The sequence below is a fragment of the Rhinolophus sinicus genome, linkage group LG11 (genome assembly GCF_036562045.2).
Source record: "Rhinolophus sinicus isolate RSC01 linkage group LG11, ASM3656204v1, whole genome shotgun sequence".
Taxonomy (NCBI): domain Eukaryota; kingdom Metazoa; phylum Chordata; class Mammalia; order Chiroptera; family Rhinolophidae; genus Rhinolophus; species Rhinolophus sinicus.
Window position 1 is genome coordinate 2,454,152 of NC_133760.1, and position 144,179 is coordinate 2,598,330.

At 43.2% G+C, this 144,179-nt stretch overlaps 4 protein-coding genes across 17 annotated transcripts in view; all 4 read left to right on the forward strand.

Annotated features, from left to right (window-relative positions):
* Positions 1 to 8,527: 8,527 nt before the first annotated feature.
* Positions 8,528 to 28,150, forward strand: ZNF471 (zinc finger protein 471). Its single transcript, XM_019716931.2, is given in 6 exon segments — positions 8,528 to 8,753; positions 14,857 to 14,948; positions 22,175 to 22,301; positions 23,786 to 23,881; positions 25,512 to 26,037; positions 26,039 to 28,150. Coding segments are annotated over 5 exon segments (2,268 nt in total). The 5' UTR covers positions 8,528 to 8,753; positions 14,857 to 14,915; the 3' UTR covers positions 27,525 to 28,150.
* A 6,247-nt stretch (positions 28,151 to 34,397) lies between these two features.
* On the forward strand, positions 34,398 to 66,784 carry ZFP28 (ZFP28 zinc finger protein). 6 transcript variants are annotated; one of them, XM_074315363.1, is made up of 9 exons: positions 34,398 to 34,956; positions 35,435 to 35,526; positions 41,669 to 41,795; positions 41,969 to 42,064; positions 44,350 to 44,510; positions 45,279 to 45,390; positions 45,788 to 45,883; positions 65,406 to 65,791; positions 66,671 to 66,784. In XM_074315363.1, exons 1-8 carry the CDS (start codon positions 34,401 to 34,403, stop codon positions 65,459 to 65,461), a joined length of 1,296 nt encoding a protein of 431 aa, XP_074171464.1. In that variant the 5' UTR covers positions 34,398 to 34,400; the 3' UTR covers positions 65,462 to 65,791; positions 66,671 to 66,784. The 6 variants fall into 6 exon arrangements, with proteins under 6 accessions (XP_074171464.1, XP_074171462.1, XP_074171465.1 ...); XM_074315361.1 differs by lacking the exons at positions 65,406 to 65,791; positions 66,671 to 66,784 and adding an exon at positions 49,395 to 53,790; XM_074315364.1 differs by lacking the exons at positions 65,406 to 65,791; positions 66,671 to 66,784 and adding an exon at positions 47,077 to 48,982.
* On the forward strand, positions 66,672 to 104,199 carry ZNF470 (zinc finger protein 470). Of its 9 annotated transcripts, none has more exons than XM_074315367.1 (5): positions 66,672 to 66,784; positions 68,162 to 68,249; positions 73,210 to 73,336; positions 73,508 to 73,603; positions 76,638 to 81,274. In XM_074315367.1, the coding sequence occupies exons 2-5, from the start codon at positions 68,190 to 68,192 to the stop codon at positions 78,509 to 78,511; spliced, it is 2,157 nt and encodes a 718-aa protein (XP_074171468.1). In that variant the 5' UTR covers positions 66,672 to 66,784; positions 68,162 to 68,189; the 3' UTR covers positions 78,512 to 81,274. The 9 variants fall into 9 exon arrangements, with proteins under 9 accessions (XP_074171468.1, XP_074171469.1, XP_019572438.2 ...); XM_019716877.2 differs by lacking the exons at positions 66,672 to 66,784; positions 68,162 to 68,249; positions 73,210 to 73,336; positions 73,508 to 73,603; positions 76,638 to 81,274 and adding exons at positions 88,622 to 88,706; positions 89,688 to 89,742; positions 91,712 to 91,780; positions 95,033 to 95,159; positions 101,651 to 104,199; XM_019716876.2 differs by lacking the exons at positions 66,672 to 66,784; positions 68,162 to 68,249; positions 73,210 to 73,336; positions 73,508 to 73,603; positions 76,638 to 81,274 and adding exons at positions 88,575 to 88,706; positions 91,712 to 91,780; positions 95,033 to 95,159; positions 101,651 to 104,199.
* A 28,138-nt stretch (positions 104,200 to 132,337) lies between these two features.
* Positions 132,338 to 144,179, forward strand: part of SMIM17 (small integral membrane protein 17) — a 13,168-nt gene continuing 1,326 nt past the window's right edge. Inside the window, exons 1-4 of the mRNA XM_019716927.2 lie at positions 132,338 to 132,536; positions 137,776 to 138,024; positions 140,151 to 140,227; positions 143,686 to 144,179. The exon at positions 143,686 to 144,179 is cut by the window's right edge and continues 1,326 nt beyond it. Of these exons, the coding sequence (XP_019572486.1) occupies positions 132,389 to 132,536; positions 137,776 to 138,024; positions 140,151 to 140,227; positions 143,686 to 143,796 (585 nt within the window). The 5' untranslated portion in view covers positions 132,338 to 132,388 and the 3' untranslated portion in view covers positions 143,797 to 144,179. The remainder of the gene's footprint in view (positions 132,537 to 137,775; positions 138,025 to 140,150; positions 140,228 to 143,685) is intronic.

The following is a 144,179-nucleotide window of genomic DNA, read 5'->3' on the forward strand; positions in this document are numbered from 1 at the left end:
GAAGAACCAGTGAAACCCAAGGTCAGCAGAAGAAAGGAAATAACAAAAATCAGAGCAGAACTAAATGAAATAGAGAACAAAAAGACAATAGAAAAAATTAATGTGACAAAGAGCTGGTTCTTTGAAAAGATTAACAAAATTGACAAACCCTTGGCTAGACTCACTAAGATAAAAAGAGAGAAGACACTAATTAACCAAATCAGAAATGAGAAAGGGGAAGTTATCACTGACATCTCAGAAATACAAGGGATCATCCAAGAATACTATGAAGAACTATATGCCACCAAATTCAATAACCTAGAAGAAATGGACAAGTTCTTAGAAACATATAGCCTTCCAAGGCTGAACCATGAAGAACTGGAAAATCTAAACAGACCGATCACCAGTAACGAAATTGAATCAGTCATCCAAAACCTTCCCAAAAGCAAAGGTCCGGGACCAGATGGCTTCACTAGTGAATTCTACCAAACCATCAAAGAGGATCTAATACGAATCCTGCTCAAACTCTTCCAAAAAATTGAAGAAGAGACAGTACTCCCTAACTCATTTTATGAAGCCAACATTACCCTGATACCAAAACCTGGTAAGGACAGCACAAAAAAAGAAAACTACAGACCAATCTCTCTGATGAATACCGATGCAAAAATCCTAAATAAAATTCTAGAAAATCGAATGCAATAATGCATTAGAAAGATTATTCATCACGACCAAGTGGGGTTCATCCCCAGGGCACAAAGATGGTTCAACATCTGCAAATCCATCAATGTGATACATCACATAAACGAAATAAAGAACAAAAATCATATGATTATATCAATTGATGCAGAAAAAGCATTTGACAAGATACAACATCCATTTATGATTAAAATACTTAATAAAATAGGTATAGAAGGAAAATACCTTAGCATAATAAAAGCCATATATGACAAACCCTCAGCTAATCTCATAATTAACGGTGAAAAACTGAAGCCCTTTACATTCAGGAACACGACAGGGCTGTCCCCTATCACCTCTGCTTTTCAACATAGTGTTGGAAGTCCTCGCCAGAGCAATCAGGCAAGAGAAAGAAATAAAAGGCATCCAAATTGGGAATGAAGAAGTTAAATTATCAGTCTTTGCAGATGACATGATGCTATATATAGAAAACCCTAAAGACTCCACCAAAAAGCTATTAGAAACAATCAACGAATACAGTAAAGTTGCTGGCTACAAAGCCAACATACAAAAGTCCATTGCATTCCTATATACTAACAATGAAATCTCAGAAAAAGAAATACAAAAGCAATTCCTTTTGCAATTGCAGCAAAAAGAATAAAATACCTAGGAATAAACTTAACCAAGGAGGTGAAAGACCTATATGCTGAAAACTATAAGACATTTTTGAAAGAAATTGAAGACACAAAGAAATGGAAAGACATTCCGAGCTCATGGATTGGAAGAATCAACATAGTTAAAATGGCCATATTACCCAAAGCAATATACAGATTTAATGCAATCCCCATCAAAATCCCAATGGCATTTTTTAAAGAAATAGAACAAAAAATCATCAGATTTGTTTGGAACCACAAAAGACCCCGAATAGCCAAAGCAATCTTAAGAAAAAAGAACAATACGGGAGGTATCACACTCCCTGACTTTAGCTTGTACTACAGGGCTACAATAATCAAAACAGCATGGTACTGGCAGAAAAACAGACACACAGACCAATGGAATAGAATTGAAAACCCAGAAATAAAACCACATAAATACGGACAGATAATTTTTGACAAGGAGCAAAAAACATACAATGGAGAACAGACAGCCTCTTCAATAAATGGTGTTGGGAGAATTGGTTAGCCATGTGCAAAAGAATGAAACTGGACTGCTATCTGTCACCATGTACCAAAATTAATTCAAAATGGATCAAAGACTTAAGCATAAGACCTGACACAATAAACTGCATAGAAGAAAACATAGGTACTAAACTTATGGACCTTGGGTTCAAAGAACATTTTATGAATTTGACTCCAAAGGCAAGGGAAGTAAAAGCTAAAATAAACGAATGGGACTATATGAAACTTAAAAGCTTCTGCACAGCAAAAGAAACCATCGACAAAATAAAGAGGCAACCAACTGAATGGGAGTAGATTTTTGCAAACAGTGCCTCCGATAAGGGGCTAATATCCAAAATATACAAGGAACTCATGCAACTCAACAACAAAAAAACAAACAACCCAATTGAAAAATGGGCAGAGGACCTAAAGAGACATTTCTCCAAAGAGGACATACAAATGGCAAATAGACATATGAAAAAATGCTCAACATCACTAATCATCAGAGAAATGCAAATCAAAACCACAATGAGATATCACCTCACCCCAGGCAGAATGGCTGTCATCAACAAGACAAATAGTAACAAGTGTTGGAGAGGCTGTGGAGAAAAAGGAACCTTCATACACTGTTGGTGGGAATGCAGACTGGTGCAGCCATTATGGAAGGCAGTGTGGATGTTCCTCAAAAAATTATGAATAGAATTACCATATGACCCAGCAATCCCTCTCCTGGGTATCTACCCAAAAAATCTGAAAATATTTATCCATAAAGACAAGTGTGCTCCAATGTTCATTGCAGTTTTGTTTACAGTGGCCAAGATATGGAAACAGCCAAAATGTCCTTCGATAGATGAATGGATAAAGAAGTTGTGGTATATATACACAATGGAGTACTATTCGGCGGTAAGAAAAGATGATATAGGAACATTTGTGACGACATGGATGGATCTTGAGAGTATAACGCTATGTGAAATAAGCCAGACAGAAAAAGCAGAGAACCATATGATTTCACTGATATGTGGTATATAAACCAAAAACAACAAAAGAACAAGACAAACAAATGAGAAACAAAAGCTCATACACACAGACAATAGTTTAGTGGTTACCAGAGGGTAAGGGGGGTGGGGGGTGGGAGATGAGGGTAAAGGAGATCAAATAGATGGTGATGGAAGGAGAACTGACTCTGGGTGGTGAATACACAATGGGATTTATAGATGATGTAATACAGAATTGTATACCTGAAATCTATGTAATTTTACTAACAATTGTCACCCCAATAAATTTATAAAAACAAAACAAAAAGAAGAAAGAAAAACCTGATCAATGTTAATAACAACACCCCAGTTTCTTCATTCCAATTTTCCATCTTTTATTTAGATAAATATGTAAAAAAGAAAAAAAATAATTTGATGGAAAAAAAAAAGATGTCGACAGGGTTGGTTTCTTCTGACGTCTCTCCTTTTGACGAGTAGATGGCCATCTCTGTGTCCTCACATGGTCCTCCCTCTGTGTCCTAATCTCTTCTTATAAGGGCCCCAATCATACTGGATTAGGGCCCAGCCCAGTCACCTCATTTTACCTCTTTAAAGGCCCTACTTCCAAATATTTGTCTATTCAGTGTCTGAAACTGTATCACTCGTTATCCATACCAGTCCTGTGCCATTTTATGAATGTTTCATTCTTGAAATGATTGGATTGGGTGATGATGACTAGTTAGAGAATATGATATTTATCAAATATCTGGTGACATGCTGTAAAGAGAAAAAAATAATAATCTTGTCGGTATAAGACATCCAAACCTGTAAAGAATTTTTTAAGAGTTTATTCGAGCCAAAACAATTTCTGGGAAGCAGGATTTCAAATGCTCCTGAAAATGACAGATTTGCACCTTTTTTCATGCATTTGAGATTAAGGAGGGAATGTAAGGAAGATTACATAAAGGTGGCAGAAAGCATGGCAAGGGTCAGATTTCAGGATAGGTAATGAGATTGTGTTCTCTTGAAGGTGGTTATGCTTATTTCAAAGGTGTGTTTACCAAGTTGCACAGAAACCATGGACAGGGCTGCTTAAGGCAAAGATAAGCCTTTTACTAAAGAAATTGCAGGCCTAGGGCATGACTACCCACCATGATGACCTGCCCAGTTAAGGATTTATGATCAGATCACGCTGTCAGGTTACTCTCTGTAGAACCCTTTTTTGTGTGTACAATCTCCTTGCACATATTTGCGTTCTCAATACCCAAAAGGATGAACAGTAATAATATAATAGGTGTGCATTCCCACCTGTATCCATGCTAATACACACACAACACATAGACACTATCTATTAGTTTATTGGCTTCATCCAGAGGAAAAACAAACTTCTCATATTTTTACGACAGGAGGGAGTTTGGCAAATTGGAGCACCGTGCCCACTGAGGTTAGGGTCCTAGTCTTCCTCAGGAACTGGGAGATGGGGTGATATCTCCCGTGATGTTTACATTTCAAAGAGACGATTCCCAGGTTGCTTAAGATATTCCTGGGTTATAAAGCTACCCTACCATCTTAACCAGAAATACACTAATTTTTTAAAACTAATCTTTTAAAAGATTTTTTTCAATTACAGTTGTCATACAATAATATATTGGTTTCAGGTGTACAGCATAGAGGTTAAACATTTATATACTTTATGAAGTGATCCCCCCCATAAGTCTAGTACCCACCTGACACTATATATAGTTATTACAACATTATTGACTATATTCCCTATGCTGTACTTTGCATCCTCATGACTACTTTGTAACTGGCAATTTGTACTTTCTAATCCCTTCACCTTTTTCATCTAGCATCCCCCCACTCCCCTCCCATCTGGCAACCATCAGTTTGTTTTCTGTATCTATGAGTCTGTTTTGTTCATTCATTTATTTCATTCTTTAGATTCTATGTATAAGTGAGATCATACGGTATTTGTCTTCCTCTGTCTGACTTACTCACTCAGCGTAATACTCTCTAAGTCCATCCATGTTACTGCACATGGTAAGATTTCATTCTGTTTTATGGCTGAGCAATAAGGAATTATTGTTTTATATGAATTATGTTTCTGGTTGTTGGGGGTGGGGAGGGAAGGCCTTACCTAAGATCCCAGTATTATTTTATAAGTAACATGCTAGTTTTCTATTGATTTGCACATCCTATCTCTTAAAATTTGAGACAAGTTAATATGACCAATTTCTCCCTCCCTTAGAAAAGTGCTGTGATTTTTAAAGTACATACAATTTCAATAAAATCAGTTGCTCTTTCTTATCTGTCCTGCCTGGGTAATAAATAGACCATTGCTCCTCCAGAGTTCTAGTGTGTTGTAAGGTCTGGTTCTTAGTGTATTGTCTGAGGAAAGCTGATAGCATTTCATGCAGCCTGTTCTGCTACCTGACCCTCACTGCACCAGTCTGGGTAGCTGCCGCCATCGGTAGACACCATCAGCTTTCATCTTAGCCGAAACATCGATGAATCAGGCCCCAGAGTTTCAAGGGAACCTGAAAAAGCCCCACTTGAGCTAGTGGGCAGAGGGATAAAATTTTCCTGAAAGGGTAGCGGCCATTTGTTCATGTAAAACTGATGACGCTAGGGCCAGGCCAGCTACACCCGAGTATACTATTTTCACTTGGCCATCAAAGCCTTTTGGGTCCCTTGCTTTCTAATTATTCAGTCTAAGTTGACTTGTCCTTGAATGGGGATGTCAAGAGGGAGAATCAGGCTTCCACGGGAAAAATCGCAGCTTCCAAGACAGAACTGTTGTACTTGGTGCCTCTGTCCGCAAGGTGGAGCTGCTGTACTGCGAAACAACCTCTGAGCAACCGTTATGCTTCCACCTAAAGCGTTACTCCCCACCTCCTTTCATCCTGGGATTTCATAGTGTTTTCATTAGATCAACTGGGAGAGGACAGCGATCACCTCTATATGTGGCAATCTCGAAATGAAACAAGCTCCTCTGATCTTGGTAGGTATTTACAAGACAGACATAGGACATAGCCATTATTAAGGAGTTTAACACAAGCATGGTGGGGGATTAGCTGTCCTTTGGCTGAGAGGTTGAAAAAATGCAGGGAGTGAAGGGGAAGGAGTGGAGTCTGGATGGTGGGGGCAACAATGAGGCTTTTCCCCCCCAGCTCTCCCACCACCAAGCACTTCCTCCCGCTATGGGGCCTGAACAGGAAAAATAAGACGAAACAATTTTCACTGTTACCCACATATATACTATTTCAGATCATCATCATTCTTTCCTGACGTTTTCACCTATTGTTACCCTTCTGCCTAAGGAACTACCTTAGCATATTTTGGGGGGACAGGTGTGCTAATGAGGAATTCTTTTAGTTGCCTTTTATCTGAAAATGTCACTTCATTGGATATAGAATTCTGGTTTGATCGTTGGTTTTTCCTTTCTTTCAGTGCTTTAAAGATGTCATTCTACTGACCTCCATAATTTCTGATGAGAAGTCAACAATATTCACATAGTGCTTCCCTTGTAGTTAACATATCATTTTTCTCTGTCTGCTACCAAATTTCCTCTTTAGGGGGCGGCCAGTTAACTCAGTTGGTTAGAGCTCGATGCTCTTAATAACAAGGTTGCTTGTTCAATCCCCACATGGGTCATCGTGAGCTGCACCCTCCACAACTAGATTGAAACAACTACTTGATTTGGAGCTGATGTGTCCTGGAAAAACACACTTACAGTAAATAAAAGCTTTTTAAAAATTTCCTCTTTATCTTTGATTTTCAGCAGTTTGCTTATAATGTTCCTCAATATCCTGCTTGGATTTCCCTGAGCTTTTTTTATTTTTATTTTTTAATTTTATTGGGGAACATTGGGGAACAGTGTGTTTCTCCAGGGCCCATCAGCTCCAAGTCATTGTCCTTTAATCTAGTTGTGGAGGGTGCAAGTCCAGACGCCAATTTCCGGCCACCCCTCTGGCAGCTCAGTGGCAACTCATTGTCTTCAGTCTAGTTGTCCAGTTTAGTTGTGGAGGGCGCAGCTCACTGGCCCATGTTGGAATCAAACCAGCAATCCTGTTGTTCAGAGCTCGAGGTCTAACCAACTGAGCCATCCGGTTGCCCCTCCCTGAGCTTTTTGAATCTGCAATTTTATGCTTTTACCAAATAGAGAAAACTTTGATCATTATTTCTTCAATGTTTTTCTCCTTTGTTCATTCTCTGGTGCTTTCAGGGAACTGTGCACAGTTTGTATTTCTTACCTGCAGGAAAATTGGCCCAAATAGCCCTATGGAAGATGCTAGAGACTCTAGAGGGTAGATGCTGGAGTACCAGAATGTAACTCTGTGCAACCCAAATGCTTTCTGTGGTTCTCCAGAAAAAAACAACCGGTCACAGTCCTCTTTAGTTCTTACATCCCCACAAATCTGAGTATCTCTGACCCCAGAAATGAATGATACTTACTCACCAGGCATCCACACTGCATCATCAGGATGGGACGTTGGCTAAGACATGAAATACAGAAGCTTATTGAAAATTTGCTCAGTGTGCAGGATTTTGAACCCAACAATAGCAGTTTATTTAAATCACTTGTGGCAATCAATTTTTATATAACTTGTGGCAATCAAGTTATAATCATTAAACATTGAGATAAAGAATACTTGATGATATGAAAAGATGTTCCTGATATTCAATAGAGAAAAACGTTTCAAAAATCATGTACTATATTATCACATTGTCTAAATTATTTATGTATGTATAGAAATCTCGACCTGGGTGTGAAAGAAAAATATGTATTAACTTAGAAGCTAAAAATGTTAATAGTGTTAGCAGCAGTTTTAAGTTCTGGGATTCTGGATGGTTTCCACTATTCCTTTTGATTCCTTTACTCATTTTTTCAACACTAAACATTCTAATTTTCTCTACTCTCTATTCCTCGTCCCTGCTTTATGTTTCTCCATAGCCATTTTCACCGTTTGATATACTATTTATTTTACTTATTCACTGTGGTTTGTCTCCATCCACTTGAAAGTAAGATCTAAAAGGGCGGGGAATTTTATGTTTTTTTCCCCTTGCTGGATCCCCTGAAAGGCTTTTTTTGGTTGTCTTTTTCATTTGCTTCAACTTCCAATGCAGGTATTCCACACTTTTCTTAGTCCCCCACACCAGGGACCATTTCCACGCTGGTAAGGGGCAGAACGGGGTTCCATCCTAGCGTTGTGCTTCCAAAGACGCCCTCTCGTTCACTGCCTCTGAACACTAATAATAGCATTCCCATTATGCAGGTGGGAAATTTACTAGTTTGCTGTAGTCACAGAATTGATCAAATATAGTCGGGGTTCGGTTCCCAGTCGCTGTTCTTAGTGTCAGAAAGATAGGCTCAGAAGGCTGGGTGCTCATGATGGCGTGGTCACACGGACACAAGTCACAAAGCCACACCAGAATCACTCCAAGGGCTGAGCCTCCAAGCTCCGCCCTGAGGTCTTTGGATCCAGTAACTAGAGACTCTTCTGGTCTCCAAGGGAGGGGAGAGGAAGGGAAGGGGAGTTCGCATTCTACGCGCTTGCGCACACTCGCGCCCAGCCCCTGCATCCCGGACCACGCCCTTCGAACATTATGACGCATAGGTGCACACACGCACGCTCTGAAGCTATGCTTTTTCCTCCCTCTCGCAACTAAGAACACGCCTCTCTCACCTAAGCCACGCCCAATCCCCCGCCCCCCGCCTCGGGCTCCGCCTACCACGGGAAATGGGGCGCCCGCGCTTTCAGAACTCGGGCGTCGACTGCGGGAGTCCTTAGAGTGAGAGCCGCTGGCTTCGGGGCGGAGCCCGTGGTTCGTTTACGTGATCGCGAGTCGGAGCCCGAGGGTCGGATTGGGCAGGAGAGGTGGGCCGCCCTGATCCGGGCGGGGAGCTCTTCCCTCAGCCTACTGCATTTGCAGAGGCCCGCGCGGCGCGTTTCCCTGCGTCTGCAGGGTGGGTATACTGAGGCCGGGCTCCACAGGGTTCCGTACTGTGGGGCAGCCGGAGCGTGGTGTGTAGGAGGGACCCGGGAGTGAGTGGGAGAGAGCGTGGTGTGTGTGACAGGGAGAGACCTGAGTGTGTTTAGATGAGTGTGTAATGAGAGACCACGGAGTGTGTGAGACCGGTACGTGTGTGTCCGGCACGTGAGGTTTTGTGAGTGTGTGTGTGCCTGAGGGTGAGAGAGACCAGTATGTACTTTGTGTGCGAGAAAGAGCATTTAGAATGTGAGATACCAGAATGTGTGTGTGTGACACTCTAGAGTGTGAGCGAAATCCGTGTCTCTGAAAACCATTCATTGTGTGTGAGAGAGACTGAAATGTGAGACTATCCTGTCTGTGTGTGAGAAAGGGGGCAACACTAACGACATGGTTGTGTGTGTGACATCAAAGTGTGTAACAGATGTAGGCTTGTCAATACAGCCTCTTTGAGGTTTTGGACTGTGCATTTGTGAGTGACACCCGGATAAGAGGCGGTGAGCCGCGTGGGTGTGTGTGATATTTGTGTGTCGCCGTGTTTGTATCCATGGCCTCTCAGAGACCGTGGTGTAGGTGACTGCCTGTGATGTGCCTTCCTTTGGGTGCTTGCGATCATGTCCTCTGTGTGATCAGGAAATATATGGGATCTTGCATTAGTGTTTGTGTGTCACTGTGTATGCTTGTAACTGGCCTTGTGTGGGTAGTGTGTGTGGGGAGACCACTTGGAAGATTGATAGCTTTGGCACTTTCTGCATGCTGCTTTGGAATTGTGTGTGGCGGGAATAAGAATCCTACAGAATTCCCTGCCCTCAGTCCAGGAGTTCCAGTAAGAAGCAAGACGTGGGGTAACTAGAGCTCCTGACTGCAGGACATACCCTCAGTTCTGGGTGACAGAAAGGAAGGGAAACCAAAGGACTGAGGACAGAGGTGAGAGTGAAGGTGGCAGAGTTGGGTGCTAAAGGATTCACTGTCCCAGGGCAAGAGGAAGGCAAAGCCTGTGGAGTTTGGGTAGAAGGACAATAACTCTGGCGTCTGTCTGGTGGAATTTGGGAGTCAGATTTTCGAACAGATTGTGTCAAAGCATGAAGCAGAGATGCATCCACCTCGGGAGAGCATCCATCTTGTGACGGGCCAGCCGCCACGAGTCGATCAGTATCTGAATGGGGGAGTGGGAATGAAATAAAAGACACACACAAATGCTAATGCGGCCGGTCTTCAGTCATGCTGAAGCCCTGAGTTTATTATCTCTAACCAATATATACAGTTTGAGTACGTGCAGTTAAACGAAGAAGATATGCATTATCTCAGCGAAAGTAAATCTTTCCAGCCTCAACTTTACTTTGACATAGAAGATACAAGGTCACTGAAACTCACAAAAGTAAATATCTCAAGGAGACAGAATCTACTAATTGTCTAGAAAGCCCTTAGTTTTCTGTGTCTGGGAACTGGCCGTTTTCACCACATTCCTCAGCAGCCGTTAGGCGCCTCTCAGATAAGGCAGAGACAATGTTATGGGGGCAGAAACCGAGCCAGTCTGCAAGGTTCAGGGTTGCAAGAAACCATGGCTCCCCACATCTCCCCCTTTTTTATTTTATAAAAGCAAAGTCCATCCAGCCAGGATGGCGAGGTGACGGTGCCTGACTTAGGCATCCCAGGACGCCTGCCTCAACTTACCCGTCATTGGTACTCATATTTTATTAATACAAGCCCTGTCTTAGGTGTTGAAGTGGCTCCCAAGTACTTACCCGTCTTTGGCTAACCCGGCCCTCTAAATGCATGGGGAGAAAGACTTAAGGCTTCGCCTTAAGCTCAAGCTGATGGATGTCAGCTCGTAAGTCTAACATCCTGCTGATGAAACATCTGATGAGGATGGGGAGTAGGCACAGAACCAAGCAGACACAGATGCCCAATGTAAGAAATATTATAACAGAATGGGTAATATAAGGCATAGAGGGCAAAACACTCCTAAGAACATCAACAAACTCAGAGGCAGCCTGAGCTGCATCAAATTTTAAAGGTTCAGCTTCTCTCATACTTTGAATTTTATCATGAAGCCAGCTTTCTTTTATACACACAGAAACAAGAAGGTTACATAAAGCGGCTGAGGCAGCAAGTACAGATTAGTTACGTTTTCTCAAAGTTTGACACTGACTGTCTTTAGACCTTTTGATATTGTCCCATTCCCAGAATAGCAGGTGTCTGTTTGTTCTTTATGCTTATCGGAGTTCCCCTTAGCGATCCTCCCAAACTCTGCTTGAAGTTACATTTTCTTAACCCTTAATGCTCCAATTCCCTACATATCCCCCTTTTTTATTTTTATTTTAATTTTTTTTATTTTTTAGATCGTGTCTGGCTTAGGTAGTCAGTACAGACATTTTCACTTACCCGTCATTGGATATCAATCATCAAAGCGATCGACTCCTGTCTTAGGTTGTAAAAACGCTTACTGATCATTACCCGTCATTGGCTACCGATCTCCTTTGAGGAAAGCCAGAGACAGCAGTGGCTTTTCCCAGGCAGGGGGAAGGGGAGGCAAGGCTCCTTTTTGGATCTTTTAAGGCAGCTCATTGGGGGTCCCCACTCGGTTTTGTCTGGCTTAGGTTGTATCTCCCGTGAGATATCTTACCCGTCTTTGGCTGTAAACCATCTTTTGGGGACCAGACAGAGAGACATAAGGTGTAAAATATAGAGATAAGCAAAGTTCCTAAAAAGGCACAGTCTTACAGGCTCTTCTTTCCTTAAGGAAAGACATGGGGGGACAGTCGGCTAGGCTGTTGTGTGACTGCATCTCCCCCTTTTTTGTTTTTGAAGCATGAGAAACACAGAACGTGTAGTTATTTCATTTACAGCCTGTCGGAGGGCTATTTGTCCACATCTGAGGACTATGTAAAATAAACAGAACAATAAACAGAATAGCAATATCCCCAGCAAACCCTCTACCCAAAGTCTTTATCCATTTAACAGGGTCTGAAGTGGAAAGTCCTTTTGCAGCTGCGGAAAGTGAGAGCTTTTTCACACCCTAGGGACGTGGATGGGTATCTATAGATGTCTTTTTTTTTTTTTGTGGGCTGTTGTTTATGGTATGGTTTAACACCGACCAGGAATTTACAAAGGTTTTTTTTCCGGACCTGGAGAAATACAAGCAAAGCCTCTTCCCCGTGTTATCTCGCGGGGAGAAGTAGGATCAGCTTCCCCACGTAATATTTTAAACAAAGGTTGTAATTCACCGGTTGTCAACCACAACTGAGGTCTAATCCAGTTAATGTCTCCCAGTAGCTTTTGGAAATCATTTAATGTTTTTAAACAATCTCGCCGGATTTGTATTTTTTGAGGCACAATGGCCTGAGGCATTAAACAATATCCCAGATAAGAGTAAGGAGGCACTTGCTGAATTTTTTTTTTTTTGGGGGGCTATAACCAGCCCATAATTGTGGAGCTTTTTTTTTTTTGTAAATGAGCAAAAGCAGCAAGCAACTTTGGTTCACAAGAGTGGGCATGAAGTATGTCATCCATGTAGTGGATGATGTAAATATCTGAAAATGTCCTTTAGGTAGGTTTTATTGCAGCTGATACAAATTTTTGACATAATGTAGGGCTACTAGCCATTTCTTGAGGTAGCACTAGCCAATGATATCTCTTAAAAGGTTTTTGTAAATTAACAGAAGGAACACTGAAAGCAAACCTAGGGCAGTCATCAGGATTTAAAGGTAGAGTATAAAAACAATCTTTCAAGTCCAAAACAATTTTATATGTGTTTTTTGGTATGGCTGCAGGACAGGGCAAGCCTGGCTGTAAGGCTCCCATTAATTTTATGGTTTTATTAACCTTTTGTAAATCTTGTCATAATCTCCACTTACCAGATTTTTTTTTTTTTAATAACAAAAATGGGAGAATTCCAGGGAGAATTGGAGGAAGCAATGTGTCCCTTTTAAAGTTGGTCCTGTACTAGCAGCTTGTAAAATCTTTTGTAGGGGGGACCTTTGATCTTTTACACCTGATAATTGTCTCATTGTCACAGGGGCTACAACAGGGGCCTCAGGCTGTGGATCTAGCCCTGCAACTACACTTGGAGGAGAGCTTAATTGTAACCTAGGCTTCTATTTTGATTGAGATTTTAATAAAGGCCCAGTCTGTTGAGCCTGGACTAATTGCATTTGAACAGAGAGGGAAGTGAGTGCAGCTTGTAATCTTTGCACCTCTGCTTCCAAGGGGGATCTTTACCCCGAGGATTCCATTGATTTCTAAAAGGAATCTGGGGACTCCGAGGACAATTTCCTCCATCCACAGCAACTTTAAGCTCAATCAGCTGTCCCTGAATCTTTTTTAGCTGATCTGCAAAAGAAAGTGTAGTGCCTGCAGGTTGTCTGCCTTCTTGAGCCATAGCCACCAAAGGAGGGTATTTGTCCCTATTATATTTGGCTGCTTCATCCTCTAAGTCTTCCTGATCCTGAGGGTCTAAATCTTTCCAGTCCTCGACCGGAGGTTCCTGATAAATAGGCTCTGTATCTTTAAAAAGTTCTTCTGTGGGTTTGGCTTCCTCCCCCTTTTCTCTCTCTGCCAGAGAAGCGGCAGATGAAAGAATTTCTTCATTGCCAGCTTGTTTTACTTTCTCTAGCTTACAGCTCTTACGCCTGAGATCTAAACAATCTCTAATCAAGGTCCACAACCCGAATGTTTCTACAGGGATCTGCTGAGGTCCGTGGGCAGCATAATAATCTTGTAACTGCTCTCCCACTTTCTCCCAAGTTTCCAGACTGACAGTGCCTTCTTCTGGAAACCATGGACAAACTTCTTTTACAAATTCTAAAAACTTATCTAACTGTTCTCTGCTCACCCGACTGCCACGGGCGGCAAGCAATTTCTTAAGTCCTCTAACATACAGGTCCTTGCTGCTAGCGTGACCCATCCTTCACCCTAACTCGGCCCTTCTTTCAAACAAAGAAAACACTCTGATGCCCGTCTGGCCGTGCCCCTCGCGGAGCTAAATCTGTCTTGGCTAAGGCGCTTCGGTATAATCCCCCGAACAGGTGGACAGAAGTCCAGTCGCCGTTATGCCGTATGACAGAACCGGAACCGCAGATTAGGGCCCAAGCAAGCTCCGTGACAAGAAGTCGTGGAACTATCACTCACTCACACATTCATTCGACCGAGGGGTATTGTGCCTTACTCACCGCGCATCCACTGAAATTAGCTCTTATACGAGCTGGGCCCTTGCCACGCGGTGTTCCTCACTGTTATCCCCCGTATTCAGGTCCCTGTTCGGGCGCCAAGTGTGACGGGCCAGCCGCCACGAGTCGATCAGTACCTGAATGGGGGAGTGGGAATGAAATAAAAGACACACACAAATGCTAATGCGGCCGGTCTTCAGTCATGCTGAAGCCCTGAGTTTATTATCTCTAACCAATATATACAGTTTGAGTACGTGCAGTTAAACGAAGAAGATATGCATTATCTCAGTGAAAGTAAATCTTTCCAGCCTCAACTTTACTTTGACATAGAAGATACAAGGTCACTGAAACTCACAAAAGTAAATATCTCAAGGAGACAGAACCTACCAATTGTCCAGAAAGCCCTTAGTCTTCTGTGTCTGGGAACTGGCCGTTTCCACCACATTCCTCAGCAGCCGTTAGGCGCCTCTCAGATAAGGCAGAGACAATGTTATGGGGGCAGAAACCGAGCCAGTCTGCAAGGTTCAGGGTTGCAAGAAACCATGGCTCCCCACACCATCTCGACCTGCATATTAGAGGAAATCATAATAACTGTTTCATAGGATTATTTCAAAAATAAAGATTATAATCTATGCAGAGTATCTAGAACATCTCTTATTATTTTTATTTGTAGTAAAACCAAAGAATGGGAAGGCAACTTCTGGGGGGGGGACATTAAATTTTGGACCTCAAACATAAGAGAAACTGTTATGAATTAGACCCCCTCAACAGCCATAGGTTGCCTGTAATCTCCCAGTTAGTGTGCAGGGGGAGCAAAGAAAGCTGGGAGGAAGAAGGGGAAGATACGTTTTAGACTGGTGCCTGGGAGTGTAGGGAAGGCCTCATGGCTCACTATCCTTTCTCTTCTTCCAGCTTTGCCCTCCCAGGACCCTGCTGTTCTCTAAGAAAGAAACCAGGAAAAGAAGGTGAACATGACTGTTGAACTAGTGAAAACCATAGCAGAGGTTAGTTGTAGTTTCCTTTCTCCTCCATGAAAGGCAGTTTCACTGTTTAGAACTTGGTAATGCTTCTTTTCTTTTGAAAATTCCCTGATGAACAGTCTTGTCCAAGGGCCTGGTGACCACTTCTCCCAGAGGGCCCCGTAATGGATAAGTAAAACTGAGTATAATGAAGCATAGAGCCCCTATTCTGTCCACCTCATACGTTTTAATTCAGTGTTGACACTTGCGAAAAGTTTCTGTTGTACTGAATGGAGGTACCTCAGTGCCAGTGAGCTGGGTTCCAAATTAAGTACGCATCATATAGCCCTCTCCTATTTATAGAGTGCATCAGAACCATCCCTCTAGGTGGATTTTGTCCCAGTCTTTATTTTCTTAAATTCTGAAACATTTTTCTTAATGTTCTGTGTATGAATTCCCAGCCTCATTTGTTTACCTAAAATATCCTACTTAATTTTTACAAATTTGAAATAAGTGATATGTGCACATAGTACAAAATTTAAGTCTGAAGTTCTCCCTCTTGTCTCCCATTTCTTCTCTTAATAGACAGTAAATAGTCTTAGCTGCTTCTATTTTATTCAGGGCTATTCTGTATATAGATAGATACTCTTGTCCCTTCGTAGTCGGTGTTTTTTGTGTCCCTTTTAAGAAATCTTTGTCTACATCTAGGGTATGTAGATATTCTATTTTTCACCTAGCAGTTAGGTTTCTGATAAATTTAGAGTTGACTTTTGTGATTTTTTTTTTCTATGAGGGTAAGGCTCAAAATTACATTAAATTTTTGCATTAATTTTAATTTAAATTATTTAAAAATTAATAATTAAATTAATTTTAATTTAATTATTATTAAATGTTTACCCTGTTATGATAAGGGAGACAGACGCTCACTTTTTTTCCAGTTGCCTGTCCAGTTGACTCAGTAGTATTTACCGAATAATCCACCTCTTTCTCACTGGTTTGGATTGGCAGCTATATCTTACACTGAATTCCTGCATATGCGTATATTTGATTTTGTTGCTGGGCTACGTACATTTTACTTGTTCTTAACCTTGTAATAGAAAAATATATCATTTGCAGAACCTTGAATATAAAAGGAGCCCTGAATTTTCCCAATGAGAAGTTTTGGGAAGTTTCAGGTATTTTGTAGAACATTTCCACTTTCTTTAAAATGAGGATCATCAATGCCCACTTATTATTTATTTTAATTACTTTATATTAAAATCACATAGTAAATTAATTTTAAAACACTGCTTTTTGCTTCATCTGTCAGTTAATTAGGTATCAAAAAGATTTACGTGCATTTTGGGCATCTGCCTTTCTCAGCGTCAGAACCTCTTTATGAATCATTTTCCAGAAATACAGAACTTTGAGAGTTTGGATGTATGATGTTGTTATTGACATTGTATTAGAAATCACAAGCACCAATTAGCATACCATTAGGATATTTTCTCCTCATTTGTTCTATAGGAATAAGTCAGGGATCTCTATAATATTATTATCACTTAACTGTCTCAGCTGTTATTTAACTTCATACACCTGAATAATATGTTTGGAACATTAGTCCTTGATTTAGTTTTCAATATTATTTATGCACCTACTAATATGGATGATAAAGATGTGGTCCATTAACAACCCCAAATACACACACACACACACACACTCTTGTCAACCTTCAAACGTTATTTTATTACTCTTTTAAGTCAATGTTCAGGATAGGTTGGTGTTTTTCATCAGTTTGGGGAATTGCTCAATCACTAATATTTTTAAATATTAGCTCTGACCCTTTCTCTTCTCTCCTTCAAAATTATAATTATATAAATGCTAGATCTTTTCCACTCTGTTTTATGTGTTACTTATGCTTTAGTTTTCTTCAACTCTCTAATCTGCTGTTAAATCCATCATTGAATTCTAAACTTCCATGGTTGCATTTTTAGTTCTAGAATGTGTATTTAATTATTTTATACAATTCCCATTTTCTGCCTAAAGTCACCATCTTTCCTTTTAATTCCTTAAAAATATTCATCGTAATTATTTTGACATGTTGTCAGATAATTCCATTATCTGGATCTCCGGTGAGTTTCTTTTTATTTTCTCATTTTTTTCCTCTTCATTTTGTCTTATGTGCTTCATTACTTTGGGTTAAGTGCTAGACTTTCCATATTAAAAAATCTTAGAGATAATATGAAGCTGTGATGTCGTCCTCTTTTTGTTTTCTTTTTGTTGTTGTTGTTGTTTGTTTGTTTTTAAGGAGGGCGCAGCTCACAGTGGCCCATGCAGGGATTGAACTGGCAACCTTGGTGCTACCAGCACCATGCTCTAAACAACTGAGCTAACCGGCCTCTTCCTCTTGATAGGGTTTACTTTTTTAAAATAAATTTTTAAAAATAAACTTTATTTTGTATAACAGTTTTATATTGACAGTAAAATTTCAAAGGTAGTATAGAGAGCACCCATATACACCACACATAGCTTCCCATTATTAACATCTTACATTAGTATGGGACATTTGTTACAATTAATGAACCAACATTGATTCCTTATTATTAACTAAAGTCCATGCTGTTCAGATTTCCTTAGTTTTTATTTAATGTCATTTTCCTGTTCCAGAGTCCTATCCAGGATATCATATGGCATTTAATAATTTTGTCTCGCAAGGCTCCTCTTGGCTATGACAGCATCGCATACTTTCCTCCCTTTTGGTGATCAGATCAGTTTTGAGGGTTACTCATGTATTTTGTAGAATAGTTCTCAAATATTTTGTAGAACATTTCTCAAATCTGATGTTTTCTTCATGATTAGACTGGAGTAATGTGTTTTTGGAAGGATGATCACGGAGGTAAAGTTGCCTTTTTATCATATCCTATCAAAAGTACATACCATCAACATGACTTTTTACTGATTGAGATAGTGTTTGTCAGGTTTCTCCACTGTAAGGTGCCACGGCCTGCGCAGGCAGGAGGGCTCGGCCTGAGGGGGAAGGGCGAGGAGATAGAAAAAAGACACAAGACACAGGAAAGCTGGGATCGGGAGGTCCACCGTCCACAGATGGCGGAGCAGTGGCGCAGTCTTTATTTCACACACAATTTTTATACAGTCTTAGAATAGTTATCTATACAAACAAGTATTAGCAGAACAAGCAGGTATTATTACAATGTTTTGTTCTGTGTATTGGCCAGTTTGTATGTCTGTGACTGCATTAGTGTTATCTTGTACTTTCTGGGAAGATTGCTGAGGCGAGGCTTCCCATGGGAATGACCTTGCAGCTCCAAGGCCCTTGTCAACTTACAGCCCGCTCCCTACAATAAGGTTACTTCTTTTTTCTTTTACCTTTCCATACTGTACCCTTTGGAAGAAAGTCACTACACACAAGCCACACCTAAGGAGTGGGAAGTTATGTTCTACCTCAAGGGTGGAGTTTCTAACTAACTCATTTGAAATTCTTCTGTATGAGAGATTTATCTCTTTCCCCCATTTATTTATTCTGTTATTTATGTGTATCATATGGACGGATGCACATTTATTTATACCTCAGGTTATAACTCAGCGTTACTCAGCCATCTCTCTACAGTGGAGAGGGTTAACTTTTGCTGCAGGCAGACAGCTATGGTAGAACAAATCTTAAGGCAATCAAGAGCTGAAATGATTAGAGGCTGGGCCTCCCTCCTTGTAAAGGCTGGCTTATTTCTGGTTCACCATTAACTCAGGGGTTTAGTCCTTCCTTTGGGTTCTCAACCAAAAGCCTGGGATATTTAACAGGATCTACCTTTGTCAGATTATAGAATTTGTAAACACTCTAGATTAACATTTATTGCTGCTGTCCTTCCTCAAAAGACCTCAATTAGTCAGCTGTGAGAGTTCCATCTACTTGTGCTATGAACCCTGGCTTTCTTCCAGCATGGGAGACCTTGGAAATAATCCACGGTATAAAACACATTTGGGGAAATCTCTGCCTCGTATCTGGGTACTAGTGATATTTTATAATGTGGAAGAACCGACACCTAATACTCTCTCTGTCGTGTGGGAGACCCTGCTCGCTGTGCCATTTGTCGTGCGGGGTGGCCTGCGGGATCTCTGGTCCCGCTCCCCACATAAGAACGCAGGATATGGTGAGGCCAAAAAGGAACACCCACGGAGCCATAGGTAGGGGAGTCATACCACTAGGGTCTCACTGGAGGCTGGGTTCACCAGACGTGCGACCTGCTGTCCGTTTTTCTGCCAACCGACCGACGACTATCCTCCACTCTCCTCGACTCTGCTCCTCCGCTCTCCTCCGCTCTCCTCCGCTCTCCTCCGCTCTCCTCCGCTCTCCTCCGCTCTCCTCCGCTCTCCTCCGCTCTCCTCCGCTCTCCTCCGCTCTCCTCCGCTCTCCTCCGCTCTCCTCCGCTCTCCTCCGCTCTCCTCCGCTCTCCTCCGCTCTCCTCCGCTCTCCTCCGCTCTCCTCCGCAGCTGCAGCAGTTATATCAGCGGCTAATTGGCTAACTGGCTACAGCTGATGGCCATCTACTACCAGAGCCAGCACCTTTCCACATGAGGCTGAGAGCCTGTAAACTACTTTCTGGGGCTCTGTCCCCACACTGTCATTACTCATCTTTCCAGGAGTCTCCTGTCTTTTCTTATAAATTTCCTTTTCCGGCAAACTTTAGAATCAGGCAGTTTTTAAGCCCCATTAATTATTTTAAACTGGGATTTATGTATTCAGCAAATACTTTTTAAGGGCCTGGTCCGTGCCAGGTGTTTTTTAGATTCTGAGGCTGCAGTGAAGAACAAAGGAAAGGGCCTGCCCTTGTGGAGCTTACCTTCTAGAGGGGAAATAGACATAAAGAAATTAATTGGTTTACATCAAATTGTGAAAAGTGAAGTGGAAAGAGATAAAATAGGGTAAGTGGGAGAGGGAGTGCTGGGTAAGGGGAGGTTTGGATTTTATTGTTTATAGGGTGATTATGGAAGGCCTGTCTGACATTTGAGCAGAGATCTAAAGAAAATAAGATAGCGAGTACATGAATATCGGCAAGAAACTTGTTGTAAAAGTGGAAACAGGATGTGCAGGGTCAATCATGAATGTCTCTTCTGTGTTCAGGAAGAGCAAGGACAGAGCCAGTAGGAGAGATAGTAGAAGTCATGAGTGGCCGATATTTTGAATCTCAAGGCCATTATAAAGATGTGGGCTATTGTGTGAGTTGGGGAGATTTCAAGCAGAAATGAAACATGAGGATTCCTCTGGCTGCTGTGTTGAAAATAGACTATTAGGGAAGCAAGGAAAGAAGTAGGAAGACATGTTGTAATAATCCACATAAGAGGTAATGATGGGTCAGGATGGAATCCATTAAATTTATAGATTAATGTAAGAATTGAAAGCTTGAATCTTCTTACATTAGAATAAAAAACGAGTATGTATTTACATTTATTCAAATCTATGTGTTGCTAAATAGTGTGTTTTCCACCTGTCTTTGTCTTGTTTTACTGCCTTTAAGAAAATTCTACAGTTGTCTTATCACAGATTTGATACTTTTTCTATTAAATATAAGTGTTTTAAAGAGATACATCATATTCAAAATGGGATATTTTCCCATTTTCCTCTCTAGTGCATGTTGTTAGAAAAGGAAAAAAAATTATTAATGTGTCTCTTACACCCAGGTACCTTTCTAAAAATTTACTTTTAAAATTTAAAATTTTTAAATTTAAATATTTCCTTAAAAAATTTTTTTTGAGTAAAGTTTTTTGTTTGAATAGCTTATATTTGTATTTTAACTAGTTTCCTTGGGTAGGGAACACTTGTTAGACAGTGTCAGGGCATAATAGTCACATAGACTTCAATGTGAATACTCTCTGGAATTGTGGGACTCGATGACCCTGTTTTAGCTCTCTGTTCATATGATTGCAGGAAAGAGATAGTTAACTAATATTTTTCTAATATTTAATGGATTATATGTTATTATTTTTGTTTTGTGGATTTCTCTAGAGTGTAGGGAGTCTAAAACAATATTAAATACACTTGGCTGTTGAATAGTAATGCCTCCTATTCATCACTTTCTAGATAATTTGTAATAGTAGGTTTCTTCTTAAAAAACAACTTTATTGAGGTATCATTTACATACCATAAAGTTTAACATTTGAAGTGTACAATTCCATGATTTTAGTAAATTTACTGAGTTGTGTAACCATCATTATAATGCAATTTTAGATCATTTTCATCACCTTAGTAACATTCCTCGTGCCCATTTACAGTTAATTCCTGTTCCCATCTCTACCCCTAGGCCACCACTAACTACTTTCTGTCTTAGATTTGACTTTCCTGGATATTTTATACAAATGGAATCATACAGTATGTAGTCCTTTGCATCTGGCTTTTTTCACTTAGTTTTACATTTTTGAGTTTACATGTTGCATCCATGTTGCAACATGTATTAACATTTCATTCCTTTTTATTGCTAATTGTATTTCATTGAAAGGTGTACCATATTTTGTTTATCTCTTCATCAGTTGATGGACATTTGGGTTGATTGCACTTTTTGGCAATCATGAATAATGCCACTGTCTACATTTAATGTAAATCTTTATTTGGACATATTTTCATTTCTCATGGGCAGATTAACCTAGGAGTAGAATTGCTGGGTCATATGCTAAATTCACATTTAACTCTTTTAAGAAACCGCCAGACTGTTTCTCAAAGTGGCTGTGCCATTTTACATTCTTAGCAGCAGCGTGTGAGGGCTGGATGGGTGATAGTCTGATGCTGGGTGATTCCTCATGTTGCTTTCCAGTTTACTCTGGTATAGCTGGGCATGCTAGTTCTTAATGGCAGGGCATAAGAAATTGCATTCTAAATATATTCATTATTTGTTGTGTAAGAAAAAGAACCACTTATATCAGTTTAGTGCTTGTCCCACCTGAACACTAAATCCCGTAGTGTACCATTTGCAAAATATCAATTTAGATATTCTTTTTTGTTGTTTTGAGGATTCAACCATAGGTATAGGTCCTGCCTTGAAGCCCTGGTTTACTGCCCTGTGGCCACCTGTCCATATTTCCCCATAATGAGAAATGGATTAGTACAACTGTATACAATACAATTTAACACTTCAGTAAGTACCATGTTAGGTTGGAGCTTGTGTTTAAGGTTTCTCTTCTCCAAGGGCTATTTCTAACATAATGTAGGGACAATATAACACTTCAGCTTGGACTTGTGTAGACATGAACATTAGTTAATCAACAATGTATTTGTGGCATTTCAGGACTTCGTGACATTCAAGGATGTGGCAATAGACTTTTCCCAGGAGGAATGGGACTGGCTGAACCCTGCTCAGAGGAGTCTATACAGGAGTGTGATGCTGGAGAACTGTCAGAGTCTGGTATCGGTTGGTGAGGATCTTTTCTCCTCCGCAAATTCAGAATCTACCCTTAGGGACTCTTTACTTTTCTATTTATTCTGAAAACTTTTTTTGTGTGTGTGTGTGTAAGTCAGAATAGAATCAGGAAACAAAATGGATATTTAGGGATTGATGGAAATTACAGATTTATTCAATAAATTTGACATGTATCAAATATTCCACGGTGTGCTTTTTAGGCAGTTGGGAACACAGGCCATGAAGTGACTCTTACTGGTCCGTTGTGCTTCCCTACAGTATTGTTATGACCAGGAGGCAGTAAGAAGGTTCACCAAAGATATAGCTGGATGATTATAAATTCAGAATATCACTTTCAAAATTTGTATCTTTTTATTAACATGCAATAAGTGAACTGTTGAAGTACAAACGATGAAAATGGCTTCAGATGTTATTAGGGAAACTAACATGGACCCTTGTCTGATGTAGGACCATTTCACTGGGTAGACTAGCTTTCTGTTCTCCAGAGGATCCTTTTATCCTGCTTATGGTTCACTGAGCTTCTGAAACTAAATTTATAGCTATCATTAAATTTCAGAACTTTTTGGCCATTATTTTTTCAAATATTTTTTGTGTTCTCTCTTTTCTCCTTCTGGGACCTCAATTACAAATATGTTAAAACCTGTGATATTGTACCCTAGGTAACTAAGGATCTGTTTACTTTTCAAAATCTTTTTTCTCTGTTTTTCAGATTATATAACTTCAATTGATTTATATTCAACGTCATTTTTTCCTTGTCTTCTTCAATGTCTTGTTAAGTCCATCTAGTAAATTTTCAAATTGCAGATACTGTAAGTTTCAACTCTAGACATTTCACTTTGCCCTTTCGTAATTTCTATTTTTCTGCTGAGATATTACAAGTACATATTTTTTACATTATTCAATATAGCTACAATAGCTGTTTTAAAATCCTGGTTTACTAATTCTAACATCTGTTTTATCACAGGTTGGCTTTCTATTGATTGCCTTTTCTTCTGAGTATGATTCACTTTTTCCTCTTCTGATAGTTACTAATTTGGATTTTATCCTGGATACTATAAATAATACATTGTAGAGACTCTGGATTCTGTTACATTCATCTGGATAGTATTGACTTTTTTTTTAAAGCAGTTAATTAACTTGACTCAAATTCCAAATTCTGTCTCCAGGGACCCAGTATGATAGTCATTTACTGCTATCAGATGATCCTCTGAAGATGCTGGGCTAAATTTCTACCCCTGGACCCTTAGAAAATTGTCTAACTTTTAGAGTTAACTGATGGCAGTCCCACTAAATTATGTCAGAAGTTTTGTCAGATGTCCTTAAAATGTTCTGTACCCCTTGATCTAATCATTCCTGTTACATTATTCCATCAGAGTTAAGGGACTGGCTTAGAGTGTGAAATACCCAAAACATGGCCAATTTTCATGGTTTTGTTGTTGTTGTTGTTATTGTTTGTTTATTTTTTTGTTTTGCGTGCAGGACTTTGCATCTCTAAGCCATGTGTGATCTCCTTATTGGAGCAAGGGAAGGAGCCTTGGGAGATGAAGAGTGAGATGACAGGAAGCATATTCTCAGGTGAGTGTAGTAGAACCAGGTAAGGGGATCCTTTCCAGGTAATAGCTCAGCCATTTTCAAAGGTGATCCTCCTCACTTACACCTCTTAGACGTCTCCTCAAGCCTTCCATGCCTGGGGGGAAAGCTGAAATGCTGCTGCTTACCTTGGGCTTTCCAAGTATCTTCTCTTCTACTTAACCCTCAACAAATAACTCACTTTGCAAAAATCTTTATCCAGCTCCGTTCCATCCCCTCTTTCCTTTTGCCATACAGACTTATATAAGCTTCTTGGTTTCTTAACTCTTTCTTAATAAAACATTAGGTGCTGCTTGCAATTTTAATATACTCTGCTGTTTTAAATCTTTGGTTTCCTGTTACAAATAAGAAAAATCCAAATTCTACCAGTCCCTCTGTGATCCATGACTTTCTACTTCTCCAGCCGTATCCTTATTCACTTTTTAGCTTTTTCACTATAGTTTAGTCTAGAGTTTTCTAAACTATGCAAGGTACTCAGGTATGCTTCAAGTATGTTACAGGTATGTTAAGATATGAGTCTGTTAGCCGTGGAGACCAAATGGGTCCAGTGTTCATGGCAGGCACATTTATTCCTTTTTCAAGATTTATAGTGTGGCTCATAAGGCAAGAAAGGTACTTATGGGGCAGGAAATAAAAACGAGGTTAATAATAGTGATGCCAACCCTCATATTACTATAAAAGTAGTTTCTTCAAAAGCACACATGGCAAAATCCCCTTAAGATCTGCCCTGAGAAGTGATACTTTCCTGGGCTGGTGAAAGTAAGATGATGAAGGAAAAAGTTCCTTATATGCAGCCTCAAGTTCTGAGATCTTTGATAAATGTAGAGTTCACTATATGGAAGCACATGGAGATGGTTCACAGAGATACTATTTTCTGACTATGAAAAGAGAAATCTAAGATCTCACCTAACCTCCAAGGGAAGTCACAAAGCATAAAGAATTGTAGCTGCTGGGAATCTGTAGAGATCTTTGAGCAGCAGTATGGATGCTATTGCTGTGATAATATTGGTATTTAAACAGTTAACTGAACTGTTACGCAAATCAATTAGAAGTGGGACAGAATAGAGGAAGGGAGCTTAATTTATAGTTAAGCTTAATTTATAGTTAGTTAATACAGGCATAATATATTTCCTTGCAGACTACTTCTCTAGGATTCTATGTTTTAATTTTCTTTTATTTATTTATTTATTGGGGAATGTTGGGGAACAGTGTGTTTTTCCAGGACCCATCAGCTCCAAGTCAAGTCGTTGTCCTTCAATCTGGTTGTGGAGGGTGTAGCTCAGTTCCGAGTCCAGTCGCTGTTTTCAATCTTAGTTGCAGGGGGTGCAACCCACCACCCCATGCAGGAATTGAACTAGCAACCTTGTTGTTGAGAGCTCATGCTCTAACCAACTGAGCCCTCCAGCAGCTCCTGTTTTAATTTTCTTAGTCACCTATTCCATCTTACTGTATGAGTTCTCATTCTTCGGGAGTCTTGTTACAGTTCTTCAGTTGACATGCCTATACATAATAGATTTTATGGGGATTCATTATTTTTTAATCCCCTTTTCCATGTTAAATGTTTCTTTTGTTATAGCCCAAGAAAGGAAACATTTGCTTTTTTGATATCTTTCAGACTGGGAATCTAGAAATGATACACAAAAATTATCTCTGAAGCCATTTATATATGATGATATGTTAATGGAGAAAATTACAAGCTATGGACTTGAGCGTTCCACTTTCAGAGAAAATTGGAAACGTGAAGATCTTTGTGAAAGGCAGCTGGTAAGTCAAGAGACATTTATCAGGCAAGAAACACTCACTCATAAAGAAACCCTTACTAAAGAAATAGACCACAAAAATAACAAATCTGGGAAATTTGTCTATCTAGACAATGCAGGAGAGAATGTCTATAATCACAAGCCTGATAAAATGAGCTTTTCCAAAAATTCTGTGGTGAGAAAACACAGGAGAATCTATGGAGGAAATAAACTTTTTAAATGTAATGAATGTGAGAAAACCTTCACCCAAAGGTCATCTCTTACTGTTCATCAGAGAATTCATACTGGTGAAAAGCCGTATGAATGTAAAGAATGTGGGAAAACCTTCAACCAGAGTCAGCACCTAGCTCCACATCACCGAATACATACTGGAGAGAAACTATGAATGTAAAGACTGTGGGAAAGCCTTCAGCCAAAACGTACACCTTATTCAACATCAAAGAATTCATACTGGAGAAAAACCATATAAATGTAAGGAATGTATAAAAGCCTTCAGCCAACCTGCACACCTTGCTCAGCATCAGAGAATTCATACTGGAGAAAAGCCCTATGAATGTAAGGAATGTAGAAAGGCCTTCAGCAATGGCTCGTCCTTTGCTCGACATTAAAGATGTCACACTGGCAAAAGACCCTATGAATGTATTGAGTGTGAGAAAGCCTTCAGGCAGAACACATCTCTTATTCGTCACTGGAGATATTATCATACTGGAGAGAAACCCTTTGATTGCACCGAATGTGGGAAAGCCTTCAGTGATCACATAGGACTTAATCAACATAGGAGAATCCATACTGGAGAGAAACCCTACAAATGTAGCGTGTGTGGAAAAACCAGCTACGGCTCATCCCTTGTTGTACATCTGAGAATTCACACAGGAGAGAAGCTTTATGAATGTGATATCTGTGGAAAAGCCTTTAGCCATCATGCTTCACTCATTCAACATCAATGAGTGCATTCTGGAGAGAAACCTTATGAATGTAAGGAGTGTGGGAAAGGCTTCAGGCAGAGTACACACCTTGCTAATCATCTGAGAATTCATACTGGCAAGAAACCCTATGAGTGTAGGGAGTGTGGGAGAGCTTTTAGCATCAGTTCACAGCTGGCCACTCATCAGATAATTCAAGCTGGAAAGAAACCTTATGAATGCAGGGAATGCAGTAAATCCTTCAACCAGAGTGCACACCTTGCACAACATCATAAAATTCATACTGGAGAGAAACCTTATGAGTGTAAGGAATGTGGGAAAGCCTTCAGCCAGGCAACCTGCATCATTCAACATCACAGAGTTCATACTGGAGAGAAACCTCATAAATGTGCTGAATGTGGGAAGGCCTTTGGTGATAGTTCATCCCGTGCTCAGCACTGGAGACTTCACACAGGCCAAAGGCCTTATGAATGTGTTGACTGTGAGAAGGCATTTAGGACAAAAGCATCCCTTATTTGTCATCAAAGATGTCACACTGGGGAGAAACCTTATGAGTGTAGTGCATGTGACAAAGCCTTTAGCCATCGTCAATCCCTTACTGTTCGTCAGAGAATCCATTCTGGGGGAAAACCATGTGAATGTAAGGAATGTAGAAAAACCTTTAGCCAGATTGGGCACCTTAATCTACATAGAAGAATTCATACTGGAGAGAGGTCTTCTGAATGTAAGGAGTGTGGCAATGTGTTCAGACAAAGTGCACACCTTGCTCATCATCAAAAAATTCATGCTGCAGAGTCAGCTCGAGCACCCAGCTCTTCCTCACCCCCTGTTTCACCAAGGCCTGTGGATATATCTGCTGAGTATTTTTGGAATTCATCCCCTTTCAATTCTCATTGCCCTCACTCACAGCACATTCCTTTCACCTGGACTATTCCAATTGTGTAAGAATCGGTTCCCTTGCACCATCTTTTGTCCCTTTCAAGTTCATTCTTCACACTGCTGCCACAGTGGTCTTTAAAAAAAAAGTAACTATATTACTCTCCTCTTAAACCCTGTTATGAAATGTTAAACTAGTTGATGCACATAAGTACTTAGCATAGTGCCTGACTCTAAGTGCTTGTTTAATGTTAGGTCAGTATTCTTCAGTCTTTTTAAACATTATTTTTGAATAGTAAACTCTGGAAAGCAGTATATCAGTGCTAGGACAGCATAATTTTGGAACTGAAAAATCTTACGGGGGATGATGAGGATTAGCATTAGTATGTTTAAAGCTTAACGTTATAACAAAGTAATATAGTAGCTTTCTCATGACTCTGACACCGTGTTCCTTTGTTGGTAAGGAAATTCAGTATGACTTGATGCATAGAATATGTTTTTGGTTGTGTCTGGAACTCTCAATAGGACTAGAAAAAATGAATTCGAACTTGCTGAGAAGAATGTAAGATGCTATTTAGTCAAGGAAAAAAAATAAACATTACTGTGTTTCTCTGAAAATAAGACCTAGCTGGAAAATCAGCTCTAATGCACCTTTTGGAGCAAAAATTAATGTAAGATCCAGTCTTATTTTACTATAAAACCAGGTATAATATAATATAATAATATAATATAATATAATATAATATAATATAATATAATATAATATAATATAATATAATACAATACAATGTAATATAAATGTAGTATAATATAATACTGGACCTTATTTTACTATAAGACCAGGTTTAATATGATATGATATAATACCAGGTTTAATATGATATGATATAATTTTTGCTCCAAAAGATGCATTAGAGCTGATTATCCAGCTAGGTATTATTTTCGGGGAAACATGGTACTAATATCTAAGAGTGAAGTAATAGAGAACTTGAATAGTCTATCCCTATTTAAAGTCACCTGGTTTCATAGATTAATTCTTAGCTTTCAAGGAACCACTAATTGAGCTGTTATAGAGTACAGGAAAAATTTTTTTAGGAATATTCCATTCTTTTCATGAGGCTAATTCAACTCTGATATCAACCCCAGGAAAACAATGAAATTACAGATGAATTTACTCATGGTTATAATAGAGAAAGGAAGTTACTCTGTTGAAAGAGAACAGAGGCTCTGAGTAAATGGAGATCCACACAGGTTTCTAGATGGAAGTTTCAACATTTTAAAGGTGTCTGTATATTCACTCAATTCCAGTCACATTCCTTGTAGGATATTTTTACATTGACCATTTTCTTCTGAAATGCATGTAGAATGGTAAGTGAGTGAGCATCTCAAGGACATTTTTTAAAATGTCATATACCCATAAATTCAGTATATTGCAAAAGTGGTATTTTTGATGTGTCACTGGGAGGAATGGATTATTTAAACGGTGTTTGACAGTTAGTTCTCCAACTGGAAATAAAGTGAGATCAATATGGATGAAAGATGTAATAGGAAACACAGTATGAAGATTCTAGAGCAGAATATAGAATATTTATATCCTTTTAGGTTGAAGAAGACTTTGGTAAGGAGTACATAGAGTCCAAGAGCCATAAAAAAAAGAGTGACAGGTAAGACCATGTGAAAGATTTAAACCTTCTGCATGGTATAAGACACTATGCAATGTTAACAGGTATATGAGAGGCTGAGAGACATTGCAAACATTACAAAGGATGTAGCTCTTACAGGAAGTGCTGTTGGAAACCAGCAAGGACAAGATAAAATACAGTCTGAAAAAATGTACCAATAAGCAACTCTTCCATGAAGAACTTAAAACAATCAAAATAGAGGCAGTACTTAATGGTAATAATTACCAGATAAATGTAAATTTTAAAACTCACTTCCAACACAAACCAGCACATATTTTACGTCATTGTGAAGGTTGACTAATACCCAGTATTGTTGCAGATGTGAGAAACCATATTTTCATACATTGAGAGGGTGTATTGGTGGAAAGGCACTTTAGAAGGCAAGGTGGTGTTACCTGTCAACATTTTAAATGTAATTCATCACTCTTTGCCACAATTCTACATCTAGGTACTTACCTTCTCGAAAAGTACAAGTGCAAAAATATATACATAAGCACATTTATTAAAGAATAATAAAAAATTTGGAAGAGCTAACATCCAGCCCTGGTAAATCAATGAATTAAATTACGAAAAATCAGCTCAGGAGATTAGTATGCAGTCATTGAAAACAATGAGGTGGATCTCTATACTCATGGAAAATGTTTGTCATTTATTAATTGAAAATGTAATTTTCATAACCATATAATGTGATCACTTAGTTTTAAATACATAAACTTTATAAAGTTAAAAGTACAAAAATGCATACATATCAGATGATGTTGTTTTTCTCTGCAATACAAATAGAAACCTTACACACACAAACTCCTTCCCTGAGTTGATTTGAGGAACTGCTCTGGTGTCACTTCTTGAGGTTCTGTTTGTGTTGCCAATTGAATATGGTTCACCTTAATCCATTTAGATAACTTCTCCTTGGGACACAGGCAGGACATGAGTATGAGTCTTTGGCCATGACTTAAAGATGGTGCATCAGTTTCTGCTGCTCTGATTCCTAGAGCTAGGGTTTCCAAATTCCCGACATTTTGGAACCTTTTGGAATTGAGAACAGGAAATCGTATTTCCCAAGAGTTCTTGAGAATTCCCGAAATAATCTTTTTAAATTTAATTTTCATTGATAATCTGTAACAATGGCTGTAACAGTAAATGTTAATAAACAGAAAAGCCATAGAGAAGGTGGGGCAACTGGGGTTCGTGGCCCCAGCGCAGTCTTTCTGAGGTTTCAAGACACTCCTATATGTAAAAGGTCGAGGCAAAACTTGAGTAAATAAAATTTCCTAAATGGAGGTCGACCAGAATTTCATGACTAGTGCATCTCTTGCCCTGAGCGCTAAACAGGGGTCACTATGGTATCATTTTGGCTAGGTTTCTGTTATATATCAGGTTTTCTCAAAATATAAACAATGTAATTAATACAAAGTTTATTTAACCAAACCTTATAGTATACAGTGAGTTTTTACATATATCACACAATGTATTAACATTCCCAATCTCATTTAAATATTTTATTAAATTAAACATTAATAAAAAACAAATGCAAACATTCGTTTGAAAATTTTAAAAATACTTCAAATAGATTTTATTTGTCATTTTTAAAATAAAACTTTAAGAAACATAGAGCATTAATTGCCCGATCAGACAATCGTGATCTTCGCTTTGTAACAAATATACTTGATGTGTAAAAATTTCTTTCATTTTCTGTAGATGGTCGAATTGTTATGAGTGCATCTAAAAGGATCTTCAAGTTGGGAGTGAGAATGTGTTACTTCATATGTAAGCTCATTTCCTTCCTTAGAGAAGCAAATATTTTGTCTGCATGCATAGGGCTAGGCTTTGATGTCAAAATTGGTATTGCTTTAGTCAATTCACACTTCAGATCAGATTCTGATTTAATGGCAGAACTCTCTGTAAGGACATCCTTTATTTCTTCTCTTGGAAGTTCTTCTGCTGTAAATGTTCCTTTAAAAAGTCCTTCCATTAATGACTTCACCAGTCATGCAATTTCATTCTTACTTGACAAGGCAAAAAAATTCATCCTCGTCCATCTCACATAGACAACTAACATTGCTTAAGTACTTTTGAGAGACACAAGATCTCTGTTTCTACGTTTAACCAATTCAAATTTTATTTCCTTTAAAAGCATTTGGCTGATTGAAGAATTCTGTTTTTCTAAATTACTGAACAGGAACTTAAAAATTCCTTCACTTGTGAGAATATTAGCTTCTCTATCGCTTAAGGCTTCAACTGCTAATCTTACAGGTTGTAAGCAATTCAACATACATCTCAATATTTCATAATATTCTTCTTTCCATAAGTGATCGAGTGCGGTTGGTAGTATCAGCGATCACTTTGTGGGAACAGTTCATCGTGGAGAACAGAAAACAGTTTGTATTTACACAGAGAAACATTTATTTTCACAACCCAGGATTTGACTACAATGTCATAATTAAGGTAAACTATGTTAGATTTCCTGAGTTAGTTCACCTGAAGATGACTTTGCAGTCAAATCCTGGGTTGTGAAAATAAATATTTCTCTGTGTAAATGCAAACTGTTTTCTGTTCTCCATGATCAAATGTGCTCGATTTACAAGAGCTAAAATTAGCTGGTCATGGGATATCTGATTCTGGTGTCGTGTGAAAACATTTCCAAGAACTGGCGGGAAAGAATTCCCGCCCGGAAACCCTAGCTAGAGCCAATCTGATTCATGTTCTTCCCAGGTATCCCACCAGTAGTTTGTTTTCCTTTTAAAATTAGATTAAGTTCTTTTGCTATCAACCAAAGAAACCTAACCCATACAGAAATTGGTGGCATTAGATTTCAGGCAAAAGATCCTCAGAAAATGTGGATTATTAAAGTTTCATTATTGGGTGAAATGGAGCAAAGGATTGTTAGGCTCCCCAACTTATTTTGTGCCACAAAAGCATGCATTGATGGCAACAACCAGCTGTTGCCTTAGACCGAGAGATGGTGAGAAGTGCCAGTCCAAGACATATGTATGATGTCTGTTCATAATAGAATTGAATAATATAATGCAAGAAAAAGAATGACTTGTATCTTAAAATTTTTGCTTGAACGCATGGTCTACAACACAAGCCGTTTTTATCACATAGTCAAAAGAACTCATAGCCATATAGCTGTGGTTGCTAAATATCACAGTTTGGGCATATTTCTTAAGTAAAATATTTGACATTAATTAGGAGCAGTTGGTATCATGGCTATTGGAATGAGGATTTGTGGAAGAATTTGGGGTTTTACAACTCTGAGCCCCTAAAACACGTTAAGAAATCATGCCAACTAATACTTTCTTGACTGAAATGGCCGTGGATGAAAGTTAACCAGTTTCCCATTTAGCCTGTCAATATTATGGCTTCAGTGATTTTTAAAAATACTTATTTCATGTACTGAGTATTTAAGTTTGATGAAGTCAAATTTATCACTACTGCCTTTCAGGTAGGTTCATCAAAATTTAACCCACGCAAGACTTGGGGTAAGCCTCCCCCCCCCTTTTGCATTTATGGTAAGTGATGAGTAAATATTCTTTACAATAAAAGACAAAGTTTATTTTGTTTCCATTCATATAACTACCTATGGCAACCTTCTCTTTCTACCCTGAACCTGAAAAGGCATAATTTTAACCAAAGCAGAATAAAAGTATTTGAGGTTTAGAACAATTTTATTCTAAATTTTTATTCAGATAAGTTCCTGACCATTTCTAGTTTACTAAGCATTTTTTTCTTAAGTCACAGATGTGTATTAGATTTTATCAGATGCTTTTTCCTCATGTATTGAGATGACTAGAGGATTTTTTTCAACTTTATTAATGGTAGTGACTTTCATTAACAGATTTCCCACCCTGGCACTCCTGTGATATTGTAGGAAAAATAGAGTCGGTCAGGCTTCCCTCCCCTGGCCAGCTGGTGACCCTGACTGGTGGCCTGCCGGTCCAGTAAGATGGAATGTTGCAGATGCACCGTCCACCCTGAAGATGGTACTGTAAATACTCTTATATAAGCCCTTTTTGTCTCTGTACGGTAAAGAAAGGGGCCGGCCATTATACTGGGCTGTCCTGAGGGCTGCCAAGAAATGAGGGGCTGCTGAGAAATGGGACTGCTGTGCGCTGTGCTGTACCGTGTTGTGCTGCTGGCTGTGACCAGCAATGGAGCTGCTGAGAAACATGCTGCTGAGTTATGAGACTGCTGCTGGCTATGGGTTGTAACCTGAGAATGTCCAGCTGTGTGCAGCAGTGAGAAACTCTGGCTGTCTCCAGAAAGCCTGTGAATAAAAATGTCTGCTCTGCCTTCGGCTCCACGCATCTTCTTCCAGCTTCCAGAGTCGCAGACACCTTACCCCCAGGACACCACCCACTCAGACATCCACACGACAGATATATTCTTGCAAATGAATAAAATGTCAGCTAATTTCAGATAATGATGAATGTTATTCAGGGGACTTTACAAGGTCAGGAAGGGTGGCATTTGTGACTGGGAGGATGGGCCACTCTTCTGATATGACCAGTGGATGACACAAAGGAGCCAGCCCGGACAGAAAAAGTTGGGGACAAATAAATATTTTTTAAATTCAGATACTATAGAGTTGCAAAGAAAATAAAATCATCCATACTCTTACCACTGTTCTTTTGATCAATGTATCTGTACACATAGCTATCTTTATTAAAATGAAATACTATATTATTTTATTTGTGTGTTTTTTTAAGATTTTATTGGGGAAGGGGAACAGGACTTTATTGGGGAAGTGTGTACTTCCAGGACTTTTTTCCAAGTCATTGTCCTTTCAATTTTAGTTGTGGATATTTGTTTTTTAAAAGTACCAAGTTACGAGTTATTTAGACGTCAATAAGTATTAATAATTCCACATTATCATTTAAAAAAAAAGATTGCGCAGGAGGAACGTCTGCAAGTACAGGAGCAGCACTGGAGGATGGGTATTGCAGACGTGGGAGGCCTCAGTATCCAGGGAGAAGGGTCAAAGGTGCGATTCGTAAACACTAAGGCACACTCGCTCACACACGCGCCCCCGCCCCCCCATCAGAGTTACAAGCTGGTCCCTCGCAAGGCCCTGCGTTACCGCCCCCGGCGCGTACCCCCTTCCCTACGCTGTGACAACCCGCTAGACGACCACTTGACCACACTGCCTGCCCCGGCTCAGTGTCCGCTACCTTCCCTGCGGCCCCGCCCCTTGCCGTAAATCCCGCCTCGCCTGGCAACCGCGCCTGCGCACTCCAACCGTGGCACCGACTCCCAGAAGCCCATGGGGCGCGGCTTTGTCGATCGAGGCGACCTGTACTTCCGGTCAGACCCTGACCTACCCGCCAGGGGCATCGCCGACCCCCCATTGTGGGCCCGGGTTGGGCCCGCCTCCTCACAGTCCGCGCTCCGCCCGACACCTTCGCGACCCCGGCCGGGACTACGTTTCCCAGAAGGAGCTGCTGCGGAGGGCACGCCCACTTCCGGGGGCGGTGCTTTGCTTGGCTCTTGTGGGCACAGTACAGTGGTGAGCTCGGCGGCCACGGTGGGAGTGGGGACGGGAGCGCTGGAAGCTGGGCGTGCCCGTGGTGGGCAGGTGTGTCCGCGCGATAGCGGGGACATGCGGGGAGCGGCAAGTGCTGCCGGGAGCGCGGTGCCCCGTGAGCTGGGGTCTCCGGCGCGGCGAGGCGCCCTCCGCACGAATCCCGGAGCGGGCCGATGCCGGACTGCAGCGACCCAGGCCGCTTTCGTCCGCCGTGGTCCGGGAAGGCCGCGCTCAAAGAATGGCCTCACCTCCAAGGGCCAGGGAAGAGCAGTGACCACAGGGCTTGAGAACAGAGGTGAGGGTGACAGGTGGCCTTGCGGGTCGCCAGGGACGAATTCATCCCACTCAGGGTGAAGGGGGAAGGCCTTGGGGCAGGGGCCCTCTAGGGTCCCAGGTGTCTGTGAATGGTGTCCCCAGGCTCCCAGACTGGTGGGTCGGGAGCATGCAAAGATCTGAAAGTAGAACTTGAATCAGAGCATCAAGCAGCGGTACAGAGAAGGACCTGGACTTGCCCAGGGTCACCCTAACCAGACAGTCCCCATTTCCATGGTCCCAGGGAGAGGAAAACCCCTCCCCTCCGGTGGCAGCCCCTCTTCAAAACTGGCCTCTTTCTGCTCATGTCGTAGTATTATATTCTTAACCTGTGGAAACCCTTTCTGATTTATGGCTGTAGTAAGACTCAGCAGGAAGGGAGCATTTCAAGGCTGGTGATTCTGGAGTGCGATGTAGACCTGATCTCTAACTGCTCCTTTCTCCCTCCACCCCACCTCCAGCCTTGCCTTTCAGGGACACTGCCCTTCCCCAGGAGAGGAGGCACAAGCAGGAAGCAGCAGGGACAGAAAATGAATCCCAACCCATGTCCCAGGTGAGTAGCATTTCTTGTCTCCTCTCTAAAATGCACTCTTGCCTTTCAGGACTCAATATATAATATTTATTTTCTTACAAAAGTTTTTAGTTTAAAAGACCTATTCTGGGAGGTGGTTCCCATTTCCTCATGTTCTAGTGAGTGATGGGCTTGTGGATAGCCAGGGCCTCCCTCCCTGCTTCCTCTTTATCCTGTGCAGTGTTCCTTCTTCATAGGTGAAGTGATTCAGCTCCTCCCTGTGCCACTTTTCTTCGAGGGACTGTGATGGAGAGGATCAGTACTCCTTGGGGAAACCATGACGGCCCCTTGTGCTGTCCCTGGTTTATTCGGTATCCATGTCCTGCCAGCCCCTGCAGAAGCAGATGGCTCAGCCCCATTCCCTGCTCTCAAGGAGTTTACAGCCCGTTGTGGGGAAACATGGAACAAAATGGTTCTAGATGTGAGTGTTGGGCTGAGTACTGTGACTATGCTAGAAGGAGCCCTTGGCTTCTGTCTGTCGTGGGGGTAGGTTATGGAGTTTGACCATAAAATGATTTTTGAGCCATGTTTTTAAGGGAGAGGTGATGTTTAGCAGACAGAACGAGAAGGGCAGCATTTTTAGTGCAGTGTGAAAGGGTGTCTTTTTCCCACTTGATTGTGTGGCTTCTTAAAATGCTAATAAATAGTTTTGTCTGTTTCTGTCAACTGTGTTTCATATATATATGAACCAGGTTCCAGTTGTCCCATCCAAACTGCTTTTAAGGAGGTCATCAGTCATCCCACATTACCAAATGCAGTGCTCAATTCTCAGTCTTTTTCGCACTTGAAATAGCTCAGGGGTTGGCAGGCTTTCACAGTATCATGTTAGGTAGTAAATGTTTTTAGCTTTGTGGGCCATAAGGTCTCTGCAGCTACTCCACTCTGTCCCCAGTCCTAAAGCTGCCACAGCTGATAGGTAAATGAATGGTGGAGTTGTGTTCCAATAAAACTTTATTTACACAAACAGGTGGTTGCCAGCCTCTGAACTGCATCATGCCTGGCCCTCCCGTGGGACCCTTTTTTTCCTCTGCTTCTAGGATGCCACACCCCTCTGGCTTTCCTCTCAGTTCTCGAAGCTAGTTCCTCCTCTTCTCTGACCCATAACTGTAGGCTTGCTTCAGGGCTCCATTCTTGGCTCTCTTCTTGTCTGCAGCATACCTTCCTTTGTTCTTGTCTGGCTCCTCCCAAATTCTTTTCTGGCCCAAACCTCTCCGAGGTCCAGGCCTATGTGTCCAACTTGACTCCTCCGCTTGAATGTGGAATAAGTCATTGAAACCTACCATGTCCAGACTCAGATTCCTGAGATTCCCTCCAAAACTGGCCCCTCTCACAATTGTCTCTGTCTCAGACCCTGGCAGGTTCCTTCCCTCAGTTACTCTGGCCGTAAACCTCGGTGCCATCCTATCTCCTGTCCTCCTCTCGCCTCCTGTATGTGGTCTGTGTGCAAGTCCTGTCAGCACTATTGGAAATTGGATTCAGAATCTGAGGCACAGCACCATGCCGACCGCTTTGCCCCTTGGCGACTCCTTTGTGAGCTGCTTCTACTCATGCTTCTGAGGTCACTTCCCAACACAGCAGCCAGAGGGGTCTGTTCTACCTGCTCTGTCACATTGCTCAAAACCCTCCAGTGGCTGCCGTGAAGGAGGCCAGACCTCTGTCCCGACAGGCCTGAAGTGACCTGGCCCCTGTGGCTTTGACATTGCTACACTCTCCTGTCACTCACTTTGTTTTCTCTAAAGTTGCCTTCTCCTTTTCCTGATCACTCTGCCTGAAATTCCAAGCCTTTCGCCCAGATCCTTACATCACTCGTCCCTCCTTTACTTTTTTAAACTCAGCACTGTCCAGCATCTTGTATGTCTTACTTTGTTTATCTGGTTTTTTTCGTCCGAGTCCCTTCCTGTGAAGTACACCTCACACGGCAGGGACTTTGACCAGTTTTGCCCCAGTGCCTAATAGAGAAAATATTTGTTGGATGAAAGTTCTCTTGTAGTTCTCTTATAGTCAATGTTTGCTTTAATATAATATTACAATAATCATATCTGAAAGTGTGATTTACCCCAATTATTTCCTATTAATATATTTGTAGAAGTTCTTATTTTGTGGGTTAAAGTTAACCAAACTTCCATGAAATCAGAATACTTCTAAAATTATATTTGAACACAACAGCAGTAGGGTCTCAAAAGCTAGAATTCATGCTTTTAAAAAAAATAAACTTCACCCAAAAAAACCCCCAAAATTTATTACCAATTTTTCATTCTGTGCTTTCAAATGAACTAAATTAAATTGAACCAAAAAAACCCTCTTTCATGCATGTTTTTCTATAAAATGCTTTTTATTCATTTCTTCCTCTAAAATATTAATACAAAGTGTATTTCTCTAAGGATAGAGTTGCTTTTGTTTTTTGTTGGTTTGTTTTTAATGTCTGTCTCTATTAAGATTGAGTGGAAGCACCAAATGGAATTCTTCCATCTGGAACAGATTCTGTACCTGCATGTTTTCTCTGTGGTGTAGTGTGATGCTGCGAAACCCATCTGGAAAGCTCCACATCTCCGTGGGAGCCAAAGGAGTAAGACCAGGACCTACACATTCGAAAGCGTTTTGTGACTCTTTAATGAAGCAGGCTGATTAGACATCAGTTAGAGAAAGTTTGTTTTCTCTGAAAGCTGTGTTGTCTAGTGGGTCTTATTTCTCCATCAGGGAGAATGGATACTAAGTGTTATCAGTTAGAGTGGAACCTGGTAGCATAATGGTCACAGGCATGGACTGTGAGCTAGATTACCTGGGTTCAGATGCTCACCCTAGCATTTAATCACTGTGCAACCTGAGGGTGACTTAAATGACCACATTTTCTTTATCTTCAAAAATAAGGATAACAACACTACCTCCCTCATGGTTCTTGTAGGGGTTAATTAAGCTAATACATGTTAGGTACCTGGCATGTGGTAAGAACTCATTGTTACCACGTTTCCCCCAAAATAAGACCATGTCTTATATTAATTTTTGCTCCTAAAGATGCATTAGGGCTTATGTTCAGGGGATGTCATCCTGAAAAATCATTCTAGGGCTTATTTGCTGGTTAGGTCTTATTTTTGGGAAACACGGTAGCTATCAGCATCTCAGATCAGCATTATTGTTTAGGTGATACACATTACAAAACAATATGTGACGTAGGGCGGGAGTGGGCTCACTGGCCTTTGGGCCACATCTGGCCCACCAGCTCTTTTTGTATAGCTCACAAGCTGCAAATGGTTTTTACGTTTTTCAGTGGTTGACAATCTTCAAAAGGAGAACGGTATTTTATGACGTGGAAATTACATGAAATTCTCATTTTAGTGTTCGTGAGTCAAGTCTGCTTGAGCACAGCCCACTCCTTCGCTTACATGTCGTCTGTGGCTGCGTTCCTGCTTCACTGGTAGAGCAGAGCAGTCGTGATAGGCTGTGTGGTTCACACAGCCTGAAATATTAATAGTTACTTTCTGGCCCTTCACAGAAAGCCCCTGCTGATGTTTGATGTAGAGGTGAAGAGTGTGGACCGTGGAGCCAGGCTGCCAGGTTCAAGTTCTGGCTCCACAGTGGGCTGTGTGATCTTAACGCAGGTTACAGCTGTGTCTTCATCTATAAAACGAGACAGTAATAGTATTGACTGTTGGGGTTGTTGCAGGATGAAATAAGCTTGTATGTCAGTATATAGAAGTGTGTCTGGAATATTGTAAGTGCGTGAGCTATAACATATTTACAGTAAAAGATATTTGCAAACAAGTCAGTGGCTCTTTGCATGAAGGGCAGTCTGCATGAACTGACAATGAGAAGGATACACACAGTTAATAATAGGTCTCTCGTGAGTGTAGGGTTAGAGAGGTGGAGAAGGGCACATTTCTTATTAAGAAAAAATAATCAAAACCGCAAGAGCCCAGTTGCCAAGTGTAAGAAAACATTTGAACTGGTATTCTCTTTAGGAGCCCCCACATTTTAGTTTTCCTACCAATGACAGTATTTACAAATGCTAAAAAAATGGACGTCACTTTCTCTTGCATCAATAGACTTACAAAGTTATTGTGAAGATAGTGTAAAGAGTTTTACAAGACATTGTAATTGGTAAAGAATATCTGAAAAATGTTTGGAATATTAAAAAAAAAATAAGTGTGAGGCTTGCTAACCAAAGAGCATGCAGTTAGAATGGTAAGACTGGAGCGTGTGAGAGCCCGTCTTCTGTGACTGGGTCAGAAGCATGGGAGTAGCATGTGTCTGACCAACCTGTATCTTTGAACACTAAATAGTTGCATTAAAATGTTTTCTGTTTATTTCGTTTTTAAACCACTTTATTGAGGTAGATCGACATGCAAAAAGCTGCACTGTTTAATGTGTACTACATGAGTTTAAGGATGTTACCCTGTGAAGCCATCAAGACCATAAACTTATCCGTCATCTCCCAAAGTTCCCTCCCACCTGTTGTTATACTTTTCTAGTAAGATCTCCCCCCTTGCAAATTGTAAGCATACAGTGCGCTGTTGTCTGCTCTTATATAAGCACTGTGCTGTAAAGATCTCCAGAACTTAATTCATCTTGTAACTGGAGGTTTGTGCCCTGTGACCATACCTCCCACCTCCCACCACCCCTCCCCTGCCCCTGGCAACCACCATTCTATCTTCTCTTCTATGAGTGACTACTTTAGATTTCCTGTGTGAGATGATACAGTGTTTGTGTCTGGCTCATGTCACTGAGCTTACGCACTGGAATGTTAGTTTTAGGATACTTGAAGATTTCCACTGCTGAATCTTGCAGTTTTCAAAATCAAAGGCATTTAGCAAATTGCTGGTGTAACATGCGGATCTATAACAGGTCATTCAGTATGAACAGCCAGAGAGTTGGGGTCGATTCTTTCCTGCAAGATGAACTCTCCGCCAGGTCCTAAGCCAGCAGAGCAATTCCTCTGCTGTCAGGACCAGATGCCACAGCTTGCAATGTTACTGTTGCGAGCTGACTGCATTTGCTTTAACTACTTTGTTTCCCCAAAAATAAGGCCTAGCTGGACCAGCTCTAATGCGTCTTTTGGAGCAAAAATTAATATAAGACCCGGTCTTGTTTTACTATAATATAATACTGGGTATAATATAATATAATACCGGGTCTTATATAATATAAGACCGGGTCTTCTATTAATTTTTGCTCCAAAAGATGCATTAGAGCTGATGGCCTGGTTAGGTCTTATTTTGGGGGAAACATGGTAGCTTGCTCAGGTAGTAGCACAGGAGCAGATCTTTGGCTCGAGGCTCGCTAAGCGGTTCTTGGCTCTTCCTGCAAATATTACCAAATGTTTTTGTTTGTTTGTTTGTTTTTAATAAACTCAAATTCTGGTGAAGACTACAAGTCAAATAGAAATCCTTAGAGCCCCTTTGGGGATCAGTCGTGTTCGTGTTTATTTCCCCATTCTTGAGTGTCCTTGTGGTAAAAAAAAATGCTCTGCTACCTATTGTGTGTGGAACAATTTACCTTTGTCATTTATTTTGAATTGATGTGAAATATTTTTGTTGTGTGTCCCTCCTTTTAGCCGCACGGAATTGCCAAGTCCCTAAAGGCAGGGACTGTCCCCATACTTTTTTCTTCTCTCTGGCGTTGATGACATAATGAGGCCAGCTGTCCAGTAATGAACGAGATTTCCAATTCACTGGATATATTCCCTTACCCCAAATGAAGAGAAGATAATCCTAGACCCCTGTGTTAGTTTCTGAGGGCTTCCATAACATACCACAGGCAGGGGGGCCTAAAAAACAGAGATTTCTTTTCTCACAGTGCTGGTGGCTAGAAGTTTAAGATCAAAGTGTCAGCAGGTTTGGTTTCTCATGAGGTCTCTCCTCACCTTCTCACTGTGCTCCGTCATTCCTGGTGTTTCTTCCTCTTCTATAAGGACACCAGTCAGATTGGATTAGGGCTCACCCACATGACTTCATTTAACTTTTTATTACCTCTTTCAAGGCCCTGTCTGCACATACAGTCACATTCAGAGGTACCGGGTGTTAGGACTTCAACATATGAATTTGAGGGACACAGTTCAGTCCAGAACAACTCCCCAATCGTGAGGAGGCATGAGCACTGGTTGAGCAAGAACTTGGTTTTGTCCTTTCAGAGCTTGGTGACATTTGGGGACGTGGCCGTGGATTTCTCCCAGGAGGAGTGGGAGCAGCTGAACTCTGCTCAGAGGGGTCTGTACAGAGATGTGATGCTGGAGAACTACCGGAGCCTGGTCTCGCTAGGTGAGGCTGTTTCCCGCCCCTTCTCACACCTTGTGCACTGCCATAACCCAGAAGTCTCGCTCCTTCAGCGCTGTGCCCCAAACTAGCCCTCTCTCATTGAGCCAGGAGGCCTGCATCCCAAGTCTGGACAGACCCACAGCATAACCACCTCCTGTTTCTTTTTATGTACTTAGGACTTTGCTTCTCTAAGCCCGATATGATCTCCTCATTGGAACAAAGGAAAGAGCCCTGGATGCCGAAGAGAAAGTTGATGAGAGGCCAGTGCCCAGGTGAGCACCCAGGGGGGTGAAGACACTGCTGGTCCCGGCTCAACTGCCTCAGAGCTGTAAAATCATCAGCAGACACTTCTAAGCTGTGGGCCTGGCGGGCGAGTTCAGTCCTCTTGAGAACGGACTCCCAAGCTGTCATCTCTCTAACTTGGCTCCCCTCCCCCTAAACATAAGTTCAGTACCTCTGCTTTGGACCCCATTTTTCCCAAGCTCCTTCTCAGGCCCTTTGCCCCTCAGACTTACATAATCATCTCGTTTTTAAAAAACTCTTTGGCTAATTCTGATGTCGTTTTTACTGTCTTTGATTAGTTGACTGATTTATGAACATCTTTTTCCTAATTTTTGTTTTTCAACCACAGTTTTCTGTTTCAGAGTAACATTCAGAGTTACACTAGTTTCAGGTGTACAGTGTAGTGGTGAGACATTTGTATACCTTACAGGGTGATCCCCCGATTAGTCTCCACCTGGCACCATACAGATATCACCATATTATTGACTGTAATCCCTGTGCTGTACTTCACATTCTGTGACTGTATTGTAACATTTGCAGGCTTCTTTTAACTCATTTTTACTGAGTGTCAGCGTTGAGTGAGGCCATCAGGTGCTGGTTGATACGATGAGTGGAAACCATTAAAGAACTAATCATCTCCCCTGAAACCAATATAAAATAATAATGTCAACTGTAATTGAAAAAAATTTAAAAATTTTAAAAAAAAGAATTAACCATCTTATAGGGGAGTAAGACATACCTGTACATAAATGAAATAAACTGCTATTCTATGTGTGATAAGTGTAAATAGGGACTTAAGAGGAAAAAGAAAATTCATTCTCAGTTTCAAGCCAAGGAAAAGAGCCTTGAGCAGAAACTTTCGAATTCGAAAAAAGAGGTTAGGAGACGAGTTTGGGTTCAGCCATAACTGATTTGGGGTTCAAGTGGACTTTCCAGTGGTGATTGGCTTTCAGAAGAAAAGAACACTGATTCTGATCTGATGGAATATTCTTACAGATGTTGTGACGATGTTTATACCACTGGGAATACAGAGCTTTCAACCACAGCATTATTTCTAGAACAACAAATTAATCAAGTAAGACGGAATCATAATTACAGATTTCTGTTAGAGGTTACCGTAATAGGGAATGTCAAGAATTTCTAAAGACTTGAGAATTTTGTAAGACCTCTTTGTTCAAATCATACTTCAAAGGAAAAGTTCGTATTGACAGAACAGGGCAGGTTACTCAGTTACAAAGCACAACAGTGCACGTGGGTCATCACATGGCACAGGAGAACTAGAATGGTGTTTCTGTGAACGTTTGCCATTTGACATCCTGTTAAATCATATTGTTGTTAGTTAGCCTTGTAATAAAAAAGGAAGTATAATGCTCTAGAGAAGAAAGTTTTGCTGCATAAAATGGAGAAAGAGTCAAAGCAGATTTTACTGAATAAGCTGAAATAAGGATCAGGTAGCATTTTCTTCTGTAGCTTCCTCTCCCTCTTGGTCTATGTTAGTCACATTTTATCTTAGATTTACATCTGAGTGAGCTCTCTCATCTCATTTTCGATTTCCTTTTTCAGTCTCCTGCTAAAAGCATAATGTGCACTGCTTGGCCAACATTTAGGTGAGAAAGCTCATATCGTTGACAGTTAAAGCTGCGTAAATTAGGGAGTGGAAGGTTGGTCAGTCATGAAGGAGCTTTCTGAAAATTATATGCTTTTCTGAGGATTTTAGTTCACCTGATTACATGTTGGAAGTTTGCTTCCTACTAATACATAACAAAAGCGATATTTACTTCCTCCTCCCCCCCCCGCCCCCCACTCCAGTTCAAGCCATTGTTTCTCAGTCTAGTTGTATAGGACACAGCTCCCTGACCCATGCTGGTATTATGAGCCTTATGCCCACTCTGGCCGCTTTCCCCCACCCCAGGCAGTCGGCCGCTCACAGCAGCTCACGGTATCCCACAGCAGCACACAGGAGCCCTCGGCCCGTTCACGCTGGCTGCCGACCACTCACACTGGCCACCGGCCGCTCCTGGCAGCACACAGCAGCCCACGGCAGCTCACGCTGGAGGCAGCCCATGGCAGCACACAGCAGCCCACGGCAGCTCACGCCAACCTCCGGCTGTTCACGGCCGCCCAGCTCCAGGGAGAGCTGTGCACAGTCTTAGCTGTAGAGGGCGCAGCTCACTGGCCTATGTGGGAATTGAACAGGCGACCTCATCGGAGCACGGCGCTCCAACCACCTGAGCTACCGGGCGGGCCCAGTATTTACTTTCTTAATACCTTACAGGCTGGAAAGCTGTGCCAGAGACCAAGGAGGCACCTCCACAGAACTTCTATGAAGGAACGTTGTCCCAGGCAGTGCTAGTGGGGACACGCACTAGTTGCAGTATGGAACGCTCCGTGTTAGGGGAATCCTGGGATTATGAAGCTCTGTTTGGGAGGCAGCCGGTAAGTCAGGAGAGAAATGGAGGAGAGAGGACCCGTGCATGGGTAACTTGCATGAGGTAGTGTGTGCAAGATTTCCAGTAGGGTGTTTCCGAGGCCAAGGGCATGATCCCCGATAATGGCTCCTGGTTTCAGTAGACAGGGTGGCACGAGTCGGATTGCAAGATGCAGTGACCTTTATTAAGAAACTCTTCTTGAGGGAAGAGACCATGGGTACAGTAAGTGTGAGAGAGGTTCCCCTTCGCACGCAGTGCTTCCTGTCAACACGCCCACCAGAGGTAAGACTGTGCAGTCATGATACACACACACGGAAAGTGGGGGAAATTCCGTTGTAATGAATCACAGGTCTGTTTAAATCAGAAACGTTTGACATGTAATGAATGTGAGAAACCCTCGAGCAGGCTCTCAACCCTTTCTTTTCATCAGACATTTCATATGAGAGGAAAATCCTACAGATTGAATAACGCATATGAATGTGGGGAAGCCTTCAGTCAGCATTAGATAATTCATACTGTGCGTGAGGCCATTCTCCTCTACAGAATTAGATTCTTCATGACAGAAATAGGCCCTCTTATTTTTCTCTTTGTTCCCCCAAACATATATGTTATAACTAGGCCCAGTCATTATGTGACCTGCATCACTCGGAACCTACATGACAATTCTTGATACAGAGTGCCTCCTTCACAGTGTGTTGACACAGCCCACCCCGTCAGAGCCATTGCAGGTTCAGAAGCATGGTGTTAACCAAAAAACGTGTTTGTGCCATTTCAGGGCTTGGTGACCGTTGCGAATGTGGCCATAGATCTCTCCCAGCAGCTAGACCCAGCTCGGAAGAATTTCTGTAAGAATGTGATGTGGGAGAACCACGATCTTGGGTCAGTAGGTAAGAATGTCCCTGTCCCAAATCTGAATTTATCTTTCCTCAGTTATGAAGTGTGTGTGTGTGTGTGTCAGTGTCAGTGTGTTTCTGTGCGTGTGAGTGTATCTGTGTGTGTATATGTGTCGTGTGTGTGTGTGTGTGTTTCTGTCTGTCTAGGGTTCTTCTCGAATATTGGGCTGAAGTTTTGCTCCTGCATCCTAAGATAAGAGCTTGCCATTTGTAGAGTTGGAAGTTGGTATCTTCATTAGGCTTGAAGCATTTCCTTTTCTGTCTTTCGGATTCTCCTCACTTTTCTTTCCGCTCTTTCCTGTAATAACACTCTTCTCTGAAAGCCAAGGAACTGGTTCTTGGTTCAGAGTACCGGGAGCATGACAGAACCCCATGTCTTTCCCACACGTAGGATGCTGTGTGTCTGAGCCAGGTTTGGTTTCTTTACTGGAACAAGGGAAGGAGCCCTGGCTGGTGAAGAGAGAGCTGATGGGAGTCCTGTTTACAGGTGAGCGTGGGAGGCCTGGTGTGGAAATGACCGCAGGTCAGGGCATAGCTTTTCCCGAGACCAAGTCCTTGCTAATGTCCAGGAGAAAACTTTGCCAAGTCCTCTAAGTCTGGAGGCAAAATTGAGATCAGGGCTTTCAGAATTCCTCTTCCCTGCTCCTGGGCTCCTTTGTCTCTGGCATTAGTTACTCTGGGTACTGCTGCCCCTGTTTCTGCACTCGATGTTTATCAGCCACTTGTTTCCTTAAGTGACCTTTCCTGACCCGGTGCAACCCTTTGCTGTCTTCCAAAGGTTTCCCCTTCTGTGATCAAACAGCCCATTCGCTTCACTGTGCGCCCATTCCTGTAAGAACCATAAATTGAAAGTCATTAGGGCGCTGCTCTGCTTGGCAGAGTAGAGGAATTTGCGCACATGTTATAAACTGTCCAGTAATCCTCTTAACAGGGGAAGATGTGTGTGTGAGGTAGTTTCCAGTGGGGCATTACTGAGGCAAAGGGCAGGGTTCCCAGTAGTGTCCTGGTTACAGTTGGGCAGAGTGGGCAGAGGTTGGATCACAAGAAGTAGAGGGTCTCTTCCTCCTTTGATATACAAGGGAAGAAGAAGAAATTTCTTTTAAAAATAATGGTTTGTGGAAACTGTAATGCTGTCACCTGTCTGGAAGAAGAGTAGATGACTCCATAAGCACAGTATGTTAACAAGACAATTTTAGACCCCTTTCAAGTCACGACAAACACATTTTTAACATAGTAGGAATTATAGTGTACAGTCAGTCATGCATGCAGATGTTTATTGCATGCATTCCATGTTGTACATATTCAGTTAGGTTAGTTCACATTTATTGGTATGAAAAATACATTTAGAATAAATATCTTTATGTAAGTGAAAACTATGCATTTTGGGGATTGCCGTATCCCTGAATACGAACATCTGTTAGGCTCTGAAAGTTTTCTTTGCTTTCAGCAACTCCAGCGATGACTAAATGTATGGGTTTAATTTCATCCTCATAGCATTAGGTATTTTGATGAAGATGTTTGCTTATTATTTGGCGAAAGATTACAGCCTAGTTATATTTTTTATTAAATTGAACTTGGTTGAATACTTTTCCTAAGTATGGTTATTCTCTTTATCCTTTTGTAAAATATTTCTCATTTATACCCATTTCTCTGTCCATGTCTTAAATGTTTTCTTAATAGTCCCAGTGACTGACTGATGTATTGTCTCAAACTGTTTTTCACATATGGTAATAAGAGTTTTTGTTTTAATTAGACCTTTTCAAATTGTCATATGTAAAAACTCGAAAATTTTTATGTAGTCTGATACATTATTTCTTTTACAATTTCTCCCTTTATTTGTGTCCTTAGAAACTTAATACATATAGTTCTATTTTATTTTGTAAATGACTGTCTAGTATTACAATATATGGATATATCATAATTTACTTAACTAACTAATTTACTAGTATTGAGGACATTTAAACATTTAGGTCTTTTCCAGTTTTTACCTATAATAAACAGTGGTCCTGTTTGTATATACCTCTTTGCATGATCAAAATATACATATTTTTAAAGTTTTATGGATATAGTGCTATATCCTTGGTGAATAATATATAAGAAACCTGTTTTCTAGACATCTTTACCAATATCATTTGTTTTATTTTTTGCCAAGCTTTTGTTTTATTTTTGAGTTTTGTTTAATTTTAATTTCCCAGATACTTATAATATTGAGGATGTATGCATTTAAATCCAGTTAGAGTTCATATTCTGTTAATGGTTTCCTTATATTCATCACCCAATTTTGTTGCCTTTATGTAGTATGAATATAAATCCTGTTTCGTGAATGTGACACATTTTTTCCCAGTTTCATATGGCCTGTAAGTTTGCACAGTGTTTCTCGCTATATAGTAGTTTAAATTGGGTGAAGCATTTATTTTTGTTGACTTTTTGTTTCACTCATACTTTTTTCTTTTTATTAATAGATGTATTATTCCCATTTGTACCACATAACAAATTTGTTTGGTTTTGTTTCTGTTATTTCTTTCTTGCTGTCTTCCTATCCGTGAACACACTGATAAGTCTTCCTATCCATGAACATAGGATGTCTTTCCATTTATTTAGCTTTTCTTAATTTCATTCAGCAATGTTTGGTAGTTTTCAGCATAAAATCTTGCACATCCTTGGGTACAATTATTCCTCAATAATTTCTTTTAATGCTATTTTTCATGGAATTGTTTTCATAATTTCCTGTTTAGATTTTTCATTCCCACTGTATATAAATACAACTGAGTTTTCTGTGTTGATCTTGTATCTCGTCATTTTGATGAACTAACTTATTAGCGCTAATACTTTACTTGTGGAGTCTTTAGGGTTTTCTATATGTGGGATCATGTCACCTTCAAATATAGTTTTACTTCTTCCTTTCTAAATTGGATGCCTTTTATTTATATTTCTAATTTCTCTGGCTAGTATTTCTAGAACAGTGTAGAATAGAATTTGTGAAAGCAGGCATCCTCGTCTTGTTACTGATCTAAGAAGGAAAGCTTTCAGTGTTGTCATTTTAAAAAAGAAGAGTTCCTCCTTTTCCTTTATTTAAGATCATCATTTTCCAGACATTTGTCTCCCTGCATCATTTCCCCAATTCCAATTTTATCTATGTATGTTTATTGAGATATAACTATACATGCATGATTTTTGGTATATGCAAAGTGATTTAGCAAAAGGATCCAGGCATATTCACTCCTCCTAATAAGCTTAAAGTTTGAGATAAGGTATGTTCTTGTTTAGTAGTGTATGTGAACATATTAAACATAATATTAGTAATTGCCATTATTATAACAACATTCGTTTCAAAATGACAAGTTAAATTGCAAGGCCCTATCCTTAATAAATGGCCAGAAAAGTAACGATTTTGTCAGGCTTGTGGAAGCAAGCAGGTAAACGTAAAATTGATTTTATGTGACTACTGAGCTTTGGCTATCAATTGGCAATGTAACTTTTGTTGAAATTTCTCAAATAAAATATGGTTTACAGAAACACCATTTTCTGGTTGTAGGGGAATGACTGGGCTTTTAGACAATTCTAATAAATACTGTAGACTACAGTGTCTTTTTTGTGCTTTGGCATATTTGTTGTAACAACTTTTGTGACGTGATGACAACTCTGGCATCCAAAGCAGGGTGGACAGAGTGAAGTTAAGTCAATGGATGTCATAGCCTGTATTTTTAGGTGGTGTGAGTGTAGAACGTTTTTCGAACTCCTTACTCTTCTGATGTGTAACTGATTCCACATATGTATTTTTTTCTACTCCTGTCTCCTAAGGTTCATGTGTGAATTCAGTCTGGGGTCTTTTTACAGACATCGTAGGCTGCATGTTTAAATGCAATAGCTTTTAGAAATGTATAATTTATGTGGTTTAATTTGCCATTTAGTGAATTCATTCACAATTTTCCTTGTAGCAGATTCCTTTTTTTCTAGTATATGATAAAAGACATATTTGTTTTCTTGATATGTTTCAGGCCAACAATCTGTACATGAGACCCAGGAATTATTTCCAAAGCAGGATTTATTTGCTGAAGTGGTAACAGACAGAACTTTAAACACTAATTTGGAGTGTTCCACTTTCAGAGAAAATTGGGATTCTGAGGGTATGTTTGAAAGGAAGCTGGTAGGTCAGGAGACACAATTCAGGCAAGAGACAATCATTAATAACAAAACCTTCTCTAATGAAAGAGAGCGTATGTATAACAAATCTGGAAGATGGTTCCCTTTGGACGTTTCAGAAGAGAGAGTTCATAGTCGTGATTCAGTTAAGAAAAGTTTCCCCAAAAATTCACTGGTTATAAAACATACAGGACTCTATGCAGGAAAAAAACTTTTCAAATGTAATGAATGTAAGAAAACTTTTACTCAGAGCTCCTCCCTTACTGTTCACCAGAGAATTCATACTGGGGAGAAGCCCTATAAATGTAATGATTGTGGAAAGGCCTTCAGCGATGGCTCATCCTTTGCTCGACATCAGAGATGTCACACTGGCAAGAAGCCCTATGAATGTATTGAGTGTGGGAAAGCCTTCATACAGAACACATCCCTTATTCGTCACTGGAGATATTATCACACTGGGGAGAAACCCTTTGATTGCATTGACTGTGGGAAAGCCTTCAGTGATCACATAGGACTTAATCAACATAGGAGAATCCATACTGGAGAGAAACCCTACAAATGTGATGTATGTGACAAATCCTTTAGGTACGGCTCATCCCTGACTGTCCATCAAAGGATTCATACTGGAGAGAAACCATATGAATGTGATGTTTGTAGGAAAGCCTTCAGCCATCACGCATCACTAACTCAACATCAAAGAGTACATTCTGGAGAGAAACCTTTTAAGTGCAAAGAATGTGGGAAAGCTTTTAGGCAGAATATACACCTTGCTAGTCATTTGAGAATTCATACTGGAGAGAAACCCTTTGAATGTGGGGAATGTGGCAAATCCTTCAGCATCAGTTCACAGCTGGCCACTCATCAGAGAATTCATACTGGAGAGAAACCTTATGAATGTAAGGTTTGTAGTAAAGCCTTTACCCAAAAGGCTCACCTTGCACAGCATCAGAAAACTCATACTGGAGAGAAACCTTATGAGTGTAAAGAATGTGGGAAAGCCTTCAGCCAGACCACACATCTAATTCAACATCAGAGAGTTCATACTGGAGAGAAGCCCTATAAATGTATTGAATGTGGAAAGGCCTTTGGTGATAACTCCTCCTGTACTCAACATCAGAGGCTTCACACGGGCCAAAGGCCTTATGAATGTATTGAATGTGGGAAGGCATTCAAGACAAAGTCATCCCTTATTTGTCATCGCAGGAGTCACACTGGGGAGAAACCTTATGAGTGTAGTGCATGTGGCAAAGCTTTCAGCCATCGTCAATCCCTTAGTGTTCATCAGAGAATTCATTCTGGAAAGAAACCATATGAATGCAAGGAGTGTAGGAAAACCTTCATACAAATTGGACACCTTAATCAACATAAAAGAGTGCATACTGGAGAGCGCTCCTATAACTACAAGAAAAGCAGGAGAGTCTTCAGGCAGAGTACACACTTTGCTCATCAGCGGATTCATACTGGAGAGTCATCAACACGTCCCTCTTTACCTTCCACATCAAGTCCTGTGGATCTGTTTCCCAAATTTCTCTGGAATCCATCCTCACTCCCATCACCATAGTCTCATTATTATTTCAGTTAGACTACTACAATAGTTTAAAAACTGGTCTCTCTCTGTTCTTTTGTTTTTGTCATTTACAAGTTCTTCACGTGGCAGTCAGTAGGACTTTTTTTAAGTGTAAATGTAATTCAGTCATGTAAAAACTTGCATTGACATCCTTAAACTGGTTACTGCCTCCGATGCTCTTAAAACAATGCCTTGCCCACACTAAGTGTTGAGTAACTTTAGCTTTTTGGGGACATTGAAGCATTACCATAGTTAGCTCTGAATAAAAATGGTATCTAGAGCGAGACCAGGAGAAACCAGGATTTAGATCAGGGACAGGAATTTCAAGGTAGTCAATGAAGCTGTGCTTGTGTTGGTTTGAAACTTGATTCCATCATGTTCAGTTAGTGTTGTGGCTTTCCACCTTATCTGCATAATATAAGGTGATGTGACCTTGTTGGTGAGAAAATTCAACTGTACCTCTGACAACAGTCTTAGAAATTGTGTAGAGAACATGAATGAGTAGGCCACCTGGAATAAAAGAACTGAAACAAAGGAAAATGCAAGATTTATATGCATAAACTTAAAACTATAGACATGTTACTCAAGAATTAGAAAACTTGACAAGATTTGATCTATCAAAAGTCACCTGGACTTATGAATGAATTCTGTTAAATTTCCAAGGAACCATTAACTGGAGGTATACTCATCAAGTGAGAGTAGGGGTCAGCAAACTGACTCATGGCCGGTCTCACAGACTGTTTTTGTATAGCCCATGATCTCAATTTTTAAAAAATGTTTAAATGGTTGAATAAGTGAAGAGAATATTTTATGACAACATGAATATTACATGAAATTTAAATTTCAGTGGCCGTTAATAGTTTTGTTAGAACACAGCCACACATTTGTTTTACATATTGCCTGTGGCTGCTTTCACTCCACAAGATCAGAGTTGAGTAGCTGCAACAGACAATGTAGCCTGCACAACCTTGAATGTTTACTATCCTTTTACAGAAAAAGTTTGCCCACCCCTGCTCTAGTGCACAGAAGCATATACAAAGATTCCGATTATTTCTACGAGGGTAATACAACTCTCAATATCAACGAGAAAAACTGTCAAGTGCTTTATAACTAGAGGTGAAAGGAAATTATCAAACCATTTTAAACAATAAAAAATATGTCAGTAAAAGGAGAAATAAGATATTTTTCTAGGTGAAATACTACTAAAATGTTTGTAAATTGTCTTTCACAACAGACTCCGAGTAGGGTATGTTTACTTTGACAGTTTTAAACAGCATGAAGGATAATTTGGCAAGCATAGAGGGACATTTTTGAAATAGGTTTCTTTGTAGTTGAGATTTTGGTAAATAAAAACACTGGCTTTTTATTTTGGGGGAATGATGTTTTAACAGTTGGTTGTCTACTCTCCAAAAAAACACATTTACACCTTCCAGAGAAATTTAATATAACTGTGTATACTACAGTTGGATTTACTAAGTTGGATTGGGAGTCCTAGAAGAGATAAGGAAGAGAATAATTTGACCTATATAAAGATTTAAAACTTTGGCATGGTAAAAAGCACTAAAAAGATGTAAAAGACAATTGACAGAAAAAATATATAACATATGAAAAAATAGTCATTTAGGAACAAAGTTCTATTCCACATAGAAAGCAGTGGGGAAAAACTCAGTGCATAACAATGGGCCTGTCACAGTTGAATTCAAATGAATGAAGAAAATTTTGTGACATTCTTGACCTTGCTAACCAGAAAATTACAAATTAAAACAAGTTTTCTTGGCTCCTACATGGATTAAAATCTAAAATTGGGATAACACCCATCACTGGTATCAGTGTGGGACAAAAGATACTTGTTCATCATTAGCAGTGTAAATTTGTCTTGTACCGTTTTGAAAGGCAATATGGCATGACCTATCAACATTATCAACGTGCATTTCTTTTGAAGCAGTAGTTCTAGATCTAGGAATCTTATCCTGTTGGAATAAATAGGTAGACGTAAATAATAATTATTGCAGAGTTGTTTTAATTATGATAAGTAGAATTCAGTTTCCTGCCAAGCAGATTAATTAAATTGTGATTGTTCAATACTGTGTTGTCCAATCAGTAGAAAGAAGTTAAGCTCTATACATATGCTTCTGTGGAGAGTTGTCCATCCACAGTATAATAAATGAAATACGTGATTTGCAGAACCTATCTGTAAAATAATCTTGTAGTCAGTCAAAATTAATATTGAATATATTTATATATCTTTGCATGTATATGTGCATATATATACATATATATATATTTTTCAGTTTGTAGAAATCTGTTCATCTTGAACACACATACTTTCCTAGTTCTTTAATGGCACTTTCACTTTCTTCACTCGATATTGTTATGGTGTACTGCCAGTTACACGTAGCTCCAATTAAGTCAATCAGATTTTTTATTCTTTGCAAAGTTTTTTGGCTGTACAGGGACAGGAGCAGGGCTGATATTCGGCTTTATATATGGCCCTAATGGGTGTTTTCTTTCAGTCAGTATTCATTTTGATTGGTTGGGGTCCTCATTGTACCAGCTGTTAAGTATGTGGAATGTCACTCCTGGACTGGAAGTAGTTGGAATTGAGTCATACGTTGGCAGCAGCCTAAACATTTCTGTCTCTCTACCTATCACTCTGATCCATTAAAATAATTTCTGCTTTCTCACATCCTAGTTTTGTTCCGTTCTTTAAATCTGCAAGGCACCTGGTATTATTCCAATATTTAACTTCTAATTTTAAGTAAGAGTCATCATCTGTCAACCAAAGAAAGCTAGCCCATATAGGAATTCACACTAGAGTGATTGTCGGACTGTAGAGAAGCAGAGTGTTAAGGATTGATTTTTGAATGAGATAGATCAAAAGACAGAGAAACTTGTCATCCTGGCTTGTACCAGAAGAGAGTGTTCATCGTGTACCAGGGTAAGCCTCTTTTGCATTAGGGGCTAAGTCCTCTTACCAAAAACTAGAGGTGATGAGGAATGCTAGTTCCAAAAGTATATGTGATGCTTCTTTGTAATGAAACTAGATAATTACAAGTAAAAGTCCACTTGAAATTCTGACCTTAAGCAAGAAATTGAAACCAGGGCATTTTTATTAGTGTGTTGGGAATCATGTTACTGCTTCTGATCATGGGGTTGCCATTCCTGGAAGCCAGATGCAACAGTAGATCCAGTTAGTTGCTGAGGTATGAAGCTTCACTGAGTTTCCAGCATTACTACTTCTCTTAAATGAAATTGAAGTCTTGGGGAAGATTTGAATCCACATTACTGGGATGAGGCTGTCACGAAGGATTTGAGCATCTCAGAAAACTTTTAACTCTCAGACCTTAAGAAACCTCCCTACTAATTTTTTCCATACCTCTTGTGACTCTTAAATTTTGAGTCAGCTCTTATAGTCCCACCGATATTACTTAGTAATGAAAATCTGAATTCAATATGACCTATAGTTTGAAAGGCAAAAAGATAGGGAAGAGATTAATCTCATCCAGAAATATGTAATATCCTTTACTAATTATACCATCAAAAATCTAGAGAATGCTTTTGCAAATGTGTTTTGAGAGTTAGGAATTACTATGCGCAATATAGAAGGACAAAAGTTCATGATGGCAGATTGGATGAGTTAAGTCCATGCCCCTGACTCATCTTTTGCAAGGTCCCCTGTCAGGGTCCAGTAGCCTTTCCACTTTTTTTTTTTACATGAAAAACACACCAGCATCTTAAAATGTCTTATCCTCTAGGTACTGGGAATTATGAGAGCGGTTGCATTTGGAAAGGTATTGAACTATGGGATGTGTAGTAGCTGAATTATGGGGCAATAGTTAACCATGAGAAACTGAAATGGCCATAATAAACCTCAGAACTCCAAGAATGTTCTGATAATATTTCCACTGTACTTAGTGATTGATCCTCATGGTTGAAACTACACCTGGGTTTTGTTTTAATTGACAACACGCCATGGCATGGTATCCAAGTCCCACATTGACTTGAGTCCATAGAAAGGGGACTGAGTACTCTTGAATGATTGTAATTAAAATCACTGTGAACAGTTCCACTGGAATTCCTAAAAGACTTGACTTTATGTGGAGTGAGAGCTTATGGGGAAATTCTTACATAGTGTAGCATATAGCAGGTCCAGCGACCACAAACCCACACTGTGGTTATTTTCCAAGGTCCTGAGTATGTATTTGTTAATTCTATGTATAATATAGCTAGATGACCACCAAACATTTGTGCTTTCCTTTCTGTTGTCTGGAAATGATCCTGGAACGTGACTGTCCAGACAGCCTACATTACTCAACCACTACTGCTTCTAGTTGTGGCTATTAGGTTCATTTTCTTCAGTGTGGTTTGAATAGGGGTGACATATCACTCAAGGCTCAGTTATGAAAAGAGGTTATACTCTCCAGTGGGGAAAAGAAGACTCTTAATTGTATGGAATGGCAAAGCTGCAAGATGGAAGAACTCTGGGTCCTAAACCACTACTTGGAAAAAAGCCATCAGTCACCCAGGAACACCAACAACGGAGTGTTATATGAGTGAAAAATAAACATATATATGAAGGTAATAACACTTAGGTTTTAACCTTAATAGTAGCTATTGCAATTCTAGTCAATGTGGTATCTTTGACTACTGATAGAATACCTATTTTAACTCCCTGATCTTGGAGTAAGAGCTGTGATGGTGTGTTAGCTAGCTATTGTATAACAAGTTACCCTAAAGCTTAGTGGTTTAAAACAAACATGCATTTATTATCTCACAGTTTCTTTTTGTAAGGAATCCAGGCATGGCTTAGCTGTGTGCCTCTGGTTCCCAGGGTTTCTCACTAGGCTGTAGTCACCTGAAGTCTTTGTTGGAGAATCGTCTTCCAAACTCATTTAAACTGACTCATCTCAGGCCCTCACTGACTTGGCTGGACATGTTAATTCCTTTCCACGTGGGCAGCTCACCTCATGGCAGCTGGCTTTCTTGAAAGTGAGCAGGCAAGAGAGGGTACCCAAGATGGAAGTCAGAGTCTTTTTGTAACCTAATATTACAAGTGACATCCCCTGATCTTTGGTTCATTAGAAATGGATCAGTAGACCCAGCTCACTTCTAAGTGGAGAGGATTATGAAAGGGATGAGTTAGAGCAAGCAGGAATCATTGGGGAAACCATCTTAATGACTGCCTATTACAGTCTGCCCTGTGTTCCTTAATGATTCGTGTCCCTTCCACGTGCAACATACACTTACCCATAGGTCCTCCCAAAGTCTCGTCTCATAGCATTAGCTCAAAGTCAAGAATATTATCAATTAAATCAGGTCTGGACGCTGATGAGACTCATAAGCTGTAGTTTCTTAAATACAGTTCCTCTTGATTTGTAGAACTTTGGAAATAGAGAAGAAATTATCTACCCCAACCCCCACAGCAAGCAGAGTGAAGTCACTGGTGCACAGCAATTCTGAAATCTGGCCAGAAAAATATTTTAAAATTCCTTGATTAGGTCCCAAGGCCCGGAAATAATTCTCCACCCTCTGAACGCTTGGTTCTGCTGTGTGTTTGCACTCCAGTAGTTTTCTAATCTTGCTGACTGGCATTCGAATTTTGGGGATCCATTGGTCTCTTCATTTTGTAGTCTCTGTCCCTGTCACTCCAAGTTGGCAGTTTTCCACTGAGCTAATTCTCTTGAAAATTTTGTGGACTTTGTGTGAATCTCATTAGATAAAAGCCACAGCCATGAATCTCATGAAGGTAAGCTTCTTAGACGTCTTGTCATGTAAATCAAAGTATCTGTGAGTGTCCTCTTTAATCTCGTACCAAAGCCTTTTTCTGATTAAATCATACTCTGAGACAGGAGCTTTGATTTTTCTAAGGTTCTAACAAAATATTTTACAGTTATACCCTTAGTTTTCTCTCTAGACCAGTTTCTTAGCAGTACCCTGGATTTTGTCTTTGTCTAGAAGGCTTTTATTGATTTTAGTATCATCTGCCATCAGTGGAGGCTACGGATTTTCAAAACCATCAAGTTCTTACTCGTTAAGTCTTTCCCTCAATTTTTATTTCTCCTTTTGCCTGTTTCTGTAAGCAATTAAAAAAGAAATGGTGAAAGTTTCCTTAGCTAGATCACCCAGTTCTATTTGCAACACTAACTACAAATAATAGGGTGCTAAACTTTCTGCCACTACTTAACAAGAGTCCCTTTCCTCCAATTTCTGATAAGGTTTTTCTCACTTTTCTTTAAGCCTACGCCAGCACTTAAAGTCCAAAATTTCTGACTAATCCTGTATATATGCAAGTATTGGACAAACTCCAAGCTTTCCAGCTAAGACTGAAAGAACAGTAAAGGCTTCAACTTCTACCTGTCTCAGGAGAGACACTTTGGAGATTGAGTTCAACCAAAAGAATAGCCTACTAAAACAAAAGTCAGTATTCTTCACAGGAATGTTAACAGTCTCTCTACAATGTATTCACAACATATATAATGCAATAAAAGTTATTAGATATATGAAAAACAAGAAAACATAAGCTACATTCAAGAGAAAAAGCAACTTGGACAAGTCCTGAGATAACCCAGATATTGATGTTAGCAAACAAGAAACTTAAAGCAGCTATTATAATTATTCTGAAGGATATAAAGGAAAATGGAATTAATGAATGAGCAGATGGGAATTTCAGCCAAAGAATAAAAACAATTTGGAAATGGGAGTTGTAAAAATTAGAAATACAATATTTGGAAGTAAAAATTAACTGGATAGGTTTAACAACAAATTGGAGGTAGAAGAAGAGTCAATGAAGGTGAATATAGATATGTTAAAATACAGAGAAGAAAGTCTTAAAAGAGAATGGATAGTGTTTCAGTGACGTATGAGAATATCAAAAGGTCTAGCAAATGTAATTAGAATTACAAAAAGGGAGGAAAAGGGATGAAATAGAAAACCTGTTTGAATAATGTCCAGAAATTTCCCAAAATGGTGAAAGATACATATTTCCACATTCAAGAGTGTCATAAAACCCCAAGCAGGATAAATACAAAGGAAACCTCACCTGGGCACATCATTATGATATGCTGAAACCCAAAGATTAAAAAAAATCACCTGGAAAGTATCCAAACAAAATGATGCATTACAGGTAGGAACAATGATATGAATGATGGCTGGCTTTTCATAATCAAAAACAGGACAGTGGGATGACACTTTTTTAAGTGCTGGGAGAAAACAGAAAACCTTTCAACTTAGAATTCCATATCCAGAGAAAAAGTCCTTCAAAAATGAAGGTGAAATAGACCTTTTTAGATAAACAAAAGCTATGAATTTGTTGCTAGCAAATCTACATGACAAGAAATGCTAAAGGGGCTCAGGCGGTTGGAGCTCCATGCTCCTAAAGCTGAAGGTTGCCGGTTCGATTCCCACATGGGCCAGTGCCAGATGGTTCAGTTGGTTGGAGTGCAGGCTCTCAACCACAAGGTTGCCGGTTCAACTCCCGCAAGGGATGGTGGGCTGCATCCCCTGCAACTAACAACGGCAACTGGACCTGGAGCTGAGCTGCACCCTCCACAACTAAGATTGAAAGGACAACAACTTGACTTGGAAAAGTCCCGGAAGTATACACTGTTCCCCAATAAAGTCCTGTTCCCCTTCCCCAATAAAATCTTTTTTTAAAAAATGGATAAAAAGGGTGAGAATTAGACTTAAACACTACATGGCTGAAATTGTGGGAAAATGAAGTTTTAACTACGTTTATCATGAAATTAGAAAACAGGTTAAGAACAAGGTGTGTATTCAAGTAAAGAGCAATTGGACATACACAGAGACAAGAAGAGAGAAAATGAATGAAATGCAGGTCATAGAAGATTAACAGTACCTGAAGTTCTATCTTTGGAAAGGTTCATAATATATCAAATTTTCTGATAAGAGACTACAAGAGGGGAAATTTTTTTTTAACTAACTGAACAACAAGAGATAAACAAAAATGCAGAAAAGAAAAGGCAACAACTTTGGACACAACAGAATTAACCAACTATATATCTAAATGTAGGGGATAAATTCATTGAAAATGTGTAATTGCACAAGGAATATAGAGAATAAATGAGGCAAAATGTCAGAGACCTCTTATCCTAGAAGAATACCATTCAGAATGCTTTAAAGGCGAGCTCTACGAAACTACCAAGAAATGGTTTATTTCTATCTTATAGAGGTTATAACACCCCCCCCCCAAAAAGTAAAAGTTGCCCAGTTCATTTTATAAGAATCTATAATCTTGATTCCAAAATAAGACAAGAACAATATAAGATAATGAAAAGGTCCATTTCACTTATGAACATAAATGCTAAATTTTTAAATAAAGTATTAGCTAACTATATGTTCACCAGTTTCTTAAAAATTAACATATAGTGCTTTTTCAGAAAAGGTAGGGACGACTTAACAGTAAATCTATCAGTCCATCACCACATTAATAGAATAAAAGAGAAAAATCATGATTACCTTAATGTAGAAAAGCACCAGGTAAACTACAAGAAAACATTATACTTAATAATACAATGTGCATTAAGTACAGTGGTTCTCCACGCTTTCACTTTGATACTAAGAATAATCCAGTGTTGTTACTATTTGACATAGTGCTGGAGGTCCACTACCCTCTGGAAAGAAAAGGAATTAAGATATAATGATAGGAAGAGAGTAAATATAATTGTCATTATTGGTAGATCGTATGAACACTTACCTATAAAAACCAGCTAGAACCTGTAAGAGCAAGATTGCCAGATTGCCAGTCAATTTACGTAATATTTTGTTTCTCCCTCTATGCCATCTCTGATTTTAATTGAGAATTTTATATTCTGGGTTTGGTTTATTTTTTTTCTCTCTTAGGTTCCCTCTCTCTCCCCTCCATCTATACCCCCAGACTTCTTCAAGATTTTCTTTGTGTTTGATTTTCTCCATCCTGAAGATAATATACCTAGGTTTATATTTGTATATTTATATTTGTCCTGTTTGGTATTCTCTACTTCCTGGATCTTTGGTTTGGTGTCTGTCATTAACCTTGGAAAATTTTCAGCCATTAATACTTCAAATATTTCTTTTGCTTTCTCTCTTTTTCTGATATTCCAGTTGTGCATAAGTTAACGCTTTAAAAAAAAAAAAGATTTTATTGGGGAAGGGGAACAGGACTTTATTGGGGAACAGTGTGTACTTCTAGGACTTTTTTTTTTTTTTCCAAGTCAAGTTGTTGTCCTTTCAATCTTAGTTGTGGAGGGTGCCGTTCAGCTTCAAGTTGTTGTCCTTTTAGTCTTAGTTGTGGAGGGCGCAGCTCAGCTCCAGGTCCAATTGCCGTTGTTAGTTGCAGGGGGCACCTCTCACCATCCCATGCGGGACTCGAGGAATTCAACTGGCAACCTTGTGGTTGGGAGCCCACTGGCCCATGTGAGAATCGAACTGGCAGCCTTCGGAGTTAGGAGCATGGAGCTCTAACCGCCTGAGCCACCGGGCCAGCCCCGGTTAACACTTTTAATTGTCCCACAATTCTCGCATATTCTGAGGCTTTTGTGTGTGTGTGTGTTTGTTTTTCTCTGCATAATTTGGGAAGTTTCTGTTGACGTGTATCTTCAAACTCATTCTTTGTTCACCTGTGTCATCTATTGATAAGCCCATCAAAGACGTTATTTCTGTTAGAGCGCTTTTAAATTTCTAGCATTTTCTTTTGGTTCTTTCTTAAGGACTTCCATCTTTCTGCTTACATTACCCCTCCATTTTTGCACGTTGTCTGCTTTTCCCATTAGTGACCTTAACATAACAACTATAGTTATTTTAAATTCCTAGTATGAAAACTCTAAAATCTGTGCTGTAGCTGGGCCTGTTTTTTGATGCTCGCTTTGTCTCTTCAGACTGTTTTTTCTTGTGCGTGTCTTGTAATTTTTTTGTTGAAAGCTGGACATGATATACTAGGTAATAGAAACTAACGTAATTAGGTTTTTAGGTGAGGTCTTATGTTAATCTGGCTAGGCTCCAGCTAGGTTTAATGTTTACTGTAGCTGGAGCTGCCAGAGGCTTTGGTTTCCTCTAGATCCCTTGCTTTTTTCCTTCCTCTGTTATCTTTGGGTCTCCCTGAGACCTCCTTCAATAGAATGTGTCCTGCTGCTTGTTGTAATCTGCTGTTGTTATACTGAAGCCCTGTTATACTGATGTGGTGGTAGTAAAGAATTCAGAAGAATAAGCAGTCTGAAATCTTATTAAGTCTTGGTTTGCAGTGGGCTTGGGCTGTGACCTTCAGAAGTCCTTAGCCCTTACTAAGATAGGAAGGCTAGAGAAACTAGAGCTGCCCAACTGGCCCTCCTCCAGGTCCAAAAAGGCTCTAGTATGTAGTTTTCCTTGGAATGCAGGAGTTTGTTATGGACAGTGCTCTGAGTGTAGTTCAAAATGTTTACTTTAACCCTCCCTCTGCCCAAAAACAGGAGGAGGTCCCCCCCCCTACACACACCCTGATCTTTAGTGTGAGAACTCGGAGTTCCTGGAGGTAAATTCATGCATGTGGGGGGGCCCTCAAGAATTTTTAACTCACGAGCTAGTCTACACTAAGCCACCAACACTTCACCAAAATTACCAATTAAGAATTTGTATCAGTTTATGGCTCTCGCAGCTTCTGCTTCAGGTAAGCTGATATTTGCTATGACTTTCTGTATTCCCGTGATTCTCCAAACATTGTGGTGGTATTTCCTTTGTAACCTCAATTCCCTGATGGATTTCTTTTAAAGTTTTTGATTGTCAGCTGGTCGAATGTTTTTCTTATTGTGAAGATGCGAGTGAAAGTCTCTAAGCTCTTTACATGTTATAAAACGGAAAGTACCAGTATTGTTTTTATCCGACCCAAATAACCAACCACAAAATGTTAACAAACACTTAAGATTTCATTTTCAATTCCGTGAGACAGCATCTTCACAGCTACAATTAGCTTGATTATGGAGTACATGAAGTCTGAGAAATTGGGTCCTGGGAAGGCAGAGTCCAGAGGTGACTTTGTGGCTTTGATTGGTTATGTCTGAGTGACTTAATTTTTAGGTGACAAATAGTAGACCAGTTTCTGTAGCTGTGTCACAATGAGACTGCTAATGCTAAAGTAAGTAATTTTTTTTTTTTACTGAGCACTTAGTATAGTCATGTGCCACGTAATGACATTTCAGTCAGCGATGGACCCCCATATACAACAGTCCCATAAGATTATAATGGAGGTGTAAAATTCCTATCACCTAGTGACATTATAGCACAGTGCGTTACTCATATGTTAGTAGTGATGCTGGTGTAAACCTGTGCTGCCAGTCGTCTAAAAGTATAGCACCTATAATTACATATAGTACATTATACTTGAGAATGATAATAAATGACTGTTACTAGTTGATGTATTTACTATAATTTTGTTATTTTAGAGTGTACTCTTTCTACTTATATATAAAAAAAAACATTTGCTATAAAACAGTATGCCATGTTATGCCGGCAGTTTCATATATCTTGTGTTTATTGCATCTCTTGATTGCATCATTTTCTCTTGTGCTTGATTTAATCTGGTGTGTTTTGTTCATCATAGCCTCTAAGTATACAAAGTCTGCCAATGTTGCCAGTAAGAGGCCATGTCGAGCAATTTACCTAAAAATGAAATTAAATGTGAGTAAGGACTATGAGGTAGAAAATCAGTGATGGTAATTAGCTCGCCCGTCAGGTATGTCCCACTCCATCATAGCAACAATCTTGAAGAACAAGAACAAAGTGACGGAAGCTGTTAAAGGACCTGCTTCATTGAAGACAATGAGACTAACAAAAATTCGAGAAGGGCCTATATCAGACATGGAGAAACTTCTAATAACCTGGATTGAAGACCAGGCACAGAAGCGTATCCCTCTCAGCACCATGCTGATCACGGCCAAAGCAAAAAGTTTGTTTGCAATGTTGAAAGAAAAGGTTGTACCCAACTACAATGTTGAATTTACTGCTAGCTCTGGGTGGTTTAAACGATTCAAGAATCGTTATTCATTACATAACTTGAAAGTAAGTCGTGAGTCTGCTGATGTGAAAGCAGCTGAACAATTCTTGGAAACTCTAGATAAGCTGATTGTGGAGGAAAATTACTTGCCAGAGCAAATATTCAATATAAATGAAACCTCCCTATTCTGGAAACAAATGCCTGAAAGGACTTGTATCCATAAGGAGGCCAAGTCAATGCCAGGTTTCAAGGTTTTTAGGGACAGGGTAACAGTCTTACTTGGGGGCAATGTTGCAGGCTACAAATTGAAACCCTTTGTGATCTGGCACAGTGAGAACCCCAGGGCCTTCAAATATGTCAGTAAGTGTACATTGCCAGTGTGCTACAGGAGCAATAGGAAGTTATGGATGACACAACTCATCTTCCTAGATGCCCTCTTGAATTGCTATGCCCACGAAATGGAAAAGTACTGTTTGGAGAATAACATACCTTTCAAGATTTTGCTTATTGTTGATAATGCTCCCGGACACACTCCTTTTATATGTGACCTTCATCCCAATATCAAAGTGATGTTTTTCCCTCCAAACACCACCTCTTTGATTCAACCAATGGATCAAGGAGTTATAGCAGCTTTGAAGGCCCACTACCTGAGGAGGACCTTTGCCCAGGCTATTGCTGCAATTGAGGAAGACACTGATGCAGTTCTGGAAGTATTTATGATTGCAGCAAGAACCTTGCTTGGGCTTGGGGTGATGTCACCAAGGAGGGTATGAACAGCATCTGGAAAAAGACACTCAAGAGGTTTGTCCATGACTTCAAAGGATTTGCCAAGGGTGAGGAGGTTGCAAAAATCAACCAGGCTGTGGTTGAGATGGCAAACGCAGGACTTTAACCTGGATGTGGAAGAAGGTGACATTGGGGAGCTCCTAGAGATGGTTCCTGAGGGATTGACTAATGAGTTGTTGGAACTGGACAGGAATGCATGGCTGAAGAGGAGGCAAGAACAAAAGAAGAACCCCCAAGAAAATTCACAGTGAAGGGTTTAGCAGAAGCTTTTGCAGACCTCAGCAAGCTCCTTAAAAAGTTTGAAAACATGGACCCCCAACACTGAAAGGTTTTCATTAATAGAGAGGGATGTTCATGGTGCATTATCTGCTTACAAGCAAATCTATGATGAAATAAATCAAGCAAACCACCGTGGGCATATTGCAGAAAAGAGGGACACCTCAAGAAGAGCCTCAGGCAAGTCCTTCAGGAGGCGTTCCAGAAGAAAGCATTGTTACCACAGACAACAGCTCCACACGTTATTGCCCCCGAAGACCTTCCAGTGGGACAAGATGTGGAGGTGGAAGTCAGTGATGCTGATCAACCTGACCCTGTGTAGGCCTAGGCTAATGTGTGTGTTTGTGTCTTAGTTTTTAACAAAAAAGTTTAAAAAGTAAAAAAAAAAAAAAATCTAATAGAAAACTGATTTATACAATATATAAAGAAAACATTTTTGTACAGTTGTACAATGTGTTTGTTTTAAGATAAGTGTATTACAAAAGTGGAAAAGTTGTAAAAATGTTACAGTAAGCTAAGGTTAATTTATCATTGAAGAAAGATAAATTTTTAAAATAAATTTAGTGTAGTCTAAGTGTACAGTGTTTATAAAGCCTACAGTAATGTACAGTCATGTCCTAGACTCTCACATTCACTCACCACTCATGACTCACCCAGAGCAACTTCCAGTCTTGCAAGATCAATGGTAAGTGCTTTATACAAGTCTGTCATTTTTTATTTTTTATACCATACTTTTACTGTACCTTTTCTATGTTTGGATATATTTAGATACACAGATACTTACCATTGTGTTATAGTTGCCTACATATTCAGTACTGTAACACACTGTACAGGCTTTTAGCCCAGGAGCAATAGGCTGTACCATACAGCCCAGGTGTGGGGAAGGCTAGACCGTCTAGATTTGTGTAAGTGCACCATCATGTTCCGACAACGACGAAATTGCCTAACAACACATTTCTGAGAATGTATCCCTGTCGTAAAGCTACGCATGACTGTATATGCCAAACACTTTTTCACTGAATGGGTATACAACCCTAGTCAGGATTAAGAAACTGTGTCTTTCTGGGACCCTGGTTCCATCAAGGAGCGATAAAATGGGTTAGGGGAGTAGATAGTATTAAAGAGGGAGAAGTAGTAGGTATAAAATAAGGCAGTTACCCCACACACACAGATTTAGAAAGTCACAAACCACACAGGCACAAAACAGGCGAATTCTAAATCACTCCAATCCTAAAATCTCCGCCTCACTAAGCCCTGCCCATTGCCTTTTACCTGCAGGCACAATGCCCCAGGGCACTGATGGCCTCCTGGACCCCAGCGGAGTAGTCCCCTGAGCCCGCTTCCAGTTTGCCGAGCTTGCTCCGATTGTCAAGCCGGACAGCTGCGTCTGCGCACTGGGAACCTGGCGAGGGCTCTCAGAAGCCCCCGGGGTGGGCTGGCTTGGAGGTGGTCTGTATTTCTGGGACCCAGAGCCAGGCCTGAGAGGCTTCTAGGCTGCTGTGTTCCCGACCAGGTGGCACCTATAAGGGACAGAGGACAGTGATCACCCGTCGGGGAAAGGAGCTGTGCCTGGCAGTCTCACCGCCTGATTTCAGGACGCCATTGCTGCCCCTGTAGGAACTACATTTCACAGAGGCCGTTGCGGCAGGACACGCCCACTTCCGGTGAGGCTTTGAAGTGCGGGCGAGTGGGGCGGGTTCTGAGGAGGAAGCCGCGAGGGGCGTGGGGCTTGGCTGGGCAGCCTGGGAAAATGCGGGGCAGAACGTGAACGTGTGCGCGTGACTTGGCGACTGTGACCAAGGGTACGAGGGTGCGTGGTATATGTGTGTATAAGAGGACGTGGCTGCGTGGAGGAGGCGGGTGCGTGTGTGATGGGGAGCGTGTGCAAGTGTAGGGTGTGACTGGTAGGGAGGGCGCGGCCCCTAAGACTTGCGCGCGTTTCGGTGCGTCTGTGCCCATCCCAGGAGCATGTGAGAGACGGTGTGCATTGAAATGAATGAGGGGTTTAGGGGGCTGAGAGCTGGAACCCTCCCGGAGGATATCACCCCGCACCAACCCACACACAGACCCAACCACCAAGAAGTTAGCGTGGGCCAAAGTCTAGAGTCTTGGACAAGTGCCCGATTGGGGCGGGGCGGCCAACACGTCTTGCTGCCCCACCTGGAGGGAGCAGAACTCCGCACATGTCCAAACATCCATGGGACTGAGTACGGAGGTAAGAGTGACAGGTGGCAGGTGTGCGGCTGCAAGAGTGGAAATTAAGATTTGGGGGTGCTGTGCCTCGGGGCCCAAGTGTTTGAGGAGGATGTCCCTGGCCTCAGAGACTGGCGGACCCAGGAGTCCAAAGGATTGGAAGGTCACCTTGGGCTAGAGTATAGAGCTGAATTCAGGGAGGGATCTTATGAGACACTGCCCTTCCCAGTCTTCGTGGGTATCTCCAAGAACCCAGGGGAGAGAGCATTCCCTTACCCATTAGAACATCACCCCTGGGTGCTCTGCTGCTCTTCAAGAAGGACCTCGGTGTTTATGGTTTTACGTGTCAGAGTCGTGTCCTGCATATCACTGTGGAATGGGACTTGGGAGGAAGGCGAGATTCACAGCTTCATCTGGCAGTGCTGAGAGATCCCAGCTTTTATGGCTTAGTCACCTACCTTCTAGTAAGTAAACCAAAACGTTCCGGTACCTCCCTCACAGTTCTCTCTCTTTACGCCCTAACCCCCTCCCCCGCGCGCAGTGGGTAAGGGATGGGAAGCAGTGCTGTAGTACATAGTGTTCCTGGCTTGTTTCACTGCATGCCATAGCAATAGCTAATGTTTCCTGCCTGCTTATTGTGGGCCAGAAGCAGTTCTAAGACCTTTGGGGCATATCAACATGAAGCCTCACAACGTTATGAAATGGAAACTATCTTACCTCCTTTTCAAAGATGAGGACCCTGAGGCATAGAGAGGAGGAGTAATTGCCAGGAAGTAGAGGAGTCAGGATTCAGATCCGGGACAGGCTGACTGCAGAGTCCCTCTCTACTGGCTGTCATGTAATCCCCTCAGCAAAGGCTTCAGATAGGTATTCGTACCCACTTTTTACTGTTGAAGAAACCAACTCTGAAAGCGTTAAATAACTTCAAGAGTACATATCACAAAACCTCCACTGAGCAAGTTTTTTTTTTTTAATTTTCTGACCTAATTTCTCTTATGTAAAATGGAGTAACATATACCTCATAGGGTTGTTACAAGGATTAAATGAACTCATACCTATAAAGTAGTTGGTGTAGTCCCTGCCACATACTAAGTGTTCATTCTTATCATTATCATGATCATTATAATAATACTTTCAGAAAGCAGTGGAGTTTATAGGAAAGAAACCAGAATTAAGTCAAATACTTGTATCCTCTTCCAAATAGAAGAAACTTGGCTTGGGGGGCAAGGGACTTCTTCAGAACTGTCGTTTGTCACAAAGCAAAATGAGAAACTGGGTCTCCTAATGGTTTTTTGGTTCAGTTATCTGCAAGTCACGTGGACTCTCTTTAGGGAAGATGGCTTTTTCCGAATCTTATTGAATCTGTATGAATCCTGGCGAGTTAGGGGACATATTTCCTGTTATATTCTGGTGTCTGCTTGAGCAAATAACTTGGGTACTGGAGTCAGGCAGACCTAGGGCGGTGACTGGGCTCCGTTATTTGCAAGCAGTATGACTTATACAAAGGCTTCACTTCCCAGAGCTTTCATGTATGAAATGTTAATAGTAGTTCCTATTTTCACTGAAGATTGTGAAGGTTAAGTCAGAGTAGTAATGATATCTGTAGCATACCTGGTTCATCTCTAGTTAATGAGTGGTGGCTTTGATGGAGAGGGGTGTGCTCAGCCTGAACACCCAGAACAGAGCAGAACCCCAGCTATAAATTGTGGGTCTTACAGCAAGTGCCTGGACTGTGAGGGGTGGTTGGGTAGGTGGGAGTGGGGGAGTGAACAGGGAGCTGAAGGGAAGAAAGAGTTCCCAGGTCGTGATGCTCATGTCACTACTCCTTTCTCCTCCCCCAGCTCTGCCCTCTCAGGGTAAAGCCTTCAAATGAGGGGCCAGGAAGAGGAGGAGGTGATGGGGATCGAACTCTTCAAAGCTATGTCCCTGGTGAGTTAGTAGTCCCTCTCTCCTCCTCACAATACATTTTGCTTTTCAAGGTTTGGTAATGTTTGTTTCCTTCTGAGAACTGTCTGCTTACGAGTTCTACCCTGTGACCTGAGTCCTATTTCTTCCCTTTCTGATAAGTGGTGGGGTCACAGGGAGAGACTCAAACGGCTCAGTGATCTATCAGAGCTTGTGCTTCTTCCTGTTTGGTGTTTACTCTTCATGCAAGAAATGATCCACACAAGCCTTTCCCTCTGCTCAGTCTTTTCATAATCATCAAACTATGCAGAAATGCAGTCCTTATAGTAAATTTGAGAGCCATGATTTGCCTGGTCCCTAAGTCCCCCTCCTGGCTCTCAGAAAGCTTGCAGTCTGTGATCAGTGCTGCATGTGGAGAGTAGGCTTCCTGTGGAGTGGTGGGGGAGGGCCATTAATAGCTCATATGAGCGCCTTTGGGTGAATTAGGAAAAGGTGCCTCTTCCTGTTGACTGAAGCTCTGTGACAGGCCACAGTGTGGCAAGAGGAAATCTTTATTTGAGCTCCTTTTTGCCTCCTTGGCGAGAGATCCTTGTACAGGATGTAGGCTGCACAGTCATACTCACTGTTGGAGGGGGGTGGGTGGTGGGAGCAATTGAATCACAGAGGAAGTGATTTCTGAGTTGCATCTTGAAGGAAGTGCAGGGAATCAAAAATAATTTTAAATAGTAAAATTGTTTTTATTTTATATCAAAAACACAATGAGCAGTTTATATCAAAACCAAACACCTTTTCTTAGCAAGATATAATGCCATAAAACATGGTCTACCAGTAGAATGTGTTCCTTTGAGCATTTAAACATTTGCTACAAAAGCATTATTGTTGTCAGAGGAAAGAGTGGCAGAATATGGCATAAAGGTTAGTAACATGGACTCTTGAACCAGATTGCCTGGGTACAAATTCTATACTACTGTATGCTAGATAAAGCATCTTAATCTCAGTTTCCTCAGCCATAAAATGAGAATAATACTAATTTATAGGATTTTTGTGAGGAATTATGTTAATCTATTTTAAGTGTTTAGAGTACCTGGCACATAATAGGGATCACATAAGCATCAACTATATATGCCACTATCTGCCTGTGTAGCTACTGTTTGCCTATGTGCCCATGTAGTTAAACACACACACACGTACAGGTTGAAGAATGCAATATGATGTTTAATGTACAAGCAGCACTGAATACCAGGACGCTTTTTATTTCCAATGAAGTATTAATTTTAAAAACAATAATAATTTACACTGAATTTGGGAGAGTCCTGGTTCTGGGTAAGATGGGCTGAGCACACTCCACTCTGTCTTCCCCAATGAAGCTTCTGTAAAACCACAACATCCCTGGAGAAGCAGTTAGAGGCCTCTAAAAGGTGAATAGTAGCAGGCAGATTGGCGAAGAAGCCCAAAATGTGGAATGCCGCCAAACATATGGTGTGTTCGCATTTTCCCCTCCCAATAGCTCATAGCATGGATTCAGCAAGCATAAAACATAGAAGTGGTATTGGCATGGATAGAAAGAACTACAAGAGAAACATTCTAATTTCAGGCTCAGGAGCTGGATAAGGGATCTAATGCTCAGAGAGTGGCAGTGGGGGTGTCCCTTTAAAAAGATTTTTCTCTGTTTTTTGTGCCCTGACAGTGGCAGTGGGGGTCTTCAGGAGTCTAAAACTCGGAGGGAGGAGAAGTTTTCTCTGTGGTTGGAGAACCTGTGTTCCCCAGAGGGTGGGAGAAACCCTCACTGCTTTTTTTCTGCTTCTGTCCTCACCCTGCTTGGCCCCAGGGGCTGGGTACAGTCATGGCAAGTACACAGTGGAATGGAATAAATAAGCTCCCAGTTACCTGGCCAGAAGACTAAAAAGGGGAGCTCATGGGAAATGGAAAATACTGGAGAGATCACAGAGAGGGTGGAGTTTTGGAAATCAACCACATGAAGTTGTTTATGAACTCCGAGGCTTACTCTGAGCTGCTCATGCATGTATCTGACCCTAAAACTAAGGATTAGACCACTGTTCATGAGTGGTACACAGTAGCACAGGTTAATATCATTGCAAAGTCTTTGAAAATGCAACTGCTTTTGAAACACAGCTCACAGAAGGCTATTTAGAATGTGTACCCTGAACACATCAACATTCTCCATAGAATTTAAATAAGACATAGAGTCTTATAACATCCAAAATGTCAAGGATACAATCCAAACTTACTTAGCTAATGAAAAACTAGGGAAATTTCAATTCACAAGGGAAAAGACAATCACCAAACACTAACATTGATGAGACACAGATATTGGCATTATCTGATAATGACTTTGAAGCAACTATTAGAAAAATGCTCCAACAAGTAAGGGTGAACACTCTTGAAACAAATGGAAAGATAATCTCAGTCAAGAAATAGAAAAGATCAAGAAATGATAACTATAACAGCCAAAATAAGCTTACTGGATGGGAGCTTATTGTCATGTCAGTGGACATGACAAAGGAAATAGTGAACTTGAAGACAGATAGAAACTAATCTGAATAACAGAAAAAATATTAAATAGAGCCTCAGGGCCCTGTGGGACAATACCAAGATGTTTAACATTCATAACATTGAGTCCCAAAAAAGAGGAAAAAGTGGAGTGTAGAAAAAATATTTGAAAAAATAATGGCTAAAAAATTTCCAACTTTAGTGAGACATAAACTTGTGGATGCATGAAGCTCTGCAAACTCCAGTGTGATAAACTCAAAGAAATCCCCTCCTGAAAACTTTGTAATCAGACTGCTGAAAACTAAAGACAAGGAAAAAGAAATTCTCCAAAGCAGCCAGAGAAAAATAATGCTTAACATAAAGAGCAACAGGATTTGAATAACTGGATTTCTCATCAGAAACCATAAAAATCAGAAGGAAGTAGAAATACTTTTTTAAAGCACTCAAAGAAAAGAACTGTCAACTTAGAATTCTATGTCCAGTAAAAATAGCTTTCAAAAATGAAGGTGAAATAGTTGCTCATATGAAGGAAAACTAAGAATTTTCATTGACAGATTTCTGAAAGAATTGCTAAAGGAATTTTTTCACATAGAAATTATACCAGAAGGGAACTTGAAACATCAGGAATGAAGGAAGAAGTGCAGCAGAAATGGTAACTGTGTATATGTAAATACAAGAGACTGTTCTTTTGAGTTATTTAAAATATCTTCAACAGTTGAAAACAAAACTTATAACTTAGGTTTCCTGAACAGAACAGGATTTGAGCATAGGTGGTCTGGCTTCAGAGACCATGTTCTTAACTACTATAGTATACTGGAATTAGATAAAATATAAGTGAAACATATTGAAGTATTAACCCAATGAAATGTTTCACCCATCTCAGCCTCCCCCTTTTTCTCTTCTTTTCCATCCCTCCTTCATCATTATCATAGGTAACAATTCTTGAGCACTTAGGTGGGTACTGTGCCTGTTAATTCATTTAATTCTCACAATGCTGCTACAAGGTGGGTACTAAAATCATTCCCATTTTCAGGTGGGTAAACTGAGGCACGAGGGAGTTAATTAACTTGGCCAAGATCACCCAGCTGGTCGGCACCAGAGTCTGAATTCTTTAGAGTAATCTGACCTTTTTCTCTAGTACTTATTTGAAACTCTTCCTTCGATGTTGATATAAGTGAAATCACAAAATAAGAAATGGAAAATCTGCCAGCAACCTCAGAATGGATGCCTGATATACCACTTGCTGGTTGGTTAGGAAATTCAGCCCATGTAACAAAACACAGGTTGCTTGACATGTGCTTAGCTCATATGATCTCTCCGAATAGTTTTTAGCAGATCATCAAAAACCAACTATCCAAAGGTGTTCTCTCCTAATCCAAATATATTTTTATTTCAAAAGAAAAGAATGTTGTTAGACATTTTTCTCTCATTTTTCTAGGCACACCTTTTTTTAATTAAAGTTTATTGGGGTGACAATGGTTAGTAAAGTTACATAGGTTTCAAGTGTACAATTCTGTAATACATCATCTATATATCACATTGTGTGTTCACCAATTTTATTTTTTAGAGCAGTTTTAGTTTGACAGCAAAATTGAGAGGAAGGCATAGAGATTTCCCATGTACCCTTTCCCATGTACCCTTTATCCCATGTACCCTTTAACACACGCCCCTAGTTGATCTATAAGCAGACAGTTGACAAATCTTAATCATGATCCCATCCTGCTGGTATTGTCATTGTTTTTAGCCATTTTTGAATTTGGCAAGCTTATTCTAACAATACTATCAAAATGCAAAAAATATAGAATATCTAAACCCATCTCGATAAACAACTAATTGAATGACTTGCCATACATAATATTCCTATGATTCAGGGTTACCTTTTCATCTCTTTTGTGAATTTTCTCTTTATTCTTTTGCCCAACTTCCTATTTTTTTGGCCTTTTTCTCAATTTTGAAGAATTCTGATGCCATTCCTCTTAACTGTCCTGTGTTAGGTACACCTCTTAACATCTCAAAAACACTAAGATTTTGTAGAATATATTGTGGAGATTGAAATCATGTTCATCAGGTCAGCGTCCTTCCTTGAAACTTTCCTTCACAGTACCAAAGCTCTTTAATTTCTCCATGTGGAAAAGTGACATAGCTCCTAACATAGATAAAATAATTTAGTACTTGATACTGTTTTGAATGCAGTCAACATTTTTTCATAAATGCTCATAAATTTCATAGAATTGTAAATACTCCAAGAGCAGAGAGCATCTGTCATATCTTTTTTCTTAATATGTATGTATAACTAGGCAGAAAAGTTGTCCAGTAACTACCTCACCTGGATCATTTAGACCCCCAGTACAATTACTTGCGCACAATGTTTGTTTTTTTCCCCAAAGTGTGAATAGCATAATCCTTTACTCTAGGTCCAGCTAAATGGGGGCATAAACACTGTTTGAGCAAAATTATATTTGTGTCATTTCAGGATTCAGTGACTTTCACAGATGTGGCCATAGACTTCTCCCAAGATGAGTGGCAATGGCTGAATCTTGCTCAGAGGACTTTGTACAAGAAGGTGATGTTGGAAAACTACAGAAACCTAGTGTCAGTGGGTAAGAGCATCTTTCTCCTTCCACCTCCCCATAGGAGTTTTTCCACCTCAGCCATTGTTCCTGCCTGTACCAGCATTTTCCTACAATATCCCTCTTCTCTCAATAACATTTGGACTGGGTCGTAGCTCTGGAATTGCCACAGCATAGCCAATTTTCTTATCTTAATTACAGGTCTTTGCATTTTAAAACCAGATGTGATCTCCTTATTGGAGCAAGGTAAAGAGCCCTGGGTAACGAATGAAGAGATGAAAGGAGTCCTGTGCCCAGGTAAGTACAGGATTACTGGAGCTGGGAAGACTATTTTCAAGATGTTTCTTCTCTTTAAGACTTATTGGAAAACACCTCTCAAAATCCCTCCCCCCATTTTTTTTTTTTTTTTTTTTTTTAAATATTGGGCTTTCTGAGCATGTGGGCCTGCCCATGCATGATGAGATTGGCACTGTTTAGCAAATGACTTAGTTCTCTCAACATGATCCCTATGACTCAGACGGTAGAAACAATTTGTTTCTTTCTCTTGATTTATGAAAAATCTTTCCCAAATTGAACCGTCTTGTTCTAACATCATTTTTAAATGGACCTTCTCTTCCCCACTGGTATGACCTACCACCTTTACCTTTATTGATTTCCTACAAATCCCATGGAACGTTTCTGAACTCTGTTATTGTCCATTGATATTTACCTAGTTTTGCTCAAGTACCATACTGTTTTAATCATTCCTGATTTTCAACATTTCTAAATTCTTTAGACAAATTTGTGTTTAATTTTTTGAACTGGTTTAAATATTTTCCTTTCTTTAAAATGTGAGTTTATTGGATTAACAAGTTTTATAGCTATATTCTTCCCTCTGCTTTTCATTATTGTTCTCTTTAGTGCTTTCTGTTGTTGTTACGTATTCTTGCTTTGTTGTTTATGCCTGTTTTTCCCCCCTCACATCATCCCACCCCTTGAATTGGAAAGGTTGTTAGTCCCACAAGTTTTTACCTTTACGTCTTTACATATTTAAAACTTCGTATTTTGAAGTTTATCTGCTTGAGTTTCAAAGCATCATCTTTTTTTTTTTTATCTTTTTAAATTTATTGGGGTGACAATTGTTAGTAAAATTACATAGATTTCAGGTGTACAATTCTGTATTACATCATCTATAAATCCCATTGTGTGTTCATCACCCAGAGTCAGTTCTATTTCCATCACCATATATTTGATCGCCCTTACCCTCAACTCCCGCCCTCCATCCCCTTACCCTCTGGTAACCACTAAACTATTGTCTGTGTCTATGAGTTTTTGTTTCTCAATTGTTTGTCTTGTTCTTTTGTTGTTTTTGGTTTATATACCACATATCAGTGAAATCATATGGTTCTTTGTTTTTTCTGTCTAACTTACTTCGCTTAGCATTATACTCTCAAGATCCAGCCATGTTGTCACAAATGTTCCTATATCATCTTTTCTTACCGCCGAATAGTACTCCATTGTGTATATATATCACAACTTCTTTATCCATTCATCTATTGAAGGACATTTTGGTTGTTTCCATGTCTTGGCCACCATAAACAAAGCTGCAATGAACATTGGAGCACACGTGTCTTTATTTATAAATGTTTTCAGATTTTTTGGGTAGATACCCAAGAGAGGGATTGCTGGGTCATATGGTAATTCTATTCATAATTTTTTGAAGAACCTCCACACTGCCTTCCATGTGGCTGCACCAGTCTGCATTCCCGCCAACAGTGTATGAGGGTTCCTTTTTCTCCACAGCCTCTCCAACACTTGTTACTATTTGTCTTGTTGATGATAGCCATTCTGACTGGGGTGAGGTGATATCTCATTGTGGTTTTTCTTTGCATTTCTCTGATGATCAGTGATGTTGAGCAGTTTTTCTTATGTCTATTTGCCATTTGTATGTCCTCTTTGGAGAAATGTCTCTCCAGGTCCTCTGCCCATTTTTCAATTGGGTTGTTTGTTTTTTTGTTGTTGAGTTTCATGAGTTCCTTGTATATTTTGGATATTAGCCTCTTATCGGAGGCACTGTGTGCAAAAATCTTCTCCCATTCAGTTGGTTGCCTCTTTATTTTGTTGATGCAAAACATCATCTTTTGACACCCATATGAAAGATGAAGAAATTAGCTCACTGATGTTACCTCCTTCCTCTTATCATTTATAATCTCTCCACTTTTATTGCAGTCATTAAGATTTTTGGCCCAGTTTATTTTTTTCAAATATAATTTTTTTTTCCCTGCCTTGCTTGAGAGCTGTTTTTCTAGTTTAGGAAACAAGTTAACAGTATGTTGCAGGGAAATGAGCCTCACGTGAGATGGTTGGAGTTTGTTCTGTGACTGCAGTGTGGCCTACTCTTAGTTCTCATATTTTCAAGAAGAGGATTGTTGGTAGGTCACTGAAAGCCCTAACGATGTACATTAATAAATAAGAAATAAAAAATAAATGAAATCAGTATCCAATTCAAGATATTAGGAAAAGACCAAAATGAATCTTAAAGAAAACCCAAGTAAGTCATGTATAGTGATTTATACTGTTAGAGAAAAAAATAGGAATACATGAATTAGAAAATAGGTACTTAATTAAATCAAATAGGTGCTTCTTTAAAAAATCAATAAAATATATAAATTGTCAGGACAAATGAGAGAAAACAAGAAGTAAAAGGATAGTAAATAACCTCTGATGCATAAGTACTTGAAAGAATCATCAGAGTCTGTTTTTATCAACTTTCTGTAAATAATTTGAAAACTTGTATGAAATGAGTGATATTTTAGGAGAATGTAAATTACCACAACTGACACCAGAAGAGAGAAAGAAAATTTCAACAGACCCATTACCATTGAAGGAATATAGAAAGTTACCTAAGAATTCTCTCCCTCTAGAAAAGTAGCAATACCAAATATTTCACAAATAAATTCTGTAAAACTTTTAAGGAAAAATGTTGTCAGCATTGTTTAAGATGTTTTGTGACAGAGAATTTTAAAAATGTGTTTATCAAGACAGCATAACACTTGATACCAAAGTCTTACCAAAACAGCACCAAAAAAAGGAAATTACAGACAAATCTCAATTATGAATGTTGGTGTAAAATCTTAAATTAAAAAATCATGTTGAAATAACATACCATAGCCAAGAGGGTTTATTCCAGAAATACAAAGGTAGTTGCATTGCCTACCTTTGTCTGAAAACTGTAAAAAACGTTAACCTCTGTGGCCTTCAGTAAATGTTTGAGTCCCATGGTTTTCTTTTGGAAGTATCCATTATTCTGGCATTAAATAAAGGAGACATTTGCCTTCTTAATATCTTACAGACATGGAGTATGTGTGGATGACCAAGGAATTATCTCCAAACCTTGACATTTATGAAGAAAAATTATCCCAGGCAATGATAATGAAAAGACTTACTACCTATGACCTTGAATGTTCCACATTAGGGAGAAACTGGAAATGTGAAGACCTGTGTGAGAGAGAGCCGGTAAGTCCAAAGCCACATTTTAGTCAAGCGACAGTCACTCATATAGATGCACTTATTGAGAAAAGAGACCACTCTAACAAGTCTGGGACAATTTTTCATCTGAATACATTATCTTATATAAAGCAGTTATTTCCCATTGAAGAGAGAATGTATAATTTTGCCATAGATGAGAAAAGCTTAAAAACACATTCATTTGTAAAAAAGCAGAAGCAAGTCTGTGGAGCAAAGAAACTTTTAAAATGTAACGACTGTGAGAAAACTTTCAGCAAAATCTCAACCCTTACTCTTCATCAAAGAATTCATACTGGAGAGAAACCCTATGAGTGTATTGAGTGTGGGAAAGCCTTCAGCCAGAGTGCCCACCTTGCTCAACATCAGAGAGTTCACACAGGGGAAAAACCTTTTGGATGTACTGAATGTGGAAAAGCCTTCAGCCAGAATGCTCATCTAATTCAACATCAGAGAGTTCATACTGGAGAGAAACCTTATCAGTGTAAGCAGTGCATGAAAGCCTTCAGCCAGCTCGCACACCTCACGCAGCATCAGAGAGTCCATACTGGAGAGAAGCCCTATGAATGTATTGAATGTGGGAAGGCCTTTAGTGATTGTTCTTCCCTAGCTCATCATCGAAGGATTCATACTGGAAAAAGACCCTATGAATGTGTTGACTGTGGGAAAGCCTTCAGGCAGAATGCTTCTCTCATACGTCATCGGAGATATTATCACACTGGAGAGAAGCCCTTTGACTGTATCGATTGTGGAAAGGCTTTCACAGATCACATAGGACTTATTCAGCATAAGAGAATTCATACTGGAGAGAGACCCTACAAATGTAATGTGTGTGGGAAGGCTTTTAGCCATGGCTCATCACTGACTGTACATCAGAGAATTCACACAGGAGAGAGACCTTATGAATGTATGCTCTGTGGGAAAGCCTTTAGCCATCGTGGCTCACTTACTCTTCATCAAAGAGTTCATACTGGAGAGAAACCCTACGAGTGTAAGGAATGTGGGAAAGCTTTTCGGCAGAGCACACACCTCGCTCATCATCAGAGAATTCATACTGGAGAGAAACCTTATGAATGTAAGGAGTGCAGCAAAGCCTTCAGCCAGAATGCACACCTTGCACAACATCAGAAAATACACACAGGAGAGAAACCTTATGAGTGTAAGGAGTGCGGTAAGGCCTTCAGCCAGACGGCACACCTTGTTCAACACCAGAGGGTCCACACTGGTGAGAAGCCTTACGAATGTGTTGAGTGTGGGAAGGCCTTCAGTGATGGCTCCTATCTTGTTCAACATCAGCGGCTCCACACGGGCAAAAGACCGTATGAGTGTCGTGAATGTGGGAAGGCATTCAGACAGAGGGCCTCCCTGATTTGTCATCAAAGGTGTCATACGGGTGAGAAACCTTATGAATGTAATGTGTGTGGGAAAGCCTTTAGCCACCGTAAATCCCTTACTCTACATCAAAGAATTCATACTGGAGAGAAACCTTATGAGTGTCAGGAATGTAGCAAAGCCTTCAGCCAGATTGCCCATCTTACGCTACATAAGAGAATCCATACTGGAGAAAGGCCCTATGAATGTAAGGAATGTGGAAAAGCCTTCAGGCAGAGTGTACATCTCACTCATCATCAGCGAGTTCATAGTGGAGAGTCGTCCTCAATTCTTCCTTCCTCCTCAGCACTGTACCACCAAGTCCTCTAGATTCAATCTTCTAAATACCTCTAGAACCCATCCACTTTTTCCCATGTCCCACTGCCATCATCCAAGATGCAACCATATCGCTTGAATTTCTGCAGTAATATCACAGCCATTTTCCCTCTGGCTCCCCTCCAGTTCCTTTTTTACACGGTAGCAGCTTAATGTCTTAAAAATTTATATTCATGTAACTTTTCCATTCAAAGCACATAGGTTGAAGAACATGTTAGATAATCCATTTAAGGGGCTTAGCACATAATCCTTGGCATATCATTAGTGCCATTAGGTAAAGTTTTCCTCACAGTTGTTCACCTGTAAGTACAGTGAACCAGTAGAGGTCAAGACTAAGAAACATACAGATTTTAGAGCAGACAGAGGACTCTACTCTCCCAGTAAGTAGGACAGACAGATACATTCAGAGTTGAAGGTGTATGATATGCAGGGTAACATGGTGGCTTACAAATCCCTCTGTGAATAAATATAAGGACACAGAGCACTGTTGATGAGGAACTCTCCCTCTACCTAGCACCTAGAAGTGAGAATTGGCCAATTAGAACAAAAGAGTTTGGCAGGATGTAGGACTAGCCAGAGGACAGTATTAAAAACAAAATCTAGTAGCGCTTCCTAGCTTGTTTACTTTAATAATAGCCATGAAATCAACTGAAAAAGGTACTTCAGTACTTTCTTCTGTAGACACACACCACAGACAATTCCTGTGATATTTGTATTGTTCCAGAGCATGAAATACAGTAAAGCTTCCCTTCTTGTTCAGAAACTGAAGGCTGATACCAAAACAAAACCATAAGTACTGCAGTTAGCTTACGAATGGACATGTTAAAACATACTTAAACTTATTTTTTAACTATTAAAAAATAGAGTAAATGGAAGGTAGACATGTCTTTGTATAGAAGGACTCTGTCTGGCAAAGGTATTTCTCCCCACATTAAATATGTAAATTCACTAATATTCCATAAAAATCCCAGTGTATTTCCAAGTTGACAGTCTCATTCTGAGCATCTGTAGAATTGTGATACAGCATGCCATTGGGAAGGTAGCACTCATTCAATTAACATTAGTTGAGCATTTACTAATGTGCCAGGCACCGTTTTAGGTATCAGAGAGACAACAGGGTGCAAAACGTGCAAAAAATTTTGCTCTCACAGATCTAGTGGGAGAAGACAAAAACGGGGAAATCCATGCTGTGTGGTAAGTACATGATATGTATCATGACGAGAAATGATTTCAAAATGGAGCCAGGGAGTTCTGGGAGAGTGCCTTACCACCCCCAGGATACGTGGGCAATGGAAATGCGGGAAGAACAAGAGGTAAGCAGGGTGTGAGGACAAGTGCTGGTAGGAGAAGTCCCAAGGTCGGTAGTTATGACGCTTTCAGTGTGGCAGAAAGAGAGAACTGATGGTTTAACAAGGGTCATGAGACTTCTGTTCACTGTTTATCAATAGTGATCTAGAGGCTGGTGGAGGGTATCTTTTTTTTTATATAACAGCCTTATTTGAGGTATAATTCACATATCATACAATTCACCCATTTATAGTATACGAGTCGATGACTTTTATGTTCAGAGTTGTGCAACCATCACTACGGTTAATTTTACATTTTCATCACCCAAAAGGAAATCCCATGTCTTTTAGCAGCCCCTACCCCTGGAGGAGTACTCTAACCTGAAGCACCAGAGCTCTTGGGTTCTTCTCATGACCGCTCCGGTGGCAGTATAGAGGACCACATGAGAGGGTCTCTTGACCAGAGGACACGACTGCTAGACAGTGGAGCTTTGGGGCTCCATCTTTCCTTTGGCATAGAAGCTAGGAGACGGGCAGTCTTATTCAGAGTATGTGGAGCTTCTAGACTCTCCTTATATATGACAAAAAGCATTCTTCATTGCATTGGGGAAAGATGGAGTGATCAAATGGCATTAGGAAAGCTCTGGCTCGATCCCTGGCACACTGAGGAAGCTCTGACAGATTAAAGATCTAAACGTAAGATGTTAAGGTACAAGAAAAACTCCGAATGTTTTTATAACCCTGGCTTGAGGCAGACCTTCTGAAGCATTACACATAACCAAGGAGCTGACATTAAACTAAATAACATTTATGTGTGGAAAACATCAGAGTCAAAGTTAATAGACAACGAGAGACTAAAACAAAATGTTTGCAACAAATAAAGGATAATCCCTGATATTCAAAGTACTATTACAAATCAGTAATAGTAACATCTGCAACTCAGTAGAAAATTGGACAAAGCTAACAGGCAGTTCAAAGATGAAATAAAAACAGCTAATGAAAATTACTGAACATCACCAGTAATCAGGAAAATGCAAAATAAAGTGATGATATATCTATTTCTACCCCCCCCCCAATAACTTGGTTTTAAATCATAGAAGAGTGATAATATCCAGTTTTGATGAATATGTGAAAAATGAGACAATTTATTCCATTGTCATTTATATAACTTGCCTTATGTATATACCATTTGAATCAATATTCCTCAGAATCCAAAGTATACAAAGGTAGGTAAATGTATAATGGCAAAAATTTTTTTTTTTCTAATGGTAAACTATTAGGGGTAATGGGTCAGTGGTAAGTTAATTATGATGTATTCACTTCATAGAATTATACATAGTTGTTGAAAAAAATTATAAATGTGTGTATAGCCATAGAGAGATGACTGTGCTATAATAAATTAAAAATTTTTCAGACCTGTATTCTAGTTTAAATTCATAATTGTAATATCAAAAATAAAACCTAAAGTATATTTTTCTGTTTTTCCCTGTCCAGTTTTCCTTGCCTCTTCCTTTTGAGGACACCATCTCTTCTTTTCCATTGAGTAACTGGCGTATGGTTTTGATGGACCTGGCCAGTCAAATTCTCTGGAATTTGAAAGGCAGTGGGTCTGTGTCATCCAGGGACAGCTCCCTGAAAGGGATGACGCTGGTGTTGTCGTGGTTGTGATCTTTGGACCCTCCCTAGATTTTGTGCTTTCCTCAAACTGCCCGTTATCCTTCCAGTTCTTCATTTTGGGCTTATGTTGCTTATTTGCCAGCAATTAAAGAAACTTAGCCAGTACAGAAATAGGTGTGAAGATTGGGTGATAGGCAATACAATCTTGGGAAAATCTGAGGTAGTAGGGATTGGTTTGGGGTGAGATGGGGCAAGTAAGACTCCTGTTTCTTTCCTGAGGAAAGAAACAACTCGTGTATACTGGGCAAACGAACAAGTGAGTTATTAGCTGGAGTCACCTGAGGGTCCTGGATAATGACAGTTTTAAGAGGAAGAGGAATGCCAAGTCCAAAGAGAGTATATGATGCTGGTATCTAACTGCTTTGGGTAATTTAAAATTCTAATCATGAACTTCTAGCATCAAGGCAAAAAATTTAAACTAAAGGTCTTTGTATTGTTGAGGGATGTCTTATACTGTTGAAAGTCGTGGGGTTAAGATTGCTCAAAATCAAATTGAGAGACTCCTTTTATGGGTTGCTAATAAAATAGGGTGCTTGTTAAATTCCATATTTTATCATGGAATTGGTTGTTGTGGGCTGAATTGTACCCTCCTCTCAAATTCATATGTTAAAGCCCTATACCCCAATGTGACTGTATTTGGAGATGGGGTCTTTAGAGAGGAAATTAAGGTTAAATGATGTGATATGGGTGAGGTCCTAATCTGATAGGACTGGTGTCCTTATAAGAAGGGGAAGAGACACTAGACCTACTGAGAGAAGTTGTGACAACTGAGAAATGTGTCTGGCGATTTTTCCCAGAAGGACTGTCCTTTACAGAAAGTTGGTCTGGAGACGTGGGATAAGTTGAGGGAGTCAGCATTTCTAGGTCACAGCAGGAAGAATGCCCATTGCCCGCTGCAGATGCAGCCTTCACATGAGTGTTTGTGTTCCCTGTAGCCAAGGAACCTGGAACTCAGAAGGCATGTACCTCACGGAATGTTCTGGAACACTCCTCATAAGGGCAGTAAGTGGTCTCTGGGGACTGCTCTTCTTGCCACTAAACACTATGAATATGATTCCCAAAAGGAGACAATCTGATTGACAAATGATACAGAGTAATTCATATCGGGACGGGCACCATCCCCTGAGTTTTTAATTAATATCATTATTGGCATTTTAAAATGTGGTGTTTTTTAAATAAGAGAAATAAGAGACTTTAATCAAATTGCAAATAATGTTAATGGAAAGGTGATCAAAAGAGAGAAAATTGACTCAACAAGTTAAATACCGTAGACATAGTGGCTTAAAGTGAATGTTAATGTCGAAAAATCAAAATAATGTAGAAAGAACACATTGTTTTGAAAATGTGAAACATGTAAGGTTTTCTTGGTGGGGGGGGGGGCGTCCATAAAATCAATCAACTATGTAAACGTATCAGTTGAAACTATTTATTTTTTAAAAGCTGCTCTGAGTATTTCCTTTTTGAGGGAACAAAAATATAGGTATCCTGAAACCGTTGCTTCAATATGTAGAACAAGGGTCTTGAGAGCAAGACTCAAGATGAAGTGACGAAATGATCTTTTAAAATGCATGAATATTTTGTAAATAGCTAAATGCATAAAAAGTTGCCAATCATTCCAGACTTCCAGAAAGTGACAAAGGAAAAGAAATGATCAGAACTTAATTTAGAAAGAAGAAAAAGAAAGAAAGAGAGAAGTGTGTGTAAAAATAGGGTCCCAACTGGGCTCCTGGGCCTGAGGGTGGGGGATGAGGTTCAGCCTGGCTCCTACACTGTGCCTTGCCGAGTCTCTGCCTCAGGAGAGGTCACAGAGGGGCAGTTGGTTACTGGATGCAGGCACACAGGTCCTAGCTCTGAGATTTGGAAGGCTAGAAAGAGTCCTAGGGAGGGGAAGGGTCTGCTTATCGGGTGTAGATCAGATGGGCTGCAGGTGACAAAGAAACCAGACCGCTGAGCAAGGTGAGGACCTGGGGCCACAGGGACAGTGCTGTGGACTGGGTGTGTCGCCCCCAGATTTATATGTTGAACCCTAATCCCCAAAGTGACGGCATTAGAAGGTGGGGTCTGGGAGGTGGAGAGCCCTCATGGATACCAGTCCAGCCCACAAAGTGGGGGCCATACTCCATGCCTTGTACCCTCCCTGAAACCAACTGCATATCTGGGACATGCACTGAAAGCCCATCATATTGGTAATGCTACATGGCAGTAGGTCCTCTTTCTGTCTCCCTGAAAGTAGTATGTCCCCATATCCCCCATCTGGGCATCCCTGATGCTTGGGGGTCCCCCAGCAGGCAAATTGGTTCTGGGTGTCCTCCTGCGCTTTGGGGGCTGGGTCATTTGTGGCCAGTGGATCATTCAAATAAAAATGAGGCCCATCACGGAACCAGTACTCATGTGCTGGGCTTGGACCAGTCAAGACATCTTGGGGGATGCGTGGAGATGCAGGACACCTGGACACACAGACCTGCCTCCGGTGCCACCCAACTCCCACACCGCCGGCTGCAATTTTGGGTCCTGAGCCAGGTGCTCTGGGAGAAACAAGCCTGAAACCCCTGTAGCCCCTCCCTGTCCACTCTCCCTTGGGCCAGACAGACACAGCAGTGGGCCTCTATGTGGGAGGAACCAGGTACTTACCTCGCTACCACCTGGTTTCCAGAGGAGTGGCAAAGAGTGAAAGCCCAGCTGGAAGCTGCTGGGTGAAGTTGGGGTGGCGACTTTGCCCAGAACAGGAACTTCAGTCCCATGGGCCTCAGGGGTTGGGCAGCTCTGGAAGGCCCCTGGTCCCACCTCTCCAGGTGCACCAGCCTGAGAGGCACTGGTCTGCCATCACAAAATCCCACAGCATGGGTGGCTTAAACACAGATCTGTCTTCTCGTGGTTCTGGAGGCAGGATCAAGATGTGGGCAGGTTGGTTCCTCCTGAGACCTCTTCTTGGCTTTTAGACAGCCGTCTTCTCCCTGTGTCCTTACATGGTCATCCTCTGTGCATGTCTGTGTCCTAATCTCTTAAGAGGACACCTCAGATTGGATTAGGACCCATCCAAATGGCCTCATTTTAACTCAGTCACCTTTTCGAAGACTTTATGTGCAAACAGGGTTACATTCTGAGGTCCTGAGGGTTAGGGCTTCAATATATAAATTGGGGGGTGGGATGCAAATCAGCCCTTAACACCAGATTTCAAGGTCTCTGAGATGTCTTGGATACAAGTTAAGATCCCAGTAAAAGTTGATCACAGCCAACAAGGGCTGGGGACTCTGCTTCACTCACTCTGTCAGGGATGCAGGACCCATCCATCACTCTCCTGGGACTAGGGATTCTCACTTGAATCCTCCACATTTTGTAGGCAGAGACAACATGTGTCTGATAAAGGACGTTTATACAAAATATACAATGAACTCTAAAAACTCAACAATAAGAAAACCCAATTGAAAAATGGGCAAAGGATCCGAACAGACACCTCACCAAAGAAGATACACAGATGGCAAATAAGCATAGAAGATGCTTCCCATCCCATGTCATTAGAGAACTGCAAACTACACACCTATTAAAATGGCAAAAATCCAGAAGAAACTGACAACACCAAATGCTGGAGAGGATGTGAGGCAAGGAGGTTCTCATTTGTTCCTGGTGGGAATGCAAAATGATGCAGCCACTTTGGGTGACAGTTTGGCTGTTTCTTACAGGGCTAATCTTACCATACTGTCCAGCAATCACGCTCCATGTGAGGTATTTACTCACATGAGTTGAAGACTTTTGTCCACACACAGAAAGCTGCACATGGATGTTTATAGCAGTTTTATACAACCACCTAGATGTCCTTTAATAGATGAATGGATAAACAGGCTGTGGAACATTTATTATTATTGTTATTATTATTCAGTGATAAAATGAAATGAGCTATCAAGTAAAAAAAAAGGAGGAAACATAAATGCATATTGAATGTTAAGTGAAAGAAGCCAGTCTGAAAAGGCTATGTATTGTCTGATTCTAACCATGGGACATGCTGAAAAAGGCAAAACTATGGGAGCAGAAAGTGGCTGAAAGGGTTGATGAAGATGGAGGGGGTTGAGCAGATGGAGCCCAGAGCATTTTCAGGGCAGTGAAACTATTCTGTGTGCCACTGTGGTGGTGGGTACAGATTATTATGCATTTATCAAAACCTACAGAAGTTAACAATGCAAAGAGTAACCTTAGTGTAAACTGTGTTGTTTAATTAGTAATGATGTATCAATGTCAGTTCATTAATTGTAACAAATGTAACACACTCATGCAAATGTTTAATAATAGGGGAAATTGTGTGCAGGGAGGTGGGTCTGTGAGCTCTCTTTGCACTACCTGTTCAATTTTTCTGCAAATTGCACTACCTGTTCAATTTTTCTGCAAACGTAAAACTGTTCTAAAAAAATAAAGTCTGCTAGTAAAAATGAAAACAAAACAAAAAACTAACAATGAGATATCACTACATAGTCAGAGAGGATAGAATAAAAGTATATATAATAACATCAAATATTGTTAAGGATTTAGAGAAACTGGATATCTCATAAGGGCTGTAGGAATGTAAAATGGTACTGTCACTGTCAAACAGTTTGGAAGTTCATTTTAAAGAAACAAAAACTAAAAAAAAAAAAAGAAGAAGAAGTAAATGCCATCCCACCTGTAAACTGCATCTCTGAGCATTTGTCCCAGAAAAATAAGGTTTGTGTTCACACAAAAAAATCTGTGAAAAGGAAACAACAGTGAAAGGGCAACCTATGGAATGGGAGGAAATATTTACAAACCAAATATCTAATAAGGGGTTAACATCCAAAACATGTAAGGAACTCCTTCAAACAAACAAACAAACAAACAAACAAATAAATAAATAAGCAAAGGACTTGAATTGAATAGACACTTTTCCAAAGAAGACATATAGGTGACCAACCGGTAGGTATGTGACAAGATGCTCAATGTCACTCATCATCAGGGAAATGCAAATCAAACCACAGTGAAATGTCACTTCTAACCTGTTAGAATGGTTATTATATAAAAAAAAACAAGTGTTATACAGGATGTAGAGAAATTGGAATCTTTATACACTGCAGGTGGGAATGTAAAATTTGAGTGTAGGAGGGAATGCAGCCACTATGGAAGACAGTACAAGGTTCCTCCAAAAAATTAAAAATAGAACTACCATATTATCCAGCAATCTCACTTCTGGGTATTTACCCAAAAGGACTGAAATCAGGATCTCAAATAGATATTTCCACTGCATGGTTCATTGCAGCATTATTCACAGCCAAGACGTGGAAGCAACCCAAGTGTCCATCAACGGAACCTGGATAAAGAAAATGTGGTTCACACATACAATGCAATATTTTCCAGCCTTAAAAAAGAAGGAAATCCTGCTACATGCAGCAACATGAGTAAACCTTGAGGACACTGTGCTAAGTGAAAGAAACCAGACACAGAAAGACAAATACTGCATTTATATGAGGTATCTAAAATAGTCAAACACAGAAATAAAGAGTACTGGTTGGCAGTGTCTGGGGGGAGAGGGTAAGTGGAGAGTGATTGTTCAATAGGTATAAACTTTCTGCTATGCAAGATGAGTAAGTTCTAGAAATCTGTACAACATCGTGCCTACACTTAATACAGTATTGTACACTTAAAAATTTGTTAGGAGGGTAGATCTCATGTTCAGTGCTTTCACTACAATGAAATGAAAAGAAACCTGGAATAGCCCTAAACTGGAAACATCCTAGATGAGGTACCCAAATTGTGGTACATTAATACTGTGAAATAGCCCTTAGCAATAAAGTACTGGACCATTGACACATGAAACATCTTGGGGAAATTTTGAGAATTGTGTTCAGTGAATAAAATGTCTATAGTATAACATTTTTGAAATGACAAAATTATAGGTGTGGAGGACAAATTGGTGACAATTGGGGATTGAGGAAGGATGGGGTCTGGGGGAAAGTGGGTGTAGCTGTGAAAGGGCCACATGAGAAAGCCTGGTGGTGATGGAACTGTTCTGTATGTTGACAATATCAATGTTAACATGCTATTTGTGGTATTGTAAGATGCCATTTTTCGGGGGAACTCGCTCAGTGGCACATGGGGTCGCTCTGTATAGTGTCTATTATTTCTTACAACGGCATGTGAATTTACATTTGTCTCAAAATAATTTAAAAATCATTAATCACCACCTGAGGCAAGCTGCTGTTTGTGTTTTTTGTGGTCACTCATGCAGCAGATGCTTTTGAACTCGGCTTTGTGGTTTATGGTGTAAGAAGGCTCCCTGACCGCCCACTTTCCTGTCTTGTGACCTCTCTTGTCTGCACCACTTTCCTCAGCTGGAAAGTAGCTTGGTTGGTTACGAGGATTAAAGGAGTTTGTACACCATAAGATGCCAAGAACAGGAGTTGGCATGTAGGCAACTCATAATACGAGGGGTTATTTTTTTCTTATAATGATCATTCGCTTGTTGGCATGTCTGTATGCTTTGCCAGTTTTCTACAAATCAGCATGATTATCAGATTCAAGCAAGTTGCCCGGTTGCCTTGGCTGGACTGTAGAATGTCTGGAGACGAGCTATAGCTTCTTTTCTCCACCTCCACCAGCAGCCCCCTCCTTTTCTGGAATTTTCCCTCCTCCCCTCCTTCCTCCCTAAGTAGTCCTCCCTCCCCTCCTTCCTGCCCCTCCTCCCACCCCAACCCTATTTCTACTCTCTTCCTCCTCTGACCCTTTTCTTCTTACAGTTCTTCCTTCCTCCTCATCCCTCTTCCCACTTGTTATTTCTTCCAGCCCCCTTCCTCCTCCCACCCTCCCTCCCTGTCCCTTCTCCCCTCTTCCCTTCTCATCCCTCTTCCCCTGTCCTCCCCCTCTCGTCCCCCTTCCATTCTTTTCCTTTACTCCCTCTCCATCTTCCCTCCCCTCCCTTTCTTCTCAGCTCCTCCCTCCCCTTCCTGTCCCCTTCCCGGACCTCTCTCTCCCTCCTTCTTATCACCCTCCCTGTTCCTGCCCCTCTCTCTTCCTCTCCTCTCTCCCCCATCCTCTTGCGCACACTTCCCCGCCCCCTGGGCCGCAGTGCCTCGGGGGCCTCTGGGAGATGGAGGCGCGGGTTCGGGTCCGCTCGGTTGGAGGCTGCGGCGCGCGGGATTCTGGGAAGTGTAGTCGGCCAGTCGCGCGGGCGCAGTGTTGCCGGGTGGGCCTAGCGGCACCGGTCCTTGTCCTGACAGAAGCGTGCGGTGAGTCCGGCTGCGGGCGGGGCTGAACGGGAGGAGAGGGGGAAGGGGCGGGCTGAGGGGTGGGGTGTGCGGGCCCAAGTAAGGGGCGTGCGGACTGAGGGGAAGGTGTGCGCCTCAGGGAGAGAGTTTAAGGGCTGCGGAGAGGAAAGCTGTTTACAGACCGAATCTGACTGGGTGGGGAAGATGGTGAATGTGTGTGTGCCTGGGACTGTGTGTTTGTGTTGGGCTGATGCTCCAGGTCTGTCTCTACTGTGAGTGTGTGTGTGTGTCTGGGTGGCCTCCTGTACCCTGGCGTTTGCGTGTGTGTGGATGCCACCTGTCTTGGTCCCTGGGGGTCTGTCTGTGGAAGGTGTCCACCAATAGGTTGTGTTTGCCTGTCTCTGGGAGGTCTCTCTGGGTGACTGCCCAGTGTCCATGTCTGTTGGTACACGTGTGTGCGTGTGTGTGTATGTGCCTTTATTTCTGTCCATTGTGTCTCAGTGTGAGGTGCCATTCAGGTGTCCACCTGTGTCTAGTCTTTTCCTCTGTATGTGTCTCTGGGTGTGAGTGTGTCTGTGAGCATGGAGGTGTGTCTCTCCTGTCTGTGTCTACCTGTCTCTATGTGTCCACCTGTGTCTCTGTCTCTGGCTGTTGCTGAGTGTTCGTGTGTGACTGTTGGGGTGGGTGTAAGCATATGGGTGCATCTGGGTATGCTCTCCCAAAAGCATGTGCAAAAGACTGTGCACACGTGGACAGGTGGGCCTTTCTTCTTGCCCCCAAATCCCCCAGCTCCTTCCTGCTCTTCAGAGCCCTGTCTGGTGACAGGGTATGGGGCTTCCCACAGGGCCTTCTTAACGGGGGAAGGAAAGCCAGAGACCTTTATCCCGTCCTGACCAGGGGTTGATTTGTTGAAGGCATGTGTGTTGGACACTCACAGACTACCTCATTTATAGACCTCCCAGTAACTCTGAGGCAGTGACTCTCATTATCCCCATTTTGCAGATGGGAAAACTGAGGCTCAGAGACTTTGAAGTGAATCACCCAACTCTACACCCAGGTATCCAGGTTCCAGAGCCCCCACACCTAACCACCCTGACAGATGGGAAATCCTTGTTTCCTTTGGGCTCCTCTGATACAAAGCTGTAGGATTTTTCCCTGTTGGGATTTCCCCTTAGAGACAATGGAAGGAAGCAAATGCCAGAAAGCTCCAATGGAGGAAGAAGAGGAATGAGGGAGCTCCTGACTTTTCAGCCACACAAATCTCGGGCCACACTGAGTTCAGTGGTCACCAGTCCCATGCACATGTCACTTCCAGGGCCACTGTGCTTCCTGGCCTCTTTTCTTAAAAAATAAAAATTAAAAAATAAAGAAAATTAAAAATTATAGTTAGCGATTACATTGCTATAAAGGCAAATATAAGCCAGCCTGGATTAGATTCACCATTTTTTCTTATAATTTTAAAAGAAATGAAGACTTTCTCATGGGGCCACTACAGGTATCAGGGGCCCGGGGCCGCTGTGCCTCCTGGGCGAGTCAGCTGTGGTCGCTTCCACATAGGTAGGGCAAAAGGAGTGGGTGTTGTTGACCTTAGGCTGCAGGGATAAGAGTCAGAGACTGCTAGTCCAAAAAGAATACGTTTTTAAAAATTAAATTGTGTTTAAAAATTATGAAATAATGTGAAGTCACTGCACCCAGGGACACGAATACAAAGGGAAGAAAATTTACAGCCCCTTTGCAGTCCCACTTCGTTCCCTCGGGACACCACCCGGTGTTTGTCATTCCACAGCCTTCTTCAGGCTTGGAAACACTGCTCACAAGCACACACAGCCACGCATGTTAATTGTTTTCACTTAAGAGGCATTAGAGTTATGTACACAACTGTGCAACTTGCTGTCCTCATTTAATGACGTCACAGACACGCCCGCAGGTGCACAACTAACTCCTGCCCCCTAGAGGTGACCTGGCATTTAAGACTGGATGCCCTGCCATTTATCTGATGAGTACTGATTTTGTCTCCAGGGTTTTTTCTGTTGGTGGATTGGTTTGTGCTTTGCCCCGAGGAGCAGTGCTACAGTAAACGTCTCTGGTCCCTGCGTAACCTTTCACGTGGAGCTGTTGTTGCCACAGGCAGAGTCCCGGCACCAGGGTCGATGGGTGACGGGTCTGTCCTTTGCCAGCTCACTATCTGGAAAGGTTGAGAGGCAGTTGTTCCTTCATTTTGTTCCTTTGCCAGCGCTAGAAATTGGCTCATTTATTCATAATTTATTCATTTATTCAATGTGTGGGAATATCCGGTGTGCTGGACATTGTCCTAGATGCAGGGGACACAATCCAAAATGATCATCTCAGTTCTGCTCCTGTGAGCCCCCCAGGTGACTGCATCCCACGCGAACACACTCCACTAACAACAACAGTCATAATAACAGTGGCTATGTATTGAGTTCTTTCCGTGTGCTCCTCATGTGTATCTGTTAGTTGAACCTCGCAGTGACCCCATGAGATCTGGGGAGGGGTGGGGACAGCGTTGGGGCATCTGGTGGGGCCTTGGGCCAGTACTCAGATCCAGGGAGTGGGCACAGGGTCCTGTTGCTCCCTCCAGCCTGTGGGACTGGCAGTGTGTGCGTGCATGTGTGTGTTGGGGTAGTATCAGTGCCATGGGAGTCTGGGCGTGCCTTGGAGAGACAGCAAACGCGAACCTGGATGTTCTCAGCCCATCTCCAATCCCAGCTCTGTAACCTTGGGGAACGGCTTATCTCTTTGGGCCTCCATTTCCTCATCTGTGAAATGGGGTGGTTGGAAATAGCACCCACTCTGTAGGGTGTTAGGAGAATTCAGTGAGACGTTTGTCCAGTGCTTGGCATGCGATAAACCCCTGATAGGCCCCTTATGTGTTTGCTACTAACGTGTCTGCATTACCCTCTCTGCCTCTCTTAGTGGGGTTGTGTCTGTCTGTCCTGCCCGCATTGTGAGGCAGGCCTAGGCCTGGTCTCTCACTGTGCCTTCCTCTTTCTCCCCCCACCCCACAGCCCTCCCGTCCCCCGGTCACTGTTGGCCCTTGAGGGATGGCCGCCCAGCCGCTGACCGACAAGGCCCTGGTGAGTCATGTCACTCTCTCACTCCCTTCCTGAGGCTCAGACCCAAAGGATCGAGCTTCTGCCCAGGGATGACCCACTGCCCATCCAAGCCCCCGACAGGGCCCCCGACCCAGTCTCCTGTGGACTGTGTCTGCCCTGAGGAAGGAGGGTAGTGCCCTGACACTGGCTCAGTCAAGCAAGGGGGACAGGGCAGCTCAGGAGTGACTTGTCCTGCCCCGGGGCTGTCAAGAGACACATATTGGCACCCGGGAAGTGGTGGCTTAAACACGTTACATCAAGTGTGGAAAAGGCCCATGCAGAGGGGCCCAGATAGCACAGTGCGGGATGCGTGACCTTCAGAAGTGACAGACAGCACTAATGTCCCAGGAGAAGGAGGAGGATGCCTGTGGGGAGGGGCACGTGCGCGTCCCCAGCTTTCGCTGTATTTTATGATGTTTTAGTGGGTGGTATATATGTGTCTATTTGTGGTATTTTTCTCTAAACTTTCTTTGATACAAGAAATATTTCGTAATAAAAAATCTATACATGGCTGGGCATAAATCTTGCCCTGCATTTTATATGAGTTCTTTAGGAGTGATTCGTGAGTCTTCACAGTTCTTTCCCAGTAGGTGGGGCAGTTTATACTCCCACCAGGGTGCAGGAGAGGCTAGCACTGGTTTACACTGCGGCCGTTGTCGGATGTTTCTTCTGCTCACTGGCTCTGAGTGACAAATGGTATAAACCTGGAGTACGTGACAACTGGCATCGCGTGACCTCTTTCTGAGTAGCACCCTTTGTATTATTACTGAGGTTTGATTTTGAGAAAATGTTTCTTAGCCATTTATGCAGGTGGATAAATTATCCTGTGCTTTGCCAGTCTGCAGAAATCTTAACATTCTCGAAGGTTTTAAAGAAGAGTGTGTGTGTGTGTGTGTGTGTGTGTGTGTGTACATATTTGTGGCAAATATTCTTCCCGGTTTGTTTTTTGTTTCTCAATTTATTTTATTTGTATTTTGTAAGTACAAAAGCATTGCATGTTTTTAAAATCCAGTCTTTCATTCTCTCCCATTCTGGTGCTTCCCATTGTCTTCAATCTGTAAAAGGGTTTCTCCATCCACAGGTCGCACGTCACCGATGTGTCTTCCTTTATTCCACTTACCATTTGGGTGTTAAGAGTCAACTTTTGAATCTTTCGTATCCACGTAGAATTTGTCTTGCTGTGTAAACGTGTCAGTTCACTTACCCATGAGATTTGGTTTGTCGTGTCCTCATTAACACCTGTATTGCGATGCACCCCACGTCACAAAGCGTACGCCGCATTCATTTTTGGTATAGTCACAGAGTTATGCCACCATGACCACGGTCAATTTGAAAATATTTTCTTTACCCCAAAAAGGAATCGTATACCTTTCACCACTCACCCCCATTTCTCCCCCAATAACTTCCAGCTCCTGGCAACCACTAATTTACTCTTTGTCTCTGGATTGGCCTATTCTGGACATTTTGTATAAATGGAATCAGACAATATGTGGTCTTTTATGTCTGGCTTCTTTCATTGACCATCATATTTTTGACATTCACCTCCATTGTAATAAGTATTGGTGCTTCATTCGTTTTCATGGATGAATAATATTCCATTGTGTGGATAGAGTGCGTTTTGTTTATCCATTCACCAGGTGGCAAACATTTGGGCTAATTCCACTTTTTGGTTATTAGTAATACTGCTGTTAACATTAGTGTACAAGTGTTTTGTTTGAGCTTGTGTTCTCATTTCTCTTGAGTGTAAGTGTGGAATTGCTTGTCCTTTGATAACTCTCTGTTTAACCATTTAAGGTTTATTTTCCAACTTGTCTGCCCCTGGATGTCTTGATTTTTAACTTCTGTGATTATTGCCTTGATTACTTCTTTTACCGACATTACTCAGCAGGATTTGTCAGTTGTTGTTTCAATATGGTTGGGATTTGAGGGTCATTTTTTCCTTAATCACTTCCAGTGTAATTACATTGTGATTTTTTAAAAAACAGAGCCTATCTGATTTCAGCTCTTTGGAAGTGGGTGAGGTTTTCCTTGTGGCAAAGTGGTTTGTGTGCCATTAGACAGGAAACCAGAATAGATGAAGCCCTAGGGTGAATGGCCTCAGACACATGCACACAGAGACCTCAGGTGCAGCTTACTGGGGGTGAAGCCCCACTCTTACGGGACTCTCCCTGGACTCTCCCCGACCCTTACAATCAAAGCTGGCAGTCTCTCCCTCTCTGGTGTCTCCACACCTCTGCGTCTGCCCTGCCACATCCTTGCTGTACAGGGTGGGCTCGAAGACTTCCAGGACCACCTGTTTTGGTTTCAGTCCATCCCCATGCCAGCCCATGGAGCCTGCTCAGTGAGTATTTCACTGCAGTGGGACAAACTCAGGGGAGACTTTCAGAAGAATTATATTTAAAAAATTAAAACAAAAGGGTGTCAGAGGGAAACTTTAGCAGATGATGGGTGAGTTTGTGGCCTCAATTGTGGTGATGGTTTCAAAGATTTGTACTTACTTTCACATTTTCTAAGTTGTATCCATTAAATGTGGGCAACATTTTGTATGCCTGTCATACCTCAATAAAGTGGTTTAAAAAAACAGAAATCATTAGCTGGACTGGCCAAAGGATGTATGGGGCCAGACACTCAAATAATAGTAATAATATAATGTAATAAGTATTATTAATAAATAGATATGATATGTATGAAATGTCAAATTAATCAATGATGATAGCAATAGTTGATATTTATTGAGACTTTACTCCAGCCATGCCTTATAGTGCTGGACTCATATATGTATTACCTCATTTAACTCCACAGTGGCTACAGAGGGAGACATTGTTATTGTGAAGTCCATAGAACAAACAGGCTCAGAAAGGTTAAGACAGTTGCTCAAGGGAACATTGCGGGGAGTGGCAAAGCCAGGATTTTGTCGCAGGCTGCCAGGCTCCCAAGCCCACACTCTTAAGCACTGCCCTCTGTTTCTCAAATCTGTGAATTTCTGCGCTAAACAGTCTCATATTTGTTTTATTTCTCTGCCAGAGGACCACCCTTGGTGCCTAAGTATGTCCTTGGTATACTTAGTCACCAAGAACACTGTGAGTGGTCAGGCCCTTCAGAATCCGCACTGTGTTGAAATCACTTCAGATACATCCCGTCCACCTTCCCTAATCCCCTCAGCCCTTCTGGCCATTTCTGCAGACCTCTGTGAGAAGGGCCCTGCAGTGAGTGGTTGTGGGTTTCCTCTTTCAGGAGTCAGTGACATTCAGGGATGTGACTGTGGACTTCACCCAGGAGGAGTGGCAGCAGCTGGAGCCTGCCCAGAAGGACCTGTACAGAGATGTGATGTTGGAGACCTACAGGAACCTGGTCTCGCTGGGTAAGGGGGCAGCTTTGCTGAGTTACCATCAGGTTGTCACTTGAGGACTGCAAAGAAATAAGAAAAAAGATGGACAGATCTGACTATGTAGAAAGTTTAAATTACTCTACTTGAAGCTAAAAATAAAGCAGCTTCAAGTAGATGATAGGTGATGGTAGGTGATGAAATGGGAACAGTATTAGCACATGTGTAACAGTCAAAGGATTATAACTGTATAAAGAGCTCCTAGGAATAAGTAAAAAAAAGCGAATGATAGAAAGATGGACCAAACTTATGAGCTGGGAATTCATAGATGCAGAAATACATGGAGTTCCACTTTATAAAAGATTTTACTTTTTTAAAAAATTTTTTTCCTTTTTTTAAATTGGGGAACAGTGTGTTTTTCCAGGACCTATCAGCTCTAAGTCAAGTCATTGTTTTTTTTCAATCTAGTTGTGGAGACCGTAGCTCACTGGCCCATGTGGGAATCTAACAAGCGATCTGGGTGTTATGAGCACTGTGCTTTAACCAACTGAGCCAACCAGCCGCCCCTATAAAAGACTTTTAAACCTTACTAATAGTCAAAGAAATACAAATTGAGGCAAAGAAATACAGTTCTTGCCCATGAGACACACAGAGATGAAAAAGGATAATAATTGCCTGTATTATGAGGGTGTAGGGAAAGGGACTCTCATTTTAGGAGCATAAAGTTGGGACATCTCCTTTGGAAGATGGTTTGGTATCATCAACCAAATTTCGAACAATTGCATTTTGCGGGATCTGTCCTTTAGAAATCTTCCTGTAAGTGTGCAAAGTTTTTCACAGGATGAAAAATAAAGAGAAACAACCTAGATGCCCACCTCTGCAAGCTGGACTGAGCACGTCAAGGTGTAACAGTATGATGGATGCAGTGCAGCTCTGCAAAGATGAGCACTCTTTGAAGGCACTGACATGAAACGATGTCCCTGGACAATACTGTTCAGTAAAAGCACGTAACTTCCAAACCAGAGTAAGGTCCCACTTGTTTAACAGCTTTTGTGGAGGTGTAATTGACCTACAGTTAAGCCCATATTTAAAGTTCGATGCATTTTGACATCTGTGTATGAGTGCACCTGGGAAACCATCACCATGATCCAGATAATGAGCATACCCATTAGCCCAGAAAGTTTCTTGTGCCCCTTCTTAATACCTCCCCCCCCCCACACCCATCCTCTACTCCTTATATCCCTGTGCTTTAGTTTCCATATTGTAGGATTTTATATACATGCAGTCATACAGCATGTACTCTTTTTTGGGGATCTGACTTCTTACACTCAGCATCATTTTCCTGGTTCACCCATGTTGCCCCTGGGTATTGATAGTTCACTTCTTTTTATTGCTGAGTAATAGTCTACTTCATGGATAGACCACAGTTTGTTCATGCATTCACTTGTTGACGAATATTTGAGTTGTTCCCAGTCTGAACTATTACAGATAAAGCTGCCATGAGCATGCGTGTGCAAGTTTTTCTGCAGGCGTGTGCTTTCCTTTCTCTTGAGTGAACACCAAGAAGCACAGTGGTTGGGTCATAGGGTAGGTGTCTATTTAACTTTTTAAGAAACTGCCAAACTTTTTTCAGAGAGGTTGTCACATTTTACATTTCCACCAGCGGTCCCAGTTGGTCTGTGGGCTTCTCAGAACAGAATATTTTAGCCATTCTCGTTGGTTGCAGTCTTATCACATGGCAGTTTTCATTTGACATTGAGACTCTTTTCATGTGTGTATTTGCCACCTGTTTATTTTCTTCAGTGAGATATCTGTTCAAGTCTTTTGCCTGTGTTTTACATTGGGTTGTTTGTTTCCTTATTGTCGAGTTTTGAAAGTTCTGTATATAGTCTTTTTTTTTTTAAGTTCTAGACCAAAGTCCTTTATCGTATAGATGCTTTGCAACTATTTTCTCCCATTCTGTGGGTAGTCTTTTCTATTTCTTGACAGCAGCATTTGAAACACAAATGTTTTTAGTTTTGACGTGGTCCAGTTTATTTATTTTGTTGTTGTTGCTTGTGCTTTTGGTGTCATATCTGAGAAACCATTGCCTGACCTGAGGCCACAAAGAGTTACTCCTGTGTTTTCTTCTAAGAGTTTTATACTTTTAGCTTTTTGTTCCGGTCTTTGGTCCATTTTGAGTTTTTTTTTGTTTTTTTTTGTAAACGATGTAAAGAAAGGGGGCTAATGTCACTCTTGAATGTGGATACCCAGGTGCCAACACCATTTGCTGAAGAGTGGATGTTTTCAATTTGATGAAGTCCAGTTTATCAGTTATTGTCTTTGGGGATTGTACTTTTGGTGTCACATCTAGGAAATCTTTGCATAGCTCAAGGCCACAAAGATTTTCTTCTAGTATAAGCTATAGAGTTTTAGGTTTTATATTTTTGTTCTGACCCCTTCAGAATAATGATGCAGAGTGTTCATTCAAGTCCATTTTTTAAAATCAAATGTTATTCCATCATTTGTTGAAAAGACTAAATTTTTCCATCAAAAAATTCCCCCGGAATTTTCTCCATTGAATTGCCTTTGAGCTTTTGTCAAAAATCAGTTAGTTGTCCATGTATGTGTGGCTCTGGTTCTGGGCTCTGTTGTGTCCATCCATCCATTTGTGTGTCTTGACACCAGCATCATGTCATTCGATCTGCTCTCAGGCTTTGCCTTTTGACCCACGCTCAGTGTAGGATGACTTACTTTCCACAAGACCCCCTGGGTATTCTGTCCAATGACCTGAGTTTACCTGGTGCAAGTTAAATGGCTGGCCAGTGTAAGAAGGTACCGTTTCCGGCCCTGCGTCAGCTCAGGGGACCTTTTCCAGGTCCTTTCAGGAGGTTTCCCCAATTTCACATAACTCTTATCTGGAAACTGGAGGCAGGATCTTACCGACCCCCAGCACATTCTGTGAAGGGCTTCCCTCTCCAGCGCTCTGGCTCTGTCTGGTGAACTCTGCCTGCCCTGCTCACTCGGTCCCATCTCCTCAACCCAGAGTCTGCTGGGCTTTGCCTCAGCTTCCCCTCTGGGCCACGGCCTGCAAACTTCCCAGGTTGTAGGGCCTCTTTTGAATCCCACCTCTAGAAATTAGTGCCCTTCGTTGCCTGATGTCCAGTGTCTTGAAAACCTTTATTCTATATATTTTGTCCCCGCCCCCCACACTGCTTTAGGTTACAGGGAAATGTTATCCCTGATGCTGTGTCTTGGGCAGAAGCCTCATTTTAGGGAGGAAAAGGTGTGTGTTCATGTGTGGGTGCATACAGACATTTTTTAAAAAGGTATGCACTGTGGAAAATATTCTAAAAATATACAACAAACTGTTAACTCAAATGGGAGAGATTGCAGGAGACTTCCATTTTATAAATTATTTTTTGATGTTGGATGTTTTAATAACAAGCTTGAATTACTTTGTGATTAGAAACAATTGTAGGAGCATTTGAGATCTTGCCCCCTGGCCTATGTGGTCAGTTTGGCTCAAATAAACTCTTATAAAAATTAAAAAAAGAAACAATCATAGAAATTGGTACAATATGGAGAAAGAAACACAAGAAATCTAGCACCATGAAAACAAGCCTCATCCACATTTGGACCAAAAAGAATGAATACCATTTTGCACATTCATAGTTTTTTGCCAAAATGGCCTTTCTGGACCTTGTACTGTTGACATTTCCCTGGACCTTGGGCAAGAATGCCAAGTATGTCATTAGATGCTTTGCTCCTTGCTGATCTGATTGGTGAAAAGCTGCGTGGCGGGGTCACTTTAACTTGGCTGATGCGGAGCTGTGTTTCCACAGCTTTTCAGGGTGAAGAGCTGGTGTTTGCTTTTTCTGCAGATGAAGGATTTTAATCCATGAAAAGGAGGCTGCCTCCTTTCCCCCACCCCTTAATTACGGGTTCTGCTGGCATTCTGCCTCCAGTTCTCCTGACTTTTGGGGTTAGTTTATTCCAAAAGACTTCCAACCATATTCACAACCCAGACTGTGCCCCCTCTGACGTCTGTAACCACGTGCCGGTTTATGTCCCTAATGTGGCCCCAAACCAAATCTACCATTACCTTTGCTTCCCTCCTCCCCGAGAAGTTACCCTCACCTGCCCCAGGGCCTTCACACCCCACACCACCAGCTGCCCTGACATTTGAGTGTCACGCCCATACTAGGGTCATTCTCTCACCTTGCGTAGTTCTCAAATCCTTTCCTCTGGAATGGGACAGCGAGACAGCCAAATAGTGACTCAGGGACCAGACGGCCTAATCGAATGTGCTGTGTGACCTTGAGGGTGTGACTTCATTCTCAGAGCCTTGGTTTCCCCGACTGTAAAATGGGTGCAACCTTAACAGCACCTACTCACGTTTGGGCGCCAGGGTTGCATGAAATGACCCATGCAGGCTGCTTGGCACCATGCCGGGCACGTAGCAGATGCTGTCGGGTACCTTCTGTGTGCCAGGCACGGCTGAAGGAACTGGGGACCAGCGAGGCCCTTGGCTTCATGGAGCTCACTTTCCACTGGGGGAGCTGGTAATGCGCACTCACAATGAAGCAGGCGAGAGAACCATGGGATGGCTCTTCCTTTCCACTGTAGGGTGACAGCCTCCTGTGAGGGGTAAATGCTGAGGCCTGAAGGATGAATGCCCATGGTAAGGTATGGGATAGCAGATGCAAAGGCCCTGGGGCAGGAAGAACTTGGCACAGACAAGGGAACAAAAGGGCGAGTGTGGGTGGATGGTGGAGAGGAGTCCGGAGAGGCCGCCCACAGACTGGGAAGGCATGGGCTCTTACCCCAGGACATGGGGAAGCCCCTGGAGGGTTTGCTCTGACTCTTGAGTCCCTTTTCCCGCTGAATGGCGGGTGCGTTGTGGAATAGTGAGGGTGGAGGCTGTTGTGGCACTTCGGGCACGAAATCCAGGGTGCGGCTGGATTGTTGGCAGTGGTGATGGAGAGATTTGGGCCAGTTCAAGCGGTTTTGCACATCCAGTGGCACTTGTTAATAGGCTGGACAGTGGGAGGGAAGGGGTGAGTCATAGATGACTGCTGAATCATTTTTTTTCAATAAAAAATTTATTTTTAAAAAATTATAAAATATACATAACAAAATTTACTGTTTTAACCATTTTTAAGTGTATAGTTCTGTGGTATTAACTACATTCATATTGTCATGCGACCGTCACTTCATCCGTCTCCAGAAGTCTTTTCATCATCCCAAACTGGAACTCTGTCCCCATTAAACAGCTCTCCATTCCTTCCTCCCCCACTGTCCTACTTTCTGTCCCCATGAATTTGATGACTCTAGGAACCTCATATGAGTGGAATCATACAGTATCAGTCCTTCTGTGTCTGACTTATTTTGCTAAGTTTCTCTGATGAGCCTTTCTTTCTATCATTTTTTGGGGTGGCAGGGGTTCCAAAATCACAAGTTTCACATCAAATGTGTTAGGTCTGCAATACCAAGAGGGACACCCAATAGACTTTTGAACATTCCTCAGCAGAGCACAGAGAGGAGGTCTGGGCTGGGGTCTTCAATTTAGGGGCACCAGCATAGAGAAGAGACTGAAATCCAGGCTCTTGTACGCTGGCAGTGGGAGCTGGCATGGCTTAGGGGAGCAGTCTCAAACTGAGGGGTCAGAGGAGATGGTGGGAGCTTAAATGCAGAAGGGAGAACAGCTGTTCCTCTACTGCTTTTTGTTGCCTCATAGGAAGAAGGGCTGGATTTTCACATTTTTTAATGAAATTTTTGTGTAAGATCTCACAATTTTTAAATATTTGGGATAAAGCCATTAGGTCCATGATACAGAGTCTAAACTCAGGCGAGCCCCCTAGACTGGAAATAGAGATTGAGAAATTCACAGGACACACGTAGAAAGGGATTCGAGCTGCCATATGACTGTGATCAGGGAGGGATGGGTGTGCAAAGAGAAGGGGGTCTGCAGTCAGCTGCAAGGGACAGCGCCGCTCCAGGACTAGACAGTGAAAAAAGGTCAGTGAGGGGCGCCCACTGGGAGAGGTGGGAAAGGAGGGAGCTCGGCTGGCCACTGGGGAGATGGAGGACAGCCAGCACACACCACATGAATGTCAGCTCTTATTTGATCGTTTCTGATAAAAATCAGTGCTGCGAGAAGCATAGCTGGATGAGGGTATACAGAAGGAGCCCTGGAAGGGAGGAGCCCGTTGCAGTAATCCCTTACTCGGGTTTGTGAGAGACTTCAATCCACCTCCAATCCGATCCTCTCAGCCTGCCATCCTCCTGTTGTGCCTTTTCAGGGGTCTGTCCTCTGAGCTCCGGCTGCTGGCCACCTTTTGCACCCCCTCCCGAAGGGACCTATCTTGTCCTCTGCTCACCTCCTTAATCCACGCTTGTGTCAGCTCACTGCTTCCCTTCTCCCTCCTGTCCCAGCGACAGGCTGCCACTCTCTCCTCAGTCTGTGCTTTGTCCAGTCTTGGGAAGTTCCTCCCTCCCCTTGTTAACTACGTGTGTTTGGTCTTCTCTTTCCCCTCCCCACCCAGACTTGGAGACTAAACCTGACGTGAAAGAATCGGACCTAAAGGAGGGCATTTCAGAAAGCAGACCATCCGCTGGAGTGGTCGTGGAAGGACCCACGAGGAATGGTGCCTGGCGTTCTGCCTTTGAAGAAGCGGGGACACAGGGTGACTGGGTGGGGAGGCCGCAGGGGGAGGCAGGGACCTGCCTGGAGCGCTTGGAGATTTCCCAGGAGTTAGCCTCTGAACGTTGTGCATTTAAGGCTTTCGTCCACCAAAGCTCCAGGCCGATCCCACCGAGATCAGAAGGGCCGAGAACAGAGGGGACCCACCCGTTTGCCATGCGTGGGAAGAACCTCTCAGGTACTGCAGACCTCAGCCCACCGGCTAAGGTCTGCGCGGAGAAGAAGCCCTACCACTGCAGGGAGTGTGGCAAGGCGTTCGGCCGGAGCTCCTCCCTGATGAAGCACCAGCGGATCCACACCGGGGAGAAGCCCTTCGCGTGCGACGTGTGCGGGAAGCACTTCATCGAGCGGTCTTCCCTCACCATCCACCAGCGCGTGCACACCGGGGAGAAGCCCTATGGGTGCGGGGACTGCGGCAAGGCCTTCAGCCAGCGCATGAACCTGGTCGTGCATCAGAGGACGCACACCGGAGAGAAGCCCTACGCGTGCGACGCGTGCGGGAAGGCCTTCCGGAAGACGTCGTCCCTGGCGCAGCACGAGAGGATCCACACGGGGGAGAAGCCCTACGCGTGCGGGGACTGCGGCAAGGCCTTCAGCCAGAACATGCACCTCGTCGTGCACCAGCGCACGCACACCGGGGAGAAGCCGTACGTGTGCGGCCAGTGCGGGCGCGCCTTCAGCCAGAACATGCACCTGACGGAGCACCAGCGGACGCACACGGGCGAGCGGCCGTACGCGTGCAAGGAGTGCGGCAAGGCGTTCAACAAGAGCTCGTCCCTCACGCTGCACCTGAGGAACCACACCGGGGAGCGGCCGTACGCCTGCGGCCAGTGCGGCAAGGCCTTCAGTCAGAGCGCCTACCTCATCCAGCACCAGCGCTTCCACATCGGGGTGAAGCCCTTCGAGTGCAGCGCCTGCGGCAAGGCCTTCAGCAAGAACTCCTCGCTCACCCAGCACCAGCGCATCCACACCGGGGAGAAGCCGTACGAGTGCTCCGTCTGCAGGAAGCACTTCACTGGGCGCTCGTCCCTGGTGGTGCACCAGCTCGGCCACACGGGGGAGCGGCCCTACGCCTGCGGCCAGTGCGGCAAGGCCTTCAGCCAGAGCGCCTACCTCATCGAGCACCAGCGCATCCACACCGGGGAGAAGCCCTACAAGTGCGCCCAGTGTGGCAAGGCCTTCATCAAGAACTCCTCGCTCACCGTCCACCAGCGGATCCACACGGGAGAGAAACCGTACAAGTGCGGCGAGTGCGGGAAGACCTTCAGCCGCAATACCAACCTCACGCGACACCTGAGGATCCACACGTAGCGGGGCGTGGGACCTCAGAATCCACACCAGGCGCGCGGGACCCTGAGCGCCTGTGACAGCCCAAGAAGTTCTGATACTGGGGACCTGGTAACGCAGTGTCAAGACAAGTCCTGCCCAGACGGGTCTTGGGAATGTGGGCGTTGGGGACAGGCCTCGCTGTTCCCAGGAGCTCCTTTCTGCAGCGTCTGCGCAGCCACAGTAGAGAGCAAGCCCCTACAAGTTTCGTATCTGGGGACACGGTGAGGTTCACTGTGGCTCCAGGCACCTCGGACGTCAGGGCTCCAGACCGAGCTCTGCAAAAATTGTCTTAAGAGCTTGGACAACAGATTCACTGTCTCTGGGTCTCTGTTTCCTCAATTGTAAAATGGAGGAGTGGGAGAAGACTCAAGTGAACATGGGGACATTCTCCCTTTGTCACACGTATCCTGGATCTAGTCCAGAGGTCAGGTTGTCACCATCTGTGAGTTTCCAACCGTCCCACATCCAGCCCCCAGTCTCCCTACAACACCTGCTGGAAGCCCCCAAGCTAATAAGTGGTAGGAGTTGGCAAGTTGTTCGTGGGAAAAATAGTTCTTTTTCAGAGTTAGCACATGACAGTAATCACTTCAGATGCCAAAGTGTCTCGTAGTGATCTGTTAATTTTTTAAATGAAACTTTTTTTTTTAATGCAACTTAATTAAGGGAAACCAGTGTCCTTTTAAACAGTTGTCAGGTGCCAGTTGTCCTGTCAAAATCAGTGTCAACACTTGTGGGGCGAGGGAGAGAAGGGGAGGGTGTACAAATACAGCAGGTTTGATATCCAGGTTTGAATACTTCCTGGATTTGGTAAGTGTGCACATCTGAGCACGGAGCGTCTGCTTTGTTTTACTTTTGCTGTGAAACCGGAAGGTAGCTCCAGCTGAGTTTCCTAAGGCCAACCTGAAGCTTTGTTTCCACATAGTTTCCCCCAGACTCTCCTTTCTCTGGGGCTTTTTACGCCACCCTTTTTATTGTAACACTTGATGCTCCTCATTGCTAAGGCCCTGGTGTTCCTGAATGCTGACACGGGTATGCACAAAGAATAAATTGTTTTCAAAATCATATATGTCGGTAAACACACCTGTGTTGTAAGTGGGGACAACATCGCTTGGGCACGCATGGACAGGACAGGTAGATTTTCCCGTGTCTGGCAGCCGTGTGGGAATCAGGGTGGGTTTGATCCAGGCATGGCGTCAGCACCATAGCTCTGGCTCTCTGCTCCCTTTCGTGTGCCAGTCTCTGCCTCAGCTGGCCTCCCTCATCTTTACAGGGTGGGCTCCAGAATCTCCTCTCGATGGCACGATTTCTGTCACATCCTCCACTCATTGACAAAAAGCCCCAAGCTTCATTCTGTTGGCTCACCCACGAACTGATCTCCAGGACCCCATAAGTACCATGTGCTTAGGGCTGGGTCCTGCCCTTGTCCCTGAAACAGCAGCTGTGGAAAGGGAAGGGCAATGACTCCCCAGCTCAGCCCAGAGCTGCTGTACACCCTTGACGGGGTATGGAGTTGATTCTACCCAGATGGCAATCGGGGAGAGGTGGGAGGAGATGGAGAAAGCAGCACTGAGGGGTTAACATGATTTAAAATGAGATGGCTGCTTGGATTTCATCCTGAAAGTGAGGTCTTGCTGCATGTGACATTATCTTTGGGAAGTCCCGTCATTGTTGTGGTCATCCCCTGTGTCTTCTGTACTCCCTCAACCCAACCATGGGGTGGGGACAGCAAAGGGCCACAGGCCAGGGTTCCCTGGGGCTGGCCAGAGGGTGCCCAGACTTGCTGAGAGGTCCCACCTCATGTCTGGTTGTACCGACATGGCTACTGTGCCTTCATCTTCACAGTCCATTCCTGTCATCAAAACATGTCAGCCGGGCTGCCTGCTGGGGGGTGGCTGGAGAGATGATAAACTTTGGTAGTGACTGAAATCCACAGCAGCACATGCGAGGACTTCATGGTAAGTGATGACACGTGTGAAAGGTTGGACAGAAGGTGAGCCCCAGCTGTGACCCTGAGCATGTTTCATCTAACCCCTGTGTGTGCTGTGGTTTCCTTACCTTTAAAATGGGGACAATGAGAGTTTATGGATAGGTTACTCAGTGAAAGCTAAGCTGCTGTCACAAGTGGACCCAGTGACACAAAAACCTACAGAACTAAACCCCTCTTCCCTTCTCTCTCCCATTCTCTCGAGAAGGGGCAGGAGACATGGGTCATTCGATAAGATAAGCACGTGGAAGTTTGTAACCTTCCAAGCACTTCTGAGAGCTAAGGGTCCACATCTCCGACGGCCTGTCCAGCAGCCAGTCTCCACCTGCCTGTGCTCCCTTTTCTTGTCGCCTGAGTCATGTCCTGCGTGCACCTTCTGCTGGCATCTTCAGCCTTACTCCTGAGGTGACACTCTCTGCTGCACCTTCCACGTCCTGCCCAGGTCTCTCTCCTCAATTCGGAATGGACAGGGAGAGAAGGGGTGAGATGGGAAGGGACGTCAGCTCCTGTGTCACTCATTGCCACCTGATCCCTAGGAAGCTGGGACAGGATGGGGGTAACTGAGACCGGGCAGAAACATGCCCGGGGGAGTGCCCAGAGGCTCCAGTGACCAGTCATCCAGCAGCATTTACCAAGTACCTGGAAACAGTTCCAGAAGCTGGTGGTGGGGGCTCAGTGCCAAACAGAAGCAAGTGAGGGTCCTCTGTGGTGGAGCTTACATTCTAGTGCCAGGGGACAGGCAAAATGAGGCAAGTGAGTATAACATATGGGCCATCGAGCCAGGTGTGGCCTGAGACTCTGAGGTTGGGTGGTCAGGAAGGCCTGGCAGGAGCAGACGTGTGGACAGAGGCAGAAAGAAGTGAGGGGGACAGTTCACGACTGGGCGGGTGGGTGGGATTCACCCCAAAGGCACCAGGAGGGTTGGTGGGAAGTTCAAAGCCATTCTTCATAAGGGGGTTGGAAGGAAAACCTTATCACAGCAGTTACTGAGTGCCTAGGCGTGCAAGGACAGTTGTGTTTTCTTCCCACCATCCGTATCAGGGATGGGGAAACTGAGGTTCAGAGAGGCTCAGAGACCTGAGCAAGGTCACACAGCGATGGGGGCTGGGATTGGAGTGTGGGGCTGCATCTTAACGTTATTAAGAAAATCATAAGAAAAATACATTTACTGTATTTATTGAAAAAACCCCGCATGTAAGTGGAGCTGTGCAGTTCAAACCAGTGTTGTTCAAGGGTCACCTATACTCAATAATCGATCATAGTGAGTACGTGCCTTTACTCTTACTACTACAACCAAGGACGATGCCCTCATTCGATAAATAAAGAAAAAGGGGCAGGATATGGAGCCAGTAAGAACAGAGGCTCTGGAGCCAGACTGTGTTCAGACCCAGACTCTGACCGTACTTGCTGTGTGACTTTGGGCAAGTTTCCTAACCTCTCTGAGCCTCAGGGTCTGTGATGGTGAGTTTTACATGTCAATTTGGCTGGGCTCTAGTGCTCAGTAATTTAATCACACCAGAGTCCAGGGCTGGCTGTGAAGCTAATATCTACCAACAGCTGACTATAAAGATTATTTTCGTTAATGTGGGTGGGCCTCACTCAATCAGTTGCAGGACATAAGAGTAAAGAACTGAGGTTTCCCAGAGAAGAAAAAAATTCTAGTTTAGGATTACAGCATCAACTCCCACCTTGGTTTCCTGGTTACTGGCCTGCCCTATGGATTTCGGACTTGCCAGACCCACAATTGCAGGAGCTAATTTAAATAAACAAAATCTCTAGGACTTATACTAGTACATAAGTATACTTGAATAGATGTACTTATATGTGTGTGTGTATATATATATATATATATATATATATATATATATATATATATACACATATACACATACATATATATATAGACACATAGGACATATATGTATAAATAAGATATTTATACAAGATATATATTAGGATATATGTGTAAAGGAAGATATAGCTTGTTTCTCTGGAGCACCCTGACAGTCTGTTTAAGGTTTGTATTTAAACATTTCCTTCTCCGATCACACTCTGAAATTGCAGCCTCCCCCCCACCACACACACACACACACACACACACACACACACACACACTTCATATTTCGCCAATGTGCAGACTGCAGGCTGTCTGAATACTGATCTTTCTTTGTCACCTGTTTCCTTCATTAGAATGAGAACCGACCTTTGGACCGTGTCAGTTTGGCTCACTTGGTTTCCCGAGGACTTACAAGAGCACAGTAGTGCTCTGTACGTGTTTTTGAATTAATGGATCAGCAGCAGGGACTCCATAAATGCTAGCTGCCTGGATTATGAATAAGCCAGTGGGCTTTCCCAGGCACCAGCCCGTTACATTCCAGACCGAACATATTCCATGGTGACCTGGATCTCACTTGGATCCCTCAGCCCCCTACCCACAGCCCCCGGGAATGGGGAGGCAGGGTGAGCAGGCTTAAGATTGGCAGATCTCAGGGCTCTGGGACATAGGGACTGCCCACAATTGTCTGGTACCTGCCCAGGGAGGATGGGTGGGTGGAGGGGGACAGTGGCTGGAATGTGAGACAGAGGAGGTGGGTGGGCTGTGGGTTCTGGATGGTTTGGTTTGCATCTGAAAAGTGTGCTTACAGACAGTTGTGTGGATTCCTATCTCTAGGAATTAGCCGGCCCTGGGAGGGGAAGTCTCTCCAGGATCAGCAAGGCCCCAAAATGCCAAAGCATCAGAAAGTAAAAGCCACTGTTAACACACCATTGTCCCAGCCTGAGCCTGTCTTCCCCACTGGCCTCTGTGGGTGCCTGGAGAAGGCTCCCCACCAGCGTTTGGCCAAGCAGCAGCCCCAGGACACTCCTATTTGGCTGCTGTCCCACCCATGGGAACCGTGGGAACCCCAGGAACTCAGTGCACCGGCCCCAGAATATCAGGCTACCTGCCCCTCACAGCCCCAGATTCCTGGCCTGGAAATGGTTACACCAGGAGGCTGGGCCCCAACCCACAGCCTCAGGGATGGGGAGAAGGCCCCTCCTGCAGAAACTCAGTAAGACAGCAGGAGCCTCTCAGGCAGGGCTGTTTAAGAATTACAGGAGAAGGGGCTGGCCCGGTGGCTTTGGTGCTTGGAGCTCCTAGCTCCTAACTCTCGAAGGCTGCTGGTTCGATTCCCACATGGGCCAGTGGGCTCTCAACCACAAGGTTGCCAGTTCAACTCCTGCAAGGGATGGTGGGCTCTGCCCCTTGCAACTAAGATTGAACATGGCACCTTTAGCTGAGCTGCCTCCCAGATGGCTCAGTTGGTTGGAGCGCGTCCTCTCAACCACAAGGTTGCTGGTTCGACTCCCGCAAGGGATGGTGGGCTGCACCCCCTGCAACTAGCAATGGCAACTGGACCTGGAGCTGAGCTGTGCCCTCCACAACTAAGACTGAAAAGAAAACAATTTGAAGCTGAACGGCACCCTCCACAACTAAGATTGAAAGGACAACAACTTGACTTGGCAAAAAGTCCTGGAAGTACACACTGTTCCCCAATAAAGTCCTGAAAAAACAAAAATAAATAAAAGACTGTTAAAAAAAGAAGAAGAATTACAGGAGAACAATACTGCCTTAGATCACAGACCAATCACTGTACCTCCCCCCCATGCTAGGTGGAATTCTTGTGAAAATAAACTGCTTCAGTCAAGCAGGCACATTATCCAATTATGCCTCACCACACCCTTAGTAATATTTTTCTTATTATTTTACTATTGATAGTATAATAGAGCTCTATTATCAATAATGAATAGCAAATAAATATAATGATGGTGCTCTATTATTGTGAATAATAAAATAATACATAAAATGTTAATTAATAAATAACTAATTAATCATTACTCAGAGCACTATTAGCCAGATTTTCATCTGAGGAAATCAAGGCTTAGAGCATTTTGCTTGAGATCATGGAGGTGGATGGCCAGACTTCTTATGTGCAATGTCTCTGTTTTCTAAACAGCACCAAATTCCCATATTTATTAAAGAAATGTTATTTGGGGTGGGCCCAGTGAGGCCACACAAACTACAGTTGCATGAAGAAACAGATTTGATTCGACACCTGGTCTGCAGTCTGCAGAATCACAGGCTCTGGGATCAGTGGGTCCTGGGTTCAGTCAGTGGTTCTGCCACTTCCCAGGTGGTGATCGACTGAGCTCCTCGGCACCTCCTTGTCTGTTACATGGGGATGATGCCTGTCCTCCAGCCAGGGGTGGAGACGATGGGTCAGGTCACAGACCTGGGTCAGCACAGACCGAATGCGGTAACAAACCCCACAGACCTGGCGCTTTATTCCAGCCAATCAGCAGGAGTGTCTACTCCATGGGGTGACTCAGGAATCCAAGCTAACCCTGCCAGCTTCAACCCACCACTTCTGGAGATGCCTGGGGGGTCGAGAAGGGCAGTGGCAAAGGCTCAACCATTTCTGGATCATCCCTCCCCTCACTTTCTGTACGGTCTACACCCCCTCCTAGATGGAAGTGGGAAATGTGGTCTCTGGCAGGATGGCTGCGTCCCAGGACCAACCACACCAGGAAGGTAGGACAGTGAGGCGTTTGGGGGGCGCTGGCCCTCCCTGCCACTGAAACAAAATGCATAGTGGGAGCTCAGTTTATGCTTGCCAAACCACATAGACATCGCTACAGTTATAAAAGGTCAAATTTCTAGACATTTGGGGATGTCATAGATTGAACGTGTTCCCCACAAATTCACACCTTGAAATCTTAACACTCAGTAACTTCAACATGTGACTGCATTTGGATATAGGGCTTTTAAAAGGGGTAATTAAGGTTAAAGGAGGTCATATACGTGGGCCCTAATCCAGTGACTGGTGTCCTTATAAGAAGAGAGACCCCAGGGGTGCACTGGGCACTAGACAAATGCGTGAAAAGGCAGTGAGAGGGTGGCCATCTGCAAACCAAGGAGAGAGGCCTCAGGAGAAAGCAACCCTCCTGACACCCTGACCTCAGAATTCCAGCCTCCAGAACAGTGAGAAAAATATGTCTGTTGTTTAAGCCACCCAGTCTGTGGTATTTTGCCATGGCAGCCCGAGTGAACAAATACAGTGAACAGAGTAAGCTACAAAAAGGTCCCGATGGGCAAACCTTCCTGGCACGAGACGCCCAGGTCGTGTAGTGAACAAGCAGCCACTGAACAGAGAATCACGTTTATTTCATTCTCCATAAATGCCAGACACACAGATCCCGGTGGCCCTGAAGCAGGTGGGATTCAGGACCAAGGACAGTGGCTGGTCTGTCTGCGCCACCTGGAGATGAAGAAACATGGAGCCTTTCTATCCCAGAATCCCTCCACTTAGCACAGAGGAGCCTACCTTGATGGAAGCACAGAGGGATCATGAGACCACACAGGGACTTTGCCAGCGCTCTCCAAGAAGAATGGAATTCCCACAAATAACGGCTTGTTGATGGCTAGGGTTGGCAAGCTTTTTCTGAGAAGGGCCAAATCGTAAATATTTTATGCTTTGCAGGTCACACCACCTGTCTCACATTCTTTTCAGTTTATTTTATAACCCTTCCAAAATGTAAAAACACCCTTACCTTTCAGGCCACGCAAAAGCAGGTCTGGCCCTGTGGGCTGTGGTTTGCCCGCACCTGATTCAATCTCTACCACTGGAACCCACAACAATTTTAGGGGCCTGATGAAAAACGAAAATATGGGGCCCTTGGTTCAGAGATTAATTTCAAGAGGGTGACAGCAGAGCATGAAAGTGAGTGGGCCCTGTATGGTTGTCCAGCCTTGAAGCTGTCTGTGCTGCTGTCTGTCCACACCGAATTCTGAGGAACATGGCACCAGCCTGTGGGCATCTCATGATGTCCCTAAGTACCTCTCAGGAAAGTAAAGGCTGAAACTTGACCACGACCTCAGGCCCATTATCCACGGCTCCGTTGGCAGTTATCTGGGGGGTTATGTGGGTGGGGGTAAGGCAGTCTCCCCGCACTGTGCCCCGGGGGGGGGGGCACCTCCTCAGCCACGTGGGTCTTCTGGTGGCAGGTGAGATTCCCCATGCGCCTGAAGACCTTGCCACATGCCTTGCACTCGTAGGGCTTCTCCCGTGTGGATCCTCCGGTGCGCTGTCAGCGTGGGCTGGTGTCCGAAGGCCTTCCCGCACTGCGCACACGTAGGGCTTCTCCCGGTGTGTATTCGGCTGTGCTGGACAAGCGTCGACTTGCGCACGAAGGCCTTGCCGCACACGCCACACTGGAAGGGCCTCTCGTCACTGTGAATGCCTGATGCTGGAGCAAAAAGGACACCTTCCGGAAGGTTCTCCCACACTCGCTGCAGTGGTACGGCTTCTCGCCCTTGTGGATCCGCAGATGGATGGAGAGGTGCGCCTTCTGGCGGAAGGTCTTGCCACACTCGTGGCACTCGAAGGGCCTCTCCCTGGTGTGGGTGCGCTGGTGCACGGTCAGGTAGCCCTTCTGGCTGTAGGACTTCCCCCAGGTGCCACGCCGGGAGGGCTTCTCGCCCGTGTGGGGGCGCCGGTGCACGACCAGCTGCACGTTCTGGTGGAAGGCCTTGCCTCTCGCCGGTGTGGATCCTCTCCTGCAGGATCAGCGCGGATGACTTTGGGAAGCGCTTCCCGCAATGGTCGTACGCGAACGCCCTCTCCCCGGGTGCGTCTTCTGGTGCTCCACCAGCGTCTTGCTCTGCGCCAAGGCCTTGCCGCAGTCGTAGCACTTGAAGGGCCGCTCGCCGGTGTGCGTGCAGTGGTGCCCAACCAGCTGCATGTTTTGCACGAAGGAGCGGCCGCACTCCGCGCAGCTGAAGGGCCACTCGCCTGTGTGGATGCGCCGGTGCACCGTGAGGTTGGCGCGCTGGCTGAAAGCCTTGCTGCACTCGGCACACGCGAACGGCTTCTCGCGGGTGTGGACGCACCGGTGCAAAGCTAGCGTGGCATTCCACCCGAAGCGCCTCCCGCACTCCGCACACGCAAACGGCTTGTCCTGGGCATGTTCGCCGTGGTGCTGCGCCAGCGCGGCGCCCCGCGCGGAGGTATCCCCACACTCGCCGCACACGCAGGGCTCCTTGCCGCCCCCGGAGGCTCTCCCGGGGCTCTCCCCATCGGGATTCTGCGGGTCACACTTGTGGGGTCTCCTCCCTTCTGCAGTTCCTGACTGGGGGGGCTCTAGGGACCCTTCCTGACCGCCTTCCGGCCTTTCCGGACGCAGAGCGCAAGGGGGAGCCACCTCGGGGCTCTTCCAGGGCCAGCCCACGGGGAGCTCCTGCAGGAACAGATTCCGCTAGGTGGTCCCACTCAGGCCTGGACTCCAAATCTGAAAGAGACAAAAAACAGGACTCAACCCTCGTCGCCTGCTCTCGGAGCTGGGAGAGATGAGGGCTGGAGGTTGAGAATGCAGAGAAGCCCCTCAAGCACTTCCCGAGGGCTCTAGACTAAGGCCTGGTGCTACAGACTTCCGTCACCCCAAATTCATGTGTTGAACTCCTAACCCCCAGGTAATGTATCTGGAGGTGGAGCCTTGGGGAGGTCATTAGGGTGGAGCCATCATGACGGGAATCGGTACTCTTATAAAAGGGACCCCAGAAAGCTTCCTTGCCCTTTCCCCCATGTGAGGACAGAGGAGAAGGCTAGGGCTGTGAACCAGGAAAGGGACCTCCCAGAGCCCCACCTTACCCCGGGAACTCAGGTTCCTTAAGTTCTCTAAGTTCTCCAGCATCACTTCCTGGTACAGGGCCCTCTGAGCCGGCGCCAGCTGCTGCCACTCCTGCTGGGTGAAGTCCACCGCCACATCTCTGAATGTTACCAACTCCTGCCACCACAAAGATGCCTGGTTTACCCAGGTCCTGGACTGAAGGAGCAGGGGAGGGGTCAGGGAGCCAGCTTCAGGGGGTCACCCCAGGGAAGAACCCCCACCCATCCCCAGCACAGCTCCCGGCACATAGTAGGTGCTCAAGGAACATTGGCTGTGATTATGATGACCGTCACTTTACAGGACTGAGTCTGATTTGGTTCGGGGTTTAAGGGCTATATCGGGGCCCCCAAAGACACCCCAGGTTCAGTGATTCTCAATGAGGATTGCAGGATAAAGTCTACTCACAGCTGTGACTTATTACAGGGAAGGGATACAAAGAACCATTAGCAAAGGGACAAAGTGCGGGGCAAAGCCACCAGAATCCTCTCCCAATGGAACAGTGGGAACTCTCCCGAAATCCAGGTCCCCAGATGCCAGCCAAGGGTCAGCCTCTCAAGGACAAGCAGTCTCAGGTCTAGGCATCAACCATCTTCTGCACAAGGGCCAAACCCCACCAGGGCACAAGAAAAGTAATAATGAATGTTGCGAATAGCAGCTACCACTGACTGAACACTTCCGCCACACTGGGTGCCATTCCAGGCCACAGGTACACATTCACACATTGTATTCTCCCAACAACCCTATCAGGTGGGCCCTATGAATTTCCCCATTGTACAGATGAGACCCAGAGAAGTGGCTTAACTTGCACAGAGTCCCACAGCAGGAAGGTGGTGGCATTGACATTCAAAGGCAGGCAGCTGGTCTGGGTGGAGTCATGCTCTGAACCCCTACACTACAATGCTTCTCTGTGGAGTAAATACCTGTGGGCTAAAGCAGCCCATCCTGAGGCCCCTCCCCACATTTTCTTTTCTTTCTTTCTCTCTCTCTCTCTCTCTCTCTCTCTCTCTCTCTTTCTTTCTTTCTTTCTTTCTTTCTTTTTTGTTTTTAAACACACAAAGACGGTGACATGTAGGAGCTGAGAACACCAGCTCTGGGGCCAGGCTGCCTGGGTCTAAATCTAGTGACCTAACTTCTCTGCAGACGGTCCAACAAAGGGTTATCCGCAGGCTCCCAGATGCAGTGGTATGTCCTTCCCTCTATAGGATGTTTTTGATACCCATCCACATCACTGAGTATGTGGCTTGTTGGTCCTCATTGCTATGGGTCGCTCCGTTGTGTGAAAAGACCACCACGCGTTTGTTCATACATTCTTTCTGCTCTTGGTGAGCGGCTGCGTGATTTCTATGAGCCCTCCCATAACAGAGGTAGCAGGTGCACATCAGCCTCCAGGGAGACATACCTACCAGCCTCTTTGGGCCTCAATTTCTTCATCTGTTCAGTGGGGATAACAGTACCCACTGCAGCTGGCATGTCCCATACTTTGAAACACAGCAGATAAATTGTAGACATTTAAAGGCATATGCAGCCTTTAATAGAATTCTAGATAATCTTTTATCACAACAAGACACCCATATAATTATTTAAACAGATTGGACAGCTGCAGCAGCAAATTTCAATTATTCTAATGCTTTAATAAATGTGGTGCATGTGTATCAAATTCAAGCTTCTTAATCCAAAAATAAATAAATAAAGGCATATGCATACACTGTGTGTATAGAGTCCATGCACATTAAACCAATGGATAAGTAAATAAAGCTAAGAAAGAAGCACAGAGCTAAACAAACGGGTAACCAGGCATAGTATTAAACAATCATATTTGTAAGTAAGAAAGGAAGGAGAGGAAATAAGAAAGCAAATAGCAGATAAGTCCAGTCCTATGGTTTTCTATGGCACTCTTCTCCCAAAAGGGGAGGCTGAGCCCAGAGTTCCATACGTGATGACGGAGTGAACAGCATGCCTCTGCTCTGTGCCTGTGGAAGCTGCTGTAGGCAGCTTCACCATTGCTTTACCAGGCCGGATTTTTTTACTTCTGGACCATTTCCCAGTTCTCATTTCTATAAATGAGAAATTGCCTGAGGACAGATCTGTGTTTGGACCTTGAATCCTGTCTGAGGATGACTTTTCACAACTAGGATATTAATTGGTACATTCGTCTGCATTTTGGTTTCCTTCCATCAGGTCTTAGAAGGGAAATTATAGGTTAGAACAGACAATGGCTGTTAAGATTGTTGTTTAAATGTGTATTTTGAGATCACTGTTTTTAGAAATATTACAGAGAGATCCTGTGTACCCTTCTCCCAGGTCCCTCCAGTGCTATGCAAAGCCAGTAGGGTTTCTGACACATGGAGTGTGAAAGTGACCTTTTGACTCCATTATCCCCAGATCTCCTTCTCAGAGATCTTGGCTAATGGGAGAGTGGGAAATGGGTCACACCGGTTTGTTTCCTTATGTTTTGTTGATTAGAAGTAAAAGAAATTCTTTTCAAATGTGATTCGAGTTTTCAGCATGTCCATGCCCTTTCCCCCACTGACCTCTTGGTGCTCTCCACTTTTCATGTCCATTTTTATAAATTTGTGTGTATGGTGGAGGTTAACCCAGCCTCACTGGTTGTGGATAAATTTTTTCCATTTTGAGGGGACCTTCTGTTTCAAGTCAGTAGGTTTCAGAATTATAAACCTGCTGCTTGTGATTTGATTTTGTGATATTCCTCTACTTTTAGGCTGAAAACACTTGAAGTGTCCAGCAATTGGATCAACATTTACCAATGTTTGTCTGTCTCTAAGTTTAGGCTTTGCTGTCTTGTACTGAACCCCACCACAACCAACACACACACACACACACACACACACACACACACACACACTCCAGGTGACAGGGCCTGGAGGGAACTCGGGCAGGAAGAGGCTCATTCTACTCTCTGGCCTCCAGCCTGAGCCACCCACAAGGACCAGGGTATGACACTACTCACCAGAGCCTCATCAGCCAGCAGCTAGACTGCCATCCTTCCACTGCCCATGGTGACTGGGAGACAGTGGCCGAGCCTGGGGGGGGCAATACGGCTGAGGAGGGAAGAGAGATACAGAAAGAAAGGACAGTGAGGGACCAGGCCTAGCCCTGCCTCTGGATGTTTGCACAGACACACACGCACACACACACACACACACACACACACAACCTCCCCCACACCCCACCGTTCTCATCCACAGAAATACAGAGACCAGCAGACATACCACATGGGCTCACACCACCTACTTACCCCGGTGTGGCTGAGGAAGTGGGGAGTGGGGTGCCTCTCCCAGGTGGGACCAGACCCAGGCCCACTCTGCCTACATAGACACACCCACCAGGCCTGGAAACAGGATCCATCCCCAGGACCAAGTGGCTGAGTCCCTGCCACTGCCCCAGGGCCCAGCTTACACTTGGGGTCCAGCTCCACTACCAGATGAAAAGTTCCCTGCAGACAAAGGTCCAGCAACAGGAAAACCAATTCCCAGCTGGGGAATCCACTCCATGATGCCTCAGCTTTCTGGTCGAGATGTGGGGTGACCGTCATCCCTGACCCAGCTTTTGGGGCTCTGGACAGAACAAAGTCCTCTTTCCTCTGTGCTGACCTGGGGCTTGCCTGTGACCATCCTTTGACACTTTTCACCCTGGGCTGGTGAACTGTGAGGCTGCAGGAGCCAGATACCTGGGTTCTAATCACAGCTCTGCCACTTAAATGCTGTGTGGCTTTGGACAATTGACTTAACCTCTCTGTGCCGTTTTCACACCTGGAAAATGCGGATAAGGTACCCACCTCATGGGGATGTTATAAGGTTTCAACAAGTAAGTATAAGTAAAACACTTAAAACCACACCTGCCATATGGTAAGGTTTTATTATTACTGTTATTTTTTACTGACAGCCTCTGTATTTTGATGTTTCCCCCCACTAAACTCCGGTTCCCTTTTTTTAGCCTTTATCTCAAGATTCTGCATGGGATTTGGCCCATGACAAGCCCCCCTCTTTTCTATTATGGTCAAATACACATAACATAAAATTTAGCATTGTAACCATTTTGAAGTGTGCAATCCAGTGGCATTTAGCACAGTCACAGTGTTGGATAACCACCTCTATCTAGATCCAAAACTTTCTGATCACCCCAAAAGGAAACCCCATACCCATTAAACACAGACCTTCTCCATTCCCCATCCCCCACATTCCCTGGCAACCACCAGTCTGCTTTCTGTCTGCATGGGTTTGCCTGTTCTGGACATTTCATACAAATGGAATCATATACATGTGGTCTTCTGTGTCTGGCTTCTCTCACTGAGCACATTTTTGAAGTTTATCTGTGTGGTAGCATATCAGGGCTTCCTTCCTTTTCATGGCTGAATAATATTCCACTGTGTGAACAGGCCACATTTTATTGTCTATTCATCAGCTGCCGGATGTGTGGGTTGTTTCCTCCTTTTGGCTACTGTGAAGAACGCTGCAATGAATATGTGTGTTGAAGCACTTATTTGAGTTCCTTTCCAGTTGTTTGGGTTCTAGACCTCTGGGTGGAATTTCTGGGTCCTGTGGTAATTCTGTGTCAACTTAGTAAGGAAATGCCAAACTGAGTTTCCATAGAGACAAAAGGCCCTTTTAAGTTACAAAAAGAAACTGGAAATACAAAAGTCGAGGGGGACAGGAACTTTTAGGGTACCTGCCCCATCCCAGTCAGATTTGGGGTCTGAGAACCTTCATTTTTAACTATACCCCTTCCCGCCAGGGACCCTGATATGGCTCCAGGTCCCCGTCAAACTCTTGTGATCACACACCCCAATTTAAAAAAAGAAAATGGAGCCCAGTGGCAACTTCTGGGTGTTTATTTCTAAGTGATATACAAGTACCACAGTAGAAAACACCATATGCTCATGATATAAAATAGAGAACATATCTATGTATAAAATGTGTGTACCCCATATGCATGTACTAGATACTAAATACCGAATATACAGGTATATAAGGCACACATGTGCGTGCACACACACACACACAGTATAACATGTTTACAAGTACACACACGCTAAATGCCATATATATGTGTATATGAGATGTAATCACACACTAAACGTATATACATACTTGTACATATAAGATACATGTGAACTTATATACATCACTGTATATAAGATGTACACACACTAAATATCATGCCCAACCACACACTAAATACCACATATATGTGTATATAAGATATATGTGATCTTGTATCTGTGTGCTATGGTACTAAACACAGTGTAGTCTTGAACCCTAAATATGTAAAGTGTAGCCTTGAACCCTAAATATAATACTATATATATACACATGCATGAAAGATATACGTAAACAGATTATACATAAATTAACATTCTGGATATTATATACATGGGCATACAAACTTTACACATGACAAATACCATCTATAAATGTATATGAGGTGTGTAATCAGTAAATACCGTGTACCCTTGTAAATAAAGTATATATATGAACATATACTAAATACTATATATACCTGTATATAAGGTGTATGTATACACTCATATTAAGTGCCATAATTACACTAATACACGTAACGACACCAAGAACTGATATATACCAGTCCTCTACTAAATACTTTGTTTCATTGACTCCAAGAGACCAACGATTGAAAGAAACCATGATTTTAGCTCACTAAGGAAAAAATAATCTGCCAATTAAACCACAACATACCATTAGTGGTAAGACACATCCTAATTTCGGAGATGTTAAACTGTGAAAGAAATGCATCTCAGAATTAAGGAGTAAAGTTGAATCACAGCTCTTTCAGTTCAGACCCAGAATCACAAGCGCTAACATTCCCTGGTTCCCCCTCATTGCATGGCCTTGGTGACCACTGTTCTGTCAGCGCCCAGACCGTGGATCCCTATTGCCTGGGTTTGAATCCCGGCTCTGCCACTCCCCAGCTGCGTGTCCCTGAGCAGGTCACTATACCTCTTGGTTTCCTCATCTGTAAGGTGAGCTTGTGGGGTTGTTGTGAGGTCTTACTAAGTTGCACTAACTCTCCCACAGGTGTGGGGCCTTTTCTTTTTGGTGCCTCAGTTTCCTCATCTGCAAAAACGGGGTGGGGGGGCGATCGTAGCGCGTACCGGATGGGGCTCCTGCAAGGGTTTAACGAAGGGGTGGGAGTGGGGTCTCTGCAACTTCAGCACCACCCGGCCCAGCCTGTGAATCTGAGCAGTCTTTCCGGGGCAGCCCGGGAATCTGCATGTGACGAGCTCGGGCGACGCTGGCAATGTGGGCGCGGGGTGGACACAGTGACCCGGGCTCCTGTCCAGCCCCCGCAGAGGAGATACACGCTCCGAACGGCTGTTACTGCCGTTACTGTTACCTAAAACACAGCAAGAGCAAACGCAGCTCCGAAGGTGGAGTCCCGCGGACCCACTGTCCCGACAGGGAAACTGAGGCACGGAGGGAAAGGGCGGGGCTTCAGCGCCCTCTGGGTGCCCTCTCCGCGATCTGGGATGCGTGGTCCTCCCCCACGACGAACACTCCACAGGCCAGTGAACCCGGCGTGCGCGGCGGACTCACCGGCGGCCATGCAACTGCAGCTTGATTCGGACCGTGGTCAGTCCGTGGTCGGTCCCGGAGAGAGCACAGTCTGCGTCTGCGCAGCCCGGAGGCTCCCGCCCCGTACCCTCGCCTCGGAGGCCACGCCCACCTCAGTGCTCCCAGAAGCCTCTGCGCACGGGGGGGGGGGCGGTGTTAAAGGGGGTGGGAACCTAGGGAGAACAGGGGAAGAGTGGGGAGGAGGGAAGGGGAAGAATGGGGAGGAGGGAAGGGGGTGAGTGGGGAGGAGGGAAGGGGAGGCGGGAGGAGCTTGGAGAGAGGAGTGGGAGGAAAGAAAGACGCGAGGAGGAAAATAAAGAGAGAAGAGGGGGTAAGGGGTGAGAAAAGCTAGGAGAGAGAAGGAAGGAGAAGGGGAAGCAAGAAAGGATAGGGTAGAGGAGAGGGATGAAAAAGAAGAGAGAGGGGAGGGTGAAGCAAGGAGGGAAGAGGAGGGAGGAGAGGGGAAAAGAGGAATAGGGGGAAGATGAGCGGATGAAGAAGGGGAATCACCTCAACAGTACTGAGAAGGTCAATAAGTAGAAGGTGATTGGTTAGAACTGCTTTGAGAGCAGAAACTCTGCCGCCAGTTCTTCCGTCGTTCCAATCCCAGCTCTGTGTCCTTGGACGAATGTGGTAATTTTCTGAACCTTGGTTTCCTCATCTGTAAAGAGATTGCAAGGAAACCGGTCCCATAGAGTTGTTGTGTGGATTACATGAGTTAATTCACATAAAGTTCTTACAACAGGAGTTGGGACCCTCTAAAGGAGCACTGTCCAATATGGTGGCCACTGGCTATGCGTGGCTGTTGAGCACTGACATGTGGCTAGTGTGGCCACGGAACTGAATTTTTACTTCTGTTTAATTTTAATTAATTTAAAAATTCATGGTTACCTGTGGCTACTGGCTGCTGCATTGGATGGTGCATCTCTAAAGCCTTAGCTATTTACTTTATATACTAAGCTTCCATTGTATTTTCTAACTGTGTGATGCATCCTCTTAAAAGCCACAGCAACAATAATAGCACTAGCAGTACTTATTGGGTCTTTTTTAAGTGCCAGGGCTGTCCCAAGTACTTGGCGTGGATTAGCTCTGTGAATACTCGGCCGGCATGCCCTCTCACTGTACGTAACAATGCTTACTGTTACTAGCATTTATTGAGCATGCACTATGTGCCATGCCCCCTGAGAAACTCTTGACTCACATACTATGTCATTTAACTTCAGGAGGAGAGAAAGGCCACAGGACAGGGTCAGTACCATGGGGTAGCACGTGGATGCATTTTTGTCTCTACTTGGATCTGAGCTAGAAAATCCTGCAGCTTGTGGAAAAGGGATGGCCAGAGCAGAATGTGCTATCCTGAGGCTGCAGCCACCCCCTGGGCCGCACCACCGATGTATAAGCTGGTTTTGTTCTGTTTTTCTTTGTCACTCCTCTCTCTTCCTTTCCCCTGCCCACTTTCCTTTCACTTTACAATTTTTTCTCATTTTGGATATTAAAAATGATCACGCGTTTTTTGCAGCTCCTGCTCTCCGGAGCTGCACTCTGTATTCCCAGTCCTTGAATCTGTGTTGTCCTTGTGGCTTGTGTTGACGAATAGAAGAATATGGCAGCACTGATGTTGTAGGATTTTGGAGGTTAAATCTTCTGATTCTGATGCCAATTCCACTAAGCAATCCTTCGACACCAGCTGGGTGGTGGAGACACTACCTACCCGGAAATAGCATCAGTTATTAGCAACAGCTAACCAATACACCTTCCCTGATGACCTTCCTACTGGCGTTACCACTACCAATGTATAAGAGCCTGTCTTAACTGCTACCTGGCCCATCATGGGGAGTGTCTGTGCACTACTGAGTTTGAGGATTTTAGCTATATGAAGAGGGCTCATCGTTCCCCCAAACTTGCCTGCTCTTCTTCCATAGCTCTAGAACCCCTAAGTTCAGCTGCATTTCCCAGTTGCCCTTGCAGCCTGGTTTTGCCATGTGACTAGGTCCTGACCAACAAGGCGCAAATGGCAGCACCAGGTGATAGCTTTCAGGGGTGGACTGCCACATCCAAATTCTGCTTTGGCCATTCCCATCTTAAGGAATCTTGGGAACGTGACTTATGTTCTCTGCACCTCAGTTTCCTAATCTGTGTAATGGGGATAAGGACAATATCTTCCTTATAGTGTTGTTGTGAAGAACACACGAACTAATAATACACGGAAGCATTTAAAACAGTTCTTGGCACATAGGAGGTTCTACTATGTGTCATCATTATAATAATTTTATAATCACTTCCTAAGATTGATGTGAGGTTTAAATACAACCATCCTCCAGGCCTGTGATCAGAACAAATTTCCCTGGGGCTTGTTGGTCTCCCAAGACCAGGGAGAAATATTAGCAGGAAATTATATCCATCCATCTCCCCCTAACCCCACCCCACCAGCCCACCAGGAGTCTCAATAGATTTTCCATCTTCATCATTGATACTCATTAGCCCAATAAACATTTTCCAAGGCATGAAAATTCATAGGCAGAATTTTCTTTTTGCCTAAGTTTCTGTAAAGAGCTGCCTAGATAGAGAGAATGCTTATTTATAGGCGGTCATCTGCTTTCCAGAGAGGTGGAAAGAAGTGGAGGAGAAGGGGAGTGTGGGGACAGAGCCAGGAGTGCAGTTTCCAGGCTCTTGGCCTCAGATGGAAAGGTGCTGGCTCAGGTAGTAAATGACCATCAACTGTGACTGGATGGCCATCAGCTGTGGCTAGTTGGCCGTCAGCTATAACCAGTAAGCCATTGGCCACTAATATAACTGCTGTGGCTACATTAACAGAAAATGGGAGCTAGCAAGAAGATGGTGGCTAAGCTGGCAAGAGCGGATTACAGTTAGCATGGCGGATTGCAGCTAGCAAGTGAGGTTGGCAGGGACAAGTGGGCGGTGGGTTTCGGATTGTGTTGCTCCTGGTTCCTGCGTCTCCAACCCAGCTGCCAGTGAGAGTATAGTAGTATGGCTTCCTTACCTATGGCTCCGTGGGTGTTCCTTTTTGGCCTCACCGTGTCCTGCGTTCTTATGTGGGGAGCGGGAGCAGAGACCCCGCATGACGCCCCGTACGACAAATGGCACAGAGAGCAGGGTCCCCCGCAAGACAGGGAGACAGGTGTGAACTTGGTGTTTTTTTCACTGCTGCATTCAGCATGGCACAGGGAGGTTGATGTGACAGATGTGTGGAAAGAGGGAAGAGGGAATTCGGTCAAGAAGGAGCCTGAGTTGTTTCTTTTCTTCCCCCTCAGTGGTGGGGAGAGGCTGTCCTAAGAAATAAGAAAGTGGATGCCTCATATGTGAACACCTAGAATTTCTGCATCCTTTGAGAAGCAGGAATCTCAAGAGACAAGAGGCTTCAGGGTGAATAGGGAATCATTCATTCAATAAATATGTGAGTGCATCCTCTGTGCCAGACACTGTTCCAGGTGTTGAAGAGCCAGCAGTGAGTGAACCAAAGCCCCTCGTGTCATGGAGCTCCCACTGCTATTAATAACTTCTGAGCATGATCAAAGGCAATGAGGTAGAGAGTGAAAGGAGAGGCTATCTCAGCTTTGGCAGTCAGAGAGGACCTCTCTAAGCAAGTGACATTGGAGCAGAGCTCCAGCTAGCAAAGAGAAGACAGCTGTATGGATATCGGGGAAGAAGGACATTGTCCTCTCAATCCAGGGCTTATGGAACCTTGCTTAGAAGAGAAGAAAAATTGGCAACACCCACAGATCTGTCCTTAGAAGGTTGGCTAAAAGTTAGGATTCATCTGGTAAAAAGTGGTAAGGAAGAGTGGGACAACCAAGATGGCACAGTAGATAAACACTGTGCTTACCTTCTCTCACAATCACATCAAAATTACAACTAATGGACAAAACAACCATTATTAAGAATCACCTAAAATCAAGCTGAACAGAAGCCTTTCAACTAAGGATGCATAGAAGAAGCTACCTTCAGACTAGTAGGAAGATCAGAAGTGCAGAATGGGCTGGTCCTATACCCACATGTGACCATTAAAGATCGGGAGGGATATTTTGCCTGTGGGGGTCTCCCCACCCCCCAGAGGAGTGAGAGGTCCCAGCCCAGGGTTCTACTGCCAGGGAGAGAAGTCCCCATAATTTCTGATTGTGAAAACTAGCAGAGATTGTGACTGAGTGAGACTGAGGGCCACTGCATTCCCAGGCGCTCCTTATGTGCAGACTTACCCACCAACAGAATCAGTCACGTTGAGCTTCAGCACTGGGGCAGTGGCTGGAGAGGCAGCAGGGACAGATGGTGGGGAACTGAGTTGTCTGGCTTGGGATGGGGGCTGGAGAGGTGGCTTTCTCCTGGATGGAGGAGCTGACAGAATCCATTGTTTCTTTGTTGAGCCCTCCCCCTTCTCAGCGTGTGAACACAGATGGCCTCCATATCTGAATCTCTGCTGTTTGTTCGCCATGCCCTGTCAGTTGGAGACCTGGCCACACCCAACTTTCGGGCTCACCCAGGCCGCTTCCTGTGGCTTTTTCATGCAGACCACCTGCCTTGGCTCGAGCTGCAGACTCTCCTAGGGTCTCTCAAAAGTTCACGGAACCCAGACAAGCAGCATCTGGCTTGGGCATGTCCACTACTTCTGGCTGAGCAACACTAAGTGCGGCAAATGGCAGCCAGCATTGGTTCACGGCTTGGCCACTCAAGGTGCTTCCAAGCACAGAAAGCACAGCAGCAGCCATCTGCGGATTTCTTTGTGGCTCCTGCCGGGTGGCCCCAGGTGGGGCATAGGCTGTGGCTCTACTTGACCTACAGCAGATCCCCTCCAGCGTAGTCCTGGGGCTGGCACCCTTAGTGGCCAGCTTCAAAATGAGCTGGCGGGGTGGCCAGATGGCTCAATTAGTTAAAGTGCAAACTCTTAACAACAAGGATGCCGGTTCAATTCCCACATGGGATGGTGGGCTGTGCCCCCCTGCAACTAAGATTGAAAACGACAACTGGACTTGGAGCTGAGCTGTGCCCTCCACAACTAGAATGAAGGCCAATGACTTGACTTGGAGTTGATGGGCCCTGGAAAAACATAGTGTTCCCCAATATTCCCCAATAAAAAAACATTTACTTTTTTTAAAATGAGCTGGAACATTACCCACCCGTGTCCAAGTATGACACACCCAAGGGGCAGATTGGGCAGACACCAGAGTCCTGCTGAGGCAGATCCAGCTCTGTAGGGTCAGCCCCTGCACAACTCTTCCACTGTAGTCAAGGCCAGTCCTCACAACCAGTGAGCCCAAGTCCCTCCCATTGATGTGCAATTATCAACCAAGGCTCAACTACAAGAGGAGGGCACACACAACCCACATAAGGGACACACCTGGAGTGTGTGGCTCAGGTGACCAGAAAAACTGCGCCACTGAACCCCACAGCACACCTACTACATAAGGCCACTCTACTAAGACTGGAAGACAGCCCTACCTAATACATAGGAACAAATAAAGGGAGGCAGCCAAAGTGGGGAGACAAAGAAACACGTCCCAAATAAAAGAACAGAGCATAGCTCTAGAAAAAGAACTAGACAAAGTGGAGATAAGCAATCTATCAGATGCAGAGTTCCAAACACTTGTTGTAAGAATGCTCAATGGTCTTAGGGAGAACTTCAATAGAGAGACAGGAAGCATGAAAATGGGGATGGAAACCATGAAAAAGAACCAGTCAGAAATAAAGCATACAATAATGGAAACAAAGAATATATTATAAGGAGTCAGCAGTAGATTAGATGAAGCAGAGGATCCAACCAGAGATGTAGAAGATAAGGTAGCAGAAAACACCCAATCAAAACAGCAAAAAGAAAAAAGAATTCAAAATTTGAGGAGAGTTCAAGGGGCTTTTGAGACAATATCAAGCGTACCAACATTCACATTGTAGGGGTACCAGAAGGAGAAGAGAGAGAGTAAAAATATGAAAACCTATTTGAAGAAATGATGACAGAAAACTTCCCTAACCTGGTGAAGAAAATGGACATACAAGCCCAGAAAGCTCAGAGAGTCCCAAACAAGATAAACCCAAAGTGGCCAACACCAAGACACATCTTAATTAAAATGCCAATGGTTAAAGAGAAAGAGAGAATCTTTAAAGAAGCAAGAGAAAAGCAGTTAGTTACCTACAAGGGAGCCCCCATAAGATTGTCATCTGATTTCTCAACAGAAACTTTGCAGGCAACAAGGGAGTGGCAGGAAATATTCAAAGTGATGAAAAGCAATGACATACAACCAAGATTACTCTACCCAGCAAAGCTATCATTTAGAATTGAAGGACAGCTAAGGAGCTTCCCAGACATGAAAAAGCTGAAGGAGTTCATCACCACCAAAGCAGTATTACAAGGAATCTTAGAAGGACTTCTTTAAGATGGTAGGGGGGTTAAGGATGGGTGAAAGGGGAAGGGATTAAGCAGTATGAATTTGTTGTTACACAGTAGTCATGGTGATGTAGGTTATAGCATAAGGAATGTAGTCAACAATATTGTAATAACAAGGTAGGGGGCCAGATAGGTATTAGAGCTATCAGGGTGATAGATAGGAATGGGGTTGGGGGCAGGGTGAAAAAGGTGAAGGTAGTAAGAAATACAAATTGGTAGTTAATGCAGTATGAGGAATATAACCAACAATGTTGTAAAGATCATGTAAGGTGCCGTATGAGCACTAGACTTATCAGGGGGATCACTTCATGGACTGTGTCCAATGCGCTATGCATCTGAAGTTGAAGTAGAATAATACTGAATGTCAACTATAACTAAATATATGAGTATATGTAGTCACGGGATGTGAAGTGCAACATAGGGAAGATAGTCGATGGTATTGTAACAACTATGTAAGACGTCAGAGAGGTAGAACTTGGGGGTGGTTAGCACTTTATGAGGGGTTTAAATGTCTAACTATTATGTTGCTTTGTACACCTGAAACTAATGTAAAAATTTGAGAGAAAAAAAAGAAATGTTAAGAAAGAGTTTAATATACTGACATGGGAGGAGCTCTGAGTTATAGCATTAAATAAAAAACAAACAACAATTGACAACAGTATATATTGTACATTCTCATTTGTGTTCTTTAAAAGTTATACACACACACACACACACAGTAGTATAAAGAACACTACTACTTCTGTATGTTGTTAATCTATTGAGGTGTTTCTGTGAAAGTTCGTAAATGGCTGCTGGCTGAAGGCCCTGACCCCTATCATATCCCCTCCTACATATCACTAAAAGGATGCTAGTTGTTGGTGATTACTTGGAATGGCTCCTACTTCTGTACAGGTTGCTAATTTATTGAAATGTTTCAGTGGGAGAGACAGAGCAGACCTGAAACTGAGAACTTTCAAAAAGGAATGACAAAACACTGCAAGCCTACAGGACAGTATAGCAAGTAAGACAGCTTGCCTCCCATGTGTTTAACACTTAGAGCTATTTGATTCTTTTTAACTACGTGGGTACATGACTTCTGATTTTAAAAAGAAGTTTTAAGCCACTGTACATCTCATGTTAACATTGTACCCCAATTCTTTTCCATTTGTTTGTTTTATCCTTATCCTTTAAAAAATTTACCCATTTCCCCCCTTTATTTATTCATCATTCACTTAAGAGCTTATTTCATACAAGCACTCAAAAGGGACAAAAGAATATACGACAAAAATAAGTGGTTCTCTTCTGGCAACCACAATTATCAGTCTCTTTTGGAGCCTTCAAGAAATGCTGTAGGTGTTCACACACACACATGCACACAAACATGCACCTCATCTGATCTTAACAGGGCTAGCAAACAGGGAAGGGTGGAACTGTCTTTCCTCTTGGTGGTGGTCTGGATCCATAGGAGGGCAGTGTGGGTTTCCCTGGCAATCAACCATCTCTCAAGGATGTTAAGAAAAGACAGTTTTGCCTGCCCTAGAATGGATCTGGATCCTCTCAGAGAAGAGGAGTCCAGTGGCCACCAGGGAACCGGCAGAAGGAATCTGGCACTGCCTCCCCAATCCCTCCTCCAGCCCCTATCTCTGACTGGGATGGGGAGAGATGTCTCTCCTGGTGCTGAGAAGCCTTCAGAATTCAGCTGCCTGCCCGCCAAGCAGGACAAGGGCAGGCTTTAGAACCAGTCGGTCTCAGGTCTGAATCACAACTGCTCACACTGGCTGTGTGGATGGTGCCTGCTGCCTGCCAGCCACCGGGAATCAGCGGTGAGCAAAACAATTCACATCTCACCTCTCAGAGGTGGGCTAACCTGCTTATCTGATTCCTTTTTAAAAAATTAATACTTTGTTTTATTTCTCAACAGTTCATAAGTAAGTACATTTTCTTTGTCAAAGGTCAAAACAAATCGATAAAGCAAGCTTTCTTGCCGATCTCAGTGTTCAACTCATCTCTGCTCTAGAGGTGAGTGACTGTTGTGGATTTGGGGTGTTCTGGGGGGCACTTTTCCTTTTCATTTACATGTGTATCTGTGCCTGTAGAAATAGAATTAATTTGTGTCTGCACATCTGGAAATGAATGCATTGATACTGAGCCCCACTTTTCTTATCCATAGAATTATCCCAGCTAATAGTACCCATCCCATAATTACAATACCATATGTGTATGAGCCTCTTATTGTGAAATCTCCATTATTGTTAATGAATAAATGGTAATAATTAAATCTATATGTCATATTTCATTGATGCTAAGGTGTACTTTTTATTTTATTTTTTACATTCTAACCTCTCTGAAATATGTTTTAAAATCATCAATATCTTTGGATTTTTAAAGTTTGTTTCTTCTTTAAGATTTTAACTACAGTGGTACCTTGGTTTTCGAACGTCTCTGTTGATGAACATGTCGGTTTACAAACGCTGTAAATTTTATAGATCCATGGTGTAATTAGATAGTAAAATTCATGCTAAATTGGCAGTTTTAGGGGTTGATTTTAAAGGTCTGGAACGGATTAATCCATTTTGCATTACTTTCTATGGGGAAACCCTGCCTCAGTTTTCGAACGTTTCAGAACTCAAATGATCTTCGGGAACAGATTACGTTAGAAAACTGAGGTACCACTGTATATTATATAAGCAATACACATGGAAGCAAAATTGTCACATTCATGCATGCCATAGTCAGGAAGATAAATTAATTTGTACCTTGAGATGACCCAAATATGACAGGGCCACTCTGCCTAGTCCTGGTTCCCAAATGATAAAACATTAATCCTTTTCTGTAAGCCTGTAATCCTTAGCAAAACCATCTTTATCCATGAGTTTTACCATGCTGAGATTTGAAGATGTGTCATGAACTTTCTGGCTGTGATAATCATTCAATATAATTATTGGTTTTGCATCATGAATGAACAGATGCAACCTTGATAAATTTGGTAATCTGTGAGCTTTTTATTTTAAATATCTTTTGCATTTTTAATTGGTAAGCCTTTACACATACATCTATGGAAAGTATCAGACATTTCTTTTTTGTGATGCTGGGTTTTCCTGTAAGTGATGTCACACTACATCAGTGTTTTTACAAATTGCCTTTTTTCGTGCAATGATGTGTCTTGGAGACCTTTCCTTATCAGTTCATAAAGATCAATTTTGTTCTGTAAAATGAGGATAATGACATTACCCACCTGTTGTGAGGACACAACAGACTCTCAATAAAAGTCACTTAATTAAAAAGATTCTGTCTTTAGAAAGTTAACTCCATCAATCAGACAACAGAAAAGCCCTGTGGGGTGGGGTGGACAGGAAGGTATGTATTTCTCTAAGCAGACTTGGCAACTCTCTGCCCTCTTATGATTTTACTTCATACACTCCAACTGACTGGATGCTTCAGGTTTTAGGCAACCAATTAAGTTTTCTTAGTTTAATCATCCTTCTTTACTTTTTTCCCTGCAGAATAAACTGAAGAATTTTCAGTAGTAGTGAAACAAATAGGTCTTTGGCGACTAATTATCCTGAGTAAAATTTTGACAATGCCATTTCCAAGTTGAATTTGGACCTCTCTCAATGGGTCTGAGGCTCCCAAAAGATCACCTTTTGGAAATAACTTAAATGTCTGCCAGTTGGGGGAGGGTCACAATAATAAGTTGCATTCACACAGTGGGATTAATTTTCAATAGTTTAAGTAGATTCTTCTCCTTGTGGGATCCTTACTTAATGGGAGTCCTTGTTTGGTGCCACACAACTCCATGAAAGGATAGAAAAGTAGGTAAGAGCCAGATTTCAGTGGATCTAGCTAATCAAAGAGCTCAAATCAGAGCCTCAAACCTCCTGACCCTTGAAGAGGTGTGGAAATCATCCTCTTAAGGGAAGGGGGTATGCCTCAGGCATTCTGGGTGTCTCTTACAATATCCAGCACATAGTGGGTGTTTTATCAATGTCTGTATCTTGAGTGATATGGTATCCCTGGTGACCATATCTTTGGGAAGAACATACTCACTTATCCATTCATCAATCCCAGAGTGGTTAGATTTTATGCCAGGAGCTCATTCTTGAAGACCTTGCATTATTATAGTTCAAGACTAATCCTAACAAAAGATGGTTGGCACGTCTCTTCACCAGCTAAAATGATACTAAGATAACAAACACAGTTTATAATTTACACAATTGATCATATTTTAAAGCGTGGATTTTTGAGGAATTTTTAAATTGCAAAGCTTGTCATTTCAAAATGTGCCACCCAAATCTCATGATTTCAAATGTTTATAAGTCAAGTTAGCATGAAATATAGCCATGCTATATTTATATAAATCTACAATGACATCTTTCTTGTGACCCCCACACCTCGCAGAATAAAAGCGAGAGTCTTGCCAATAGCTCACATGTACATATATAGCACTCGCCTGTTTCACCCAACCCAAGGCAACCATCATCCTGAATCCTGGGCATACCTTTCTCTTATGTTCCATTTTTTTGTACATTTCTCCCGTCAGAGATGTTTTGGAAACTCTGTGTTAATAATTTCAGTCGGATTGTAGTTCTAAGAGACAAACTAAGAGACAAACATGCCTCTTAAAAACGACTCTGCAGTTTTTACTCTCATCTGCTTTCATCCCATAGTCCCCATAGTCCAGATAGTTTTGTTTCCAGGCAACAGCAGGACTTTTCCCAGGCAGATGGGTAGAGAGAGAGAGAGAGAAAGAGCATGCTCACCATCTAGTCTGCCTAGATATTCAGAACCATGGACAGGTCAGACTGGACTCGTTCAGCACCACAGACAGATCTATTCGAACGGACTCGGCACCGTGGACAGGTTTATCTGAACGGGGTTAGGCACCATGGACAGATCTATGTCAATTGGGTTCAGAACCACGGACAGTACCAGGAATCACCTTTTCCCATGGCCTCTGCTAGATGTATGTTCTCTTCTGAGAAGATTCCTGAGCCCCCTCCCTGACCTGCCTCCCCTAGGATCTCCCAATGCTGGCATCTCAATAATCCAGGCTCTCCTGGTTTTAACCTCAGAAACGCAGGCATTGAATACTTAACATACCCCAAAGGGAATTCTGGATTGTCTCCATACACACAAAAACACTTGACCCTACTCAGTGCACTACAGGACACTCAGCTGCTCAGGCTCAAAGTCCAAAAGTCTTCCATAAGTCTTCCCTTCCTGTCAGCCCTCACATCCTGTCCACCAGTGAGTCCTCTCAGCTCCATCTCCAAAGTACAGAGGGTGCCAAAAAAATGTATACACGTTTTAAGAAAGGAAAACTGTATTAAAACTGTAATACTCAATATATATTGACAACAAAAGATGAATACAAATCACATTTGACTTCTGCAATTACAAGAGGTGCTTGAAGTGGTTACCATCAGCGTTCAGACATTTCTGATTACGGCGAACTACTGCTTGAGCAACGTTGACCAGAGTGTCCACTTTTGTACCTGTTTTTGGTGCCCCGGTGTGTTCTGAACCTGTCCACGGCTCTCCAACCCCACTGCCATCACCTCACTCCCTGCCACCATCAATCTCACTTGGTTTATTGCAACAGCTTCTTAACTGGTCTTCCCATTGTATCTATTGCCCCTTCTAGAACACACCGACACTGCAGTTTCAGTGATGACCTGAAAATGTAAATTAGATTAGATTTACACCGGTCCATGGCTTCCCAACTCACCTGGAATAACATTCAAAAATGTCACTGTGGCTTTCAGGACCCTGGGCGTCCTTGCCTGACCACTCTGGACACACAGGCCAGGTGAAAATATCTGCCTCAGACAGAGAAGCAGGAGAAGGATCACTACCCAGAATATATAAAGAAAGCCTAAAAGTAAGCTATAGAAACAAATAGAATAATTCAGGGAGGGAACAGGCAATTCACAGAAGAGAAAAAAACCCTGATCCACAAACACGTAAATTTGCTCCCCCTCACCAGTAAGCAGGGAAATGACAATATGACTGAAAAGGGAGATGTTTTTTCCCCTTCATCTATGGTTTTGTCAAAAATTTAAAATTTTGATGTAGCCTCCACGAGGGCAATTTGGAGGTAGTCACATTGTCAAAGTGAATTATAATGATAATAAGAGCAGCTATTAGCTAACAGCTGTTAATCAGTATATAGGCATTATTTATTTTTCACCTTCACAGCAATCTTGGAAGGTGGTTTGCATATTATTCCCACTGAACAGAATGGGAAACTGAGGCACGGAGATGCTAAGGACACACTAGTGGCAAACGGCAAAGCCAGAATCTGACTCTAGGGTCTCCAGGCTGCCGCACCGCTGCCCAGCTCCTTCCTCCTCCCTCACCCACCCCGCACACCGGTTGTGGACCACAGAACCGCCTAGGAGTCTGTGCGAAGGCGTTGCCTTAACGAGACGTGGACAAACCTCCATGCCCATCAGCGAGGGATGGAAGTCTCCTCTCCCACTGTGGCCAACCTCACTGAGAGCAGAGCACCACACCCCCGCCACATGACTGCAGGCGCGTCGTCATTGTCGCCCCACCGCTCCCCTCCCCACCTTCCAGCAGGCGCAGGCTCCCCTGGGCATGGGGGGAGAGAGGGGAGAAGGCCGCCCACCCTCTCCTACTACCTCAGCCTCCTCCCCGACCTCCCACCCGCAGCCTTCGCGTCTGCGCAGCCGCAGTTGCTGCGGCGCCAGCTCTGCAGTGCCCCGACTGGGTCTGGTTGGGGAGGGTGAGTCCTTCCAGGATCTCCGCGGGCGGAAGGGGGCGGGAAAATGGGGCTGGGGGAGCGGGCGGTGATGCAGAGACGCGCACGACAGTGTGAATATGTGTGTGTGCCTGGGATGAGGGAGCAGGAACGCTATAGGGACGAGGGTCTAAGGATGGGTCTCCAAATCCATCCGGTGGGCGAGGGCTGGGCTGGGTCTGGCCCTCCATCAAGCGCGGTCTGTCCACCCGCCAGTGGATGTCACTTGAATTTCGGCCTTGGCGCGAGGAGAGCAGGATGACCCTGCGCTGAGCATCCGTACGTGTGTCTGCTCGCTCCTGTGGGTCGCTGTGCACAAGTGTGCTCTGGTCTCGCGGGGGCTCCGTGTCTGTGGGCGCTATGTGTGTCTGGGCACCTGTGTACCCTCCGCAATGGCTGGGCATAAAGGCGCTGAAGTCAGATAGGGTTCGCCCCCCTACCCAGCTGCAATTAGCCGTGTGGCTTGGATCAATGGCCTTCCTCGTCGGTATGGTGGAATTATAACCGTATCTACCAGCGGAGAATTACGGCAAGGGTTAGATTAGAAAAGGACGCGGAGCGCCGGGCGGTCCCTGACACACTCGAGCCCTCAGGAAACAGTGGCTACCGGTGCTGTGATTATTATTGTGTTGGTCGTCGTTGTTGTCACTGTATCTCTGTCCTTTTCCCCCAGCCGATGACCTGCTTGCTTTTTCACCAAGGACACTGAAGCTGTGGTGTCGATTCCCTCACACAAGCATCCCTGTCACACCCACAGATCTCTCTGTCCCCTCCTTTCCTCCCTTTTCCATCCAGACAGATCCAGCTTCTTCTGACCTAGATACCTTGGCTCTCGTCTCTTCCCTCTGCCATCTGCATTTTCTCCTCTTCCCATGCCTTCTTATCCCTCTGCCTAATTAATTCTGATTAATTCTGTCTCATGTTGAAAATAAAACAAAAAACAGTAACCAAAACAGCATGCCCTACCAGTGCTCACTCATTAATTTCCATGAAGGCCATTTTATTTTTTCTTGGAAACTGTGCTTTATGCCCCCCTTCCACCCCTTACCTCCTTCCCAACCCACATTGAAATTGCAAACTGGCAGCCCCAAGGTCTGACCCAGCCCCATCACCTGTGCTATTTGGCTCACATAGTGCCTTCCTTGTAAACATTTGAATAATTATTGGCATTTTGAAAAGCAGATGTCATCTAAAACCACAACTTTCCAGTGTTCTTGAGAAATCAGAACATGAGACACACTGGGCCCACGTTTTTATATGGCAAATGTTGGCTGGGCTGAATAGGGCAACTTCATCATACAGGGCACCAGATCTCTCCACAATGCCCACTATTCCCAATTGCCTTTCCCCATACCATGCATCATTTGCTGTTGGTTCATGTTTTCCCTACAGTAGAGAAGTATTTCTCTGTTTAAAGTCAGCACTTTATAAAAGTCCCAACAATAGTGTTTACAATCCAGCAGAACCAGGTTCAAACAACACAACAAAATTCACGCAATGTGCAATTCCCAAAGGCAACATGTATCTTCATATATATTGAAACAGACACACGCAGCAAACCACGTAAAATTACCTGAAATTGAAACAATTTGTATTTTGTTTCAGTGTTCTGTTTAGTGAGGTCTAAAATACACAGAATAATGGGCGTGAAGTATCCAGTTCAATGAAGGTAGAGCTCAATGAATTTGCACAAAGGTCTTCACCTCCAGAACCACCACTCAGATAAAGATACAGAACACCTCCAGTCCTGTCCCCCAAAAGTTCGCTGTGCCTCTCCCCATGTCTCCAGCCAGGCACAACCACTGTTCTGACTTCTATCAACATCGATTAACTTTGCCTGGACCAGACTTTGTTTTTCATCAATAAAATCACACATATGTACTCCTTTGTGTCTGGCCCTTTTCACTCAGTCTAATATGTACTTTGAGATCCATCCATGTTGTTGCATGTATTCCTTTGTTTGTTTTTTTAGTCCTGAGTAGTACCCCTTTATATGAATAAACTGTGGTTCACTTATCCATTCTCTTGTTGAAAAGCATCTGGGTTTTTAATGTTTTTATTATTAATATGAGTAGCTTTGACTGAATATAGGCAGTTTTGTGTTACAAATACAGCTGACAGCAATATTTGAGGACAGTGTTTGTGTGGACACCCGTTTTCACTTCTCTTGGGGGCGTGTCTAGGAGTGGAACTGTGCAGTGGTAGGGTGCCTGTGTGTTCCACCTGAGAAGATTTTGCCAAATCGTTTTGCCAAAGTGTTTATGCCAATATACACTTCAACTAGCATGTGTGAGTCAGCCTGCTTTTACAATCTATCTCAATGATTTCAAAGGGAAACTTTGTTACAAATGGAAATCCAGTACCACTTTTTACTTTATTTAATTTTATTTACAGTTATTGAGGGTAACCAATGAAAATAAATACAGGGAAAGTAAAACAATATCCTTACATCCTGGCTGGATACTTTGCCTACCTGAACGGGGGTGAGGGGGTCGGGGGGATAGAGAGATGAAAGGCATGTCAGCATCAAGCTGGGACTTTCTCCTTGAGGTAATCAGAGGGCTAAGAAGCGTGCTGAAACCACTTCACATCCATTAGGAAAATACTACTATCAAAAAACAAAACAAAATCAATGTTGGCAAGGATGTGGAGAAAAGGGAACCCTTGTGCACTGATGGAGAGTCCTCAAAAAATTAAAAATAGACTACCTTATGACCCAGCTATTGCACTTCTAGGTACATACGCAAGAGACATAGAAGCAGGGTCTCAAAGAGCTATTTGCACACCCATATTCATAGCATTATTCACAATAGCTAAAATGTGGAAGCAAAAAGTGTCCATCAACCAATAAATGGATAAAAAAAATGTTGTCTATACATATACAATGGAATATTATAGAGGTTTAAAAGGAAGGAAATTGTGCAATACGCTATAACATGGATGAAACTTAAGGACATTATACTGAGTGAAATAATACAAATATTGTGTGATCCCACTTATATGAGGTACTTAGAATAGTCAGAGTCATAGAGACAGGAAGTAGAATGGTGGGTGCCAGGGGCTGGGGAGGGGAGAAGTGGGAGTTGTTTGATGGGGACAGAGTTTCAGCTTTGCAGGGTAAAGAGCTCTGGGGATGGATGGTGGCAATGACAGCACAACAGTGTGAATGTGCTTAATACTGCTGAACTGTAACCTTAAAACTGGTTAAGATGGTCAGTTTTCTATTATGTGTATTTTAACTCAATAACAAAAAGGGTGCTGAAGAGGGAGTACTTTCTCTCACTGGGACTCAGCATTACCTAACCCAGGATGTGTCTACAACGGCCTCCTGGGCTGACCCAGGGGGTGGATGAGTGCAGGGACAATGGCTATGGTGGCCTCGAAGCTGCCCGAGGAACCTGGCCTCTGCCCGTCCAGAGGCATTGAAAGCATCTTGACCTCCGGGGGTCTGGAAGAGAATGAAGCTAGTGGACTGGGTGTGGGGTTAGGAGACTGATTGGCGGGGTCAAGGGTAGAGTGGCTCGTGGGGGCAGACTAGAACCAGAGCAGGGGCAGCGCTTCCTGGGGCAAGAGCAGGTGGATATAGTGGTCATTGGATGTGGGGATGAGAGGCAGGTGGACAATAATGCCTGCAGGGTGGGGACCCAGGAGCACAGGACATGCTTGGGGTGGGGGAGCAGGCAGTGGTGTCTGGGAAGTGAGTTTGAATTTCGGTTTCAGGGGCCTGTGTGACACCCCTCTCCACGATTGGTCATGTAGGAGAAAAGAACACATATTAAATATCCATAATAAATGTGTTGGTTTCTATTATGAAAAAGTTTCACATATACTTACAAGTGCCAAGATAGCACTGTGACTCACCATCTTCCCGGATGCAGCAATCATCATTTGCGTGTTGGCTGTGACCCTCTTTCATCCATTTCTTTTTAATTAAATGATTGGGGTAACATTGGTTAATCACATTATATAAATTCAGGTGCACAACTTTATACTGTGACATCTGTGTCCTCCCTTGTGTGCTCAGTCTAGTCTCCTTCTGTCACACCAATTCGTCCCACCATCGACACCCTATGTTAATTGCAGTTCTATTTACAATACCCAAGACCAGGAAGCAACCCGGATCCATCGTCTATTTCTCTTTATGTCACCACAGAAATATTTTAAAGTGCACCTCAACCATCACATCAATTCACCCCACACACTACAAAAATATCTCTTTTTTAAAAAAAAAGTGGATATTTTCTTATCTATCCATGAGGCCATTTCAAAAACAATCGGTGACAATTCCTTGGTATCATTGAATAATCCAATCCAGAATCAAATATCCTTGAGTGTCTTAAAAATGTTATTTTTCACAGAAGGATTCTTTGAATCTGACACAAAACATGGTCTCACATGCATTTGATTATTGAGTCTCGAACTCCTTTTTGAAGCCCTATGCTTTTAAAAATCTGATATAACAATTTATATTTGCATAACCCTTAGCAAGAAGAAAATGCTTACAAGAGCTTTTTTTTTTTCCTACACCAAGAGAATTTACTCCTTTTTCTTTTTCTTTTTCTTTTCTTTTAATTACTGCTCACAAGAGCAGGCAGTGGATTATACATATAATGCCAGGTTGGTAATACAGACAATTTCCTAAAACCACCTTTAGAATCTCAAGGTAAAGGGCTGCATAATCATGGCATTATAGTTCAGATATCTTCTTGCAACAACCTCTGAATTTCAGGTTGACAAGATATGGAATAGAATGAGAATATTAAATAATATTTAATTTCAAGTTAGACTTTTAACCTGTACATGGCAAATGCTTTTTTTGTTTTTGACAACAAAACAGAAGGTTGGGGCTGCAGGAGTTGAAGGGAAAACGGATCCTTCCCTCTGTAGCCAGAGGGCTGCTGGGGGTGACTGTCACTTTCTAGAAACATCTGGCTATATATTTTAGGACATGGAATGTGTGTGTGTGTCTCGTGTGTGAGTGTGCACACATGTGCCACTCTCTGGCCCCTACCTCAAAATGCTATACTCCCTTCCGTGGTTTATTTGTCTCTGGAGCACTTATCCCCATTTGACCTGCTGTCTGTCTCTCTCCCTCCACTAGAACATGGGCTCCACGAGGGCAGGGAGACCTGTTCCCATCACTCCTGTGTCTGTGCACCTTGAAATAGTGCTTGGCCCACTCTGTAAATATTTGTTGAATGCCTAAATATCTGTCCGTCCTCAGGATCCAAATCCTGTGCCTGGGGAACCCAACGGACCCTTGGACAGGAGAAGGAGAAGCCTGCCTTAGAAGTGCCACCTCCTGGAAAGATGCAGAATCTCAGGCCCGAGCAGATCCGGGGGCTGCTGGAGCCGGAGAGGACCAAGACGCTGCTGCCGAGGGAGAGCAGGGCCTGGGAGAAGCGTGCCACCTTCGCCAAAGACTGGGTGTCAGTGGAGGTTGGGGCCCCCATCTGTAACAGTGATGAGAAAGGTGAGGGAGCAGAGGCCCCATGGGAAATGGGGAGAAGGGTCATGGCAGAGCCTGGGAAGGACAAGACATTTATTCCTTCGCTCATTCATTCAACAAATTTTTATGGAGCCTTGTGTCAGTCAGCTTTTGCTGTGCAACAAGTCACCCCAAAACATATTGGCTAAAAGTGATAATCATTTCTCTGCTCATGATTCTACAGTTAAGCAATGTGAGATGGCCTCCAGGGATAGTCACCTACTGCCTGTGCCTGCATCTGCCCACACAGCTGCCGTGAGCTGTCAGGATAGCTGGTTGACCTAAGACGACCTTATTCACACATCTGGCTGGTTTGATGGTGCTGACTTCAGGCTAGTGTTTCCAGCAGGCTGGCCCAGGCTTATTTTCACGGAGTGTTTACAGAGCAAGAGAGAGAAAGCCCAAAATAACAAGCACTTTGAAGTCTCTGCTGGCAACCCAGTCAAAATAAGCCACATGGTCAAGCTCAGCATCAGTGAGGGAGGAGCTGCCCGAGGGCGTAGACACAGGGAGCAAGTTGGAAGCCATTGGGGGCAAAAATCTACTACAAGCACCTATTACGTGTCAGGTGTGAGGGGTCCAGCAGTGAGGAAGAGGGCCTTAGGAGAGCTCAGATTTCAGTGGAGAAAACAGACCATAAACAAGTAATGTGTGATGAAGACAGTAAAACAGGACAGTTGATGGAGAGCGACTTCCACGTGGTCAGGACGGTGAGAGCTGCATGACAAGGACCCGGGTGTCCTGAGTGCTGGGGAAGTGTGCTGAGGACAGGCAGAGATAGTGCACATGCCTGACCCGGGACCCAGCAGCGCCATCAAGCTTGCTGACGGGAGGAGACTGGGCCAGTGGTGGGCAACTCCCAGACCTTCGCAAGGAGTTTGCGTGTTATTTGAGTATTGGGAAACCCCAGGAGGCTTTGAAGGGAGAAAGACAGGGTCTCCTTTCATTTCAACAGATTTCTATGACTGAGGGGGTTCTCCACAAGGGGCGCTATTGCGTCCCACCTCCCCTCCTCAGGGGATGTCACAAAGTCTAGAGATATTTTGGGTTGTCATTACTGGGAATATGCGACTGTCATCTAGTGGGTGGAGGCCAGCCATGCTGCCAGACATCCCACAGGCATAGGACAGCCCCACCACAAAGAATTATGCAGCCGAAATGCCAATGACACAAAGAGGGGAAACCCTGCGTCCAGCGCGTGTGATGATGAACTGTAGGATGAGGAGGTGAAGAGTGGAAGTTGGGAGGCCAGTCAGGAGACTCCTGCAGCTGGCCCAGGGGTAGAGGTAACCTAGCTAGGGGTGGTGGTGGACATGGCGGAAGCGGAGAGATCTGAGGATCAAGAGTTGTCACTGGTGGGTGTGGGCGAGGGGAGGACTAGAGCAATAGCAAGGATGCGTCCTGGGGTTTTGGTCCACACAGCTGGACAAAGAGTGGTGCCACATGCTGAGATGGGGACCCCTGAAAGTCACCCCCACAGCAGAATGGAGGCTGGCTTCTACCAGGGGCAGGATCCTTCTTGCACAGGGACAAGGGGACCTGAGACAGAAGTGAGCGTATTATGGACCCCAGTTTGGAAGTGATGAGGAGGCATTGGGCCCCTAGAAGGGCCCCGGTGCAGGAAGAGTGGGAAATACCCACTTTTGGCCTGATGCCTACTAGTTCTGTGCCATTTCGGGGTAAGAATGATATTGGAGCTGGAATGTGGGGAAATTTCCCCGTGTGCAGCTGGGAGCTGGGAAAGCCTCCACCATCCTGGTTTAGTTCTGTGGCCTTTTCTTCTTCTCCCTCACTCAGTTTTAGCCAGAAGCCTGAGGAGAAGGACTATCTTACCCATTGGATAGGTGAAGGAACAGAGGCTCAAGTGGCACATCAGTTGACACACTTTAAGTCTTCTCCTGGTAGAAATGGGATCAGAATTCAGGTCTCTGATTCTTTCTGCCCGACCTGGGCCAGTGTGTGTGTGTGTGTGTGTGTGTGTGTGTGTGTGTGTGTGTGTGTGTCTTAGCAGAAAAGGGATAGGATGCTAGGTGGGAAGAGCAAGCAGCACCCACCCAGCTGGCCTGGTCATTCACTCACAGCTTCTTTCTCCTCCACTCCTCACACCCCAGATCTGTCTTCACAAGAGACTGGGCTTCCCCAGGAGTGGAGCTTGGTGGAAGAAGACTATGAGACAGAGGAGTCTCAGGTAAGTTGTGTTCCCCCTCTTTCACAAGTGTCCTGCCCTGCAGAACTCAGTGGGTTGTCACATTCCATTCCTCAGCTTGGAATTTGCCTGCCACAAGTCTGTGAGCTCCAAGAGGTAGGAAACAGGACACGTTCCTAGTCAGACATGGCGTGGAGGGTCTCCATGTGGTGTCTATAACTCCTACCACACATACCCTCAAGCCTTCACTCATAAATTCATCGTAATTTAACCATTCACTCATCTGTCCCCTCATTCAACCACCCAAACTTTCATTTGTCCATCCATCCATCCATCTACCTATCCATCTGTCCTCTCATTTGTTCACCCAACATTTCATTCACCTGTGCATCCACATACCCATTCCATCATCCATGTATCTAGTTATCTATGGACTACTTACCCACCCATCCATCTATATGCAGCCAATCCATCCATTCAACCCACCTATTCATCCATATACTACTTGTTGGCCATGGTAAGGATTTGGCTAGTTTTCATCCACCTATATGCCTACTCATCCATTTATTCATCTCTACCCACACACCCATCCATTCATCAACCCATCTACCAGCCCATTCATTGATCCATCCACCCATCCGCTATTCATCCATCCATCCATCCATCCATCCATCCATCCATCCATCCATCCACCCACCCATCATCCATCATCCAGCATCCATCCATCCATCCATCCATCCATCCACTAACCACCTACTAGGTTTTAATCTAAATACCGAGAATGAAACCAAACAGAATTATCAAGCACATTCCTTTCATTTAAAGACCTAATGTGTTATTTTTGAGGGGGACACAAGACATTAACATAATAACCACAGTTATGTGAAATAATAACCACAGTTCTTTTATTTAAACAGTTATGTTTAAAAAATCACATAAGCAATCTAAGTAGCACATGAGTGTCCCATCTCCCAGTCATGTGTCTGAAATCCAGGTCAGACAGAAAAGAGATGTATTGATTCACAGTGGAAGGAGGGAGGCAAAGCAGGATGGGGCAGAAGTAACTGCTGTCACAATGGGATGGCTCAAAGAAGAAGACATTAATTCTGTGGCCAGGAGGCTTATTCTAGAACATTCTAGAGAGCTGGAGACAACAGACCTGGGATTTGGGGATGAGCAAGAATTTCCCAGGCAAAGCAGGGGAGGGAACAGAACGTGCAAAGGCATGGCAGGACGGAGCATGCCTTTGGGGGAACTTGGGAGTTAAGGGGAGAGCAGCGGGAGATGTGGGTAAAAATCGGGTTGGGAGGAGATCGTTCATTCATTCCACAACTATTGTTTGAGCACCTGCTATGTTCCAAGCAGTATTAAAGGCACTGAGGGTACAACGGTGGATGGGATAGAATGGCGCCTGCCTTCATTGCGCTTATAGTCACTGAGGTAGACAGACAATAGGCAAAATACGTCGCTGAACTATACATCATGCTGGATGGCAGTAAAGTGCTACAGAGAAAATAAAGCAGGAAGGGGCTTCAGGAGTACAGGGTGGGGGTGAGTGTTGCTGATTTAAGAAGAGTATCCAGGGAAGTCCCCCAGTGAGGGGGAGATAGAGGGGTAAAGATGTGAAGGACGTGGGAGAGTGAGACTGGGAGATTTCTAGGGGTTCTGGGCAGAGGGACACAGCAGGTGCAAAGGCCCTGAGGCAGGAGCTTGCCTGGCACCTGTGAGGAACAGCAAGGGGGATCAGTGTGGCTGGAGAGGGCTGACGACAGGAGGCTGTATTGGAGATGGGGTCATGGAGGTGATGGAGAAATGATGTAGGGCCTTTTTTGACCACAGTAAAATGTTGGTTTTTACTGTGAGTGGGGTAGGAGCTATAGGAGCACTCTGGCAGAGGAGTGACAGCCTCCGGCTTGTGTTTTAACAGGACTCCTCTGCCTGAAGTTCCATGCCAAGAGGTTGGGTTCATCTGTGGGCAGTGGGGAGCCATTGAAGGGGTTTGAGGGTTATAGCAGTCACTCTGGTGGCCTGTGTGGAAGGAAGGGGAGCAGATGAGGCAGAGAGAGAGATGTAGAGACCTCCAGGTAGAGAACAAATGGGTGAGACTAATACGGCTGAGAGCTGCCACTTACCTGGTGGATGCTACCAGCCAGACGTGACTCTAAGTGCTTCTCATCATTAACTCATTCACTAACTCAGCACTCACTCACTCTCATTATTAACTCATGAGCTTTGTGAGGTAGTTACCTCAGTTTCCCTCCTTTTAACCTGAGGAAACTAGGGCAGGGGAAGCACCTAGAGGCCTCTGCGGCATCATTTATTCATTCACTCATCTACCCCATCATGGCTCATCCAACCAGCATTTCTCTTCTTTTACAAGAGTTTTTTTATATTCACCACTACCTAGCTTTCCAGATAACTCATTACATCATTTCCATCCCTAAAACTTCCCTGATATTTTAATAGCAGTTGCCCTAAACTCATCATTAATTTGGAGAACTGTCCCCGTTAACCATTTTGTCTTCCCGTCTTCATCATGGTATGTCTATCCACTCACTCATTCCTTTGGCAAATACAGAGCTTGTACTCTGTGCCAGGCAGTGCTCCAGGCCCTGGGGTACAACCGTGAGCACACCAAAGTCTTTGCCCTCATGGGGCATGGAGGAAAAGAAAGCTGGGTGAAGGAGATGGGTGGCACTGGCATCTTCCATGGGAAGGAATTGGGGCATATGGTTCTAAATAGAACGGCGAAGAAAGCGTTTTCAAGGAAGTGATGGAAACCCTGAGATGGAAGCTATGGCCGAGAAAGCCTTAAGAACACTGGGGGGAAGGCATTTCACGCAGAAGAAACCACAGCTACGGAGGCTGGGAGGTGACAGGGGCTGGGGCAGAGTGAGTAACGCAGGAGTGACCTCAGCTTTAGCTGACCCATGGGGCAGAAGTGGGAAGGGGAAGGGTGAAGTTCAGAATAAGGACCAACATGATGGCTTTGCCCAGGGTGGTGGTAGTGTGGTGATGAAAGCTGCAGTTGGATAGCTGATGGGGGCCTGAAGGAGAGATGTGGGGAAACAGCATGAGGAGCTTTTGGGGGTGCAGGGGAGGGATTTGGGACATGTCAAGTTTAAGGTGCTTATGAGATACCCAAGTGAAGATGGCAAATAGACAGTGAGACTTGTAAGTCTGGAGTGCAAGGAGAGGGCTTGGGCAAGACACACACACACACACACTGAAGGGTCATTAGAGAGTAAAGATGAGATTTAAAACGTGAGACCTAACCTACCACTTTGAAATTTCCATCACATGTACCATTATTCCGATATTTCCTCTGCTGGGGAATAGGCATCGTGTGTCCTTTGTCTTAATCTAGTCTTGTCACTGTACAGTTTTTAATTCAAACAGCTTTTTAGTTGATACGCCAATCCCAAAGTCCCATCTTCCTGCAGGTAACAGTGGTGACCCCTCACTTTCAATACTTATGCTTTTTTTTTCTTCTGTTCCAGGGCTTTGTGGAGTGGCCAAAAGCCCCACAACAAACGACCATACTCTTGGTCCTGTGTGTGCTTTTCTTGTTCCTGGTGTTAACAGGGATGCCTATGATGGTTTACATTTAACTCTAACGGTGGCTCTTGTCTTGAAAGAGACGCCCTGTGTCCTGTTAAGGAAGGGTTCTGATTAAACACCAGGAATAGGTATTGAATATTATCAAATGCCTTTTAAACATCCATCGAGACGATTTTGTTTTGTATCTAACCTTTTGGTATGAGGCTTTGCATTGCTGTACTGCATTGAACTTAAGACAAAATCGACTGTAAAATATGTTATTTTGTATATCACTGGGAAAGAAACAAATGCTACTTAATTGTAAGATGCCACCAACTGGGAGATGCATCCTCACTTCAGAGAACGTAAAAAAAAAAGTGTAAGTTGGGTTCGATGAAACCTGGTAGATTTCTTCACATCACATCATCTTTGTCTTCATGGGATGTGGGGCACC

Excerpts from the sequence above, each read along its gene's own strand:
- ZFP28 (XM_074315361.1), top strand. The coding sequence starts at position 34,401 with ATGGGGCGCGGCTTTGTCGATCGAGGCGACCTGTACTTCCGGTCAGAC. Across the intron at positions 42,065-44,349 it reads GATGAGAGGCCAGTGCCCAG|GCTGGAAAGCTGTGCCAGAG; the intron begins GTGAGCACCCAG and ends AATACCTTACAG. Across the intron at positions 45,391-45,787 it reads CCACGATCTTGGGTCAGTAG|GATGCTGTGTGTCTGAGCCA; the intron begins GTAAGAATGTCC and ends TCCCACACGTAG.
- ZNF470 (XM_074315367.1), top strand. The coding sequence starts at position 68,190 with ATGAGGGGCCAGGAAGAGGAGGAGGTGATGGGGATCGAACTCTTCAAA. Across the intron at positions 68,250-73,209 it reads TCTTCAAAGCTATGTCCCTG|GATTCAGTGACTTTCACAGA; the intron begins GTGAGTTAGTAG and ends GTGTCATTTCAG. Across the intron at positions 73,604-76,637 it reads GAAAGGAGTCCTGTGCCCAG|ACATGGAGTATGTGTGGATG; the intron begins GTAAGTACAGGA and ends AATATCTTACAG.